The sequence below is a fragment of the Callithrix jacchus genome, chromosome 15, assembly GCF_049354715.1.
Source record: "Callithrix jacchus isolate 240 chromosome 15, calJac240_pri, whole genome shotgun sequence".
Lineage (NCBI taxonomy): Eukaryota > Metazoa > Chordata > Mammalia > Primates > Cebidae > Callithrix > Callithrix jacchus.
Genome location: NC_133516.1, coordinates 104482576 through 104614985, shown reverse-complemented (window position 1 = coordinate 104614985; position 132410 = coordinate 104482576). Strand labels below are relative to the sequence as shown.

General features: G+C 38.6%; 3 protein-coding genes across 15 annotated transcripts; 1 reads left to right on the top strand and 2 right to left on the bottom strand.

The window, feature by feature from the left end:
• Positions 1 to 16679: 16679 nt before the first annotated feature.
• On the bottom strand, positions 16680 to 44070 carry ATG3 (autophagy related 3). The gene is made up of 12 exons (XM_002758810.6): positions 43554 to 44070; positions 40796 to 40837; positions 37126 to 37175; positions 34325 to 34395; positions 32648 to 32755; positions 28205 to 28254; positions 25254 to 25335; positions 21909 to 21943; positions 21510 to 21665; positions 20629 to 20756; positions 18679 to 18747; positions 16680 to 16954 (listed from the first exon to the last, which is right to left on the bottom strand). Exons 1-12 carry the CDS (start codon positions 43623 to 43625, stop codon positions 16873 to 16875), a joined length of 945 nt encoding a protein of 314 aa, XP_002758856.1. The 5' UTR covers positions 43626 to 44070; the 3' UTR covers positions 16680 to 16872.
• SLC35A5 (solute carrier family 35 member A5) lies at positions 43365 to 66810 on the top strand. Of its 11 annotated transcripts, none has more exons than XM_078352380.1 (8): positions 44175 to 44756; positions 45478 to 45626; positions 49990 to 50088; positions 51423 to 51553; positions 54290 to 54357; positions 62814 to 63594; positions 64930 to 64998; positions 66590 to 66810. In XM_078352380.1, exons 2-7 carry the CDS (start codon positions 45497 to 45499, stop codon positions 64993 to 64995), a joined length of 1275 nt encoding a protein of 424 aa, XP_078208506.1. In that variant the 5' UTR covers positions 44175 to 44756; positions 45478 to 45496; the 3' UTR covers positions 64996 to 64998; positions 66590 to 66810. The 11 variants fall into 11 exon arrangements, with proteins under 11 accessions (XP_035130427.2, XP_035130424.2, XP_078208510.1 ...); XM_078352381.1 differs by having other exon boundaries at positions 66587 to 66751; XM_035274536.3 differs by lacking the exons at positions 44175 to 44756; positions 66590 to 66810 and adding an exon at positions 43365 to 43394 and having other exon boundaries at positions 62973 to 63594; positions 64930 to 66478.
• Positions 66811 to 82381: 15571 nt separating this feature from the next.
• On the bottom strand, positions 82382 to 123711 carry CCDC80 (coiled-coil domain containing 80). 3 transcript variants are annotated; one of them, XM_008982445.5, is made up of 9 exons: positions 123596 to 123711; positions 123019 to 123509; positions 120714 to 122608; positions 112817 to 112973; positions 101707 to 101843; positions 99742 to 99890; positions 86854 to 86957; positions 84274 to 84354; positions 82382 to 82883 (listed from the first exon to the last, which is right to left on the bottom strand). In XM_008982445.5, exons 3-9 carry the CDS (start codon positions 122583 to 122585, stop codon positions 82537 to 82539), a joined length of 2847 nt encoding a protein of 948 aa, XP_008980693.3. In that variant the 5' UTR covers positions 122586 to 122608; positions 123019 to 123509; positions 123596 to 123711; the 3' UTR covers positions 82382 to 82536. The 3 variants fall into 3 exon arrangements, with proteins under 3 accessions (XP_008980693.3, XP_078208502.1, XP_008980694.3); XM_078352376.1 differs by having other exon boundaries at positions 123254 to 123509; XM_008982446.5 differs by lacking the exon at positions 123019 to 123509.
• Between the last annotated feature and the right edge of the window lie 8699 nt (positions 123712 to 132410).

The following is a 132410-nucleotide window of genomic DNA, read 5'->3' as shown; positions in this document are numbered from 1 at the left end:
CTTATTGAATGTCCTGTCTTCCTCCTCAAAGAGGAGGTTTCTAAGCATCCCTTCACCCCCTGAGCACAGTCACCCTCAGACTTTTGAATTCTGCGTGTCCGCATACCTTCTGGGTGTTGAGGGAGGGTCATATATATGTGTAATTCATTTGCCCCAAACTTCATAAAAGTAATCCATTTGGGCTCTTTGAAAATGCAACATCAACTTTTGTTCAGCAGACTTTTAGAAGAGGAATGCCACTGGATCCCCTTGGGAGCTCAAGACTTAAGGGTTTGGCAGTTTGTGATTCAGGTAAAAATAGTGTTTACTGGGAGTTTAACCGCATGTTTTAATACTTTTGGTAGACTAGCTCAATAATCCTCACAATTATGCTGTGCGATAGATATTATTATACACCATTTTTCAAATAAATTGAGGCATGGAAAAGTTATGTAATTTGCCCAAGAACACACAACGAAGTAGATTGGAATCCAAATAACCTACCTCCAGAGCTGACCTTGCCACTAGACCTTTGTCTTCCTCACACCTAAACCCATTCCAGAAATTCCCATCAGCTACCATTTGCTTTATGACTAGTCCGGGATCCTGAACAATAGGACAGCACAGATAAGAAGAATACACCCACTTTGGTAATTCCCTCCGTTGGCTTTAGTTTCTTTGACAAGGAGGAAGTTGAACTAATCAATACAGTCCCTTTCTGCCTACAATTGAGTGGTCAATGTAATCTTAGTTTGGTGGATTCTCAACTAAAACTGAATAGAGGATGGAAGGAAGAATAAGAAAAAAACCTGGACCTTCAGTCAACCTGGGGAAGTGTTCCAGTGGGAATTGTAATCAATTAGAGAGCAACCTATTGAGTTAGGTTCTTATTAAAGAATATTAATCCAAAAATATAGATTTCTCTATTAATACAGTATTAGAAAAACCAATTTTTTCATTTTCTTCACTTTGGAAACATGCAGAGGAAGCATACAGCTGGCAGAGCATACAAACTGAAGGAAAAATTGAAATACCATTTTAAACCATTAAAGATGTGTGTTGGGAGCATACTGCAACCTAGAGTAGGCAGCATGGAGAGACAGTCTCTGTGCACCACAATGCCCAGCTAACTTTTGTACTTTTTGTAGTTTCAATAATGTCTACAAAAGGAGTTTCCTTAGGCTGAATTTTTATTTTAGTCATACATGACAGAACATAGCCCATATTTGGGCTTACTTCACCTAAAAGCCTTAACAGAGTTTTGTGTTTACAGAAGTAAATAGGGCAATAACTAGTTTTGATCTATTCTGAGCTTTTACAAACTACACAGTAGGAAAGGATTTCAAAAGAACAAGCAGTAATTATACAAAGAGTTTCATGGATGAAAGTTAAGTGAATGAATGTATAACTTATTTGGATTATGGTATTACTTTGTGGCACATTTAAGATTATTACTTTGATTGATGATTTTGAAAATTCCAGGTACCATTAGACTCCATCCTTCTGTACAGTATTTCTCTAATTCTATACATATTTATCTTTTTTTGGTTAGTGTCCACCTGTTAATCAATTAAACAATACTACATTATTCTAGGACAGGAGCAAGGAACTTTGGTCTTATGGCATAAAACTATTACTTTTGTGTAAAATATATTCCACTACTGGTTCCTAGATACTTATGTCGGAGAGTACTTAAAATTGTTCCCTGCAGTTGCTTGTGTGTCATTGAAAAATAAAAGAAAAAATCAACTCATGTATATCTGATACAACCCAACAAGAAAAAGAGAGTGGGCCTCCGTGGGGTTCCAGGACCATCTTTATTAGAATCACTCAGGATGCTTATTGAAAACCCAGATTCCTGGGCAATAGTCGACACATAAAAGAATCAGAATGTGCTGTGTCTGAGCCCTACAATCTGCCTTTTAGCAGTGTTCATGGGTAATCCCTAAATACATGGTGAAGTTTAAGAACCATTGCCGTGGGCCTTTAATACCTCTCATTTTGTTAAGAACTTCATTATAATTCAGCAAATGCAAAAATAATTCGCATATGCTGATTCTTATACCAGGACAAGTAATTTAATTAGGTTTTATTCTGTGTTTCTAATTTACAAATAATGAATCCATACTTTTCCTATGCTAAATGTGAAGTAAATTCACTAACATTAAATCAGCACTAGTAACTATGACAACATTACTAAACCCATTTTGTCATTGAAATAAAATAATAATCAAATGCCCAGGGCCCTTATTGATTGTATATGTATAATAAGGATATGAATACTCCTGTATATTTCTGAGTAACCATAGTTTCTTACAAATCATAGTTTGTAAGATCTGTGTCCTAGTCAGCACAGATCTAAGCCAGCAGAAAGTTATTTGCCCCTTCCTTCAGAAAAATCAGGTGGAATGCTTTAAACACGTGGCATTTGAAATTGTGTCATGTATTTGTCGGTTTACTAATTTGCTGTCTGCATCCTGACCCACAAAGTGAGAACTGTATGATTGCAGGGGCTCTGTCTACCACTGAAGCACCAGCACCTAAATAGGGCCTAGTGGATACAGGTGCTTAACAAATACTTATTAAATAAACAAAAAGAAAGGGAATCGTCCCACATTAAGACAATGCATAATATTAAAACTTCACCCTAAATCATCAACAAACCTTTGAAACCACAATGTTTATTTTAAGTAGTCATTGAATTGTGTCAGTTTGTTTTATTAGCCAAAGTTTGCAGTATCATACTGCCCTTTTATGCTGTTTGGTGCCTGGAAAATATGCAGCAGAGGCTTTTCTTTTCTTCTTGTCCCCTAACATTTCTGGGGCTTAGAGGAGAGACAGAAAGGGAACAATGTTCATGAGTCTTCACTGCTGTATTGCTCTCATAGCTCAAAGGCAACTTTAGAATTATTACATACACCCTGAAATATGTTGCCAGCCTGTCCTTGGAAGCAGAGCTCTGATAACTTTGTCTTAAAGAGTGTCTAATGCGCTAGACATTTATTTAAGATCACTTATGTGCTAATAATGAGACATTCAAGACAGTGCCCAATTCCCTATATTTAAACTTATCTGTTAGGTCACCTTCACAACAAAACATTTCTTTTTTTTTTTTTTTTGAGACAAAGTTTTGCTCTTGTTACCCAGGCTGGAATGCAATGGCGTGATTTCGGCTCACTGCAACCTCCACCTCCTGGGTTCAAGCAATTCTCCTGTCTCAGCCTCCCAAGTAGCTGGGACTCCCAAGTAGACAGGCATGCACCACCATGCCCAGCTAATTTTTGTATTTTTAGTAGAGACAGGGTTTCACCTTGTTGACCAGGATGGTCTCGATCTCTTCACCTCGTGATCCATCTGCCTCGGCCTCCCAAAGTGCTGGGATTATAGGCATGAGCCACCACGCCCAGCCAAAACAAAACATTTTTATTGTTTTCCTTTTATGCTTATTTTCCTAATAAACTGTGGAAAAACTCAAAGAAAATTTAAAACATTTAAGACTGCAAAAGTGTAGTTAAGCTTTTGAAAATGCTGCAATGTCAAACAATGTATTTACAAAGCAATGCTGACATTTTAAAAACAGATACCATTCAATAAGTTAATTTCATTGTATTATCTCTAAGATCTTAGTTCTTTATTTTTCTTTTATTTTATTATTATTATTTTTTGAGATGGTGTTTCACTCTTCTTGCCCAGGCTAGAAGGCAATGGCGTGATCTCGGCTCATAACAACCTCTGCCTCCCAGGTTTAAGCGACTCTCCTGCCTTAGCCTCCCAAGTAGCTGGGATTTTAGGCATGTGCCACCATGCCTGGCTAATTTTATATTTTCAATAGAGGCAGGATTTCTTCATGTAGGTCAGGCTAGTCTTGAACTTCCGGCCTCAGGCGATCTGCCTGTCTCAGCCCCCACAAAGTGCTGGAATTATTTATATTTCAAATGTCAAACACATTAGGCCTACTTTTCCAAAGCAGGAGCAAAATGAGCTCTTAACCTAATGAGCACCATGGTTACACATTTATTATATTTCTGCACAAATATCAATGATGCTTATTATTTCTTCAGTTTTGCTCAAATATATGATAAAGTCAGTGGTCTATTACACACGAACAGCATTGTTGCACATGGAAAAATTACACATACTCTACAGATACAAATAAGCCGAATAAGAATACAAGTGTAGTAAGAGGGAAATATACAGCCTTTTCAATCTTGTATTTGTAAAATACATAGTCGCTGTTTTCCTAAATGACAATTCTTAATGTGTATGACATGGCTAGACATTAGAAGAAAAATAAGAGATGTAAATAAGGGGATTATTCTCTTTATTTCCTCCTTATTCTTATATTATTTGTTTCTCTCCTTCTTCTTAAAAGGAGGCACTGGGCTGTGGCTTAGGGTTTTTGTGTGGTGAATTGATGTGTGCTGCTTGTGGGCAGGACTACACAGTGTATTACCACTGAGTCATTTTCAGCATTTTATGGTTTCGGTTCTCTCTCCAGAGGTCTATGGCCTGTGAGGTCAAGAAATCGAGACCATCCTGGTCAACATGGTGAACTTTTATTTTTTATTTTATGTTCTGGGGTACATGTACAGGATGTGCAGGTTTGTTACATAGGTAAAATGTGCCACGGTGGTTTGCTGCACCTATTAACCCATCACCTATGTATTAAGCCAAGCATGCATCAGCTACTTTTCCTGATGGTTTTCTTTCCCCCAACCCCAACGACAGGCCCCAGTGTGTTGTTTCCCTCCCTGTGTCCATGTGTTCTTACTGTTCAGCTCCCACTTATAAGTGAGAACATGTGGTATTTGGTTTTCTGTTCTGTGTTAGTTTGTTGAGGATAATAACTTCCAGCTCCATCCATGTCCCTGGAAAGGAGATGATCTTGTTCCTTTTCATGGCTACATAATACCCCATGGTGTACATATACCTCATTTTCAATCTATCCAACTGAAAAAGGTCTAATATCTAGAGTTTACAAGGAACTTAAACAACTTTACAAAAAATAAACAACCCCATTAAAAAGTGGGCAAAGGACATGAACAGATACTTCTCAAAAGATGTGCAGCCAACAAACATATGAAAACAAGTTAAACATCACTGACCATTAAAGAAATACAGATCAAAACCAAAATGAGATACCATCTCACACAAGTCAGAATAATGATTAATAAAAAGTCAAGGAACAACAGATGCTGGTAAGGCTGTAGAGAAATAAGAACTGTTTTACACTGTTGGTAGGAATGTAAATTAGACCAAACATTATATAAGACAGTGTGGTGATTTCTCAAAGACATAGAACCAGAAATACCATTTGACCCAGCAATTCCATTACTGGGTATATACTCAAAGGAATATAAACCACTCTATTATACAGATACATGCATATATATGTTCATTGCAGCACTATTTACAAAGAGCAAAGACATGGAATCAATCCAAATGCTCATCAACAAGATTTACAAAATAATTTTTCCCTTAACAATATGTATAGAGGGAGAACACCATGTGAACATGGAGACAACCACCTACAAGCCAAAGAGAGAGGCCTCAGAGGAAACCAACCCTGCTAGCACCTTGTCTTATATTCTAGCCCCAAGAACTGTGAGAAAATCAATTCGTTATTTAAGCCATTCTATTTAATCTGTGGTAGTGTGTTATTGTAGCCTTAGCAGATTAATACAGTGCTAAAAGTAAAAGGTATATCAATATATATAGGAGTGGCTTTCAAATTTTTGGTCACAACCCACAATATGAAATTAATTTTACCATTCGACCCACTATGCAAAGACAGACATAGATGGAACAAAGGTGTTTTTTTTTTTTTTTTTTGAAACGCAGTTTCGCTGTTGTTAACCAGGCTGGAGTGCACAATCTCAGCTCACCACAACCTCCGCCTTGTGGGTTCAAGCAATTCTCCTGCCTCAGCCTCCCGAGTAGCTGGGACTACAGGCATGCACCACCATGCCCAGCTAATTTTTGTATTTGTAGTAGAGACAGGGTTTCACCTTGTTGACCAGAATGGTCTCGATCTCTTGAACTCGTGATCCACCCGCCTCGGCCTACCAAAGTGTTGGGATTATAGGCGTGATCCACCACGCCCAGCTGGAAAAAAGGTTTTAAAACAAAAATTTTTCTTGCTAGAGGTAATGTATGTTGCTATTTTTACTTGTTTTATTATATTCCATAATTTCATATAAGAAAGTCACAATAACTGATTTTGCAACTGATATACTAGCCAAATGTTAAAAAACACTAAATAAGAAATACTATAATTTGTTCACACAGCAACAAAGCCCCCAGCAAACTAGATTCTTTGAAGGACAGAGCCAGAAAGAACATTTGTGAGCATCCAATATTTAAGCATAACTTTTTTTTTCAAAATTAAATCTTATGAGAAACTCCAATATATCAAACAGATAAATGCTAAGCTGCTTTGGTAGACAGTGGTGGGGAGAGAAGTGGGGCCTTCCTACTTATCTCTCGCAGCACCAATGCAATGCAACAGCACCAAATGCTCTTGGGTACAGGATTTAAAATCCAAAAATTTATTCCACCCCTCTCATTTTAGAAAGGGAGACACTAGGGTAAGGTGCCTTAGATGTAAAAAACAAAGCTATTCAGAGGGCTGGGCACAGTGGCTTACCCCTGTAATCCCACCACTTTGGGAGGCTGAGGCAGGTGAATCACAAGGTAAAGAAATCGACTATCCTGGCCAACATGGTGAAACCCCATCTCTACTAAAAATACAAAAATTAGCTGGGTGTTGTGCTGCACACCTGTAGTCCCAGCTACTTGGGAGGCTGAGGCAGGAGAATCACTTGAAACCAGGAGGTGGAGGTTGCAGTGGGCCGAGATCGAGCGACTGCACTGAAGCCTGGCAACAGGGTGAGACTCCATCTCAAAATAATAATAATAATAATAATAATAAAATAATTTTAAATTAAAAAAATTAAAAGATGTTAGGTGATACGGTTTGTGTCTCCACCCAAATCTCATCTTGAATTGTAGCTCCCATAATTTCCACATGTTGTGGGAGGGAGCAGGTGGGAGGTAACTGAATTATGGGGACAGTTTCTCCCATACTGTTTTCATGATAGTAAGTCTCACAAGTTCCAATGATTTTATAAAAGGTTTCCTTCTTTGCTTGGCTCTCATTTCTTTCTTGCCTGCTGCCATGTAAGACATGTCTTTCTCTTCCTGCCATGATTGTGAGGCCTCCCCAGCCACATGGAACTCTGAGTCCATTAAACTTCTTTTTCTTTATAAGTTATCCAGTCTTGTGTATGTCTTTATCAGCATTGTGAAAACAGACTAATACATTAGGAGATTAGATTGCAAGTTATAAGCGAGCATTGTGTAGGTCTAGGTGTACCATCATTCTTCAATAATTGAAGAAGTGAGAATCTCAAATATAAAGGAGGTCCATCAACATCATCCATCTCTTCCTTCCATTAAAATAAAACATATAAAAGTAGAAGTAATGCTTGATAAATCTAACACACCTCCAGTAGGCTCATATACTTACTTAAATATTCTGCTGTTCCACTGCCCTCTGCTGGATGCTCTTAGTATTTGTGGCCTCAAATCTGAAAGTTCTAGTGGTGGTAGTAATCACAGCAATAGACATCATTATCATCTTCAATCTAGAAGCAGCCCTCTCAAGGTCAAGCACTGTGCCACAGGCTTTATATACAAATCCTCCTAACAACTCCATGACTAGATAATGCTCTCCTTATTATGTAGATGAGGAACCTGGGGGTTCAGAGGTAAATAAACAAACCAAGGTTACACAACTAAAAGTAAGGGACCTAGGAATTAAATATTGGTTCTAAAGCCCAGGTCTTAATTACATGCTGTTCATTAAACTTTCAATCTGTCAGCTGCATTGGTGATAAAACTGGAATGATATTACTAGCTTTGATCTTTTGATTCATTGATTATTAATAATTGAATCAAAATGATCTTTATTCCAACAAGCCAAAAATTATTATCGTCCCAAAATTTACCAAAGAGGAAGAGCTTACTACTCAACAGAGCAGGAGAGAATGTTTTCAGAGTTTCTCAAAATGTGATTCAGAAAACTCCTGCATTGGAATCACATGAGGTGCCACTTCAGCACACAAAATCCGAGGCTCCAGGATGTATTTTGGAGGTAGAGGACAGGGCTTCTTCCTGAAAGCTGGGATATGTGTTAGTGGAGTGAGGTGTATAGAGAAAGAAAAACAAAAGATGGCTCCTAAAATTTTTGGCTCAGGACAAATTTTGGGGAGACAAGTAGTGGCATTATCTGAGATGGGAAAGATTATTAGGGGAGCAAGGGTTTTTATTGTTAGTTATGTTGTGGTAGCTGCTTTTTTTGGCAGCAGACATAAAATTAGAAGTTTTGGTTTAGACATTATACGTAGGTTGCCATATAGGTAACCAAATAAAAATAGTAGAGTTAATTAAAAAAAAATTAACTTTTAAAAATTCAGATCTATATTTAAGATCTATTCATGTTGTTTCATATGTATGTTTCTAATCGCTGCATAATCCTTTGTAACTCTATCAGTAATAAGTCACCAGATTACCTCCGACTCCTGCCACCACAACCAACACAGCAGTGGGCATCCTCCTATACAATCCTTTAAGGGCCTCCGCATGTATTCTTTGGGGTATATACTCAGGAGTGAGGTATACTCAAATGGATTTGATACTGCCAGGTTACTCTCCAAAATGGCTGGGCCAGTTTATACCCTATCAGCAGTGCACAAGAGTTTCTCTACCTTCACATTTCTTGGAATGCTAACAACTATCCAAACTAATTTTTCACCAGATAAAGAGGCATCTTATTGTTATGATACATATCTCACTAAGTTTGAATATCTTTACACAGCTGTTGGACTTTTGGGTTTCTGTAAATTGCCTATTAATATTTCATTGTTTTTCTCTTTGACATGTAAAAACTACATATTTATGGGATATATAGTAATATTTCAATACATGTATACAATGTGTAATGATGAAGTCAGGGTAATTAAGCATATCCATTATCTCATTTATGATGTGAACATTCAGAATAAAAATCCTCTCTTCTAGCTTTTTAAAAAATATACAATATTTACCTTACAGTGCTACAAAACACTAGAACTTAGTCTGCCTCTTCACCTATAATTTTGTATCTGTTAAGAAACTTCTCCCTATGCTCCCCTCCCCACTACTCATCCCATACTCTAAAAACCACAATAATACTCTCTACATCTATGAGCTTTTTGTTTGTTCGTTTCTAAATATGAGAACATGTGGTATTTATCTTTCTCTGTCTTATTTCAGTTAGCATCCCCTCCAGGTTCATCCATGTTGCCACAAATTAGAAGACAATTCTTTTTTTAAGGCCAAATAGAATTCCATTATGTGTATATACACCACCTTATCCATTCATCTTTTGATGGACATTTCATATCTTGGCTATTCTTAATAGTGCTGCAATAGAAATGAAGGTGCAAGGATTTCTCTGATATACAGATTTCCTTTCCTCCAAATAAATACCCAGTAGTGAGACTGTTAGATGGTAGAGTTTTCCATAAAGGTTAATCTCTTTGCCTTCCCACCAACAGTGTACCTCTGCATCCTCAAAAGCACTTATTTTTTGTCTTTTGATAATAACCAATTATATCTCAGATGAGATATCTCATTGTAGTTTTGATTTGCATTTCCCTGATGATCAGTGATGTGGGGCATTTTTCATATACTTAATCATTTGGGTGTCTTCTAAAAAATGAGTTCAGATTCTTTGCCCATTTAAAAATCAGACTATTTGCTGCTGTTTTTTTTTTCTACTGAATTGAGTTCCTTGCATATTGGGAATATTTGTCCCTTGTCACACTAGTTTGTAAATATTTTATTGCATTCTACAAGTTGTCTCTTTACTTTGTTGTTTCATTTGCTGTGCAAAAGCCTCTTAGTTTGATATGATCCCATTTGTCTATTTTTGTTTTTGCTTTAATCCACTTTGAATGGTTTTGATATACAGTGAGAGAGAAAAGTTTCGTATCATTCTTCTGCATATTAATATCCAGTTTCCCCAGGATCACTAATTGAAGAGGGTCCTCTTTCCCCAGAGTTCTTGGCACCTTTGTCAAAAATCAGTTGGCTTTGAATATATAAATTTATTTTGGGGTTCTCTATGTGTTTGTTTTTATGTAAGTACTATGCTGTTTTGGTTACTGTAGCTTTGTTGTATATTTTGAAATCAGGTAGTGTGACACCTCTAACTTTGTTATTTTTGCTCAGGATTCCACTGGCTACTTGGGATCTTTCGTGATTCCACATGAATTTTAGAATTGTTTTCTCTATTTCTAAAAAGGATGACATTGGTATTTTGATAAGGATTGCATTAAATCTGTAGATTGTTTTGGGTTGGTAGTATAGTCATTTTAACATTAAATCTTCCAATGCACAAGCATGGGATGTCTCACTTTTTTTGTGGCCTCTTCAATTCCTTTCATCAGTGTTTTTTTTTTCTTGAGACAGAGTTTCACTCCTATTACCCAGGCTGGTGTGCAATGGCGCGATCTCGGCTCACCACAACCTCCGCCTCCTGGGTTCAGGCAATTCTCCTGCCTCAGCCTCCTGAGTAGCTGGGATTACAGGCATGCGCCACCAAGCCGAACTAAATTTTTGTATTTTTAGTAGAGATGGGGTTTCACCATGTTGACCAGGATGGTCTCGATCTCTTGACCTCGTGATCCACCCACCTCGGCCTCCCAAAGTGCTGGGATTACAGGCGTGAGCCACCGCACCCGGCTCATCAGTGTTTTTTATAGTTTTCATTGTAGAGGTTGCTCATGCCCTTGATTAAATTCATCCCTAGGTGTTTTTCTTTTTCTTATGTAGCTACTGTAAATAGGATTGCTTTGTTTTTTTTTCAGCTAGTTCATTACTGGTTTATAGAAATGTCATTGATTTTGCATGTTGATTTTGCAGCCCATAACTTTACTAAACTCATTTGTCAGTTCTAAGAGCTTTTGGATGGTGTTTTTACATTTTTCTATGTATTATAGAAGACCATGTTACCTACGAAGAGGGACAATTTGACTTTCTCATTTGCAACTTGGATGCCTTTTATCTCTTTCTCTTGCTTAACTACTCTGGCTAAGACATCCAGTACTATGTGGAATAACAGGGGTGAATGTGGACATCTTGGTCTTGTTCCAGTTCTTAAAGTAAGGCTTTCAGTTTTTCCCCAGTTAGTATGTCAGCTGTGGGCTTATTATATATAGGCTCCATTGTGTTGTGTTTCTTCTATACTCAGTTATTTAGAATTTTGTCTATTTCTCTCCTAAGATTTGGGAAGTTTTCAGCTATTATTTCACTGAATAGGTTTTCTATGTTTTTCTCCAATCTCTTTTCACTTCTGAATCCCTAAAATGCAAATCCTTATTACTTGTGTCATGTAGACTTTCTTCATATATATACATTTCTTTTTGCATGTCCAAATATGCTATTTCAAAAGACTTGTCTTCAAATTCAAAATTCTTTCTTCTGCTGGATCTAGTCTATTGTTGAAACTCTCAATTACGTTTTTCATATCATTCATTGAATTCCTCAATTCCAGGATTTCTTTTTCACTCTGTTGAATTTCTTACTCAGATCATAAGCTGTTTTTCTTGTTTCTTTGTATTGTCCATTTGTGCTCTCTTGTATCTCACTGAATTTCCTTAAGATTACTTTGAATTCCTTTTTAGGCATTAGCTTTCCTTTTCCTTGGGATCTGTTACTGAAGAAAATTATTGTGCCCCTTTACATGTGCCTGTTTCCTTGCTTTTTCATGTTGTTTCCCTATGATGATATTTATGCATCTAGTGTAACTTGTGCTTCTTCCACTCTTATGGAGCAACTTCCATAGGGAAAGAGTTTTTCCTTACATTTATCTATAGTGTCAATTGGGTAGGTTGCTTTGGCTTTCATTCTGGGTAGGCACAATAGTGTAGTCTCCATATACATATATTTTACCGTGATGATCAGTAGTGTCCGCAAGTTACTCAGTGTCTTAGGCTGCAGTTGTTTGTGGAGACTGTGGCGAGACTTAGCTGGAGACAGGAATGCTGAATAAGCCAGCTCTTAGGTCACAGAGGGGGCATGCTTTGGCACTGGTGATGGTGGCTGCAGATACCAGATGAGCCAGTCCTTGAGACTCCAAGACAATTGGTGCAGGTATGCAGCAGCCTTGCCACTAGAGAGGGTGAGGTTGCTGGCAATGGTGGGCCCCAGGCAGATTAGTCCTTGGTCCATGGGCACCATGCATAGGTGTTAGTGGCAGCAAGCCCTGGGCAGGACAGTCCTTGGACTATGAATGGCATAAATGGACAAGTGGCTCTCAGGCTCTGCAGAGTGCACATTTTGGCTACGTTCTGGGAGCAGCTTCCTGGACGTTTTGGACTTCCTTTTCCCCAGAATATATAGTATGCTGACCAGGCTCAAGTGCTGAGAACAAGACTTTGCTGGAGTCCAGCTGGTGTTGTGATGCTACAACCCTCTGAGTGGATGTCAAAAGGGTCCCAGAAACACGGAGATGCAAGGGCTACTGGGTCCCTGGACACAATATAGTACAGTGGTGGTTGCCTCCCAAAATGATACTGTGCTATAACAGCTTGGGGACCAGAGGGTCGGTGAAATACAGTGGGAATTCTCTCCCTGAAACAGTACAGCTGCGACTCCAGGCAGCGTCCTATTTTGGGCTAAAGGCCTGTGAGGGCCAAGGGGCTTCATGTAGATAAGATTGCAGGCATCTGTCATGGGAACATGGACTGCTGGGGATCTCCATTTATCTTTCCCCTAGATGGGGATACTTAGCTAAAAGCCAATCCAAGTTGGGTGCTTTTTTCCCTCTCTCTGTTGCCATCTTGAGTTTCTGTGCCTTACGGTCCATGTCACTTCCCTGCTGAATTCCAGTGTTCTCCCTTGGACACTCTATTCAATATGCGGCTACCTGTTACGTGGCTTTTTTGGAGGTGAGTGCTGGGCACCTTCAGTCAGTTACCTTGATGCCTCCAAATTTTATTTTTTAATTGAGATTCCTGGCAGTGGAAGTGAGCCTTCAAGATGGCTCACGATCATTATCTCACGGTATTTACACACTTGTGTAGTTCCCTCTCACATTGAATACGCTGACCTCTGTAACCAATGGGATACTGAGGAAATTACATCATGCGAATTTTGAGACTAGGTCATAAGAGATTGCAGCTTCTCCCTCACTCTCTTAGATGACTTGCTCTGGGAGGAACCTACTGTCATGTCCTAAAAACAAGAAGCAGCCTTCTGGAAAGGTCCTTAAGATGAGAAGCAGTCAATAGCTCAACCAACTTGCCAGTGATACGAGTCTTCACTGCAAGAATATGCTCCCTTAAATCTTTGGAAGCAGTAAGAGTATAAATTATAAACACTAAGTATCCTCCATTCTGTAGCCTAACAAATATTAAGTTTTACTTGTGAAACAATTTACTAGAACTCATGTGCTTAGGACAGAATTCCTTCTAAAGGCCTGCTATTCTTTCTTCTTAATATTTCTTAGGAGACTTTAGCTGCTTGGTTTTCTCTTTTTTTTTTAAACAGAAGCTCAACTCCTACAAAATAAACTATGCATTCTTTAGGCAAGTAAGTTTTGCAGAGTGCTTTGGGGGTTCTCACATTGCTAATTTATTTGAATTGCATTTTAAACACATATCAATTATTTTCAAACTGCTAAAAAATGTGAACATGTTATATAGTAAATGCTTAGTATACCATGAACTATCACATTATCTTACACTTCCACATAACATCATATATGTGCAGAGGCTGGAACCATTCTTCTACAATTTAGCTTAAGAAGTATATCCTGAATTGGTGTTTTAACCAACATAAAGAGACTTCTGCCTCAAGATGTAAAAAGTTGGAAGTGTTGATTTCACCTTTGTAGCTAGCTAAAAGGAAGTAGGACTAACTTCAAATTCAAGGCTTACTGAAAACTCTCAGGAGACCTCAGGTAGCAGAGAAAATAACTTGTCCAAACTCTCATCTACAGAAGAGGAGACAACAAGTCCACTTGGGGTAGTTCATCAAGAATAGCTGACAAATTGGTGAAAGTTGAGTGCAGAATAATGTAAAATCCCTGAGGCCGAACCCGCTGGAAAGGAGACCACATCCTCCTACAGGCTCTTCTTCCGGGAACCCCACCTGGCACACATAGAAATCATAACTTATTCATTGTGGTGCAGACCTAGGGAAGAAGAATGGTAGCTATGCATGAGGGATAGAAACTCTATCAAGATCTTTCCCTTCTACTATAGAAAAAAATTCCTTAAAAAAAACACAAACTATCGGCCGGGCGTTGTGGCTCACGCCTGTAATCCCAGCACTTTGGAAGGCCGAGGCGGGTGGATCACGAGGTCAAGAGATTGAGACCATCCTGGTCAAAAGGGTGAAACCCCCGTCTCTACTAAAAATACAAAAAACTAGCTGGGTATGGCCACGCATGACTGTGATCCCAGCTACTCGGGAGGCTGAGGCAGGAGAATTACCTGAACCCAGGAGGTGGAGGTTGCGGTGAGTCGAGATTGTGCCATTGCACTCCAGCCTGGGTAACAAGAGCGAAACTCCGTCTCAAAAAAACAAAAACAAAAACAAAAAACCCCACAAACTATCAAACTAACACAAGAAATTGTCCTATTTATAATGTTACATTTTAAAACCTTCAAAAAAAAAAATCCAGGCCCCAATGTTTTACTGGCTAATTTGACTTCTATACAACCTCTTCCAGAAAATAAAAGAGAAACACACACTTCTCAACTCATAAGGCATTATTCCTAAGCTGAAATCAGACAAAGAGCCCAGCATCCCTAATGAATGCAAATGCAAAAATCACCCCCTCACCAAATTTTAAAACCAAATCCAGCAAGATATAAAAATGAAACTACAGGTTTCATTCAAGCAATGCAAGGCGATCTCAATAGTCAATGTAATTTATCAAATTAATGGACTAAAATTTAATAACTATAAAATAATTTGGAAAAAAAACCTAAAATGCAATAAAAAAAAAGAAAGAAAAGATCTTCTGAAATTAAAAAGGTTTGACCAAAAAATTATTTATGCCACCTAGTGGTGACTGAGATAAATATGACTACTTAACAACAAGAGTTCAGGAACTGAAGATGCCTATACTTTTTTTTTTTTTTTTTTTTTTTGAGACGGAGTTTCGCTTTTGTTACCCAGGGTGGAGTGCAATGGCGCAATCTCGGCTCACGGCAACCTCCGCCTCCTGGGCTCAGGTAATTCTCCTGCCTTAGCCTCCTCCGTAGCTGGGATCACAGGCACACGCCACCATGCCCAGCTAATTTTTTTTTTTTTGTATTTTTAGTAGAGACGGGGTTTCACCATGTTGACCAGGATGGTCCCGATCTCTTGACCTCGTGATCCACCCACCTCAGCCTATACTTTTGACAAGTAAAGCTTAACTGGGAGAAAAACACTAATAAGGTGCTAATATTTGAGATCATGTAAATTAGACATTCAAAAATAAAACATTCCAGTAAAATTGTTTTAAAAGATCAATTTAAGAAAGGAGAGCAGCTTGCTGGCTACATGAGTAAGCAGGATATTTGAAGTATATTAGAGAATGACGTCCACATGTATTATCTCCATATTATACCATATCAAACACCACAATACCTCCAAGTCATTATCTTCATTATGGATAAGTCCTTGCAATACAATAATTGACCGGCAAAGGGAGGAAAATAAAAGGAGAGTATTCTTATTTATTTTTTGAGATGGAGTTTTGCTCGTCACCCAGGCTGGAGTGCAATGGCGCGATCTCGGCTCATCGCAACCTCCGCCTCCTGGGTTCAAGCAATTCTCCTGCCTCAGCCTCTTGATTAGCTGGGATTACAGGCACGTGCCACCGTGCCCAGCTAACTTTTTGTATTTTTAGTAGAGACGGGGTTTCACCATGTTGATGAGGATGGTCTCGATCTCTTGATCTTGTGATCCACCCACCTCGGCCTCCCAAAGTGCTGGGATTACAGGTATGAGCCACCACGCCCGGCCAAGGAGAGTATTCTTAAATGATGAGAAAATAAAACAAAACTATAGACAATTGGCCGTTCCACTTTGTGCGGACTACTGCAAGAACAAAAATGAGAGACATGCAGTGGTATAAAGGGAATAAAGGGCCTGGGTTTTCCTCCTTGGCTTGCAGTATGTATCCTAGAGCAGAAGACTTGCCTTTATAAACTCCTATACCCAGATCTATAAACCGACATGACAGAAAAAACTTATCCCTTTAAATTCTTGTATTCTACCAGGCAATCGCAATAGAAGAAATATTTCTAAATCCTTAAAAAATAATTTTGGTGCTATCAATTTCATCAGGAAACATGGTAAGTAATAGTACTTAGAGTATTTCCTGGCACACAGTAAGTGCTTTAAAAATATTAACTATTAGCAGACAGGAAAAGGTAAGAGAAAACAAAAGGAACCAAGAAGAGAAAGAAGTGAAGACAGTCTAGCATGCATAATTTTCTAATCCTAGTTTTGACACTATTACATACTTAAATACCTTCCTCATAAATGTGAACCAAAAATACTCTGTCATCATTCTGTATGAGACATGTCTTCACTTAAAGAATTGTTATTTAGGGGAAATCAAATCATAACCTTTTGATAAGAAGCAAGAAAAATTACCTCTTTACATTGATTTTTATTAAACAAATAAGGCTGGTAGTGGAACATATTTTTATTTAATGCATAAACATGTAAGTCCCTTTATTAGAGAAACTGTACATATTGATGAATATGGTTAATGGTCACATCTATGGGTTAATTTTTAAAAAATCAGAACCAATAATTAGGATAGATTTGATGCTCTCTTCATTACATTGTGAAGTGTCTTGTGTAGTCATATTCTATTGTTGGAATGACAGCTTGTACAAATTTCAAGAAAATAAGAAGATACCTAAAAGTTTTTAGCTAAGGAAAATAAGATTTGTAAATAGTTCTATGTTTTAAGCCCATGTTGTATGTATCCATTTTATTAAGCCATTAATCTCTCAAAAAAAAAAAGACAAAATCTTTATTAAAAAATTCAACTATGAAAATTTGTGTCTATTTAACATTAGGCTCTTTAAGACTACCTGACCACTCATTCTAATATTTGAATTTGAAATTTCTTAATGAGTAGGCATTCATATAAGCACAATTACTTTGACATAAAAATAGACAAAGCTATCCATGTTTAAATGAGTATAAAATGTAGTCATTTACTAGACTCCTTTCCTGTTTATAAGTTTGCTAGAGTTATGTCAGAAAATGAGGTGTAATAGACTATGAAAGCACTTTAATGAGAAACTGGTATTTCCATTACCTCAAAATATCTCTCCCAAAATTTACTAATTGCTGCTGTGGTGGTTTCTCCAGAAAGCAAAGATTAATTCTTTTTTCTTGTGGCTATAAACTTCCATAGACTTAATGACTCACTTCTAACAATGGAAAGGAATACATATGAACTACATAGAGTAGAGAAACGTAGTAGATACTACCTTAACTAAGTACTACAGACTCAGTAGTACTAAATGCAATGAGGAAGACATAATCTCTGTGATATGCTTCCCCAACATTCATAACCTCAGGCTATTTTTCTCATGAAAGCACTGAGAAAAATAATACGAAAACCCTTTATATTAAACTGATTCTAGGTTAATATATGCATTTGTCAAGGACTCTGCTGTACTGGACTGTCTTTAATAAAATTCTGAAACATTTTCTATGTTCATCCAGCATCCAGCATAGTGCCACTTACACATAATAGGACTTCAGGAGTAAATATGGTTTAGACGAAAAGTTTTTGGTTTGTTCAATATCAAATCAGTCCAAAGTTCTTCTTATAGGGACACACTTTATTAGCAAAGCCTAGGTTATCTGTAGCTTCAAGACAGTGGTGACCCCTCAGTCTGAGTTTCCACATCTAATCTAACAGTAGCAGAAACCACCACCAAGTCAATTATCAACCTAGCATCAAACGAATTCAAGCTCTCTGGCATCTATATCATTGATTTTGACTGCTTTTGATTAATCCATGCTATGAATACATGTACTTTAGGATCCAACAGTTTGCTTGGGCATTAACTTGAACTTATTACTTCTGTCAATGCAAAAAAACTGAGTGGAAAACTATAGTAAGATATAAGACAGGTGCTACTGTCTTGAGAAAAATGAACATGCTATATTTTTAGAATATCTAAAGTACTTCATGTAGAACACTACTCTTTAATTAACCTATTTGTTTAAGTTGTATTATTTGCCTCAGAGATCTCAGATTGATACAACCTAATTTTACTTTTACCTGATAGGAAAGTACATTTTTTGTAACATGTTAAATTGGAAATATACATAAGAAAAAGATACTTATGTTCTTATTCTAAATTAGTAGTTACCTCTGTAATAAGGCTGAGCTACTGCTACACATGGGGACGTGTTCTAACCAACTAAGCAAGGCATAATTATCATAATATAACACTTTCTAAATAAATTAAAGAGGTCCACTAGGATTTTCAGATACGCGAAGTTAAAACAAGTTATAGGTACTATGTCATTACGATTACACTAAATTTCTCAAAAAAAAAAAAAAAAAAAAAATCCTAAGAGCCATTTTGCCATAATCATGCACACAGTGAAGGATACATATGAACTCCAAGCTCTCCCCCTCCTTCTGCAACAGTCTCAATGATTTTCTTCATCACCTCCGCATGCCTAGGAAAAAGAAAATTGTTAATATAGACTGATCAAAATAGAAAAGACACGTTTTTCATTTGTAAAGAAAGCAATCTTATTACTGTCAGTGAACTAATATTTAACATATAGCACTCCCCAACAACTATAAAATATTTATTAAAATAGTTAAATTATAAAATATCTCCTCATCACATCTGAAACACAAGATTATAGATTGTTATGCCATGCAAACAGTTTTACTAGGGGAGGGGGCAATCTTAGAATGCTAGGGTAGTCCCAGCAGACACAATAGCATTAGTTAGTATTCTGGTAATTGGGACAGATAAGGCAGGCAGAAAACCAGAGAAAGGGAAATCATGTAGGAGATAAAAGTGGAATGACAGCTGTTTGCTCTATGAAACAAAAAGGAGCCATACCATGCAAATTTTTTAAAAAGCCACATGGTATCAGTTGAACAAAAAAGCAAAGAAGTATCTATAATCCTATGATTTGGGCTGTTTATTTAGCTGAGAATAAGCCAAAACTGACAGGGTTTAAGAAAAGCTAATTGGTCAGAGTTAAGAGGTTGTATTTGTTTCTTTGTCCTATTGGGTATTCTAAAATTTATTGAATTCTATGTAAATATAATTTTTTGCTTATAAGAAGAAAGGCATTTATTTATGTGAAGTTTTTGTCCTATCTATACATCTTTTCATGGCCAACTGGTATCTCTCCTGTGCTATAGAAAAGAGTGACATCAAAATTAGTACCTAGGCACAGAAACCAAGAAAAAGACAATTTTTAAAGAAAGTCTTTTTAACATATCCTGGCTTAAATCATGCTGCTTCAGTTTCTGACCATATCCTTCATGACAGAGGCAGTCACTTAGAATATAAGAGTGAATGTATCAGCCCAGAAGGCACAATCTGAGGTAGTCCGTGGAAAGGACCAAAATATTCTTGAAGTTTTATTTTATAAGGACTTAGATTTTTTGAAATATTTATCTCTCATTCCATAATATAGTCATCATAATTACCGGTTAAACTATTTTTCCAACTGAATAAAATTTACACCTCAGAAAGAGATATGCTTCAGTTTAACAAGCATCATCCTAAGATCTTAAACCATAAGAGGAATCAACAAAATAACTCTCAAAACTGAAAACTTTTTCAATTAGATAATTAAAACTAAAACTAACAACTCCTAAATTATTTTTCATAGTTAGCATGATTAAAGTTTCAGACATAAAACTGAAAAAAATGAGCAAGGTCTTCCATGGGATTAAAGTCTGAGAGTAAAGGGGTTGCAGAATATGAGAAGAAAATATTAAAGGTTGTTTTTAACTAGAGGGAAGAAAAAAAAGAAATGTTTCATCTAACTGGTCAAGAAAATCCCAACTTATAAAATGCACTTGACTTGCTAAGGCTGAAGAGCTCTCAACTGAAGAACATACATACAAACATCTCCCTTCACTAATCAATTAGAGAAAGCAAATAGTTCACATAGAAAAAACACAGGGTTAACTCTGTAGTCTACATTCACAGAAAGACATAGTCATAACACAGCAAACTATATCTAAATGATGACTATTTCTGAGTCAAAAACAGGATCTTTCAAACTGTTCTGGAGCTAAAAAGTATAGTAAAATCACAAAGATCCATCTATTCTATAATTAAACACCCACAAAGAACAAAACAGTCTTAATGTATTAAATTTAAAATAAATTGGTGAGGTTTTTTTTTCCCCCTTTCATTTTTATTTAAGCACAAGAAGATTTCAAAGGAGGACAAGAGAGAATTTTGTTTGCTTATTAAGTAAAAACTTTCTCTGTTAGGGTTCCATGTTTACAGATTCTTAAGTAAGAAATCTATGAAATGAATAAATGCATCAAAAAATATACTTATTTCTACATACACAGACCTGCATGGGTGAACTGAACACATGGGAGGTGGTGGGAGATGAGGGTGATTTTCAATGGTCACTGTTTTCTTCACATGATCTTGACTGATGTCTTCATACATGTGCTCAACTGTTAAAGGCTGCCGTTGCTGAAAGTATTAAAAATGCTTGGAAATTACTATCTTAGCCTAAATCTCAAATTTTATAATATATTTAGTTCTCCATCTCACATCACTTGCAATTTAGAATTCTAGACTATTAAGCATGATTTTTGGGAAATTTTACAATTTATTAATATCAAAGGAGGGAGAGAGAAGGAGTGACAGCCAAGCTCTGTGACAGCTTCCCCCAATGCAGAAAAAAGATGGTAAGTCTGTGGCTGTCAAAACATTTTGTAACTTTGTAACTCGTCTCTTAGACTGATTTTGGTTTTTTGTTTCCCATGTATGGTCATAAGAATGACAGATTAAACAAGTTGATCTTGTATCAATTATCCTTTAATTCAATTAAGTATCTGAGTTTTCTGTCTTAAGGGAAAAAATACATTAATCCACTCTCTTCATGTGGCATGATCATTCTGTAAATGCCTATATATCCAACTGATGTAATCCCAAATAAAATTTAAATACCAAGTTAAATTTCCCTCACATTTTGAAGTCATAAGCTTAGAGGTCAAGAAATATGCAACACATTATTTCTGTTTAAGTTTTAGCATTATTGTTGTTACACTGAATAATTCACAGTTCATTCAAAATAAGAATCAAGTTCAACATTAATCATAAAGCTGTAAAACAAATGATTTCTAAAATTCAAACACTGCAATAAATACCCATGAGGCTACTGAAGAATAAATTCAACAATGTAAAATACTGATATTAAAATCTAATTCTCTTAATTTTTACCTCATCATAGCCAAATAACCATAATCGTGGAGTCTGGTAATATTTATCATAAGTGATGTAAAGGTCGTAAGTTCTGGTTTGCAAAATAGCATCTTCACCGCCAGCATCAGTTTTGGCTTTACAAGCTTCTACTATTTTCCTTGTATCAAGGGTAGCCTGGCACATAATAAAAGAGAAAAATGTACAACCATTAAATCAGTACGAATGTGACATTTTAGAAAACCTATTTTTTCCATTCTATATTTTGTTTTCTTACTAGTAAATGAACTTGGAACTCAAAGCTAAATTTTATATGATATAAATGAACAAATTAGAACTTATTTGAAAGATCAATATATTATTAAGAACATGAATTCCCAAGCTCATTCATTAAAAATAAAGAAAACTCAATTTACTAACCTCATCTGTTTCCAACAATCCACTCTCTTCATATTCTGTTATAAAAAGCAACAAAAGATTAATCAAGTTCAAGAAAATTCCCTAAACCAATTTATATATTACTTCATAACATCATTCAAAAACTGGGGTTTTTTTGCCTTTGTTTTTAACTGAAGATACTGAACAGACATAAGTGAGCGAATTCTATACTTCCAAAGGCAAAAGCCCAGAGAAAGTCAGCATATTTAAGGCTTGACATAGTAATACGGTAGAGTCCTCAGTGGCTCCACAGTGTAAGCAAGGCTACTTCTATAACTGCATAAACCTGTTCATTAAAGTCATCAGTGACCTCCTCTTTGCTGAATCCAGTGGTGAATTCCCAGTTTTCATCTTAATTGACCTGTTACGAATATCTGGCATGATTTAGTCCCTTCTCCTTGGAACACTTTCTTTCCTTGGCTTTTAAAATATTTCCCTGGCTTTTCTCCCACATCACTAACTGCCGCTTCAATATCTTCTATGCTGGTTCCTCTTCTTCGCCTCTACTTTAAAAAGAACCATAAAACCAAGGGCTGCAGTAACCAAGGGCTGTTTCTGGACCGTGTCTCTCCTCTATCCTCACTTATTTCTGTGACAATTTCATCCAGACTCAATAACTTTAAATATTGATTACTTTAAAAAATTTATTCCCTGCCTGCAGACTTGGATATGTAATTGTTTATGACTCCACTGGATAACTAATTAACACTGCAAATATCACATGTCTAAAACTGAGTTCCTGACTCCCTCTCCAAAGCTAATCACTCTTTCCATTTTTCTGCTTCTCGGTTAATGGTATCTTTCTAAAAGCTCAGGTCAAAAACCTTGGAGTCACCCTTGACTACTCTGCCTGTCACCTACAACATCCAATCTAGCAGGAAATCTCTTTGGCTCAACTCTCAAAATATTCCACAATTTTACGGTTTCTCATCACTATCAATATTACAACCCCAGCCCAAGCCACCATCATTTCTTGCCTGGATTATTGAAACAGCCTCTTGTTGTCCCTTTCCCCTTCAGCCTATTCTTCCCACTGTACAGTGATTCTGTTGAAATGTTAAATCATGTTGCACCTCTACTTGGGGGGAATAAAAACCCTCCAATGGCTTGTCTCACTGTGAGTTATGTCAATGCCTTATAGAATCTGGTCCCTGGTTACCTCTCTGACTCTACCCTTTACTACTCTCCCTTCTCTCCTCTCTTGACTGAATACTGTAAGGTGTGTATTTTACATAAGCCATACATGTTCCCACCTCAGGACCGTTCCACTTTTCCCTCAGATACCTAAATAAATAGTTCAATTCACTTCCTTCCAGGCTTTATTCAAATGGTGTGTACTTTGAATTCGGTTTTTCTTGACCAAATTATTTGAAAACTGCAACACTCATTCCAACCCAAGATTCTCTATCCCCTTTCCTCCTTTATTTTTCCCTTAACACTTATAACTATCTAATATAGTATATATTTTGCTTATCTATTTTTGTCTCCACTGATTAGAATATAAATTCCATGAGATCATGTCAACTGCTTTATCTCCAACATCAAGGACAATACCTGATAAATACTGTACTGCCCAGTAAGAATTTGTTAGATAAATGAAAACTATCTTTATATTAGATACCATCAATACTACTGTTCAGCAAAATTACACATATAGCAATTTTTTAACTTTATCTGGGGAAATATAATAAACATACCAAATGAATATCAGATATTTAAGGCAATCCCACAGCTTGTATTTTGAAAACAGTGCTTTACTCGAAGGGTAAAGCATCCCACCATCCCAACTTGGTCAACTGTGCTATTCAGAGACAGATGAAATCCAGAAACAGTATTTGTGCAAGAAGGTGATGAGTTCAGTTTCTGACAACTTTGAGACATCCTCGTGGAAATGAAACTGAACAAATAAATCTGAAGTTGAGAATATCTGGGCTGGAGGATTCGATATGGAAGTCCCTAGCATACAGATGATATGTGAGGTTGCTGTAATCAATTCTGGTTACAAGTAACTCATTCAGATTTCCTTAATAGCAGTTTGCCATGAAAATGAGAACAAGAATCTCACTAAAATTTAGGAACTGATATAGCTAGGTTTCATGGGGAATTGAAAGTAATTTTGAAAACAAACAGAAAGGTACTTTTGGTCCAGCAAGCATCACTTGCCATTATGGTGCTTCAGCTCTACTTGGCAGCATCTTCTACTTCTGTATGCTACAAAACATAATCCATCTCACCCAAAGTCTATGTATTTTTGGGATTCAGTTGCCTTACAGCCTTAATACCTGCCCTTTTTTCATATTCCTTTTCTTTTTCCAACTTCTTACACTTGTACTCTATTTACATATATAAATATATTTAAACTCTTGCAAAGTATTGGATGTAATTTATACACTGTCTTTCCTGTTGTACAAATTTTCATGCCAGACTACAGAATGTCATTACAGAAGTTGCAAGAAAAGATAAAATATGGGAGTATAGAGAGTAAGGAGGAAAAAAAAGAAACCCCATGAAACAGTAACGTTTTATAGCTGAGCAAAAGAAAAAGAATCACAGAAGATTACTAGAATAGAGTGAGGAAGAAAACCCAATGCTATAGAAACCAAGGAAAATACGGTTAACAGAATCAAATAATGCAGAAAAGCTAAGTGTAATAAAGATTAACTGGATTTACCAATGAGGTCACCCTGGTAATAGCAATTTTTTCACCTACTTTTAAATATCTGAGGTTTTCTATGTATTGAAAAAGATTATCATGCTCATAAAATATAAAGCTGAATAATCAAGTGCTCACAGACCCATACTGCTCTGTTATAGCGGGTTTCTATCTCTTGTAACAATGATTCACTAATGCAGTTATTCTCAACTGACAACTCTGGAGTAGGTCTTTTCAGAATCTTGGGAAACTAAGGGGATTCTGTGTAGTTCAAAAGGCTCCATTAAAACTCACTATCTTCAGGTTTTAATAGAAAGATGCTATCAAAGAGGAAAAAGAAAATACAAAATGCATAAGCAAACTTCGTTCTGCTCTGAAATAATTAGGTTAGGAATTAATATCTTGCAGCTCTACCCAGTATCAAATATTTGTGACTAATAGTTATTCCAATAAAAATGATGTTGTCCAAGACTATGTTCTGAGTAAAACAGAAGAGTCCAAGATCAAGACAGGTTTTATGCTAATGAAATTTATAAACTAATTATATATAAAATACACCCTAGGCTGCTAAATGCTAAATTTACAAATCAATGAAGAATTCTTAATCCATATAAATTACAAATATTCTAAAATCAATATTCCAGTGGAATTGAAGCAAATCAGAACAGCAATACCTTCCATATCAGCAGCTTCTCCTTCATCTTCCTCTTCTTCCTCTTCACATAGTGCTGAGCAATCTTGAAGCTTTATAGTGTCCTTTGAAATTAATTATATTTAAAATCACTTAAATATATTCATTAATTCAAACACTGAACACCCATGTGCTAGCATAGTGGTAACCACTGTTCTTATCCACAGGAAACTCAAACTCCAGTAGAAATAATGAATTCACATTCCAGTCATTAAAAGTAATGTGCTAAGTGCTGTGACTGAAAAATAACAAAGGTTATTATGGGAGCAGTAAGAGTCATCTAAGCTAACTATTTAAAAATAATTTCCAGTTGCACTTCTAATAAAACAGTATTTTTAGTTAATCAATTCATTAGTATTAGAAAATCAGCTCAGAATTATATTAACTTGTGCACTTAAATTTAAGGGGAAAAGTGTACATATTTATAAATCAAATATATTATAAGCTAAAATGTAAATCAAGCCCTATGATATTCTAATTTGTTAATAGCCTAGCTGAATTAGGCAGGTTATCAGACTTTACAGTTCTTAAAATGCACAAGATTTCAGTTCAATTTCTTAACTATATCAGCTCTAGAGTGAAAAAAAAACAGTACTACCAACGACAGGTCTAACATATGGCTATTGTTTTCACAAAATTAATATTCTGAAAATCTGAAGTGAGTGGATAAATTGAACATCCAGTTTTACCTAGCTTACATTTTACTTAGGGGTGGTTTTATTTACTACTAGTAACTTAAGTCATATGTTTAAAACTTAAATCATTCTTTTTTTTTTTTTTTTTTTTAGACGGAGTTTTGCTCTTGTTACCCAGGCTGGAGTGCAATGGCGCGACCTCGGCTCACCACAACTTCCGCCTCCTGGGTTCAGGCAATTCTCCTGCCTCAGCCTCCTGAGTAGCTGGGATTACAGGCACACGCCACCATGCCCAGCTAATTTTTTTGTATTTTTAGTAGAGACAGGTTTCACCATGTTGACCAGGATGGTCTCGATCTGTTGACCTTGTGATCCATCTGCCTCGGCCTCACAAAGTGCTGGGATTACAGGCTTGAGCTACCGTGCCCAGCCAAAACTTAAATCATTCTTACACCCAAAACTGAAATCACAAGACTGCCTGAGTGTTTCAGTAATTATAAGAGGAGCTAATATCTAACAAATTAATCATTAAGAAAAAATTTAAAACTGGTGATATTTATACTTGATAAAGTAAAATACAATAGAAATTGACAACCAAAATTAATACTTGCATTTGGATGGCAAGAATTCTAAGCACTGTTATAAAAATTATTATTATTATTATTATTTTTTAGACAGAGTCACGTTCCATCACCCAGGCTGGAGTGCAGTGACATGATCTCAGCTCACTGCAACCTCAGACTACCAGTTCAAGCAATTCTCCTGCCTCAGCCGCCTGAGTAGCTGGGATTATAGGTGCACACCACCACGCCTGGCTAATTTTTGTATTTTTAGTAGAGACGGAGTTTCACCATGTTGGTCAGGCTGGTCTCGAACTACTGATCTAATGATTGCCCTGCCTTGGCCTCCCAAAGTGCTGGAATTAAAGGTGTGAGCCACCATGCCCGGCTGATAAAAATTATTAAAGAAATTACCACAGGCCTGTCCAAGAAAAACCCTTCTATCTATACTACTCTGCCATTTATCATTCCCAAAGTCTGAAGCATATATAGTAATGGCCAGAGTAAACAAGATCTTTGAAACAGCAAAGCAATTTGTGTGATTTCTCCTTAAGTCATTCGAATACTTCAAAAAGTCAGATTTCAAAATGATGAACTCTCAGGTCAAAGAACTGAATCTTAAAGCATAAAATTATACATGAAAAAAAAAACTGTTTCAGTTTCTATCACTTTCTGTTATGCCCCAGTTACAAATCCTGAAAAATCCAAATGACAAAAACACAGTAGCAAATGTGTCGTAAGACTAGGAACACAATTACTCCATCCAAATAGTCTATTCTCTAAGTGACTTGACTGTTAAAAAAAATAATTAAGACAAGGATGAAAAGATTTTATATTATTTTTCATATCATTTTAAACAACTACAGGTATATAAAAACATGAAGACAACTGCAATTGATCTCTCTGAGAAATGAAAAGCTAATATAATGCCTACAACAACCTAAAATGACTCAAAATTTCCATTCAGAAAAACTCTACCCAATTATATGTAATATCCCCATAAGTCATGCAATAAAACTTAACTGATTAAACTTCTATTCATTCAAAATGTCATAAATTTGAATGATGCAAGCTAAAGTTTGCTTTCGAATTTTCAAAAACAAATAAAACCCAATTACCAGTAGTTAAAGAAAATACAGAGAATGATTGAATTGCTTGTGGGACTATTTAAGCTACAAAATTTAAATGTTAATATATCATTAGCATTTACCAGTGAGCAAGCAGATAATTCCCCCACCAAAATTCTCTACTAATATGACATTTGGTACTAAATTTATTTTAAAACAAAAAAGTCATCTCTTTTAAACTAGCCTAGAAGTTGCTTCAGTCAGTGAAAATTAGTAGCTAGTACAAGTTACAATCTAAAAGGTGTTTTACTTAACCATGCTACAAATGAAGGAAAATAACACCCAGTTACACCTGGACTCCTTCAAACACAGAAGTGTAAGAATGTAATTTAATAAGCCCCTTGCTAAGATGGGTAACAAATGCCTTTCTTATATTTAAAAAAAAAATGAAGGAAAATAAGAGATACATCAGGCAGCAGTAGTGTACTGGGGTGCTGAGGGAGAAAAATGAGTGGGGAAGAAAATAGCTGAAATTTAAAAGAGCTTGACACTAAATAACCAGGGTTTTTATAAGAAAGATAGGAATGATTATATGTATGTGTGTATAAACATATATATAGACAGGCAAATAATGAGTCATTAAATTAAAAAATATAATTAATTAGCCAGTACCTTGTTTTCCAGTGTGAGCTCTTTAACTGCTTCGGTTATTCCTGTAATACCTATGTAAAATTCGGCAGAAAAGAATAACTAAGATTAAACTGCAAATACCCTATTTACTTATTAAAGCAATATAAAAATGCTGAAAATTCTCACAATTTCTCTGAAATAAGTAGGCAAATAATAGTATCTTTACAAATGAACTCTAATAGTCACAATGACACCTCCTCAAAATCTGAAAAATATATTAACTTAATATTTTACCATGAATTATCCTGTCATTCTTCACTTACTATTCCTTATTTACTTTCCTGGTTTGAATCTCTATCAGAACACTTGCTAAGAAAGAGAACAGTTTGGCCAGGTCCAGTGGATCATGCCTGTAATCCTAACACTTTCGGAGGCCAAGGTGGGTGGATCATCTTAGGTCAAGAGTTCGAGACAAGCCTAGACAACATGGTGAAACTCTGTCTCTACTAAAAATATGAAAGTTAGCCAGGCATGGTGGTGTGCACCTGCAGTCCCAGTTACTTGGGAGGCTGAGGCAGGAGAATCGCTTGAACCCGGGAGGTGGAGGTTGTTTTAGCTGAGATCATACCATTGTACTCCAACCTGGGCAGAAGAGCGAAACTCAGTCTCAGGTTAAAAAAAAAAAAGAGAGAGAGAGAGAACAGTTTAAGAAACTACAGGACGCATATGTACATTTTAATTAAACTTGCATCAAAATTTTCTCAAAAATCTATTAGTTATCTTAATATAGGTTGATTATCCCTTATTTAAAATGCTTGGGACCAGAATTATTTCTGATTTTTTTTTAGATTTTGGAATATTTGCATAAATACTTACCAGTCAAGTACCCTAATATAAAAATTCAAAATGCTCATTAGAGCATTTTATTTGAGCATCATACCAGTACTCAAAATGTTTTGGATTCTAAAACATTTCATTGGATTTTTGGATTACAGATACTCAATCTGTCTGTTACACGCCTCAGAAATGTAGGATACCCAAAGGTAGTAATATCATATCACATTTATATGGGGCTTTCTACTAAGTGTTTCCTCATCTTATGTAATCATTACAAGCACTACCTACGAGGATGTTACAGTAATAATGTCTTCCTATGAAGAAATGAAGTCACTGGAGAGATGACTTGCTTGAGAGTTATACCCAGTTAAATGATGGAACTGGGATTAAAATTCACACAAGCTAACTTTTGGTTCAATTCTCTTGCACTCCACTGGGCAAATACCTCCAAACTTACTTGTCTCAAAGAAAGTGTTAAGCAGGTGGCAGCACCACCAGTCAGCTAGATAACATTTCTACTGCAAAGTACCTGGTAATGTTAACAAAATGGTTTAGCAAGGATAAGAAAGACAGTAAGATGGCACTATCTAACGTCAGTAAAGAAAAACCCAAGTACAGAATATGCTTAGCTCCTTCGTTAATCTTCTAAAATTTTGAGATGTCTGTTCAACGTGCCTAAACAAAAGGATAAATAGCCCACTTTCACAAATAAAAGAGGTCAAAATCCATAGGTCTAGCACAAAGCTTTTACTTCATAGTATTTCTAGAAATTACTATATAATAGGTATAATTATTTCATAACAGTAAAACCCAAATTTCAACATACTGAATTGACACTACAAAATGACTGACTCCTGAACATAAAAACAAAGAAAATCAACCTCTTTAACTTGTCAAAATATAATAACGTAGCAGAATGCCATTAAAATACTTCTAAAAGGAGGACACAGTTGACAAACAAAAAGCAAGTTCAAATGACTCTAATGACGGTGATATTCTCAAGGGTGATGATGATTAATTTTACGTTAACTTGGCTAGGCTGTGGCACCCAGATGTTTGGGTTGTGGCACACCAGTCTAGATGTTGCTGTGAAGGTATTTTTTTGATGTAATGAACATTTAAATAGGGGACTGGATAAAGCAGATTAGCCTCCACAACATAGGGGGCTATCATCCAATTAGTCGAAGGCCTTATAAGAAAAAGACTGAGGTCCTCCAGAAGAACGAATTTAGCCTCCAGAATGCCTTGGGACTAAAGCTGCAATATCAACACTCCCTGAATCTCCAGTCTGCAAGTATTCCCTGCAGAATTCAGACATGCAAGCCCACATAATCACATGAGCCAATTCCTTTAAAAAAAACTATCTACCAGTATCTGTACTTATATCTATGCAACAATCCTCACTTATCTGTGGGGGATACATTCCAAAACCCCCAGAAGATGTCTGAAACCACAGACATTAAACCTTACTAATGCTGTACATAATGGTCGACCTGATAACTGAGTTGGCTTTTAAGTGACTACTGGCTAGGAAGCATATACAGGATGGATATACTACACAATTCATGTCCCGGGCGGAACAGAGGGGGATGGCAGATTTTATCGTGCTACTCTCAACAGTGGGGGCACAAATTAAAACTGATCAATTATTTATTTCTGGAGTTTTGCACTTACTATTTTTGGACCATGGTTGATTACAAGTAACTAAAACCACAGAAAGCAAAACCAAGGATAAAAAGGGACTACTCTGTACACATCCTATGGGTTCTGTTTCTCTGGACAACCATGACTAATACATGATCTAATAGGAGAAAAGCCCAGGAAAAGCAAGGATAAAGCAAGGGAAACAGGTGAATAAGGAACTAGTACCTGGCCTCATAAGTCATTAACTTGACATCAGAAACAATGCACAATCAATGGTTCCAGTCAGTCAACAGAGAATTTACTATTCATGTGTTGCTGACATCTTCCAGGCATGGAAAAACCAAAGCAGAAGAGTTAAAAGACTTGGAAAAGACTAGGTGGAAAAAAAAAAAAAAAAAAAGGCTAACAGCACTACTCAGTAAGGGGAAAAGAAGAGTAATTTTTGAAATTATTTTTAAAGGTTTATCGATCTGTTATTTCCTCTAGGCTTTGATATAACACTCAACTCACTACTAAGCCAATAAATTTCAGATCAAGGAGCCAAAGTCCTGAATCTTTGCCTGTTATCTCCATAAGGAAAGAGATGGCAGCATCCTTTATTTGGAGTAGAGAAGAAACTGACCTAAGAAGGAACTTTACCTGGGCAGATACTTAGCCCTCTGTCTACTGCTATGAGTCTCAACTAACGGCAGCAATCTTTCCCCCATCCAACATTTAGCAACGTCTGGAGGCATTTTTGGTTATTAAAACTGGGCTAACGCTACTGGTATCTAGTGGGTAGAAGCCAGAGATACTGCTAAGCATTCTACAATGCACAGAAAATAATTATCCATTCCAAAAAACAGTGCCAAGCTTGAGAAACCATGTTCCATTACTACTACTAAGGATATACCTCCTAATCGCTAGGACTCAAAGGGAGAAAAACTTGTTTTTAGTATCATGGACTTAAACTCGGAGCACATTTTCTTCATCAAAACTAAGTCATCAATGGTAGTTAGCTTCAGCAGCCCAAGATAATATGCATTTACACAATTAAATAAATATAGTGGCTAAATAGTATTTCAGGACTTGGAATTTAAAAAGTATATTCAGGGTTCCAAATACCTTATGGAAGCATACACTTATAAAAGCCTTGTATTCAACTCGTTTAACAAATATTGACCAAACAACTTCTACGTCATGCACTGTGATAGATACTGAGAATTCAACAGTGAATCTCTACCTTCATGGAGCTTACAGTACTGAAACTTTCTTTCAGTTATCATTTAACAAATAATTATTAAATATTTAATAGGTATCAGTTCTCTGGGTAAAATAAATATGAATACAGTTACTGTCAAAGAGCTCATAATCCAGCAATGGAATGACAATGACATGTAAGCAAAAGACTGTAAAGCCAAGTAGTATGAACATTCCACATTTGTGACGTACTTTCTTTTTCCCCTTTCTTTATTTAAAAAGAAAATAATATTATTTCCAAATTGCAATGGAAGTAGTAGGTGTTACAGAAGTTTGGCTTAATCTGGTAGGGCACGGTGGCTCACACCTATAATCCCAGCACTTTGGGAAGCCAAGGAGGGCAGATCATGAGGTTAAAAGATCGAGACCATCCTGGCCAACATGGTGAAACCCAGGTCTCTACTAAAAACACAAAAATTAGCTGGGTGTAGCGGTATGTGCCTGTAGTCCCAGCTGCTTGGGAGGCTGAGGCAAGAGAATCACTTGAACCCAGGAGGTGGAGGCTGCAGCGAGCCAAAATCACGCCACTGCACTCCAGCCTGGTGACATAGTGTGAGACTCTATTCTATCTCAAAAAAGAACAAAGAAATTCGGCATACTCTAAAGGCTTCTTTTTATAATTTGTCCTTCTGCTTTTTTCATGTAAGTCTACTGGGACAAACTATGCCTGCCTTATGCATCCTCTTTTTTAAATCAAGGGTATTATAGAAGTTTGTGAAGAAGTTTGACTTAAACTAAATAAATGTCATTCTATTCTCCTCTTACCTGTGTTGTGATATGTATCTACCCATCCACCATCACCATCATCTTCTTCAATGATAGCTTCCAATTCATCTGAATATTCCATCTGTTTGCACCGCTTATAGCACGGCACTATAAAAAAATATGGTAAATACACTTACTAGCAAATAATCTGCTAACCATAAATACATTAGAAAGAAGAGCTTATTCCATAAAATAGGGTGTTTATACCACCAAAATACTAACTGAATATTATGTTTCACTTTGAAAGGTGATTAAGAGTTACATTCAGCCCAACAGACACAGAATTATTTGGCTACATTTACCTTTTCCTACATTGCTTTGTCAGAAGACAAGTAGAAACGCTCTATTAGGAAGGTTCTATGCATTCCTTTACTATGATGGTCTGTGAAGAACAGCAGGCTGATGTCAGAGATATCACTGTTCAATTTCGGTCTAATGAATGATAATACCTTATTTTAATGGCTGTACTCTCAGAAGATGGAGCTACCTGCTGTCTTACTCAGTGGTGGTAAAAGTGACCTCTTGTTTTCAAGGCTAAAGTAACTTTCAATATAAATTTTGTAATTCGTATTTAAGTCCCAGTTATTCACAGTGGATAAAACAGTTTAAAATTCACCAGCCTTCTGATTTTTACTTCTTTATACCAAACTGGTAAGTTTTTCATACAGCAAATGTATTAACATGTATTATTATTCATAAGCCTAAAATTGGATAATTATATGGTAAAAACATTATGGTATAGGGTCAAAAAACTGCTTTTTAATTTCCTGATTTTTTTTAAACAACAGGGTATAAATTATCACACTTAGTAAAAAAAAAAAATATGCTATAGAAAAAAAAAAGCTGCTGTTTTGTACATATTATTTTCCCTTTCCTATAATGAGTAAATTGGAACAGAAATAAATGTTTTGTCATTAGTTAGGGACCATAACCTTTTGATACTGTTTTAAAATTTAACTTCATAAATAAAACACTACCTGTCTTGGCCAGGATGGTGGCTCATGCCTGTAATCCCAGAACTTTGGGAGGCTGAGGCAGGTGGATTACCTGAGGTCAGGACTTCAAGACCAGCCTGACCAACATGGAGAAACACCCTCTCTACTAGAAATACCAAAATTAGCTGGGCATGGTGGCAGGCACCTGTAATCCCAACTACTCCAGTGGCTGAGGTGGGAAATCGCTTGAACCTGGGGGGCAGAGGTTGCACTGAGCTAAGATTGCATCATACACTCCAGCCTGGGCAACAGAGCAAAACTCTGCCTCAAAAAAACACAAACCATAACAAAAAAACACAAACCACTACCTCTTTCAAAATATTTTTGTGTCCTTCAATGACACAACAGAAAATAGTATCTTTAGCTCTGTGCTTTTAGATGTCACAGGCAGTATGAGTTACATTTTCCATAAAAAAATTTAAGTCTAAAGAAGATTAAAATCAAACACCTAAAAAGATTACTATGAAGTTAACTTCAAAAAAGTCCACTTAGAAGTCTAACTTTTTCCTTACGGACCTCTTCCTTTATATCTTGACAACTATATGTTTTTAGCAAAAAGAAATAACAGAAAGAGAAAATAAAACTAAGGAAAAAAAATCTCAAGCAATAGAAAAAAACCAGAGAGCTTCATTTTAATATAGCTCTATGCAAAATTTACTAATACATATGATATAATTCTTACCATTTTTGGTTACCAAAAATTGTTTGCCTGTTGGTAGGTATGCCTTCACTTTCAATTCTTCCCCTGTAGCCCTTTAAAAACAGTGAAAAGCACCAAAATACAAAATATATTTTAATAGGCAAATATAGGGCAGAAAGGATCGCATACAAACCTCAAAATGACATAATCCATACCTCTCAGAAAACTGGCTTAAAACTGATTTGGGAAGGATGCATTTAAGTAATATATGTCAGGGCATGGAGAAAACACAACAATAATCTAAGTGAAATATACTAAGAGATGCAGATAGACCCAAGAGAATTTGGATTAAACACTAAACAGAAAAAAGGTAGAATAATATAGAACTATTAAGCAACTATTATGTTTGCCTCTAAACAACATCAAAATATCCTGCTTCTCAGTAAGTTGTATAATCTCTCACATTTTTAATCCTAAAGTAATGCTGCTCATCTTGAGAACAAGAACAGGCAGGAAAAAAAGCTGCATGACATTATATAACAATGTAGGTGGCTGGCAAAATCCCTCTTCCTATCGCTGTATTAAAATCAGAACTAAGAGACAAAAGATACTTTGAATCATAAAATGACAATATTAAGAATGATTATTGAAAAAAATACTTTTATTGAGTACTTATTAAGTATGGAACTTAAGTCTCCAACACCTAATTTTCAATTATTCTTCATAACTCTAAGCAGTAGAAAACATAAATATCCCATCTTATAGATAAGCAAACTAAGATTAAAGAGAAAAAGTTGCCTATGATCACAAAACCAGGTGGCAGAGCAAGGATCAAAGCCAAGTGACTTCAGGACTCCTATTCTTAAACACTATTCCCTCTATCTACAATATTTCTGAGCTGCTCTGGCACCTCTTATGAAGAATTTGTGGGTCACCTGAAAGTGGTGAGAGGTGGAATGGTATGTGGTGTCTGTCACAAACATATGAGCATACATTTGGAGTTCTGCTGCCTTTTCAAGCTTCGGTCTAAAGTTCAAACCATAGATCTGAGCGTAACGTAAAGTTAGGAAACGCCCAAATATTATTTGACAGCCTTTTAGGCTTCTTTCGACTAGTCCCAAGTCTCAGATTCCACAATGTCACAGCAACACCCAATGTTCTGAGGAAAGAGTTAAAATAGGGTCAGGATAACACTTCTACACATGAAGGTATAAACATGGAAATAATCTGTCTCTAGCATTGATTTAAGATAAATTTTTCCTTTGGCCCAGAAATTCAGCCAAAAATGTAGACACTGAAGTAAGGCATGACTGAGTTCTAAGTTACAATAAAATTATTTAAATCATAATTCATAAAATGGAATAAAACTACTAGTATCTGCTAAAAAAAGATTCAGTCCATATACACAAGCCCCTACAACAATTCTATAAATCAAATGCTTAAACTACTTAAACAATTAAAAGCTGGTAGAATAAAGAAATATCAATGAAGAAAATGCATATCATACTGGAAAAAAAAATCCTAAATCAGTTATTTTCACAAAATGCATACTACTGTAAACCTCATGATCCCACTGATTTGAAATACATATAAATTATAGGCCAGAACCCAGCTAAATATAGTTTTAATAGAAAATTTGGAATACAGTAAAAAAACAAAACACCCTTATTAAATCAGAAAACTTCTATGACATGAATTCAATTTTAAATATGGAACAAAAAACACATGAGAGAAAGAAAAATATGTAAAAACAAACTTCAAACCTTAGCCTTTTTGATACATAAATAATGCCGTACAAAATAAAGAAGAATTGATCAAAGCAGTGACAACTGTTTCAGCTACATGGTAAATATCAAAATGAAGGAGAATCAGGCCACAGATGAGAGTTTCAACACTGGTTTAAAAAAAAGTTTCATTATTTAAGCTCTTTCGATATTAAGAAAAATATTATCAATTGGAATCTTGTTAATTATAGAACTCATATCCCCAGTCAAAACTATACTTTTCAACTATAATTGGAAAAAATATCATTAAGAGGAAAAAAAAAGATAGAGCAAGTTAAAGCACCTATATCCAAACAAGGTGATAATTACAAACAATTCTAGTTTAAAGAAAACTTTTGCCAATACTGGGATCAGTTTTTCAGCTACCAACAGGGAGTCATTATCATTAAGTTTGAAAGTAATAAAGCACTGTTATGATTCAGAATATTTTAAAATACACACTGTGAAAACCACTAAATTGCTTAAAGTACTTTAGTAATTAAAATAAAAGCTATTAAAAAAATAAAAACTTAAAGCCTCGTAAAAGCATTTATAGGTAAGGCCTTAATTGGTATCATAAACCTTTCTTTTAGCTTTAGCTAGTTTCCTAAAGATGGAGCATACTTTAGAACCTTAACAAAAAATGTTTATGTCTTATATTTTAAAGCAAATAAAACTGTAAAATCTCTGCACTTAATAATGCCATAAAAATGTTCAATAAATTGTTAATTTGAAAAAAAAAACCTGATAAAATTTTGAACTATTGAACATTTATTATTCCAAGAAACAGAAGATCAGACCTAGTCACTATAAAGAAAATAGATATTAGTAAAGGAAGTAAATGCATTTTTCTCAAATAAGTCCATCTGTTGTGTTAACAAAGCAAAGTAAATTAGGTGTAACACCTACTTGTTCTTTCTTTACTTTGTGTATCACTGGGAGTATTGTTCAACAGAAAAATCTGTTGGGAGGGTTGAACTGGTCATTCTACTTTTCATCCATTAACCTACTTTGCAAATTGCTGTAATTTCAAAGCCAAGCCTTTTACTAATTTTCTATTCTTTACTCAATATTACTTACCATTGCCATGTTGGACAGTGGTGGACTAAGTGATCTCCAGCTGCCACAAACTTTTCAAGATTTAGAAGGAATATGAAAAAAAGGAAAAAGAAAAATCAAACATCACTTAATGTGCAGGGTGGCAAAATACCAAACGGATGGCCCTAGGTAACACTGAAATCCAGTACAGTAAGCAATTAAAATATAAACAGCACCAAAGCTGCTCTACCAGCCTCAAGATTTGTTTTTGATTATGACTAAACTGCAAAGTTTTTTAATGTCCACAAAAATTCAGTTTTTATCATTGGATTAAGTAATGCCAAAAGCAGTATCATGAAATTGATACAAGTAAGGCTATTAGATTCAAATTGTCAAAATCCATTTTAAGGACACAGAAAAGTGGACACATCCTTGCCAATGATTGAAAATTCAATAAAATCTGAAAAAAAAATACTAAAATAAATACAAGTCTATAATATAAGCCTACTTTATTATACCAGAGGGCACATATCTTCCTCTTCTTTTATTATTTTTAAAACTTAAAGTAACTTTGGAAGCTTTTTTGCACTCCTAAAGAGAGAAATGTAGTGCCAAACAATGGGGAAAAGTTAAAAGCTTTTTGGCCTCACTCTGCAAATACCTACAAAATTAACAAATTGAATCATCTAACAAATCTTAGGCTTTCAAAGCAGGCTGAATATTGTACACGTTTTTGTTTCTCTTCAGAAATAAAAACCAGACTCAGGGAGATACACTTTAACCGTTTAAGAACTATCAATTTAAATGAACTTGTGCTGATCCTTCTGACGAAGAGAAATCCTGCTTATTTCACAGAGCAGAAAATGTAATAAGTCTGTTAAGCGTAACTGCAATGTCCCAACTCAACAGGAGGCACATATACTTGCGAAATTACTTCTATTGCGCAACAGCTCTAACTCAAAATCTTGTACTGTTCATGGGTTTATTACACAACAAAAAATTACAAAATATTTAATCTCTAATACTCTTCTGAGAAAGTATGTATACATAAAATACTCTATTTTGAGAAGTCTATCAAATAAGAATTCTAAGAATAACCTCTTTTAAGATGAAACATCAACAAGATACAAGATATAGCAACTGAATTCCTAAAGACAACTTTATGTTTTTGTTCTTTTACTTCAAATAATTATTATTTAAATTGCTTAAGTAAAGACAAAAAACCGGGGCCGGGCGCGGTGGCTCACGCCTGTAATCCCAGCACTTTGGGAGGCCGAGGCGGATGGATCACGAGGTCAACAGATCGAGACCATCCTGGCCAATATGGTGAAACCCCGTCTCTACTAAAAATACAAAAAATTAGCTGGGCATGGTGGCGTGTGCCTGTAATCCCAGCTACTCAGGAGGCTGGGGCAGGAGAATTGCCTGCACCCAGGAGGCGGAGGTTGCCGTGAGCCGAGATCGCGCCATTATACTCCAGCCTGGGTAACAGGAGCGAAACTCCACCTCAAAAAAAAAAAGTAAAGACAAAAAACCAAAATAAAAACATTAGTCTCTTCCCCAAGTTTTGAGCACTTTGTGGTCATTGCAACCAGATGCTCCATTTAACTCCGTGGTTATCAGGAACTAATTTATTACCATCAAAATAATTTAAGAAAATGCAAGCAAAATAAATAATTAAAAATATTCCTTCATTTTATTGCCTTGAGGTAACAAGACTAATATTTTGTCTCAAAGTTCCTATAGTGATTGTACTTAAAAAATAACAAGAACACTAGCAGGCAAGAAAAACTCAAAAATAAAAAAAAAAAAGACTTGTACTGATACTGAATACACACATGTGTACATTTGCCCTCATTAGCAATGATCATCATTACTTGCTTCATATGTTAAAATGAAATAGGACTCACATTTCTCAATGATCAATACTGCTTGTAGCAGCTTTTTCTTAGAGACTAAAGATGTTCTCTTGTGATCTTTATTATCAATACATAGTACTAACTCCAACAAGATAGAATCAATATTTACATCTTGGTGAGCAATGCCATTCCTCAAGCTAACCTCAATTAACAGTATTCTACTTAATCGACTCATACACACATCCAACATTAATTTTGTTTTGACAATACAGTATTAGATACTAGCTGCCTCTCTTTTCAAGCACAATATTGCCACACCTCTGAATGAAAACAAAAAGATAGCTGATGCCTGGCAGAAACCCAGAAACATTAAGAGGAAACAAATGAACAAATCAATTCAGTATATAATATTTACACAAAGCAAATGATGCCTTCCCATCTCCTCTTCCAGGCACATTCTACTCTAACTCAATCCTGTCATTGTGCTCTATCCCAACCGGGTATTATGTGCTAGGCACCCAACTGGGCTAATTTGGCCTTGAATTTTTTCAGAGACAGGAAAATTCATAAATTGATTGATGTTGTAATTAAGTGTAGCAGTTATTTATTCTAGGATGAATTTTTGTTTTGAAACTGCTTAATTCTATCCAATGACCACAGACTTGCATCTCTAACTGCAACCATCTATTCAACAATTAGTCATCTTTACACAGAGGAGATAAAAACCAGAGTGCAAGAAGAATAGCATACTTTCATCTCTGCTCTTGATTTCAGACACTTCAAGAGCCATGTTCAAATTACAGCTGTTTGGCAAGAATGTTAATGATATCCTTAAAATCAAAACCTAGTTTTATTTGGCATTCAAGGTAATGAAACCTAAGACAGAACAGGATCTTTACAGAATGTCTAGCCCACAACCCTTATTTCATAGATGAGGAAACATGAAGCATTGGCAGGGAGAGCTTAACTGATTTGCTCATTAGGAGAAATTACAGAAACAGGTCTAGAAGGCAGGTCTACTAGGTTCTTTCCATACTACCATGGGTCTTCACCAGATATAAAAAATAAAAAATTTTAGATAAAAGATGAGTTATGCAAACCATTCTTAAAACTCACAGGGATTTGGAACTAGACAGATTCCATCACAATTGAAAATTGAAAGATCAGTTAATTCTCTAGCTCGATGCCTTGGAACTTACAGAAGCAGCTTCAGCATACAAGGCTTATTTAAAAACATTTGTTTCAAAACAATGAATAAAGTTCTATTGCCAATGAGTAGTACTTTCATTGACAGTTAAAAAAAGACAAGCTTAAATTCTTTGTCTTTTATTAATTATCATAAACCCTAACCATTCATAAAATTGGAGCCTGAAAAGGTTTTTAGCCCAGTATTTATTTCTCTAGGGACAACAAAATAAACTACCTAAACAAAAAAGAACTATTAAGAGAAAACAGCATCTAAGTAGTAAGCAGTTTCCCAATGAGAAGCATGAAAACTCACATTTGATGTAGACAGAACCAAGATAGCACAAACACTACAGAGCTTACTGCACAGCTCAATATAACACAAATATAAGTGAAAAATAAGTGATACAGGACCCTTTTCCATCCCTTCTGTCACCCTTATTTCTAAATAAAGAGGAACTACAGAGAAATACGAGAAGTGGCAAATTGACAGGGAAGTTACATTTTTTCTTCTATGGGAAACCGAAATTCCTATAAATCACAAACAGTCACAAAATTTAATTTTACTGAAATCAAAGTTAGAATTCAAAATGTTTTCTTATGAAGCAGAAAAGTCACCTAGTTTAATATAATTGTAAAAAAGGCTTCAGTATATTTTCAGCACTCACCTCTTCTGGGGTGATTACACCTGTTTCCTTAAACTTGGATTCCTAAAGAAAGCAGAAAGAAAAGCAGTATTATATCTTGTTTCACTGTCAATAAAAATGTTTCTGGGGGCAATTATTTGCCTGCTGGTACCCTTCTAGGCAATGAAGCACACACAAAAAAAAATCATTCTATCTATCTAATCTATAATCTATCTAACTAATCTACCTATCTATATCTATCTATCTGTCTCACTCAATGGTAATGACCACAGGAATATACAAGTCTAATGTAGGAAACAGACATAAAAATAATTATAATACTATCAGATCACTGCTATATCAGAGTAAAGTTCTATGTAGAAACATTCTAAGATTTAAATAAAAATAAAGCCTTACAATGATTCTGTGAAATGAAAAAATATCTTTATTTTACAGCACAGGAAAAAAAGATGTTTAGACATCTTACAATTCAGCCAGTCTTATTTAAACTGAATAATATTAGAAACCAAATCTAGAAATCATTTAGCATTTTCCCCTAATTCTCATCTCCACCAAGATATAGACACAATATCCTCTCCTCTAAAGCAAGGATGCTGTTAACTAAATTTTTCTAAACCTTAAGTTACATGTAAGATTTTCTGGTAGAGTCTACAAAAATGAGAAGACTTATTTATGAACATTATTCATTCAACAAATGTTGACTATGTGCCAGACACTATTTTGAGGCAGTGGGGATATTTAGTTGTGAATAAAATATACTCAAATTTATTCTTGCCTTCATAAGGAGTTTCAACTCTAGTTGAGGAAAAAAAGCCAAATGGTAAAGATTAACACAGCATGAAGAAAAAAGAAGCAGAGAGGAATCTGTGGGATTCCTGGAATCTGTTGGGGAGAGATGGTTATTTAAAACAGAATGGTAAGAGAACAAAGACTTAATTGAACAATGACTTGAAAACCTTAAGGCAAGGAATATGCCATAAGGCTTTAAGTGCCAAGAGCTTTTCAGATAGAGGAAAGGGCACATGCAAAATCCTGAATCAAGAGTGTGCTTAACAGAATAATAAAGAGGAGGTCAAGTTAGCTTAAGCGACCGCAGTCAGGGGATGGAGTAGATTAGACTGGGGCCTCTACCAATTAAACAGAGCCTTAGAGATGATTTTAAGAACTGCAGTGTTTACTGCATGTACACCCTCCAAACAAAATATGGTTTTTCTTTTTACTTGCTAGAAGAAGGCAAGTACTTTTTTCCTGAAGATTTTGTTTTTTCTCCCTGCCCTCCCTTACCTAGCAGGAAACTGTAAGGATTCTCCCTGTAAACCAACAGTTTGCACAGGAGGTATCAAGGAAACGGTCATTAATTCTTTCCTTTTCACTAAAAACATATACCATACATAATGACATGCTAACAGTTCCTTTTCAGTTTGGTGATCAAGTAAAATGACTCCTCGAAACATAATTCTACATCATAAATTTTATATTTAATTTGGGCAGTCTCTTACTCCTCTCTCCCTGAAACTAAAAAGTTGTAACAATGGTGTATTATTAAAATACTGTATACCTAGGTAGATATCATAGTCTGAAAAGGTAACATAATATGTAAAAACATTTAATTCCAATGTGAAAATTACTTTCCAATCTTAATTTGACTGAATAATCTTAAAATGACTTTCACAGTAAAGAAATGTAAGCAAACCAACAGTTGAAATTCTCATTTATAATCTCTGGTTTATTTCTTACTTGGCCAATAAGTCATCCTTTTAAAGGAGTTTTAGAAAAACGTATTTTAAAAAGCACAGACCTAATATTTCTCTTCGTCATGCAAAGGGAGCAAAGCAAAACTCTCTACTATTCTTAGCTTATTAGAGTATTTCACCCCCACACTGAGATTGGTACATTCTAATTGAAAGCCTAAAAACAACCAGAAAAAAACCAAGCAAGAATTTCCCATTAATTTACTATTCTTGCTCGCTTTTCTGAAAGCAAAAATGGACTTACAATAAAAAACTTACTCCAAAAGAGTTATAAAAGAAAAATTTGAAGGCAGTTCTAGAAGTTTCCCTTTGAAAAAAAAAAAAAAAAAAAAAATCAGTCCCTACTGCAATAGTTAATGTGTCACAATGTTTTACTCCAAAATCTCTGTACCGTTGCCAATACACTAAAAAGAGTATACAGCCAGGAAGGCAAGACGTGCCTTATTATCACTAATAACCAGCTACGGGTATCTGAAAAGCTTGGGAAAGAGGTTTTGCTCGTTAGAAGGGTTCAAGGTTATTAAATGAGATAAGATTGCCAATTTTACCTCGTTCCTCTGATACCGAAACGAGTTGGGATCCTACTCAAGACTTCACCACTATAGCGGACTTTCTATCAAACTTAAAGGAAGAGTGACATATGTCAAACACTAAATTCATTTTCTAAAAAGATAAGCAAAATCGTGGTTTAAAAAGTCGAAACGACTTCCAGTGTTTGGATTTCACGTTCTTCAATGTACTCAGCCGCCGACCACCTTCTAACCCGACGTACCCAACCGCGCAGAGTTATGACGGGAAAGGCAGGAACACGCACAGAGCGTCGCTCCAAGTTTACCCCCGAGGAGTCAGAAAGCCCTAAGGAACAGCCGGTAAGACTACGAGTGGGGGGCTGCACCTTTCCTTGTGTCCCGAGCCCTACGGCCTCCCTACACCTTGCCCCACCGGAGAAGACGGGACTTCTGCGGCGCTTGGTCTCTGCAGAGTTGAGCATGTGCCTGACAGCCCCGGGCAAGCCCGGCCTGGCTTACCTTGAGGACCGGGGTCAGGTACTCAGCCACTTCCAGTGCCTTTCCCTTCACCGTGTTAATCACATTCTGCATCCTGGGGCCGGAGTAGCGGCCGGCCCCGCGACGGGATGTAAAGGGGAGCCGAGTCAGGTGCCGGGGAGTCAGAAAATGTCCCCGCTGCCGCCGACTCTTATCGGCACCCTGCCGGCGGCACCCGAGGGGACGGGACGCGACGCGACGGGACGGGACGGGCGGGACGAGGGGGCGGGGCGGCAGGCACCGCGCGCGAGGACAGGGCGCGCGCTCCTTGCGCCCCAGGCAGCCGGCGACGTACCCGGCCCAGCTGTCACCCGGCCGCGAGGGAGGGTACCGGGACCGAGGGGAGACCCGAAGGGAGAAGCGGCCGCATGCGCGCCCCTCGCCCTCTGGGGAGATGTCTTTCCCCCCCTTTACTTCACTCGCGCCCCTTCCGGCTTCCCCTTGCTTCTCTCACTCTCTTGCCGTAGCAGCGCCGCCACTGGGGGCCTCACGTGACACTGGACTCTCCCTGCACGTGACAGGAGAAAGACCGCACTTGGGCGGGATAAGCTGCTTCTCCCCTCCTTCCGGAAGCGTAACACTGAACGCGCCTGCGCAGTGGGTGCCGGGTCCTCCTTTTCCCAGTTGGGACGTAACATGCTTTTTGCTCCGCAATTGGCGGCTTAGGAGCAGAGGCTCTTTCGCCTTTACCTACTGTAACTTCTCCGCGTATGGAGCCTAAATGCTATTGCTGCTACTACGGGGCCAGACAGTTACTGTCTCAGCTCTAGGATGTGCATTCTTCCACTAGAAGCCCTTCTGAGGGAGGTAACCGCGCCCTGCGGGCAAGCAATTGCGCGTGCGTATCAGGGAGAGCGCGCCAAACAAGAGCCCTACTGCGCATGTGTGACCAGAGTAGGCATTCTCTGACTGTGAAGGGAAACCTGGCTTCCTCCTATCAGGGAGGCGTCTCATTGGTCTCCTTTACGCGTGCGCCCAGTTGGGCTGTCAGTATTGGCATTTCTCCGCACTCCCCGCAGGCTCTTTGCGCTATTCCTACGGTACGGTGGGAGGCTTTGGACAAGTTACTTACTCGGCCTGGGGTTTAGTGTCTTCAACCTATCAAGATGGCCTTACACTCATTGATTCCTGCGATCTCCTCCATTTCAAACTGTAGTTCAGCAAAACTTTACGGCAGTATTTCAGGTATTTCCATTTTGGTTGTTACTGTAATGAAGTCCTTCCCAATAAGCCCTTTTTCCTCCGAGGGAAAAGAGGAGGAAAAAGCAATTCTGAAAGTCTCATCTTTACAGCAAAATTATTTACTAGTAAGAATAAAAGCTAGGCCGGGCGCGGTGGCTCGCGCCTGTACTCCCAGAACTTTGGGAGGCAGAGGCAGGCGGATCATGAGGCCAGGAGTTCGGGACCAGCCTGGCCAACATAGTGAAACCCCGTCTCTACTAAAAATACAAAAATTAACCGGGCGTGGTGGTGGGCGCTTGTATTGCCAGCTACTCGGGAGACTGAGGCAGGTGAATCGCTTGAGCCTGGGAGGCAGAGGTTGCAGTGAGCCAAGACCACGCTGCTGCACTCCAGCCTGGGTGACAGAGCGAGACTCTATCTCAAAATAAGTAAATAAATAAAGGCTAAATAATTGCTTTGTTGGAGAATTCTTTGCTCACCTGCTACCTTTGTCAGCACGTCTAATCTGGTTCTACCTTTTCTGTCTCTAGAATACTCCCTCTTATCAGATTTTGACTTTCATTTTCCTTTTCTTGTAGTTTCTTCTATACGCCTAAACTTTCTTGGTGCTGATATAGTCATAGCCAAACATTTTTTTAAAAATTCCTTTTCTGTCCTCACAATCAATGGTATTTGCATTTAGAGTCTGCCAGCAAGGTTATTCATGAAAGTTTTTCTCTTTAAGGCAATTAAAAAACAGTGGAATGGAACGACAGTGCTGTAGTCATCCTGTGTTATGCTCCTTGCCAACAATGTATACATTCCTGCTAGGTGCCCTATTCATTGCTTTAAGCTCAAGTCGCATCTTACTGGTGAAATATTCTGCCAATGAAGGTAAGTTAAGACTTGGTATATGTATGGAGCACTTCCATCTAATCACATTCTCTGTCTCACCTTTGGTTTTCTTATATACAACATGGAGATAAGAATGCCTTTTGCTTCATGCGAGTGATAAAGCATGTTTAAAATTTGATTCTTTAACCTTGCATTCCTCAACAAGAAAAATATTTGATGCTGGATGAAATGTGAGTCGGCCCTTTAGGAAAGAACCAGTCGTAACATTTGACTATTGTTTCAATCAACAGGTGTTTCTGGACCTAAAGCAAAATGGGTCATTGCACCTTATTTTGAAGTAAAAGGATGTATTTGTTTGGTCACTTGGCATTTGTGAAGTACTTACTATCGTAATTATTGTATTAATGGTACAGTGTCAACATTGTATTGTGCAATGATATTGTATCAACAGTATAAATTATAAACTTTGATAAGTATGTATTTAAGAAATCTATTTTTTAATGTAAGGATTTAAGCAGACACTAATTGAATACTTCTTACTAGTTATTGAGGATACATAGAACCATGACATGACCTTTACTGGTCTACTTGGAGTGTCAGATGTGTACCTAAGTCTCTGTCGCAGTTAGCATTTATCTGCCAGGCACTAGGCTAAGTATTAGCAGCAGGGTTCAAAGTGCATAAAACATAGACCTTATCTTGAAGGCATAGTTTATTAGGAGAGACATAAATGTAAACCAATCATGAAAATCTATTATAATAACTGCGATAATTGATACATGCTGAAGATGCAGTGATTTTCTAGAGGATAAAATTATATATTCTGTCTGGTATGGGATGATGTGGAGTTTAAATGAATCAGAGAACACTGATTAGGAGACAGTTGATTCAATAGAAGTCAAGGTGAACAAAACAGAGGCAACAGCCAGTAAAAGGGAACAGAGGCATAAAAAAGCAGGATATGTTGTGAGAACATGTAATTCAAAATTACCAAGCAAAAAATTTAAGGACTTGTGGCCTAGCATGGTGGCTCACGTCTATAATCTCAGCACTTTGGGAGGCCGAGGCGAGTGGATCACTTGAGGTCAGGAATTTGAGACCAGCCTGGCCAACATGTTGAAACCCCATCCCTACTAAAAATACAAAAAATTAGCTGGGTGTGTTGGTGTGCACCTGTAATCCCAGCTACTTGGGAGACGGGGGCAGGAAAATCACTTGAACCTGGGAGGCGGAGGTTGCAATGAGCTGAGATCATGCCACTGCACTCCAGCCTGGGCAACAGAGCAAAACTCTGTCTCAAAAAAATAAGGGGGAAAAAAAAAGGTTTAAGGATTCAGAAGAGGGAAGGAATGTTTGGCTGGAGAGAAGTTGATAAGTTCAGACTGTTAAGGACTTCATATTCCATGGTAAGGAGCTGGAACCTTAGTCTCTAGGCCAGTCTGAGGGATGAGGGATACTTGAATAATTATAACTAGGAGGGTAAAATGAGGGACTCATGGTAGCTGGGTGGCAATGGAAAAGACAGGAAGCTTGATAGCCATTAAGTGGTTGTTGCAAATTCAAGCCTTAGGTGAAGAAGACTAACTCAGTGTTTTGGAGGTAATAAGCCAAGTAAGATAGATTAAGGAATATTCAGAACATAAAAGAGACGAAATTTGGAGAATGTATTGAATATGAATGTTTTATAGCTCCAAGGTTTCTGGTTTGAATGCCAAGTGCATTGATGCTGTTCTCAGCTGAGACTATTGGGAGGAAGAGCAGGTTGGGCAGAGTTTGAAAAGATTGTAGTTTTAGTTCTGTACTTCCATGAGGTCAGGAGCTGTGTCCTTAGGCAGTTTTCTGCAGTAGCTGGTATATCATGCACGTGAAGGAAATGCCAATTATATGAATAAATAGGAGGTTTTCATTTGGATATTTATAGTGGGCAGTAAGTTAAATGTTATAGAATATAGATTTAGGGACATTTATGTTAAATTGATGTTTGAAACTTAAGGAACAGAGAGAGGGCTCATGCACAATGAGAAAGAGTCATGGCCAAACTCAGAGGAATGCCAACATATAAGGTGGCATGTGGACACTAAGAAGAGCCTTTAGGAGAAATCCTAAGCTAGATGGGAGAACTAAATGCACATGTCTCAGAAAGGAAGGAAAGAGCTTGAAGACTGAGAAAGAACTCCAATATCATGATAAGATAAAGATTCTAAAGATACCTAATTCTAAAGATGCCCTTTAGAGTTAAGAATGAGAAGATGTTTGGTAATCTCAGAGAGGAGGTAGTTTTCAGAAATCAGATTACTTGGAGATAAGACCTGAATAGAAAGTAAGTAAAGGGCAGATAATGAATGTTGATACTGTTTCAGGGAGAGAAGGTATGGCAACTAGAGGGAGTCATATTTTATATTTTGTTTTTCAGGTGGGAGGGTTTTGAGCATGTTTTTAGGCCAAGCACAGTATGCCAGTTAGTAGAGAGGAAGATAAAAGAGATACACTGAAGCCAAAAGAGACGGAGTCAAGTATCTGAGGAGAAGGGAAGGTTTGTTTTAGATTTGTTTTGAGACACAGTCTTGCTCTGTGGCCCAGGCTGGAGTGCACAGGCACAATCTTGGGTCACTGCAACCTCCACCTCCTGGGTTCAAGCGATTCTCCTACCTCAGCCTCTCGAGTAGCTGAGATTACAGCTGTGTGCTAACATGCTCAGCTGTTTTTGGTAATTTTAGTAGAGACTGGGTTTCACCATGTTGGCCAGGCTGGTCTTAAACTCCTGACTTCAAGTGTTCCGCCGGCCTCAGCTTCCCAAAGTGCTGGGATTATAGGTGTGAGCCACTGTGCCTGGCCAGAAGGGTAGGTTTGAAAGGGGAGATTGGATGAATAGCAGGACCTTAGCCCCCTTCCTCTGGGGCTGAAGGGAAACCAGTGAGGATGAATGCCATATAGGAAAAGTATGTTAGTGTGGGCAGGAGATGTGTGGAGGGAAGTCACATACCATGTTGTGATATGATCTGGGATCGGCCATGAAAGGACTGCAAGAAAACTGCTGAAAAGCAAGAACAAGCTAAAGACAGTGACAAGGGTTTGAAAGTTACAATCCAAAGTCTCTCCTTCTTATGTGCACATGTTGGCTTATGTGTATCATGGCAGAGATCATGAGAAGTATCATTGGAGGATAACAGAGTGAGTTGAGTCTAGCATTCAACTGAGAAAAGGGAGGAGATATTTTAACTGTACTTTGAATGATGGGGAAATGCGAACAGGCAGATACTTAAATTCAGGTGAACATTTATTTATATGAAGGTTATTAATATGTTCCATTTCCTATAAGGATCTTCCATTCCATTTCACTCCACACACTTCCAGCGTGTCAAGTAGTGCCATTATAGGTTTAGAGGTAGTGCTATAAGAACAGAGATGAATAAAGAATTGATTCTGATTAGTTTGAGAAGGTAAAGGGAAACCACAGAAGAGAGGAAGAAAGTATTCTGAATAGACAGTGTCCATTTGTCTTTTTTCCCCCTATACTTGACCAGTTTTGGTTTAATGTGACTGAGAGATACAAGCAAATGTTTTCAATAGTGGAGAATATGCATTCCTGAAAATAGTATCTAATTAAGTTTATGTTTATCCTTGGCAAAATTGTAAAGCAAGTTGTTTGTAAGTATTTAGAAGAGACAGGTAACAGTTAAGATGAAATCATACCAACCAAACCTCACTTCCTAATTCTATTGATGTGCAATTTAGGATGTAGCTTCCCAACTCATGAGTGGGTTTGGGTGTATCCAGGTATTTCCTCTTAGCCCTAAAGGTAGCAGAGCCCTAGGCCAGCTCCTCTTGCCTCAGACAGTTTCCTTCTTTACCCCAGTGTACCATTTATCTTAGCCCAGAGTGCCAAACAAATATTAACGTTTTCTGTGTGTACCATGATACAAAGCAGATTGGAAAACTCTTAAGGGAATGTTACAGAGTGTACGTCAATTTTAGCAAGGCACACAGGTCATGAGAAGAATTATGAGCTGAATAATAATTCAGCAGGTCAGTTCATAACTGTTTGATGATCATTTAGCAGGCAGTCTCTAGTGCCACGCCACAGTGCTTTCTTTGCCCTTAGTCTTAGCCTCTACATATTTACATATTTATGTAAACATATTTATTAGCAACTTGGATGAAGACAGGAGAGGCATTTTTAACAAGTTCAAGGATGATAAAAAGCCGAATGGAATAGGGATAGCTCATACATTAGGTGAATGAATTGATTAAAAAATCCAAAGGAGCAAAGCCAACCGGAAGAAATTTAATATAAGCAGTATTAAATCCACCTTCTAAGTTTTAAAACAATTATAAGTTATAATGTATATACAAACATGTAGAATAAAATGTGTAGTTAAAAAATGTTTCTGCTACATTTCAGAAAACAAGTATGATTATCTTCCAACTACTGTGAATGTGTGCTCGGAACTGGTGAAGCTGGTTTTCTGTGTGCTCGTGTCATTCTGTGTTATAAAGAAAGGTAAGTCTTGAAATGGTATTATATGCTTGTTAAAAATCACAGGACCAAAAAATGTTAGAACTGGAAGGAACATTTTATATCATTTAGTTTAGTCCATTAAATTTTATACGGGGAAGCTAAGATACAAACATGAGTGTGTTTTAGAGGTAGAGAAACAAGCTCAAAGTATTATGCAGAGCTGCGCAGGAAGAGGAAGAGCTAGGACACCAACTGGTTTCCTAGTACCCTTCCTATTTCACTATCTTGTTACTTGTTCTGTGATGGTTTCACACAGTAAGTTACTTTTTATGCAGATTCAAGATTTTCTAAATCATGTGCTGTCTGACTTGAGATGTATCATATTTCAAAATAGTTCCCATTAGCTACAGGGAAGGTAGCATAGTGCACTGGCATCAAAGAGATTTTTCTGGGGCAGATTATTTTAACTTCTCTGAGCTCCAGTTTTCTGAGCTTTCACATAGGGATGCTAATTTCTTTCTCAAACGTAAGGTATATAGTCTTTCATGGAATGCATATGCTCTTTAATATACATTAATTCTTCAACTTAGTTACCCAGTTATTGGGCCTCAGCTCCCTCTGCCTCTTTTATCTACCTTCCCACATGAGGTAAACATAAACTTTAGAGCATTAGCGTTTGCCTGCAAGATGTCTTTTCATACTCCAGGGTTTCAGTCTTTGCAGTTTCTAGTTAGTGAATATATTTCTTAATCTCATAAAGCTCATGCATTATTTGCAGCGTGACAAAAACCTTAAACGGCCTTTCTGTTTTGTTTTACATTATGTCTGCTACAGTGCCTGCCTAAGTTTTTAGAAACCTAGAGATGGAATAATAACTGACTAGGATTACTAAAAGTGAACTTTCCTTTTATTTGTAGTTCCATATAAATAAGTTTCTATTTAGTATCCCCCTTTCTTGATCTGCCCTAGCCAGGGAACATTCCAGTATGAAGGCTTGATTTTTCTTTTTTTAACTTAATTCTAACTTGTTGATCTCCCTCTTGGCCTTATGCTCTTACAGCAGTAAGAAAAACCACATATGTATCCTGAGTTGCCTTAAGTAAATACTTCTGTTATCTGAAATTAATGGGAATTAGGATAATCAGTAGTCCTAAGGTTGTTGCTAATTGTCAGTGATGAAACAGTGGTGGGTTGAAGAGAGACAGCAATGAAATTCCATATTGTCTTTCATTTCTTAAGGTTAATATTCACTTATGGAGGCATGTTTTTAAAGCTCCCTATAAAGGATTGTATCAGTAATTAAGTGCAGTGTAATTTCTCTAAAAATGTGGTCATTCTCATCAAGGGCATTTATTTACACTGTATTTTTTTCTAAGATCATCAAAGTAGAAATCTGAAATATGCTTCCTGGAAGGAATTCTCTAATTTCATGAAGTGGTCCATTCCTGCCTTTCTTTATTTCCTGGATAACTTGATTGTCTTCTATGTCCTGTCCTATCTTCAACCAGTAAGTAAATATGACAAAGAAAATATCATTGAAAAGATATGGAGAAATAACTCCGAGAATGAATTTTTTTTAAATCATTTTTGTTGGCATTGTTAGTTTCTCGTTGCCCTCACTGGCCTTCCTGAGATTTTCCCAGAATTATCTAAGTACTTTATCAATAGGCATGCCAGATTCTCTAAATGGTCAAAATTACTGTATCATATTGGGCTGACTACTATGGGAGAGTTGCTCCCTAGACCAAGGAATCTGAAGCCACCTCTTTTTATGTAAAATAGTATGCCTATTTTCTGAGACATTTTATGGCCACTAAGCTCTAATATTAATCTCAGAATCCAGGACTTCCATCCAAGAAAACTTCCCTCATTAACCCAGAAAGTTACACACTCAATGAACCTTTCTTATACCTGTTTTAATGTAGTTTATATGAATTTTATCTGTATGGTTTTCTTTTCTGCTAGTCCTATCATTTAACCAACAAGTTCTTCAAGGGTAAGGCTTGTGTCCTCCCAACTGGAAATGCCATTTATGATTGATGATGCTGGAAATACTTCTCATCTTTCTTGGCATCCTTAGTGTCAGTTTAGAAAGCCATTAGTAATCCGAACTGGACTTGCTTTTCTGCTTTCACCTATTACTCAGTTTGGGTCATAATAGGTCACATGTATTTTTCCCCTTAATATTTTATAAAATGAAGATTTTTTTTTACCAAAATATGTTTTAAATTTCTTTAAAAAGTAATCTCAGGCATTTGATTATAAATAGAATTTTTATTGCTACCAGTCTTCTCTGTGAAGTTGCTTAAATATAACCAAATCAGTTTTAGGGTGGGATGAAAAGGAGGGCTTAATATAGAAATGTATTAGTCTGTTCTCACACTGCTAATAAAGACATACCTGAGACTGGGTACCTTATAAAGGAAAGAGGTTTAATGGACTCACAGTTCCACATGACTGGGGAGGCCTCACAATCATGGCAGAAAGCAAAAGAGGAGCAAAGTCATGTCTTATGTGGCTGTAGGCAAGAGCACTTTGCTGGGAAACTCCCGTTTATAAAACCATCAGATCTCATGAAACTTATTCACTACCATGAGAACAATATGGGGGAAACCGCCACCATGATTCAATTATCTTCACCTGGCCTGGCACTTAACACGTGGGGATTATTAAAATTCAAGGTGAGATTTGGGTGGGACACAGCCAAAGGCAGGAAACTGGGCCCATTGATCACCTGAGGTTTTTTTCTTGGCTCTGTAATGCATGTTGCTAGTAAGTGTCCAGTCCATCTAGAATCTTTCCTTTCCTAAATTCTTGCTTTTTCGAGAATTGCCATCCCCAACAACATAATTATTCAAATTCAGTAAGTAAATATTTATTGTATTTTATCATATCCAACACATTATTAGCTCTGAGTTTGTATCTCTTTTCTGTGTCTCCCAGTACCAGAGCAAAATGGCAACTTCCTTATTATTCTTCCAGCTTATTGCTTTGCTCTTCCTTCCTGATTGTGTACAACCATTTATCTTACAGAATAAAACACATGCATACTCTTTGTATTGTTGTGCCTATGTTTATTTAAGGAATTAAATAGAGATGCATGGAAGGTTTGGGGTAGAAAGCTCTGATGTTTTATTTGTTTTATCTTCTTACGTGGAGTTTTCATAATTTTCAGAATTCATTAAGCCAGTCAGGGTGCGTGGTTAGGCACTTTTGCACTGCCCTTAATGTGATTCATCAAGGCCACTCTTTCCACACTCTTAACTTTCCTCTTTTCTTCTTACTCATCTCGTAACTAGGGGTTCAGAGGCATTTGTCTACAGAGAAGTACACTGAGAAAACCTTAAAATGGTTGTTCCCGTAAATATTCAATAGAAAACAAACAATGTTATATTCTTGGAGTTGTTACCATTTTTTATTGTTTGCTCTTATCTTTAATTTAGCTGCATAATAGCCATGTTTGCTTTAATTAGTGGGTATATTTTGGGGATTTAATTACCTTAAAGTGAAAACAAGCAGAAAGGTAGCATGAACCACATCCTAAGATTTGTGTTAAAAAATTACTACTATTGTCAGATCTAATTATTGGGAGCAATAATGGAATTTCATACTTTCTGAGCATAATGCATACCTGTTCAGATTAATACTCTCATGAGTGAAATAGGACGTATTCATAAAAACAAACAGTTATAAAATCTGACTGATACATTTCTGAATGTTTAGAACAACTTGAATCAATGCACAGGACCTCAAGTATGAGTTTGGTATTGAGTTACTGGAGTGCAGCCAGGAAAATTGATACAATTCCTAGAATGGTAAAGATGCTTAAAAATAATCTATATTTCAATTTTCTTACTATGTTAATGGGCCAAACAGTACCTACCTTCTATGTGACCATAGAAACAGTATTAAAAATCTTTAAGGCACTTTGAGAACTTTGAAAAGTAGGCTTCATAAGCATAATAACTGTCATTTCTACACCTAAACCTTTAGAATATATAAGTAATTTCAGATCTGTACATAAAGATTATTTACACAGGCAATGCCTAGACAATAATTTGATCATATTTGCATAAATTTGACAAGCATCAAAAATGGAATTTAATCCTCAAGTGAAATGGCTTCCCTAATAACCCCCTCTGGGTTTTGACTAAAAAGCTTTTTTTGTCAGGTGAACTGCCAAGCTAAGAAATTTCTGAGGTCAGTACTTTGAATTGTAACTCTATCTTTTCTTTCTTTCTAGGCCATGGCTGTTATCTTCTCAAATTTTAGCATTATAACAACAGCTCTTCTATTCAGGATAGTGCTGAAGTAAGTAACTTGCTGTGAAAACATATATCATACTTTAACACAGACCAGTTTCAGATGATATTCCCAGAACACTGAACCCTCAGAATCCTAAGGCCAGCATTTTGTTCCTAATCAGCTTTGTGTATCGGGCACGTTTAAGCCATATAGAAAGCAGCTCTAGTGCTAGTCCATTTACATCCTCTGCTATAAGATGAATGAAATATCTTGAGCATCTCAAAAATAAGATAATTGACTGTGTTTTCATTAGTATTTTTATATTTAGTGCCAGATTTTCAAGAATTAATGAGCTTTTTATGCAAAATATTTCTTCACTAATAGGGAACCAAATGGTTTCTAAGAGTGTTAATATATTTGTAATTTGGAGTTTGGAGATGATAGATAATGGCAAAGTTTTCATTAAACTACTTGAGATGAGGGTATGGTTTAAGCACTAACTAGTAGAGGATTTGTGTGAACAATTTAGTCAAAGTTATAGTGAAGAATGATAAGTTTTTAAGCTTTTAAAAATGTTATCGCCTATTTTTACTATCTTCAAGAGGACCATTGAATAACATACACATTTTTAAGTAAACAAGATCTGCTCGAGAGCAGGTAAGTAAAATGGTTCCAAGATTATTTCCATATTCCAAGATGATTAAAGGATCACTAATAAGGGAGTACAGGTCTTAAAAACATGTCTTTTTTAAGTGTTTGTCATTCACTTTAAATGAGTACTGATGGATTTATATTCAAGTTGTATAGTATAAAAGTATTATGTCAAAATTATATCAATTTAAAACTGAATTTACTGAAGATGAGACTAAAAGTATGTATTGTGTGACTTGAAGTTGGCCAGTAGCTCTAGTTCTACCCCATGGTAAGTATTCCTTTTTAATATCTAAGCATTTAACTATTTGTATTAAGAAAGTTAATTCTAAGTTTAACTAGATCTAAATCTATTTATGCTATAAATTTTTTTTTTTTTTTTGAGACGGAGTTTCGCTCTTGTTACCCAGGCTGGAGTGCAATGGCGCGATCTCGGCTCACCGCAACCTCCGCCTCCTGGGTTCAGGCAATTCTCCTGCTTCAGCCTCCTGAGTAGCTGGGATCACAGGCACGCACCACCATGCCCAGCTAACTTTTTATATTTTTAGTAGAGACGGGGTTTCACCATGTTGACCAGGATGATCTCGATCTCTTGACCTCGTGATCCACCCGCCTCGGCCTCCCAAAGTGCTGGGATTACAGGCATAAGCCACCGCACCCGGCTATGCTATAAATTTTAAATATTTGCTTTTAATACTAATTGTAATGATATTGATTGCATTTTTCCAATTTTAGTAGTAACACTGATATGAATTAAAGTTCGAAACAAGTCTACGTTCTCCATGTCTTGTTTTCAGAGGGATAATATCGATTCTTGTTTGCTTCGTTGTTGACGTCTCTCTGTTTTGAACCCTTGGAAAATAATGTGCTGATACATCTAAGATTGTGTTTTACGAGAACGCCTTCTAAGTATTTTATTGCATTTTTTTTTTTTGAGACATAAGTCTCTCTCTGTCACCATGCTAGAGTACAGTGGCACCGTCTCGGCTCACTGCAACCTCCTTCTCCTGGTTTCAAGCAATTTTCATGCCTTAACCTCCCAAGTAGATGGGACTAGAGGGGCACAATACCACACCCAGCTAATTTTTGTATCTTTAGTAGAGACAGAGTTTCACTATTTGGCCAGGCTGGTCTCAAACTCCTGACCTCAGGTGATCTGCCCACCTTGGCCTCCCAAAGTGCTGGGATTACAGGTGTGAGCCACTACATCTGACCTTATTACATTTTTTAACTCTTTTTTCTAAATGTCATTAAAAAAAATAAATTTACCATCTTAACAATTTTTAAATGTACAGTTCAGTAGTGTTAAAAATATAGCCACATTGTTGTGAAGTAGATGTTGAACTTTTTCACCTTGCAAATTTTAAACTCTTAAGTCCATTAAACAACTCTCCTAACTTCACCTTACCCCAACCCCTAATGACCGTCATTCCACTCTGTTTCTATAAATTTAACTATTTTAAATTCATCATATGAATGGAATCATACAGTATTTGTCTTTTTGTGACTGGCTTATTTCAGTTAGGATATTGTCTTCAAGGTTCATCCATGTTGTAGCATGTGACAGGGTTTCCTTTCTTTAAAGCTGAAAAATATCTCATTGATATATTATTATTTCACATTTTGTTTATTTTTGCATTTTGAAGTCAACTTTGTTCTATTTTGATCTTTTTGAAGTCGGTGGTGTGCATTGGTTTTCCCTATTTAATTTACTCTTTGTGAATATTTGATGGTCCCTTTCCCCTTTGCAATGAAATTTTGACCTAGGAGTAGCAGCTTAATAGTTCTATCACATGTTCTTTGTTTGCCACTTTTCATTTAGAATATTAAATCTGTTCTCTTATATTTGATTGGAGCAGAACTATCAAATTGCTTTCCCATATAGGTAAAGAATACAAGGCTACAAAATAAAATAATAAAGAGTTAAAAAAAGAAAAAATAAATAATTTTTACATGTTTTAAACAAATATAAGGCTATACAAAAGCAGGAAATAGTAAGTCTGGTAACTATTGCAAGGATTACTTGGAGGAATTTGAAAGTGGGAAAACGAACAATATTATCATCTAAATGTCCTTTTGTGTTTTCTAAAGAAACCTTACATGAATGTGCAGATTTGTTCTTTGCAGTATAAGCCACTGGTTTATGGTAGAAACCGGCAGCAGGCATTACACCTTGTAGCCTGCCTCACTGGTTTGCTTGTAACTTAAGCAAAGTTGTATAATCTTGTTTGGTTTGGCTTTGGGAAATATACTAACCTAAACATTGAGATTTGGAGGCAAAAGGTAACTAAGACCAGAACTTGCTTTTACCTAAAGAATATGTATAAGTTTCTCTGATTTCCTCAAAGAAAAGGTATGGAAAGTGCTACTCAGTGGTAGTATAAGAGTTTCTCCAGAATCATTCACTTGACAAATTTTATCTATGATTTCTCATTATAAATCTGCCCCTTAGCACTCTCTCTGTGCTACTAAGAAATGTGTTTTGTACAGGTTCTTGAGAAAACAATATTATGTGAGTCTTTCCAATTAATTATTTTTATACTCTGCCTTAGTTTACTACCACCAAATGTAGTAGAAGTGCTCTTACCTGACACGATTTGAACCTATTGGTTAGTTGCTAGGAAAACTTATAGTTGCTAGTGGTGAATCGTATACATGAGTATATATATAAAATATCTAAACAGTTGGCCGGGGCGGTGGCTCAAGCCTGTAATCCCAGCACTTTGGGAGGCCGAGACGGGTGGATCACGAGGTTAAGAGATCGAGACCATTCTGGTCAACATGGTGAAACCCCGTCTCTACTAAAAATACAAAAAATTAGCTGGGCATGGTGGCGCGTGCCTGTAATCCCAGCTACTCGGGAGGCTGAGGCAGGAGAATTGCCTGAACCCAGGAGGCGGAGGTTGCAGTGAGCCGAGATTGCGCCATTGCACTCCAGCCTGGGTAACAAGAGCGAAACTCCGTCTCAAAAAAAAAAAAAAAAAATATCTAAACAGTTTATTGCAAAATATGTAAATGTACACGTATTCATCATTCTGATGCTGAACTAAAGCCCACCCTTTGAGTATATGTAACTGATTTAAATTCCTTAGGTCACCTATATGTTATTAGAAAGCAGCTTTTTTTTCCTGAATGATTTGTGAGTCTTCCTAATGCGTTCAACTTAGTTTCCTTAAAAACAGCTTCTTGTCTTTTACTCATAGTTTATCACTTATGTAATCATTATATAGTGACAGCAGTGAAATCACCTGACAGAAACACGTTTAGGAACGAGATTCTGTGAGCAAACAGTTCACGTGGGAGTAGAGGCCTTGGAAAGAGAAGCCTTCTAGCCACAGGCATTCAGCTCTGAGCGTCCATTACTGTGTTTTACTGGAGCAGAGGCCTCGGAAAGAGTAGCCTTCTAGCCACAGGCATTCAGCTCTGAGCATCCATTACTGTGTTTTACCGGAGCAGAGGCCTTGGAAAGAGTAGCCTTCTAGCCACAGGCATTCACCTCTGAGCGTCCATTACTATGTTTTACTGGGGCAGTGGAGAGATGAGTGAAGTGAGCTTCCACTGTGTTGTATCAGTTAAACTGAAGAACAAATTCGGTTATGCAGACTCAGTCGCCATTTCAGATTGTCAGCAGAGTTTACAGGGTAATTTATTCAGCTTTATTTTGTTTCTAAAAATCTACTATTTTTAATTTTTAGCTTAATCCTTAATAAATTTTACCTTCCCTAGAACAGTACCTTGAATGTAATTGTTTACAGAAGGTATGGTTTAGCTTAAAGATTTCTTTCAATTCTTTTTTCTTAATATCAATATTAATGAAAAATTTATAGCTGCTAGAAAACTTCTAAAGGGTTTGTACATTATGTCATTGCCTCACTTGTATGTGATTTGCAGTAATTAATTATAGAATTTTTTTTTTTTTGTAAAATGGGCACCCATTTTTCATCTCTGTTGTCATTCTATTTGCTTTCTACTACTTAATGTATACCAGCTGCACCTTCAGAAATTTAAGTGATTAGTTCACAGTTGTTCATCTGATGGCATAGGGTTGTGCTAACCCCATCACCAAGTTCTAGATCTGGTTACTTGAAAATTATATATGTATGAGAAAGCATGTAACACTGTGCACAGGTATGCTGCTACCTAGACTGGTCTGTGCATTTAGCAGTTTCAGAGTATGAAGCCTTGTAGAAGCATTGGTGAAATCAGACACAACTTCCTGTATGTGCCTCCTGGAAACTTAGAATTACACTTAGGAGGTGTGATGATGCAGAAGGAAGACATACAAACCCATGGATCAGATTCCTTCCTTAGTCTTTAAGTACATGACCTTGAGGAAATCAGTTAACCTGTTAGAACTGTTTCCTCCCTTATAGCAGGAATGCCAAAGTGCATGGTAGGTGCTTAGTAAATGCTCAGTGATATAAAAATTCTTGTAACTTCTGGTTCTCACCTATTGCTTTACACTTTTGCATTTGTTTATGTTCTTCTTTTCTCTTGGTGTTCCCCTTCTTCACCTAACTAACTGATCTTCAAATATCAAGATTTTCTTCCCCCAAGAGGCCTCTGACAATTCCAATGAGAGTGAGATATTCCTCTTTTCTTTGTACATTCTTGTTGCTTTTGCATGGAGACTCTTCCCTCTGCCTGTTGCATCTTTTAGCTCAAGTGTGATTTCCTCTTTGAAGCAATACCTATTTACAGATTCTAGTTTTCCTCAGTATACTCCACTTGTTCCATTAATCACTTTTCACACATACTGAAATCATTTAGTTTCATTGTTTTCTCACTATTAAAGCGTGAATTCGTTGAACACAGAATTTACATCTTGAACATCGTTTATCTCCCCAGATTGCCTGGCACATAGTAGCTGCTTATTAAACATCTGTTGAACTGAATGAATTGGCAAAACGGAATAATATAGATGCCCTCTATATCTCACAAGTTTGTTGCTAAGGAAAATAAATAAAGGATTTTAGGACTTTGTAAATTGAAATACTGCCCAAAATATCATTTTTCTTTGCCATGTCAGCCAACAGGTTGCTGTTTAATGCTCTATGATTAGGCCATGGATCTAGAGCTAGCCTTCTCCTTTAAATCTTTTTTAGGTTAGGGAAACTTTAAAGATTTGACAAAGCTTTGAAGGATCTCGGGCATGGGGGAAATTCATCTATATACAAGATTTCTGAAGTTCATCTACATTCTTTCTGGTTCAGGGAAACCAGCTTGAGAATCTCTACTATAACTTTATAGTAAGATAAAAGTTATTGTGCCAGAGGTCCAAGATAGTAGAGATTTAGCTTTTATCTTACTATAAAGTTACAGTAGAGATTCTCAACCTGGGAAACCAGGGGTTGTGCCAGAGGTTCAAAATAAGCTCTAGAGGTAGAAAAGAGGCCATGTTAAAATTCAACAGCCCTTTATGCTAAAAGCTCTCAATAAATTAGACATTGATGGAATGTATCTCAAAATAATAAAAGCTATTTACGGCAAACTCATAGCCAATATCATACTGAATGGGCAAAAACTGGAAGCATTCCCTTTGAAATCTGGTACTAGAAAAGGATGCCCTCTCTCACCACTCCTATTCAATATAGTACTGGAACTTCTAGCCAGAGCAATCAGGCAAAAAAAGAAATAAAGGGTATTCAATTAGGAAAGGAGGAAGCCAAATTGTCTCTATTTGTAGATGACATGATTGTATATCTAGAAGACCCCATCGTCTCAGCCCAAAATCTCCTGAAACTGATAAGCAACTTCAGCAGAGTCTCAGGATACAAAATCAATATGTAGAAATCACAAGCATTCCTATACACCAATAACAGACTTAAAGAGAGCCAAATCAAGAACGAACTGCCATTCACAATTGCTACAAAGAGAACAAAATACCTAGGAATACAACTAACAAAGAATGTATAGGACCTCTTCAAGGAGGACTACAAACTACTGCTCAATGAAATAAGAGAGAACACAAACAGATGGAGAAACATTCCATGCTCATGGTTAGGAAGAATCAATATCGTGAAAATGGCAATACTGCCCAAAATAATATATAGATTGAATGCTATCCCCATCAAGCTACCAATGACTTTCTTCACAGAACTGGAAAAAACCACCTTAAACTTCATATGAAACCAAAAGAGACCCCGTATAGCCAAAAGTCAATTGTAACAAAGCTGGAGGTGTCACACTACCAGACTTCAAACTAAACTACAAGTCTACAGCAATCAAAACAGCATGGTACTGGTACCAAAACAGAGATATAGACCAATGGAACAGAACAGAGGCTTCGGAGGCAATGCCACACATGTACAACCATCTGATCTTTGACAAACGTCACAAAAACAAGCAAGGGTGAAAGGATTCCCTGTTCAATAAATGGTGTTGGGAAAACTGGCTAGCCATGTGCAGAAAGCAGAAATGGGACCCCTTCCTGACACCTTACACTAAAATTAACTCCAGATGGATTAAAGACTTAAACATAAGACCTAACCATAAAAACCCTAGAAGAAAACCTAGGCAAAACCATTTAGGACATAGGCATAGGCAAGGACTTCATGAACAAAACACCAAAAGCATTGTCAACAAAAGCCAAAATAGACAAATGGGACCTAATTAAACTCCAGAGCTTCTGCACAGCAAAATAAACAATTATTAGAGTGAATCAGCAACCAACAGAATGGGGAAATATTTTTGCAATCCACCCATCTGACAAAGGGCTAATCTCCAGAATCTACAAAGAACTAAAACAGATTTACAAGAATAAAACAAGCCCATTCAAAAGTGGGCAAAGGAGATGAACAAATACTTTACAAAAGAAGACATATGAAGCCAACAAACATGAAAAAATGCTCATCATCACTGGTCATTAGAGAAACGCAAATCAAAACTACATTGAGATACCATCTCACGCCAGTTAGAATGGTGATCATTAAAAAATCTGGAGACAACGGATGCTGGAGAGGATGTGGAGAAATAGGAACACTCCTACACTGCTGGTGGGAGTGTAAATTAGTTCAATCATTGTGGAAGACAGTGTGGCGATTCCTCAAGGACCTAGAAATAGAAATTCCATTTGGCCCAGCAATCCCATTACTGGGTATATATCCAAAGGATTATAAATCATTCTATTATAAGGACACATGGACACGAACATTCATTGCGGTACTGTTTACAACAGCAAAGACTTGGAACCAACCCAAATGCCCATCGATGATAGACTGGACAGGGAAAATATTGCACATATACACCATGGAATACTATGCAGCCATAAAAAATGATGAGTGTGTGTCCTTTGTAGGGACATGGATGAACCTGGAAACTGTCATTCTCAGCAAACTGACACAAGAACAGAAAATCAAACACTGCATGTTCTCATTCATAGGCGGGCATTGAACAATGAGAACACATGGACACAGGGAGGGGAGCATCACATACTGGGGTCTGTGGTGGGGAATTAGGGGAGGGATAGTGGGGGGTGGGGAGTTGGGGAGGGATAACGTGGGGAGAAATGTCAGATATAGGTGATGTGGAGAAAGGCAGCAAACCACATTGCCACACATGTACCTATGCAACAATCTTGCAAGTTCTTCACATGTACCCCCAAACCTAAAATGCAATAAAATATTTAAAAACAAAAAAAACCTGTAGGTTAAAAGGAAACCTACAAAGAAGGGAAATGACTTGAGTAGCCTTAAGGAGCAGGTGGTATAAAAATGAACTTGAATTGTTTCTCTGAACTTGAATTGTAGGAAATGCTAGCAAAAACTGGGTACAGTTTATTCAGTCAAGTACTCAAGTGTCTGAGTTTTCAGTAGAAACTATTGATATGGGGAGAAAACAGTAGTAAAATCTCGTTTTTCATCCTTGAACAGGAGGCATCTAAACTGGATCCAGTGGGCTTCCCTCCTGATTCTATTTTTGTCTATCGTGTCCTTGACTGCTGGGACTAAAACTTTACAGCACAACTTGGCAGGGCATGGATTTCATCACGATGCCTTCTTCAGCCCATTCAATTCCTGCCTTCTTTTCAGGAGCGAGTGTCCCGGAAAAGACAGTTGTACAGCAAAGGAGTGGAGTTTTACTGAAGCTAAATGGAACACCACAACCAGGGTTTTCAGTCACATCCGTCTTGGCTTGGGCCATGTTCTTATTATAGTCCAGTGTTTTATTTCTTCAATGGCTAATATCTATAATGAAAAGATATTGAAGGAAGGGAACCAGCTCACTGACAGCATCTTCATACAGAACAGCAAACTCTATTTCTTTGGCATTCTGTTTAATGGGCTGACTCTGGGCCTTCAGAGGAGTAACCGTGATCAGATTAAGAACTGCGGATTTTTTTATGGCCACAATGCATTTTCAGTAGCCCTTATTTTTGTAACTGCATTCCAGGGCCTTTTGGTGGCTTTCATTCTGAAGTTCCTGGATAACATGTTTCATGTCTTGATGGCCCAGGTTACCACTGTCATCATCACAACAGTGTCTGTCCTGGTCTTTGACTTCAGGCCCTCCCTGGAATTTTTCTTGGAAGCTCCATCAGTCCTTCTCTCTATATTTATTTATAATGCCAGCAAGTCTCAAGGTCCAGAATACGCACCTAGGCAAGAAAGGATACGAGATCTAAGTGGCAATATTTGGGAGCGTTCCAGTGGGGTAAGTTTGTGAGGGTGCTCCTTTTTGCTTGTTCTCCCCAAATTTAAAGCATAGTTAATTCAAGGGGAAAAAAATCAGTAGTGATTTGTCAAAGAATGTATTGGATCTCTGACTTTTAAAACCGAATCAACAAACATTCATTGGACTCCTGATGTTTGCCAGGGCTCATGATAAATGCTGCCAGGGATAGAGAAAAAGTGTAAGTCAGTCTCAAGGACCTTATGTGTTATTTCATAGAATACTACAGAATTATACACCTAGAAGATACCTCATAAGTTGTCTGGTCCTGTCTCCATAGTTTTACAAGTGAAGAAACAGGCAAAATGGTTTACCGATAATAAATGAAAGAACTGGTACTACACTGATGTCTGACTCCTAGTCTCTTGCTCTTTATATTCCACCATAGTTAGGGAAATAAGCTCATTTGTGAGAAAAGATGGTTTTTTATAATAGTAAGTCTTGTCGAATAGAAAGCCTGGCTTCTAAGTTTTCCCTCTAGTTGTTCACAAGCCAGTGTGCCCGAAAGTCCAGGTTTGTTTATTTCACTAGAAAGGTAGTTTTCAAAAGCATCCTTGCAAGGCAAGTAGGAGGAAAATATTTTCTAGAAAAATACTTATGCAGTTATTCTGAATATCTCTGAGTTGTTTGCCATTGTTTTGGAAGGCTCTGTCAATTGTATTATTAGCAAATTAATTAATGACCTTTTGAAGATTGAATTAAGAAGTTAGACATATGTTTAAGTGAAATAGACATCTAGCTTTACAGTTTTCATGAACACACAAAATATGAAATATTTTATACAATGAACATTTCACTCTTTGAGAAAATTAATCTATTGTTTACTAACATTCATGGCAGAGCTTCCCTGGGTGTAATGCCTCTGTCGTGATACAACAGATTCTCAAGATGAAAAATTTAGGGTCTTGAGTTTCAAATAAACTTCTTTAGCCAGAGTGTACATCCAGAAGTCCTGTATTCTTTTTCAGCAGCTGATAATGCTGTCTGCTCTAATTTTTAAGTAAAAGAAAATCTATATGGGTAACAAGGCCTATGAAGGCCTATTTCTCTTTCTGCAAGACCAGCAGGTGGTGCTCCTCACTTTGCTCATGTTAGCTTTGAAATTTTGCATACTGAGCGCACTTCACTTTTTTATCCTCTCATACCTCTAGTTAACTTTCCAACAACTTAAATATTTGTTTAATTTGACCAGGTTATATCTATAGCTTAATGATATAATGAATACAAGTCATTGTTAGTAAGGTTTCCCTTTAGTATTCATTAAAAATGCTACATTTCCAGTTTTGTTGTAATTACTGACTTCATGTTTCCTTTTAGGATGGAGAAGAACTAGAAAGACTTACCAAACCCAAGAGTGATGAGTCAGATGAAGATACTTTCTAATTGGTACCCACATAGTTGGCAGCTCTCTCAAATCTTGTTTTCACATTTTCGGTGTTTGTAATACTTATCTTTTTACCTTGATAAGCCAGAAATGTTTCTAAATCATAATATTCTCTGCATATATCTAGCTACTCCCTAAATGGTTCCATCCAAGGCTTAGAGTAAAAGGCTAAGAAATTCTCAGGAACTGATACAGGAGTAACAGTATGAAGAACGGATTAACATCTAAGTACTTGATAAATTGACAAGATATATTTGCAGATTATTTTCCTTGGCCTCCGAGCTTCCAAAAAACTTGTAATAATCACGTTAGCTATACCCTATAAATATACAAATAGAGATCAATTTGACAGATACTCACAATTATGTAGTTCTAGTCTACATGCCAAAGTCTTCCTTTTTTTAACATTATAAATATCTAGGTTGTCCTTTGAATTTTGAAGCCCTAGAGATAGTCATTTTGCAAGTAAAGAGCAATGGGATTCTTTCTAAAAATGTTGGTTGAAGGACCTAAATACCTGGCCATACCATAGATTTGGGATAATGTCGTCTGTGCTAAATATGTTGCTGAAGAAGCAGTTTCTCAGACACAAAATCTCAGAATTTTAACTTTTAGAAGTTCATGGGAAATTTGATTTTTGTAATAATTTTTTGATGTTTTAAGCATTGGTTCCCTAGTCACCACAGTTACCACTTGTATTTTAAATCACTTAAGCCATGATAGGGCTTTTTCCTCCACAGTTTGAGTATGACAAAATCTTGACGTCATTGCTCCTGAATTATTATATTTTGGAGAATAAGAGGGCATTTTATTTTATTAGTTATTAATTCAAGCTGTGAGTATTGTATATTTTTCCAAGAGTTGAGACACTGGCTTCAGAGTTACACAAGATTGTCAGTAAAGCAGATGCCTAGGAGATTTAAAAGGGATTCTTTCAAAAGGATCACTTTCCGAACGTTGACTTTTGCTGACGTATGAACATTACTACTCTAAAAATAGACCAGTAATAAATAAGTCATTTTACAGTACTACTTCACACTTATAAGTGCATGGTATTTTTCGTGGTATTTTGCATGCAGCCAATTAACTCTTGTAGATAGAGAAGTCAGGTGATAGATGATTTTAAAAATGAGAAAATGTAAGTGACTTTCCCAGGGTCTTGCAGCTGGGTGGTGATAAAAGAGAGGGCCTTAACTGGCAGGCCTGTATATTTACAGACTACCATACTGTAAATATGAGCTTTGTGGTGTCATTCTCAGACAGCTTACACATTTCTTCTGTATATTTACAGACTACCATACTCTAAATATGAGCTTTGTGGTGTCATTATCAGACAGCTTACACATTTCTTCTCTCCTTTCTCCTAATTTTCATGCAGATGAATATAAGGTAATACTGTCATATAATTCATTTTTTATATCCACAATAATATGACTGGCAAAAATTGGTGGAAATTTATAATTAAAATAATTATTAAACCTATGTCTTCTGTTGCCACTCTGTCATATAGGATGGGATGTGGAGTACTTTTAATCTTAAAAAATAGAGTGAGACAAAAACCCACACAACTTTTAAAACTTTCTCTTTAAGTAGATCTTGACTTCTAAGAAGAACAGGCATTTTCATCAGTTATGTGAAAGAGGAAGATTATATCTATATGGCAATTCATTTTAAAGGTAAGGGAAATAAGGTACAGCAGGACCTTTTAGGAAATACGGCATTATAAAGCATTTTTATCTTATATTAACATAAAAATTACAAAAATATTCTTACAAAAGTATCACATACAGAATACATTAAATAGCAGATTTCAGTAGTGCATGGAGATTGATTTTCTTATTTACAATTTTGTTCCTCACCTTCTTTGGAAAGCATTTTTTGCACAAAGTTAAGTTTACGTATGTTAACTTGCCACTTAATGAGAGAGGGAGAGAAAGGTGAGAGCACAAGAGCATGTGCTGGAACTAAAAATGTTAAGTTCTTAGCAATACAGCAATCCCTCTACTTGGTATCTACCCAAAGGAAAAGAAATCATTTTATCAAAAAGACACCTGCGCTGGTATGTTTATCTCAGCAGTATTCACAGTAACAAAATCATGGACTCAACCTAAGTGTACATCAGTGGTGACTGAAATAAGACAACGTGGTACATATACACCAGGGAATATTTTGCAGCCATAAATGATGAAATCATGTACTTTACAGCAACGTGAATGCAGTTAGAAGCCATTCTCCTAACTGAAATCGTTTAGAAACGGAAAATCAAATAACACATGTTCTCACTTACAAGTGGGAGCTAAACTGGATCCACGTGGACACAGGATTCCAAAGTGAGAAAGGTAGTGTACTCTTCCATTCTCGCGATGCTATAAAGAAATACCTTCGACTGGGTAATTTATAAAGAAAAGAGGTTTAAATGACTCAGTTCTGCATGGTCAGGGAAGAGGCTCAGGAAACGTAAAAGCATGGCTGAAGGCAAAGCAGAAGCAGGCACCTTCTTCACAAGGTGGCAGGAGAGAGAGTGCCAACAGGAAATGCCGGATGCTTATAAAGCTCTCAGATCTCATGAGAACTTACTATCATCAGAACAGCCTGGGGAAAACTGCCCCCATCATCTAATTACCTCCACCTGTTTCCTCCCTGAAAACCTGGGGATTATGGGCATTACAATTCAAGATGAGACTTGGGTGGAGACACAAAGCCTAACCATATCAGATAAGAAGGGCATGACGGTTGGCAAAATAATTGGGTACAATTTTCACTGTTTGGGTGATGGGTCCACTAGAAGGCCAGACTTTACCGTTACGCAATATACCATGTATACGCAATGTAACAAACCTGCAAACCTACCCCCTCAATCTGGAAAGTATTTTCTTTTAAGATGTGAAGTTCTGATGTGTATCCACTGGAGGTCTTGTGGGCATCACTGTTTTAAGAAGGTCAGAGGGCTGGAAACCATATCTATCCTGCATGCTTCTGAAATTGGGATAGTATAACCTGGAGAGGAGCAATTGTCATGTGCAAAAGGAAGTAGATTTTTTTTCTGTTCAGGAGAATCACACTACAGTGAGATTTATACAGTAGCGGTCATTATTTTATTATAATAAGGACTTCCCCATAATACGTTACTTTTCAACAGTTAGAAAAACCTTCCTGAAGAGTAGTAGAGAATAGTAGTAAATGATCACTGAAATTTTAGGAAGAGATTTCTTCATTGGTGTACAAGTTGGACTAAGTGTTTTCTAAAGTCCCTTTCTATTTTTAGATCCTCTTCTGCTCAGTTATGACCTACACATAATGCACTGACTCTCTTCCCTTGATAGTTTGTGCATAGCCTTTGGTTGTACCACAAGTGTGGCCTGCAGTGAATTACCTGATCTAGTTCTGTCATCAGTCTTAGGACTGAACTGTCCAGGACTGTGCCTAAATCTGAGGGAAAGCAGCAACCTAGCTCTTGGTTATAGAGAGAAAGATGGCTTAGACCCAAGCTCTCAAATTCTTGGCCAGCTGCATCTTGCTGCCATAGGTTTTCAAGATCCACATACAGAGGGGATAACTTGTCAGAATTACTCTATAACTTAAGGCTTTTGTTGCCTCTGGAGTCCTACATGGAAGCCTTGTTACTTGTAAGCTGGACTAGACTTGGTGGAGCTGCAAAGAATCTTTTTGCTTTTCTGTATAGACCCAATAGGCTAGATTAAATAGTCCATATCCTCTTTGGATCCTTTTTCCTTTATCTATGTCCTGATTTTTCCCATGAACATCTGTCTACCTCTCCTGTGGGAAGAAGAGGCAGAAAAAGTCAAGCTCAATGAAGAGTGACATTTTTTCTCTAAAACCTAGAGCAGAGTTTCTGAAACCCTTTTTTAAAGGGAAAAAATATTCTCATAAATGTCAGTGTGGACTTTTTTCTACTTTACTGTTATTTAAATACATATAAACATAATAGGAAGTATAAACTGTCTGTACTTTTTATGTGAAAACCAAAACATTTACAAATTAAAATACAAAGCTTTAAAGCCAATAAATTTCTATTTGAAGTATGAATGTAATGAGAAGGTGGTATTTTGCTAAAATAGAATCATAACAGTCCACCAACAGCCCTGCAGAACTGCCCTCATTGCTGTTTTGGTTGCTTTAAGTGTTACCCTGTGGCTGTTAAAAAAACTGAAACTTTCTGACTTTGCAAGTCATACATTTAATCCTGCTGGGGATTTATCAACCCCTGTTCCTAACAATCCCATACGGATGCTACTAATTCCCATTGGGCTTGGTGTCCTGGAAAGACTTTTTTTTATTTTTTCTTTTTTTTTTTGAGACGGAGTTTCGCTCTTGTTACCCAGGCTGGAGTGCAATGGCACGATCTCGGCTCACCGCAACTTCCGCCTCCTGGGTTCAGGCAATTCTCCTGCCTCAGCCTCCTGAGTAGGTGGGATTACAGGCATGCGCCACCAAGCCCAGCTAATTTTTTGTATTTTTAGTAGAGACGGGGTTTCACCATGTTGACCAGGATGGTCTTGATCTCTTGATCTCGTGATCCACCCGCCTCAGCCTCCCAAAGATTTTTAAAATATCAGCTTTATGTGTTCCCTGAAGTTCTGACAGAACACACTAGTAAAATTCCCTAGGCTTGGCACTTTTTTGAGATACATTTTTTTTCCTCTCTCACATCATTCTCTATTTCCTTTTTCCTCTTCTTGGTTCACTCTTGATCATTTATGTTTTGCTAAAAAAAATGAGCCATTCATCCAGATTTTTAAATTTATTTGCATAGGAATTTATGATTTATTCTCATAATCCTTTGGATTTCTCATTGCTGTAGTTGTATTTTCTCATTCTTAATTTTGTTTCTGAAAGTTTTTTCTATTTTTTAAAATGTAGGTTCTAACTAGTTATTTCTAATTATTTTTTCCATTTTTTATTATGGTATAATGCACAGCATATAATTTCCTGTCTTAACCATTTTTAAGTGTACTTCAGTAGTTATTAAGCACATTTATGTATTTATATTACACACCCATCGCCACTGTCTACTCAGGAACACTTTTCGTATTGCAAAACTGAAACCGTATATCCATTAAACAGTAGCTCCTCATTCTTCTCTCCCCTCAGTCTATGGCAGCCAACATTCCACTTCCTCTCTTTGTGATTCTGAGTATTCTAAATACCTCTTGTAAGTGGAATCATACAGTATTTGTCCTTTTGTGACTGGCTTATTTTACATAGCATGATGTCCTCAAGGTTTATCAGTGTTGTAGTGTATGTCAGAATTTCCTCACTTTTGAAGACAAAATAATACTTCATTTTATGTATATGCCACATTTTCTTTCTTCATTCACTCATCTGGACACTTGGGTTGCTTACAGCAATTTAGCTCTTGTGAATAATGATGCTATAAACATGAGTGTACAAACAATCTCTTAGAGATCTTGCTTTCAATTATTTTGAGTATATATACATGAAAAGTGGGCAAAAGACTCAAATAGGTATTTCTCCAAAGAAGATACACAGTTAACCAACAAGCACATGAAAAGATGACCAACATCACTAATTATTAGGGAAAGGCAAATCAAATCTACAATGAGATATTACATCACACCCATTACAATGGCCACTAAAAAACATGCAATAGAGAACAAGAAGTGTTGGTGAGTATGTGGGGAACTTGGAACTCTTGTAAACTGTTGGTGGGAATGTAAAATGGTATAGCTGATACACACGTGTACACACACACACACACACACACCCCTAGATGTGGATTTACTGGATCATATGGTAATTCTTTGTAAATTAAAGGGTACATTTTAAATTTTTTTAGGATCTGACATACTGTTTTCTTTAGACGCTTTACCATTTTACATTCCCACTAACTGCTTACAAGGGTTCCAAGTTCCCCATATACTCACCAACACTTGTTTGATGTTTTTGTTTTTTGGTGGCCATTGTAATGGGTATGATGTTGTAGATTTGATTTCCCTTTCTCTAATAATTAGCAATGTTGAGCATGTTTTTATGTGTTTGTTAGTGATTTGTATATCCTCTTTGGAGAAATGAAGTCCTTTGCCCACTTTTGAATCTGTTTGTTTTGTTGCCATTGTTGGGTTTTAGGAGTTCTCTATATATTTTAATAGTAATCCACTATCAGATATATGATTTGCAAATATTCTTTCTAATTTTGTGGCTTGCCTTTTTACTCTATTGATAATGTGTTTTAATATACAAAATTTTTTAATTTTAATGAAGTCTAAATTGTCTAGTTTTTCTTCTATTGCCTGTGCCTTTAGTGTCATATCCAAGAGATCATTGTCAAATCGAATGTTGTGAAAAATTTTCCTCGTGTTTTCTTTTGAGCTCTACAGTTTTAGGTATCATACTTAGGTCTTGGATACATTTTCAGTTTACGTCAGTTTATTTTTGCATATGATCTTAGGTAAGGGTCCAGCTTCTTTCTTTGGCATGTGGACATCCAATTTTCTCAACACTATTTGTTGAAAAGACTGTCCCCCCATTGATCAGTCTTGTTATCCTTGTCAATAATAATTTGACTACATATGTGAGGGTTTATTTCTGGAATCTTGGTTCTCTTCCATTGGTCTGTATGTCTGTCTGTCTGGCAGTATTATTCTCTGTTGATTACTATAGCTTTGTACTAAACTTTGAAATCTAGACATAAAAGTCCTTGGCTTTGTTCTTCATTTTGAAGATTGTTTTGGTTATACAGGGTCCCTTGAGATTCTATATGAATTTTAGGATGGATTTTTCTATTTCTAAAAAAAAAAAAAAATTGCGATTTTGATAGGGATTGCCTTAAATCTGTAGATCATTTTAGTTAGCATTAACAGCTTAATAAAATTGTCTTGCAATTTATATACATCTTTTCATTTATTCATATCTTTGATCTTCAGAAATGTTTTATAGTCTTCATTGTAGAGGTCTTTTACCTCCCTGGTTAAGTTAATTTCTTAGTAATTTGGGTTTTGTTTTGTTTTGTTTTTTGTCTATGGTTTCTTTTGAGATGGAGTTTCACTTGTTGCCCCGGCTGGAATGCAGTGGTGCGATCTTGGCTCCCTGCAACCTTCACTTCCCGAGTTCAAGAGATTTTCCTGCCTTAAGAAATTATGCATCATCATCGGTTCTTTCAATGGTGCAGAGGACTGTTCTGTGTGGACAACTTCAGACATTTACAGCAATGAGTCATATATTGATTCAAAAAATTCTGGCTTAAAATGGGAAAATGTTTTATGAATAGCTTTATTTGGCTGATTGTTTCCCTTTTATGTTATTAGAGAGTGATACATGATAAATAAGTCTTTAAGCACTCTTTAAACAAATATAAAATAAAAATTCTAAGTAATAAAAAGGCATTGTATTTAGTTAGCAGCATACTTTTAGTAGGATGTAGAATTGTGGTGCCTCTTAGAATTTATGCTGTCGTAATTTGTTAAGTTGGAAGTTCCTTTTAAACTTTTTTTTATTATATATAGTTTTTTAAAGAATGATTTACCTTTTAGTTTATTAATCCCAGTTATCACAACTAGTTCAACTTAATTGTTCATGACATAACTTCCTCATTCATAATTTTTTAATGCTAATTCACCTATCAGCTGGAAGCAGTCTTAAATAGATTTTTCTTTTCTGAAAGAATTTTGACTGATAAATTTCCTGAGGTTTGGTATATAGATCTTTAGCATCTAGTAATTATGTACTAGCTCCAGATTTTGTTTATTGATCTTACTACTCAAAGAGGTTTTGCATTTTTTATTACTTTATATAGCCATTTAATATAAGGGGCAGCTTGTCTGGAAAATAATTTGAGTCACCCTTTTTTTCCATCAGAAATTAATCTTTTTTATTTCATGTAAAATGACCAAGAAGTTTAAGGTTTCCTTGCTATATTTTAAGTGTGTAGGGGTGTGTGTGTGTGTGTGTGTTTTCTTCGTAGATAAGCAATTTTTTAAGCCTGAGTGTTTGTATGCCTTTTATATAGGCCCTTTCTTTAAAGTTCCTGTGTACTATCTTTAAACAGAGTAACATTCCAGTTGGGCCTAATATTGGCTAAAAAAAAAATAGCATAGATAGCATATTCCTTACATAATTCCTCTTTTCCTGGACAATATTTGAATTCCATCTTTAACTTATTCTAAAGAGCCGGAAGCTACTTTAAGAATGTGAAAGGAAGGCAGGGACCATAGAGAGTTGCAGTGAGGGAGTTTTGTGGGCGTGTGCTTTTCCTCCACATTTCTTGAAACTCCTGCTTTGAGACCCAGTTCCTCACAGATACAATCACTGCTGTCTCCTTTTTATGAGGAGGGGCTATCCGTTGAATTTTAGTTCTTCCCTTATTTTAGATTAAGCCCCCTAATTTGGTGAGAAATCGGTTAAGTGAAGTTCCTTGAAAGCAGCACACAATTTTTCACTAAGGCTGTGTAATTGGTAATTAGAATTTTTAATATTTTATGCTTATAAATACTATATAATATTTTGTTTTATATTTGTCTTATACATTGAATATAAAATATTTTAACATTTTAGATTTAGTATTTTATATACATGTAAATATATATATTCCACACTGCAAAACCAGAGTCTACACAGCATAATCAAATAAACCTTTTATTTACAGGCAAAAGATATAGTACAAGAGGAAAAAGGAATACAGATGACATTGGGGGTCCCAGAGACATTCCATACTTAAGCTCCACAGTATCCTTATTTGCACACATATACCACACTGCCTTCGTTTTCTCCAGCTTATAGATTTGTGTAAGAAATCTTGACTTTGAGAGGTCAAAGTTATTCCCAACAGGGTCTCTATGTCTCTTTGGTCATGTTATCAGCCAGGCTTACTTAATGTAAGTAATGTAAGGCCAGTTGGAAACCATCATTAAAGAAACCCTGATGGTCACTAGAGTAGTTTTAGACATTAAACAACACATCATAAATCCCACTGCTTATATTGGCCGAGGAGACAAAACCAAACATTCCAAAGATCCCAGAGATTATGACAGCATTTTCTAGTCTAATTAAACCATGGTCTTCATATACCTTTACCACACCTCCTTCCTCCAATTAGAAAGCTAGTGGGTCAGAAGGAAAAAATAAAGGCAGAGTATAATGATGTCACCCATCTTTGGCCTCTCAGCCAGAGCTGATCCTTCCATGGGCAATAGATGGTGTGTTAATTATTCTTCCTACTGCAGGGTTTCTTCATATTGGGATGGTGAATAGGCACACATTCCTCAAAGCTCAAAGTGCAAGTCTAAGGATATTCTCTAGTTTCAATCTTGGTGAAATTTTCTTCTCTGAATTCATTACTTTTTATTTAGTTTATTTCAGGGACTGGGTAGTGTATTTTAATGAATTAATACAAGTGTCACCATCTTCCATGGACATCCAGACAATTTCTTAAAGATGGGAAAGGTAAAAAGTCTTCCGGAGAAATTGTGCCTGAACTGTGAGTATCCGGAAGCTATTGACTGTTAATGGTGGAGCCCATATGAGGTACTTGCTAAAATCATGGTGGTACTTGAAAGGAACAGCGGTGTTATAATTCTATCCTCCAAAAGACTACATAACCATTATCACTCATCATCGCTCCCTGGTCCCTTCCACCTGCCATTCCCCCATAAAAACCCATAACTGACGATACATACTAGCTTATAATTAACTGTTTACCTAACTGTTCTCTACCAGTCTGAGCTTCTGTACAGAGAAATGTCAGTTTTGTATTTCTGGTTCCTGGCAAAGTACATATAAAATAGTATAAATACAATAAATATTTGAATTATCGTATAACTTGAGTCTAAACTTTAGTATCCTGTATTAAGAACTGGGCTGATCAAATGGTTCTTTGCACATATCAAGCCTTTCAACTATTCCCAACCAGGTCTTACCAATTTTGGGCATATGCCTGCCTCTGCCTACCCCATTCTAATTTGGCACTCTAAAGATAGTTCATGATAAGAAGCAAGCCAAAGATGGAAAAGAGAACTAAGGCTACAGGAGGAATTTACTCTTTAATATTTGGGGGAAGGAAAATTAGGCTTGCCTACAGCAGAGACTGGCCATCTTCCAGAAATGGTTTGCCAAGGTGTTCCCCAGCTCGCTTTTTCTTGGATCCTTTTGCATTATAGATAGCCTTGGGAAGGGTGGCACCTTTACCCTATCAGTTACACCTAATCAATTGTAATCATCTGAGAGCCAGAATTATCACTGATAGAGGGGCCTGGGAAAGAAGAAAAGGACCAGGAGAGAGGAAGTCATGCATATTGCAGAGGAAAACAAAAAAGAACGTTTGCCCATGGGCAGTCTTAGCTATTTAAAATCACCAACGTATTCACCCAGCTCCCTAGGCACATGTATCAACCCATGGATTAAAGAAGGTATAGGACCCTTCTTTTGCTTTCTGGAAGGAAAGCACTGACAATTAAGATCTGTGCAGTCTGCCCAGGGGCTTCCCAGTTTGTCCAGGCTTTAGGATATTAGATTATGTGTTTGTGGTCTCAAGTTAGGAAACTGTGTTGAAGAACAAATATGTGCCATATTAGAGAGACTTTAGATTTTTAGGATGCTCACAGTCCTCACCAACCTGATATCCTTGGAAGTCCAGTCTGGCTGTAAGGAGTTGATGAGGGGTTCTGTGTGCTGGAGGTGATGACCTCATTGAGTCTCAACCCCAGCAGTGCATTATGCGGGAAAGAATTCAATGGAGTCATTTAATACCTTTCCCCAATCCCACAAAAATCTGGAACTGGGTTCTGAACTAGGAAGTCTGGGCTCCCTGAGAATTGGACGTCAATTTAACCACCAGAAGCCTCTAAATTTAGCATTCTACTTACGAAGGGCCAAGAAAAATTCATAAATGTCACAAACTTAGGAACTTAGGTATCTAGTGTTCTCTGTCATTTCGTAATAAGAAACTGAGGCCCAGAGGTAAAACGTCTCACCTCCGGTCACACAGGGAAGTACATGGCAGGGCGAGGACAGCCACCCAGTTTTCCCAAGTCCAGTGGCCTTTTCATGATGCCCATTGATTTCTGTTACACCTGGCCCTTTGCCCCTCATCACCAAATCTTAACTCTTTTGACTTTAATTACGTACAAAATTAGGAAATCTGGCATCAGGAGCTTTGCACAACTTGGAGAGAACTGAGAAGTAGTTAGCATGTTAACAGTGCCTCACTTGGACCTGAAGTGAAGAGCATTCACCAAGCCACACCCCACTATCTGCATACCACAAACCTTGAACTAAAGGGCAGCCAAGGAAGAGAAAGGGAAAAAAAGCAATCCAGCAGAGGGAGCAGGGAGCAAGGAGCACGCTGGCAGAGAAACAGGTTCTTTCCAAGGGTCTTCTATTTCTCTAGAATCGCCATACATTCAGTGCTGAGATACATTAAGAAGGGCCCACTGAGGCCATCATTCATCCTACTCTTGAGCTGCTTTTCATTCTCCAGGCTTCTAGAGGTTGAGAAAGTATGAGCTTCATTATTAACTATATTACAGAAAATGAGACAAGCAGTGTTGTGTCTGTCCACTGTGTCTGTACCTCCTGCCTATGTAGCAGGAAAGGATCTTTCTGCTGAATTAATACTCACCTCAGAGCCCTAAGAGATGTCTGGTGAAACGTAGTTTTTTATTTTTTGTCTCTTGAGACAGAGTCTCACTCTGTTGGCCAGGCTGGAGTGCAGTGGTGCGATCTCAGCTCACAGTAACCTCCGCCTCCTGGGTTCAAGCAGCTCTCCTGCCTCAGCCTCCCGAGTAGCTGGGACTACAGGTGCTTGCCACTATGCCCAGCTGAGTTTTGTATTTTTAGTAGAGACGGGGTTTCACCATATTGGCAAGGCTGGTCTTGAACTCCTGACCTCGTGATCCACCTACCATGGCCTCCCAAAGTGCTGGGATTACAGGCGTGAGTCACTGTGCCCAGCCCAAAAAGTAGCTTTTGAAGAGTCTTGTGACAATCAGCAACTTTGGCAAAGCTGTGTCCTCAAGAGTCTTCCAGATTTCCCCAACTGTACAGAATGCCTTTCTTTCTAAATGCCATAATCTATAGTCTTTCTCAAAAATTATAAAATTAGATTTTGTTTCACTTATTTATTTGGGAGTTTGGTAAGAAATGTTTGGGAGGAAATGCTTTTATGGAAAAACTACTCAGATTTCAAACTACCTAGTCTGTACTACCAGAAGACAGAGAGATTCAGGTTAGCTAGTTCTCGAATTCTCACATTTTCAGAGATATACCTTGGATTTTTCCAAATTATAGAGTTTGAGGACATTTGCCAATAGCATCTTCCTCTGAATGTATTTTGGTCCCTTTGCTAAGCTATGGGTTTTTTTATAGTCCTCCAGGTGATGATCTGTGGCTTTTTTGCCTGCTCATTAGAGAAAGAAATACTCAGATGCATTGCTAACTCTTACCTCAATGCCGGTGAGCTGGAGAAATGCTTGAAAAAGTAATTTCAGGTTCTAAAAAAGTATTGTCTTTTTTTTTTAATCTAGCAGAAGCTAGAACCCTATTATTATTCTAAGAGTACATTTTCTATTTCTATCTAATTCATTTTCTTGAGAGATGAAACTGCCTTTTTTTTTTTTATTCAGACAGGGTTTCACTCTGTCACCCAGGATGATGGAGTGCTGTGGCATGATCACAGCCTCCTAGGCTCAAGTGATTCTTTCTCCCGAGTAGCTGGAACCACAGATACACACCACCATGCCCAACTAATTTTTTTGCATTTTTTGTAGAAGCGGGGTTTTGCCATGTTGCCCAGGTTGGTCTCGAAGTCCTGTGCTCAAGCGATTCGCTCACCTCGGCTTCCCAAAGTGTTGGGATTACAGGCATGAGCCACTGTTCCTGGCTCCCTCATTATTATATTTCCTGAAATTGAGATGATTTGGGCCCTTAGAAATTGTGATCACACAATTTTAGAAGCAAAGGTAGAAAAATCCATTTTTATTGGCAACTTTGAGCTGTGTTTTATCCTGGCAAATATTTAAAAGCAGTACACTTGGACCTGGCTCACATTCCTGCACACCTCAAGCAGCTGGTACAGACGGCCCAAGAAAAAATGAGGAGGAAAGTGCCCCACCAAGGAAGAGGGCTGAGGTAGGAGCATAATGCACACACTAAGAACTGAGTTCTAAATTCACTTGAGTTTTCTGGAGCTCTGTTGCCTATAAAACAAGGAAGAGGGCCGGGCGCGGTGGCTCACGCCTGTAATCCCAGCACTTTGGGAGGCCAAGGTGGGTGGATCACGAGGTCAAGAGATTGAGACCATCCTGGTCAACATGGTGAAACCCCGTCTCTACTAAAAATACAAAAAAATAAGCTGGGCCTGGTGGCGCGTGCCTGTAATCCCAGCTACTCGGGAGGCTGAGGCAGGAGAATTGCCTGAACCCAGGAGGCGGAGGTTGCGGTGAGCCGAGATCGCGCCATTGTACTCCAGCCTGGGTAACAAGAGCGAAACTCCATCTCAAAAAAAAAAAAACACAAAAAACAAGGAAGAATGAATGGTCTTTATGGAGAATGAATGGCAGAATAAGTGATTTGTCAAGCTCATTGAACTATAAGTTCCATTTTTACTGTCATTTATTTATAACAAAGTTCAGATATAAAGACAAATCTGAGCATACAGTAGGCACAGATAAGCCTATAGCAAATATTCACACATGGTTTGAATGCATTTATTAATCTTTGTGCTTATTAGTATTAATGACAATACTAAAATGATTTGGAGAATTAATGATTAATAACAGTGAGAAATAGCCTTCCTATTATTGACAAATAAATATTACTTGACAATATTAAGTATTTGTTGAAAAACGAAATGTTGTAAAGAAGCAAGGATGTCTGGGTGTGGTGGAGAATGCCTGTAGTCCAGGCTACTTGGGAGACTGAAGTGGGAGGATTACTTGAGCCTGGAGGATTGCAGTGAGCCAAGATTGCACCACTGCACTCCAGCCTGGGTGACAGAGTGAGACCCTCTCAAAAGAAAAAAAAAAAAAGGAAAAGGAGGGAGAAAGAAAGTTTACTTTGATATGTCATATGATTAAAACAAATGTTCTTGGGTACATGTGCAGATCATGCAGGATTGTTGCATAGGTACATACATGGCAATGTGGTTTGCTGCCTCCATCCCCTCATCACCTATATCTGGCATTTTTCCCTCTGTTATCTCTCCCAAACCTCCCCACCTCACTGCTGTTCCTCCCCTGCCCCCCAACAGACCCCAGTGTGTGATGCTCCCCTCCCTGTGTGCACATATACCACAGAACATAAAGTACCATAAAAAAATAGAACACCCCGAGCAATCCAAAGACACAGTGCAATCCCTGTCAAAATAATGACATTCTTTACAGAAATAGAAAAGAAATCTTAAAAACAAAAATGCTCTTTTTTCAAAGACAAGGATTATACTCCTTTGCATTCCAGCTACACTAGGGTCCATTGTAACTTGGCAACTTTTGCCTTGAAAACAAAAAGAATCCCTGAATATAATCTCCTTCCTTATAATGTTTTAATAAGATGCCAGTATGGTAATAGGTCCATTAGCGGTAAGTACAGGCACGTCGTTATTTTATTATACTTCTCAGACACTGCAGTTTTTACAAATTGTAGGTTTGTGGCAACCCTGCATCAAGGAAGTCTGTTGATACCATTTTTGCCATAGCATGTATTCCATGTCTCTGGGTCACATTTTGGTAATTCTTGTAATATTTCATACCGATTCATTATTATATCTGTTATTAAAACCTGTAGTGAATGATCTTTGATGTTACTATTATAATTACTTCAGGGCACCACAAACCACAGATATAACATACTTCTTATAAACTTAACAAATGTTGTGTATGTTCTCATTGCTCCAGTCACAACCATTTTTCCATCTTTCTCCTCAGGCCTCCTTAGTCCCTCAGACACAGTATTGAAACTAGACCAATTAATAACCCTAAAATAACGTACAAGTATTCAAGTGAAAGGAAGACTTGCACATCTTTCACTTTAAATCAAAAGCTAAAAATGAATAAGCTTAGTGAGGAAGGTGTGTGGAAAGCTGAGACAGGATGAAAGCTAAATGTCTTATGCCAAACAACCAAATTGTAAATGCAAAGGAAAAGTTTTTGAAGGAAGTTACAAGTGCTACTTCAGTGAACACATGAATGGTAAGAAAGTAAAACAGCCTTATTGCTGATATGGAGAAACTTTGAGTCATCTGAATAGAAGATCAAACTAGCCACAAAATTCCCTCAAGCCAAAGCCTAATTCAGAGCAAAGCTCTAACTCTCTTCAATTCTATGAAGAGAGGTAAGGAAGCTTCAGAAAAAAAGTCTGAAGCTAGCAAAGTCTGGTTCATGAGTTTTAAGAAAAGAAGCCTTGTCCATCCATAAAAGTGCACAGTAAAGCAGCGAATGTTGATGTAGAAGCTGCATAAGTTATCCAGAAGATCTAGCTCAGATAATGAATGAAGGTGACTACACTAAACAGATTTTCAAAGGAGGTGAAACAGCCTTACATTGGAAACAGATGCCATCTCAGACTTACATACCAGAGAGGAGTAGTCAGTGCCTCACTTCAGAGCTTCAAAGGATAGACTTACTCTCTCTTGTTAAAGGTTAATGCAGCTGGTTAAGTTGAAATCAATGCTCATTTACCATTCCCCCAAACGTAGGACTTTTCAGAATTATGCTAAGTCTGCTCTGCCTTTGCTCTACAAATGGAACAGCAAAGCCTGAATGACAGCATGTCTATGGGCAGCCTGGTTTACTGGATATTTTAAGCCCCCCTTTTTGAGTCTTACTGCTCAGAAAAAAAGACTAAAAATACTGCTGTTCAGGGTAGGCACAGTGGCTCACACCTGTAATCCCAGCACCTTGGAAGGCCAAGGCAGGCACATCACCTGAGTTCAAGACCAGCCTGCCTAACATGGTGAAACCCCATCTCTATTAAAAATACAAAAATTAGCTGGTCGTAGTGGTGGGCACCTGTAATCCCAGCTACTCAGGAGGCTGAGGCAGGAGAATCGCTTGAACCCAGGAGGCGGGGGTTGCAGTGAGCCGAGATGGTGCCATTGTACTCCAGCCTGGGCGACAGAGCGAGACTCTGTCTCAAAAAAAAAAAAATATATATATATATATATATATATACATAACATGTGTATATATATATATATATATAGTATGTATATATGCTTAATATATATTTTGTATATAAAACATAAATTATATATATCATATAGAGGTTAATGCAGCTGGTGACTTTAAGTTGAAATCAATGCTCATTTACCATTCCCCTAAATCCTAGGACTTTTCAGAATTATGCTAAATCTACTCTGCCTGTGCTCTATAAATGGAACAACAAAGCCTGAATGAATTATATATATACATTATATAATATATATCATTTGTAATTTACATATGCATATATAATTATATATAATTTATGCATACAAAATTCTTTGCTGTCTTATTTTAAGAAATTGCCACAGTCACCCCAAACTTCAGTAACCACCACCCTGATCATTCAGTAGCCATCAACATGAAAGCAAAAAGATTATGATCATTAGCAGTTTTTAGCAATGGAGTGTTTTTAAAATAAATACATACCTTTTTTAGATGTAAAGCTATGGCACACTTAATATATTACAATAGAGTGTAAACATAACTTTCCTATGCACTGAGAAACCAAAAAGTTTATGTGACTCACTATCACGATAGCCACTCTGTTATGGTTGTCTGGAACTGATCCTGTGATATCTCCAAGGTGTGTCTGTGCTGTACAGTGGGTAAAGTATGAGGGGTCTAGATTTTTCATGCCAGAAATTCCACAGCAGCCTTCTAGAACTCTGGAAGTATGTCTGGCTGCAGTGCCAGATTCTGGTGAGGATTTCGTGGACCCTGATTTATATATGAAAAAACACTAAAGATAACAGAAACAGGGCAGAAAGTGGCTATAACAAAGCTGGCTTGGTACTTTCTTTGGTTTTTGTGGCCAATATCACTGGAGTCCTGTCGTATCAAGTTTCATAAAAGAAACTCACTCATACAAAGCAGAGCTATTAATTATTTTCAGACTGGCATTTCAAAAAGTGTTAATTTTAATGTGTTAAAAGTTATTTGTTCTTTGTTTTATCTTTTCAGATGTTTTCTGGAAAGATTTGTGGCATGATCTTTAATTTTAACAGTTTTCCCTTACCAATTAACACAAAAGTAAGGAAAAGAGGTATAAATACATATTTTATAGAATTTTATATACCAAATAAGCTCCTTTACATAAGAAAAGGAAAATAATACCCATTTTCAGTACCATCATTTAGCCCTAGGGCCCCTCCAGCTAGAAAAGCATTACTTTTAAATGTCTTTATGATTTAAGGTTTCAATAACAACTCATGAATAGGTGAAAGTTTGCTATTTATTTAATCTTAGAAAAACACTGGAAAAAAAAAAAGGCAGGGAATGTAGTATGCAGTGTGAAAGAATGGCGCTGGCCACTTGTGGTTTTAGCAGCTGCAGAGAAAACTGGCTGAGGCTAAGGTTACATACTTCTGTTCAGTAAGGGTATCCATGGTGATAACTCTCATGATGACGGTAGTCATCCTGGTAACCATCCTGGTATCCTTGGTGGTAACTATGGTAACCATAGCCTGCATACTCATCTTCTGGGCAGCGCATCCCCAGTGACTGCTGTATCGCCATTTCCTGTCTCCGAAGTTGCATCGAATCAATTAAATCGTACACAATCACCATGGACCACATTGGGGAAGGATACCAGGATTTGACATTTCCGTCTTTTCCAACTAGAAGCATGGAGAAGTACTCCGGGCTCACTTGAAAATAGTTACGAATGTCTTTCACCAGATGGGCTGGTACATCTTCTCGCTCAACAACAGAGCTCCCTAGAATAGCATTGGAATAGCTGTTAGTGGATTAAAGAGTCAAAGCCCATGAAAACACTAAAATGAGAAGAAATCACTGTGAGAATAGGGAGGACCCATGAGCCTGTTCTCTCTAGTTCAAAATCCAATTAAAGAAGTTTGCTGGGGCTTTTTCTACTAGAAATTATATGTTCTTGTTGTTCTGCAACATGATTAGTATCAAACTTTGGGGCACATAGTGTGTCTTTTGTAGGAATGTTACAAAATATACAACCAATTCCTTAATTTAATCCTGGCAAGATTAATTTTTCTTTAAAATTTGTCACTAACAAGGATTATAAAGTTTTAAATTCTAAATTTATTTCCAATTAGTTTAGTTACTTCTCTGTAACCAAAGCTTTCCTTTTGACACACCTTTATAATAAAAAGCTTATTTCATTGTCAAAAGTGAACATATCAATTGTGTTAAGATCTAGATGTATATTTAAACTATTGTGGATAGTGAAAAGAATAAAGGGGAAAAGAGAAGGAGCTGATACTGTCACATCTGCTGTGTCTGGCACTGTGCCAAGTATTTTACACATTATTTTATTTAAAAAGCTTGGTCTTGGAAGAGGAGACTGTATTTGCTTTCTGAAACCTTCAGTCCACAGTCATTTTCTTTTCTTTTTCTTTTCTCTTTATTTTTTTTATTTTTGAGATGGATTCTTGTTCTGTCGCCCAGGATGGAGAGCTACAGTGGTGTGATCTTGGCTCACCAGAACCTCTCCCTCCCAGGTACAAGTGATTCTCCTGCCTCAGGCTCCCTAGTAGCTGGGATTACAGGCCCATGCCAGCACACCTGGCTAATTTTTGTATTTTTAACAGAGGCGGGCTTTCACCATGTTGGCCAGGCTGGTCTCGAACTCCTGACCTCAAGTGTTCCACCTGCCTTAGCCTCCCAAAGTGCTGGAATTACAGGCATGGGCCACCACACCCAGCCTAATAGTCATTTTCTTTCAGCTTCTCTGAGCCTTTAAGTGCATGCCCTTATCTGTTGAAAGAGAATCAATGAGCTATGACCTATGTGCCTCATAAAACTATTGTGAGAATTAAATGATATAATATAGAAGAAAATGCTTTGTAAACTATATGGACCTCAAAAATCATTATGTTAGTTAAGAAAAATGGATATCTTTACTGTTACTTTGAATGGTTTTATATTAAAAAATAATATTAGTTCTTGTACTCCACACCCCTTCCCCTACGTATCCCCATGCACACACATGCACACATGCACACATGCATGAGGTGGGAGGAAGATTCAATGAACTTTGTTCACTTAGAGGTACGCCCCTGCTGGCATTTAACATAATGTAATTTAACTGAACTTAACACTAGTTCATACTGTTTCAAGAAAACAACACATTACCATTAATTGGGAACAGTTCTAACACTCCCCCAACTTCCTCTCCAATGCCTAAAAGCTTCAGAATGGTTATGTGGCGCAGACCTGAGAGAAAAAAGAAAACCGTAGAATTAGAGGAAAGGATTAGAAGTCATCTTTTACTTCAAAGCCCTGATATCTGACAATTAAAAATCTCTTAAATTTAAAAAGAATACAGAGCATAGCCTGATTGAGAAGAATAATCTATTTTAAATTTTTACCATAAGGAAGTAAATACTTTTTAAAACCTTGAAGAAGACCAACTATGATTCTCATTCTACTAAATTACAAAAAAAAAAAAATGAAGCCATTGGAACATTAAAATATCTGAGCTGATCTAGTGTTCTGAATTTATAACAGCTTTTATAGATCACTTTCAGAGAGAAGACTACAGATTTGACCAATGGTGATGGTTAAAGAAATTGTTTGCTTCCTCACACAAAACTGTTGGCTTAAAGGATAGGTTTTTAATCACTAAATTAGAGGACTCAAAGAAAAAACATGTAGGCAAGCACAGCTTGCTTTCCTGTCCTCTGCTAAAGTTTCAGGACAGGAGGGAAGGTCATGCCTTGGTAGCTTGTTGGAATTCTTTTGAAGACGAAGTGCACATGAGGAGATTCCAGAAAAAGAAAATAGGAAGACAAAGGGACTGTCAAGCCATCATATGAAGCTTTTATAGTTTCAAATAAAATCCCAGCCTAGTCAGGGTAATAACCTGGAACTAATTATAAGGTAGTTGGTGCTGTTTATTGTCCAGGAGAGAAAATTGAACACTGCCATGGGAGGGCTCTTCTAAGGAGAAGCTAAAATCCAGGCAAAATGTTACTCAAAAAAAATTTTTTTTCACCTTTACTTTTTTACCAGAGAAGTGAAATATTCTGTTCTACATATCAGTTAGTCACGTTTTCAGAAGGGAAGATCATGAATTTAATTATTCATTGATTAATATATATGAATATGACTTGTTCACATTGCTTTCACCAATGTGACATAGGCTCTGTGTGCAGAGATTTAAAAATAAAGTACCACCAAATGGCTGCTGCAAAAGCATCTTTGGAAAATTAACAACCTTGGTTTTATTTATATTTTTCTTGTAAAGGTTCTTAACTGCTGTAAGAACTTCTACCTTAACTGGCAACATTGGTGCCTGTAAATAATTTAAAGTGTGCTTAAGAATACTGGCACAATCAAATCTGTATGTTAATATAAAGTCTTAAATTATTAACCTTGATAATAGGAGTATAAACAAAAAATTCTGAATTTTCTATTGTTTTTACCATTATGAGCTTGGTTTTGGCCTTCCTTGAGTTGTTTCATATCTTAAAATTAAATTGTACTTATAATTTACACATACTGGATCATCACAAGGACCTTGACTGTGTTAATGCTTTTCAAAACTTACACTTCTCCCCCTTTTAAAAAAAAATCAAGTGTATTTTCTAACTAAGAGATAATTCTTCCTCCCAGTAGAGCATCAAAATAATGATGATTCATGTGTTCCATGGAGAATTTTTTAATCTGTTGTCCTTAGCTACTTCCCCCTGCCCCTGCCCAGTGAATCTCTCAAAATTCTCCTTCTGCAGAGGCATATCTCTCATGAGATTTCACTTATGACTTCTACTTTTGAACTTGTAGTCATCTCTTGATTCATCAATTAACTTAGTAGTAAGTTCTATTAATTATTCATTTTACTACTGCCTAAATATCCAGATCCAAAATGATATTAGCTCTTTTAGGACACTAGAATAAAAATGTTTGGTAAATAAAGCATCTATTAGTTTTCAAAATACTGAGCGATTCACTACAAGGAAAAAAATAAACTATGTTTTCCTTTGGCCTGCTTGTCTTAAAAATAAGGTCGTATTTAAGAGATCTTGCTACTTTCTTAGTGCTCAGCTATAGATAAAAATCCTTTTAAGGTTTTTAAAAATATACTTTAAGTTCTGGGGTACATGTGCAAAATGTACAAGTTTGTTACATAGGTATACACATGCCATGGTGGTTTGCTGCATCCATCACCCTGTCGTCTACATTAGGTATTTCTCCTAATGATAAAAAAAAAAATTCTTTCACTAGGTCTTCTGAGTTTTGAAGATAAAAATCCTTTTTAAGAGAAGGTCAATATAGTCTGCTTCAATTAATATATTAATTCCCAGAGCCATTCCTATTTTAAAAAGATACTTAGTCTATGGAGTATCCAATGATGGTATGTAAGCAGATATTCAAGTATTACCTAAGTGAATGATAATACCTACATGAGACAAAACAAAAAAAAACATAAGAAATAATACAGGTCATTAAAAGTAAATCGGCAGATATTCTCAAACACATGAAAGAAGAAGAACTGAAGAAGAGAGAATATTGAAGGAAATAAAAAAAAGTCCACAGTCGACTAAAGCTCCAGTCTGAAAGCAACGTTATACTCAACATAATAGAGTATGTGTCTGGAAACCTACAGTCTGAACTGGGAATCATTTTGATGATCTAAGGTTCTCTGTTCCATGTTAGAATTGACTGGGAGGAGAGTGGTATGGGAAAGCAGTAATGAGGTGGCTTCCCACTCACCAAAATTGCATGCCTGACCACTGAGGGCAGAAAGTTGCTGTGAATAGGCCCAGTCTTCATCATTAGGAGCAGAAATCACCAGCAACCGCCTCCTCCACCGGAACCTGGAAAAAAGGCAGAAGGACACCATTACTGCTTACTAATTTAAACAATAGAAACCAGTGTAGGAAACCAGAGTGATCTGGGCTATCAGTTTTTTTTTTCTGTGCTCAGAAAAACAAAACACTGACTCTTAGAATTGTCCCATAGCTTCTCAAAGCCATGAAACTGCATTACCACACTCCTGTTTTTCCATTGTCACTTCAGTCTTTCTGCTTTGCCATTTGCATGACGTGGCAAGCATGAGTCTGTGGTCACCATGACTAATGAGGTCACTTGGGGAGAGACAAAGCTCTCAGATGCAATGAAGACGGGCCAAAATTGTACATTTAACTGTAGCAACAGAAATGAGAAACTCAGAAGATAACTGAAAAGAACTGGTCTTAGAAGAGTTCCTGGTAGAGTTTGGAGGGGGTTAAGAAATGAATATATGGATAGGAAATAGAGTAGAAAAATAAAACTGAATTTTAAGTAGATTACAGTGATAGAAAAAAGAAAAATGGGAAAGTGATTTAAAGGTTCAAAGAGGATTCCTGGAAAAACAAAACCCTATGTACCCTCCTCCGTCACCTCAGGTTCTTCCAGAGGCAAATGCAATTCTAAAATGTACCCTATTATTAATAAGAGCCAGTGCTAACAAAGTACTTCTATGAAGTGGAATGATATTAAACCCAGAAACCATAGGATTTTAGAATATATAGTAAACTCGGTTTCTGCTTTTACAGTTCCAACACAGTAGAGTAGTAGAAAAAGCTTTTGAATTTTGAGGGGTGTTGACCATGTCACTCAATTCACCAAAGTGTCAGTTTTTCCTTACTTCTAAAATAAAAAATAGCAGTATGTTATTCACAGGCAAGAATTAAACTCTAAACCTATCAATGCAAGTTATCCACATGATGACCTGGATATAGAATATCATGTCTTAACCTGCAGGCTTCTAGATGTAGAACTTTATCTATTAACAGACACTGATATTATCTATCACAGCACTGTGAAATAACCTATTCAGTCCTTAGCTTTCTGTATCATTTTATAGCTGACTTTCAACAATGCAATATGGTTCTTCATTAGAGGTTAGTGAGGCTGCAGGTTATTTTCCCCATTATGCAGATAGCAAAACCAGACTTAGAGAAGTGAATGATTTGCCCAACTAGTAAATCTAAGAGACATTACCAAAATACAGATTCTCTGACTCATGGTCAGGTGGTCTCCCTGATCTCCCACCCTCAGAGACACTGATACTTTGGCTGGTGCTATCAGTGTCTGCAAGAGGGTATAAAAGAGAGAGGGGATGCATCTCAGGGGTGACTGTTTACAGTTGTCTCAACTTCCATCTTCACTGGAGTTTCGCTTTTTGCCTTCAGTGCAGGTGACCACAGGTTGTTAGTACATTCAGAGCTGACAGCCAGTTAATTTTATTCATGGCGTTGCTCCCTGGGCCCCTTCTAGCATCAGGAGTGAACATGAGAGTTTTCAACTGCAAAGAAAATGGCATCTTGAGGGAATAGTGGTTTGGGTGAATGAGAGAAAATGATAGTTTGATGAAATATAACCTCTGAATGGACGCCTGTTGCAAGTCTCGCCAAGTATTGCTTGCTGTGACATTACATTCACTTCCTCTGCTTGTTGTTTTTTAAAGGGAAAGAAAAACTAAAATCTCTACTGAGGATAGGGAGAGGAATGTGTTTGGCACAGAGGGGAAGAGAGGAGTCTCTGAGACTGTCCAGGGCTTCTTAGGAAAGGGAACAGTGACTACTGTCAGATCACAAACATGACAGTTTCTGGTACTTCTGCTTCCTTAGGAGGCATGCCAGACCAGCACTGGCCCCCTATCCAGCATGCAAACCAGACCAGCCTTCCTGGCCTCACACTGAGCTGTAGGGTGTCCTGGAAGGAGCTATTTTAGGTGAGGTCTTTTTGGTTTGTTTACCTATGTGCACCACTGAGTGCAGTCCTGATTGGAGAGGGATGGGATCTCAGACTCTCTGTCCCAGACACAACTAAGAGAAGGTCATTTCCCCTAAGTAATGATTCATCTTCCCACAGACCTTCACATTAAGTTGCAATGTCCCAGCTCGTGACGCTGAAGGAAATAACTTCCAAAAGATATAACAAGAGTTGTGAAACTGACCCAGACCCTTGTTTTAGACAAATTGTTTTTCTGTCACTTTAACCTCCCACTAAATAAAAACTTTACAAGCTATGAATGTGTTTGCTTCTCTTAACTGGCATGCCCAAATTAGTATGCATTTGCCCACTCTTGGGGCTTCTGTCTCAGGGAGAGGTGATTATACCCTGAACCAAATGAGCGCTGCTAGAAGACTAGACTGGCTTCAGGGTCTGGTCAGCTGAAACTAGCCTGTGTAATCCCACCAACCACTCAGCACACTTGAAGGAAAATTCCCATTTGGATACCGGTTTAATCACAGAGCTGTACTTTTTCTTTTTTATTTCTCTTTGCCTGGGTTTCAACTCTGGAGTATTTACTAAATCTCTTTCTGTTAACTCTTCCTTTATGGAAAAGTTCTCTGTAGGCCCAGAATAACTGACCCTAGGGACGACTAATAAGTAGCTTTTATTGAGTACTTGTTTTGTACTAGGTCCTGGGTCATCATTATTTTTAGTATTGAATGTACCCTTCACAATAGTCTTAAATAAAAGTACGCTTATTATTTTCATTTTACAAATGAGAAAACTGAAGCCCAGAGTGGTTAAGTAATTAGCTCAGGGTCACACAGTTAGTAAATGGAGTAACCTAGAATCAAATTCATTTTGTCTCACTCATGCCTTTAAGTACTACACTATTCCACTTTAATCCTTCAAATCAACTGTAATTATCAGCAGAATGATCTTATGAGTGGTGACCACAAGTCAGGCACAGCCATGGGACATCCAAATTGTAATTATATGTATCTCTGAATATCCGTAAAAGATATATATTCCTGTAATGGTAATTAATAATATAAGAGCCCATAAAACTCTTACATTAGATGGGAAATGCATTTACATATCTTAGGACCCTGTCTAGTTCAAAAGACTTTAGATGTATATTTGTACATTTCTTAAGACTCAAAGAAATATAAAAGTTAAGTAATCAACCCACAGGAGTATTACAAGAGTTTGTGAGTGAAAAAAAATTGAGATAATAACAGCTTTCCCTTTCAAATTTGAAACCCATAACATAGTGTTTATAAAAAGACACTCTACCTAGGGATGGTGAGAAGAATCTCTGAGGATGTCTGTGACTGCCAGACTAACGACTGGCTCAAATCTCTGGTTTTAAGTAACATCCATGAACTGGATGATAACTGTCTTCTTTATAGGGTGAGCAACCTGAGTTTACTGGGATAGATCACTAGCCCTGGAAGATACAGAATTAAGAAGAAAAAGTTTCCAAAGACTCAAAATCATAGTAATATAGTAATAGTAATTATATGTATATATATATATATATATATATATATATGTTTGTATATAGGCATATATATATATATACACACACACATATATGTATAATTTATATTATTGTGAAGCTTAAGAGAATTTGGCCTAATAAAATGACAACTTGAAACTCCAAATTAGAACGTGTAATTAAGTCATCAGTTTAGATGTGTGGCTAAGTTGAAATCTTACTAAATGTATGCAGTTTTTGGAACATCTAAGAAAACATTAGATTGACTGTATTTATAAGATTAACTTATTAAACTTACAGATATTTAAGTACTCAAAGATTTTGCTTAATTTCAAATAATTGAAAAAATGTATTAAATGTATAATGCCTTTATGAAATGATGAAGTTGATCAATTACTGGGTTTGTAAGCAAGATCAAACATTATTCAAGACCTTCTTAAAAGTGATGGCAAAAATTTGCTAGTTTATAAATAGAAAAATAAAATTTAGAAGCCTAATTCAAAAGTTTGGGAACTGAAGTCTTGAATTTATAACTTAGAATATATTTACCACTGTTAAAATAAAAAATAAACTCCTAAAGAAGTTCTAGCTTGAAAAGAAAAAAGAAAAGCATCTAAAGAATTTAACGGGGGGAGGACTCAAGATGGTGCTGTGAGAACAACCCAGGATTGGAGCTCTCGTTGAATCTGCAAACGGTGAGTCTGAGCTGCATTTCCAGACTGATCTTTGTTGCCCACAGAACGGGGAAACTCCCAAGTATAAAAAAGACACAGGACGCCAGGCAGTAGGTCTGCCTGGCGAAGCCGGCAGCCGGGGCAGCGGCGGCCGGCCCTACCCAGCAATCCCCACAGGGCGCGCTTGTCCGGGTGCCCTGTTGAACCGGCAACCTGACACTTGAGAGGGCTGGACTTGAGACTGAACGAGACTTGGACAGTAGGTCAGCCCAGGGGATTGCAGGGACAGATCGTTTGGGATACCCAGTGGGACGAACAAAACCGCGATTTCAAACTATCCCAAGCAGACGGTCCGAGACGCTCTGTAGGGGAGGGGCGTCCACCACTACCGAGGCAACCCGCCCCAACTGAGATACACGCCCACTGCTGACGCAGCCAGCCTTTGCCGAGGCAACCTGTCCCTACTGAGATACACGCCCACTGCTGACGCAGCCTGCCGTTGCTGAGGCAACACGCTACAATGAAGAGACTCCGCCGCAGGGCATGGTGGAGACCACAGCAGAGCCTGCAGGAACAGGGCGAATCACACAACAGCAGGGCGGAGCCTCAGCAGCCAAACAGTGGCTAGTCTGCCTTCTAGCTGGGCAGGACACATAATCAGACATCGAAAAATAAAGCCCGAACCCCCCCAACATAGAGCATTTGAGAAAAAAAGGGTTTTTTTTTTTAATGAGCTCTGTTGCAGCAGAATCAAACATAGCAGCCTAACAGCCCTGAATGAACAACAGAGCTCACAGCTCAGCAATTGAGCTCCAAAAAAGTACACAGACTGTCTCCTCAAACAGCTCCCTGACCCCTCTATATCCAAAAGACTGACATTTGGCAGGCATCATCCTGGGACAAAGATAGCAGAAAAAGAAACGGGTAGCATCCCTCACTGTGCCACAGATGCTAGAGGTGCACCCCAGACAAGCAGGGCGTGGAGTGGACCTCAGCAGTCATACATCGAAGGGGCTAGGCTGGTAGAAGGAAAACCAAGTAACAGAAATACTTCATCATCAACAATCTGGGTGTCCACCACTCAGACCCAATCGAAAAGTCAGCAACTACGCAGATGACAAGTGGATAAACCCACAAAGATGGGAAGAAACCAGCGAAAAAAGGAAAACATCCGAAACCAGAACACCTCACCTCCTAGAAAGGACCAAAACTCCTCACCAGCAAGGGAACAAAGCTGGACGGAGAATGACTGTGACGAAATGACGGAATTAGACTTCAGAAGGTGGATAATGAGAAACTTTTGTGAGCTAAAAGAACATGTATTAAATCAATGCAAAGAAACTAAGGAACTTAAAAAAAGATATGAGGAAATGATAACAAGAATGGATAACTCAGAGAGGAATATGAATGAATTAAAGGAGCTGAAAAACACAATACGAGAACTTCGCGAAGCATGCACAAGTTTCAATAGCCGAATTGACCAAGCAGAAGAAAGAATATCTGAAGTCGAAGACCAACTCAATGAAATAAAAGGAGAAACCAAGATTAGAGAAAAAAGCACAAAAAGGAATGAACAAAGTTTCCAAGAAATGTGGGACTATGTGAAAAGACCTAATTTACGTTTGATAGGTGTACCAGAAGGGGACAAAGAGAATGAATCCAAGCTGGAAAATACTCTTCAGGACATCATCCAGGAAAACTTCCCCCACCTAGCAAGACAGGCCAACACTCAAATGCAGGAAATACAGAGAACACCACAAAGATATTCTGCAAGAAGAGCAACCCCAAGCATAATCGTCAGATTCAACACGGTTGAAATAAAGGAGAAAATACTAAGGGCAGCCAGAGAGAAAGGTCGAGTTACCCACAAAGGGAAGCCCATCAGACTCACAGCAGATCTCTCGGCAGAAACACTACAAGCCAGAAGCGAGTGGGGGCCAATATTCAACATTCTTAAAGAAAAGAACTTTCAACCCAGAATTTCATATTCAGCCAAACTGAGCTTCAGAAGTGAAGGAAAAATAAAATCCTTTGTGAACAAGCAAGTACTCAGAGATTTTGTCACCACCAGGCCTGCTTTACAAAAGCTCCTAAAAGAGGCACTACACATAGAAAGGAACAACCAGTACCAGCCATTCCAAAATCACACTAAAAGTTAAAGAGCATCAACATAATGAAGAATCTACAACAACTAACAGGCAAAACAGCCACTTAGCATCAAAATGGCAGTATCAAATTGACACATAACAATATTAACCCTAAATGTAAATGGACTAAATGCACCAATCAAAAGACACAGACTGGCAAATTGGATAAAAATCCAAAACCCATCAGTGTGCTGTATCCAGGAAACCCATCTCACATGCAAGGATACACAAAGGCTCAAAATAAAGGGATGGAGGAAGATTTACCATGCAAATGGAGAGCAAAAAAAAGCAGGAGTTGCAATACTCATCTCTGATAAAATAGACTTTAAAGCAACAAAGATCAAAAGAGACAAAGAAGGCCATTACATAATGGTAAAAGGATCGATAAAACAAGAAGAGCTAACGATCCTAAACATATATGGACCCAACGCAGGAGCACCCAGATACATAAGGCAAGTTCTTAATGACTTACAAAGAGACTTAGACTCCCACACAATAATAGTGGGAGACTTTAACACTCCACTGTCAATATTAGACAGATCAACCAGACAGAAAATCAACAAGGATATCCAGGGCTTGAACTCAGACCTGGAGCAAGCAAACCTGATAGACATTTACAGAACTCTCCACCCCAAATCCACAGAATACACATTCTTCTCAGCACCACATCACACCTACTCTAAAATTGACCACATAATTGGAAGTAAAGCACTGCTCAACAAATGCAAAACAACTGAAATCATAACAAACAGCCTCTCAGACCATAGTGCAATCAAGTTAGAACTCAGAATACAGAAATCAACCCAAAACCGCACAGCTTCATGGAAACTGAACAACTGGCTCTTGAATGTTGACTGGGTAAACAACGAAATGAAGGCAGAAATAAAGAAATTCTTCGAAACCAATGAGAACGAAGACACAACATGCCAGAACCTCTGGGACACATTTAAAGCAGTCTCTAGATGAAAGTATTTAGCAATAAGTGCCCATATGAGGAGAATGGAGAGATCCAAAATTGACACCCTATCGTCAAAATTGAAAGAGCTAGAGGAGCAAGATCAAAAAAACTCAAAACCCAGCAGAAGACAAGAAATAACTAAGATCAGAGCTGAACTGAAGGAGATTGAGATACGAAAAACCCTTCAAAAAATCAATAAATCCAAGAGCTGGTTTTTTGAAAAGATCAACAAAATAGACAGACCACTAGCCAGACTGATTAAAAATAAAAGAGAGAACAACCAGATAGATGCAATAAAAAATGATAAAGGGGAAATCACCACAGATTCCACAGAAATTCAAACCATCATCAGAGCATATTACAAACAACTCTATGCGCATAAACTAGTAAACCTGGAAGAAATGGATAAATTCCTGGACTCCTGTGTCCTCCCAAGCCTAAACCAGGAGGAAGCTGAAACTATGAATAGACCAATAACAAGGGCAGAAGTCGAGTCAGCAATTAAGAGCCTACCACACAAAAAAAGCCCAGGTCCAGATGGGTTCACAGCCGAATTCTACCAGACACACAAAGAGGAGCTGGTACCATTCCTTCTAAAACTATTTCAAACAATCCAAAAAGAGGGAATACTTCCCAAATCATTTTACGAGACCAACATCATCCTGATACCAAAACCCGGCAGAGACCCAACAAGAAAAGAAAACTTCAGGCCAATATCCATGATGAACATAGATGCAAAAATCTTCAATAAAATATTGGCAAGCCGAATGCAACAGCAAATCAAAAAACTTATTCACCATGATCAAGTAGGATTGATCCCGGGGATGCAAGGCTGGTTCAACATACGCAAGTCTATCAACGTAATTCACCACATAAACAGAACCAAAAACAAAAACCACATGATTATCTCAATTAATGCAGAGAAGGCATTTGACAAAATTCAACAGCCCTTTATGCTAAAAACCCTCAATAAACTCGGTATCGATGGAACGTATCTCAAAGTAATAAAAGCTATTTATGACAAACCAACAGCCAATATCATACTGAATGGGCAAAAACTGGAAGCATTCCCTTTGAAATCTGGCACTAGACAAGGATGCCCTCTTTCACCACTCCTATTCAATATAGTTCTGGAAGTTCTAGCCAGAGCAATCAGGCAAGAAAAAGAAATAAAGGGTATTCAAATAGGAAAGGTGGAGGCCAAATTGTCTCTATTTGCAGACGACATGATAGTATACCTAGAAGACCCCATTGCCTCAGCCCAAAAACTCCTGAAACTGATAAGCAACTTCAGCAAAGTCTCAGGATATAAAATCAATGTGCAAAAATCACAAGCATTCGTCTACACCAATAACAGACTTAAAGAAAGCCAAATCAAGAACGAACTGCCATTCGCAATTGCTACAAAAAGAATAAAATACCTTGGAATACAACTCACAAGGAACGTAAGGGACCTCTTCAGGGAAAACTACAAACCACTGCTCAACGAAATCAGAGAGGACACAAACAGATGGAGAAACATTCCATGTTCATGGTTAGGAAGAATTAATATCGTGAAAATGGCTATACTGCCCAAAGTAATTTACAGAATCAACGCTATCCCCATCAAGCTACCATTGACTTTCTTCACAGAACTGGAAAAAACCACCATGAACTTCATATGGAACCAAAAGAGAGCCCACATAGCCAAGTCAATTCTAAGCAAAAAGAACACAGTGGGGGGCATCACACTACCGGATTTCAAACTATACTACAAGGCTACAGTAATCAAAACAGCATGGTACTGGTACCAAAACAGAGATATAGACCAATGGAACAAAACAGAGGCACCGGAGGTAACACAACATATCTACAACTATACAATCTTTGATAAACCTGACAAAAACAAGCAAGGGGGAAAGGATTCCCTGTTTAACAAATGGTGTTGGGAAAACTGGCTAGCCATGTGCAGAAAGCAGAAACTGGACCCCTTCCTGACACCTTACACTAAAATTAACTCCAGATGGATTAAAGACTTAAACATAAGACCTGGCACCATAAAAACCCTAGAAGGAAATCTAGGCAAAACTATCCAGGACATAGGAGTAGGCAAGGACTTTATGAACAAAACACCAAAAGCATTGGCAACAAAAGCCAAAATAGACAAATGGGACCTAATCAAACTCCACAGCTTCTGCACAGCAAAAGAAACAGTCACTAGAGTGAATCGGCAACCAACAGAATGGGAAAAAATTTTTGCAGTTTACCCATCTGACAAAGGGCTGATATCCAGAATTTACAAAGAACTCAAATGGATTTACAGGAAAAAAAACAAACAAGCCCATTCAAAAGTGGGCAAAGGCTATGAACAGACACTTTACGAAAGAAGACATATATGAGGCCAACAATCATATGAAAAAATGCTCATCGTCACTGGTCATCAGAGAGATGCAAATCAAAACCACATTGAGATACCATCTCACGCCAGTTAGAATGGCGATCATTAAAAAATCTGGAGACAACAGATGCTGGAGAGGATGTGGAGAAAGAGGAACACTTTTACACTGTTGGTGGGAGTGTAAATTAGTTCAACCATTGTGGAAGACAGTGTGGCGATTCCTCAAGGCCTTAGAAATAGACATTCCATTTGACCCAGCAATCCCATTACTGGGTATATATCCAAAAGACTATAAATCGTTCTACTATAAGGACACATGTACACGAATGTTCATTGCAGCACTGTTTACAATAGCAAAGACCTGGAATCAACCCAAATGCCCATTGATAATAGACTGGATTGGAAAAATGTGGCACATATACACCATGGAATATTATGCAGCAATCAGAAATGATGAGTTCGTGTCGTTTGTAGGGACATGGATGAATCTGGAGAACGTCATCCTCAGCAAACTGACACAAGAACAGAAAATGAAACACCGCATATTCTCACTCATAGGTGGGTGATGAAAAATGAGAACACATGGACACAGAAAGGGGAGTACTAAACACTAGGGTCTATTGGGGGGAAAAGGGGAGGGCCAGTGGGAGGGGAGGTGGGGAGGGATAGCCTGGGGAGAAGTGCCAAATGTGGGTGAAGGGGAGAAGGAAAGAAAAGCACACTGCCATGTGTGTTCCTACGCAACTGTCTTACATGCTCTGCTCATGTACCCCAAAACCTAAAATCCAATAAAAAATTAAAAAAAAAAAAAAAAGAAAGAATTTAACAAAAGCTCTTAGTGTAAATCATTTGTTTCTTTCTTTCTTTTCCTTTTTTTTTTTTTTATTTTGAGACAGAGTCTCACTCTGTCACCAGGCTGGAGTGCAGTGGCGTGATCTCAGCTCACTGCAACCTCCACCTTCCAGGTTCAAGTGATTCTCCTGCCTCAGCCTCCCAAGTAGCTAGGAGTACAGGTGTGTGCCACCACATCCAGCTAAGTTTTGTATTTTTAATAGAGGTGGGATTTCACCATGTTGGCCAGGATGGCCTCCATCTCTTGACCTCATGATCTGCCCACCTCGGCCTTCTAAAGTGCTGGGATTACAGGTGTCAGCAACTGCACGCAGCTATCATAACTCTTTTCAATTACTGTCATCTAGAGTGATGATGAGAAGTTGGTGTTTTAGTGCCCCCCAAGATAAGCCATTGTTCAGTGAAGCTCAGAGCCCTTTCTCAGTGGAGGGTGGTCCCAAGGCTGAATTGAGTTTTAAGTCCTTATGGAAGTGTGTGCCTTCTATTTCCATTTCGGATACTTGTACTGCATTGAGAATTTGGATGGAGGAAGAGCCCCAGGTTCCTTTCAGATCCAAAATTCTGTGGTTTTAAGAGAACCTTCCTTTGCTTCAAATGCTAGTCCTTTAGGTTCAGAACTAATAATAATTCACATTATATTTTCAAAAGGAGCATGAAGGTGAAGTGCTTGGCACAGAGATTAGCACACAAAAAGTGATGACAGGTGTAATGGCAATGTTAAATGGAGACGGATGAAGAGAGCTCCTGGCATCGTTATTTTTATTTTATGGGCGAGAGATTTTTCAGGCAGGTTAATTGAAAAGAATAGGGTCAACATAGCTAGTAACTTGCAGACTTAAAAGTTGGACTAATGGTAAATTCCACACTCTTTATATATCATGATATTACATCTTAAAAGACCCAAGCCTCATGAATCTGTAGAAATTCACATTACCGACTTAGTAATCATATCTCTCTTAATGTTGTGACTCACATATAGAGAATGTGCTTTTAGAAACGTGAGTAAAGATTCTGCTTGGAGGCTCAGGCACTAAATGTGCATTATGTGCTTGCTAGGTTTCTGGAGTCCCTAACCACACAGTAGAGTTCGAATGGTGTTTACACTGAGACCTCTGTGAGTTTGTTGTGTGTGGATTTCTGTAGCTTTACGCTTCCTAGGGCCTGAGAGTCTCTGCAGAAGGTTCATCCTACATTGCGGGAGGGGAGGAGAAGGGAGAAGAATGGATTTATCAGAGGTATTTAAACCAAAGCAACTCCATCTTAAATAGGAGCTGGGTAAAATTAGGCTAAAATCTACTGGGTTGCATTCCCAGACGGTTAAGGCATTCTAAGTTACAGGATGAGACAGGAGGTCAGCACAAAATACAGGTCATAGAGACCATGCAGATAAAACAGCTCACAATAAAGGGGCCAGCCAAAAACCACCTAAATAAAAATGGCGATGAGAGTGATTTCTGGTCATCCTCACTGCTACACTCCCACCAGCACCATGGCAGTTTACAAATGCCATGGCAACATCAGGAAGTCACCGTATATGGTCTATAAAGGAGAGCCATGTGTAATCCGCCCCTCGTTTAGCGTCTCGTCAAAAAATAACCATAAAAATGGGCAACAAGCAGCCCTCGGCGCTGCTCTGTCTATGGAGTAGCTATTCTTTTATTCCTTTACTTTCTTAATAAACTTGCTTTCACTTTGCACTGTGGATTTGCCCTGAATTATTTCTTGTGCAAGATCCAAGAACCCTCTATTGGGGTCTGGACTGGGACCCCTGTCCTGTAACAGATTGAGTTGTTTATATGCTCTTCTCTGGCTATGCTCCTCCCCCGTGGACACCGGGGTTGCAAGAAGACAGCCTTCAATAAATGACACTGTCGGAAAAAATCATGAAACTGGGTCAAGAGGATTTCTCCTTTTGAGGTCTTAGTGGGGCTTTTGTTGCTTCCTGCAGAGCTGGAAGGAAGCGGAAAATCAAGCACAGTGTGCCAAATCCTGTTTGGAACCAGAGGGGCCTAATAAATAAATAAGTAAAATAAATATACTACATGCAGAGCTCTCCAGATTTACTGACTGAGTAAATTAACCTCCTTGGAAGGTCAGAATTTTATTCTCTGTACCAGCAAAAGAACAGAAAAGAGAGAAAAGACCTATCCAGAGCCACCAAATCCATACTGATGTTTGGAGCTGAACCCAGCCAGCCTTGCAACCAGAGCCGTTTCAACAGGGCAAGACTAAGCCCAGTGGCCAGACTACTGCAAGGTTACTCTGTAAACACACGTGGGCTCTGTGTTTCTGTGTTTCTTTGGCATTTCCATGAGCTCGCTCCGAACACATTTGCACCTTCCTCTTTAGCGACTGCAAAGGCGATGTACCTGGATAGGAAATTCTCCAGGGACTGCTTTTTGTCCTCCTTGCAAACAATGCCCTCCTTCTTCTGCTTCTCCATATCTTTGATTCGGGACTGGAAAGTATCGATCAGATCAAACACAGACTTCATTGTTATTGGCACCTCATAGTATTGCTGTTTAAGAAAGAATAGAATGCATTTAATGTACAAGTGCATTTCTTCTCTCTATTCAGAGGATAGAGAACTGTGAGAATTCAGGGGAGCTCTGGGGAAATCTTTGAAATCAGAGCCTGGAGGACTCATGGCTTCATAAATGCTCTCCTGCAATAGTGCTCTCTGCTGATGTTTTGAGGGTCGGAGTCCATGAAACAATTGCCTCTTTTACAAGGAATTCTTAACTATGCTCCTTTTATTGAAAAGGGTCCATGCCTTCCTCACCATGCAAGTCCTAGGTTCACCCCTCTACCTTTGAGACTAAGCTGGTTCCTATTTACTATACAACTGGAGAAGAAGTGAGAAACACTGTTCCTAACACAGGAAACTCAATGGAATGACATGTTCGAGTGTGTAATCTGAGCAATAAGAGTAAATTTCCACCAAGGCCTGTTTGTTCTGTGGTCCCAGGGATTGTTTTACTGAGTAAGCATCACTTAATATTAAGTCACGTTTCCTTACATATTCTCAGAAATAAGTTGGGATCCAAAAAAGAAAGACAAGAAATAAGTTGGGATCTAACTGAAAGACAGTGAAATTCAGGTTCCTGAATTACAGCTGCCTGGACTTATAAAAGCAACCTGAGCTAGATTCAGGGGCTGGCTGAGTATAATCGGCATAAGCTGGAGAGCAGCCTAGACATGGCCTGAAGCTCTGTCCTCAGTGGGAATTCAGTAAATCACAGAATGTAAGAGCTGGTAAGGACCTTAGAGATTATTTGGCTCCAACTCTCTCATTAAAGGTGGGGCAACGCATGTGCAGAATGAAGTAATGATGCCGTCTCTCCAGATCAAGAAAAATATTGCGTGTTGTGTCAGCTATTGTAATAGTACAGACAGCCTTTTTCACCCCGAAGATTCTCACACAAGCATGGTATATAGATGACATTTTCATGAACAGTTTTTATGTTCCCCATTTCACATGGTTTCAGAATCCTGGAATTTTAAAAGAACATTTTGATAAGTTGTTTTAAAAATTGTTTAGGGAATGCGTTAGAGAGGTATTGAGATACACTGTAGTAAGAGGTATTTTCAGTGATATAGTGCCAGTATGCCAGATTGTTAAGACAGTGGGTTCTGGAGCCAGCCTGTGTGGGAATGAAGGTCAGCACTCACTGGATGATGACCTTGGTATAGTTACTTAACCATTCTGGGCCTCTGTTTTTTCCTTTGTGAAACAAAAATAATACTAGCATTTATCTTAGACATGTGAGATAAGGATTGCAAAGGGTTGAACACAGTGCCAGGCATAAGGAAAGCACTTGATAAAGTAACTTTTTGTTATTATTATTATTATTACATGGCATAGTTTTTCATGGTTTAGAACCTTTGTCCATAAGCATAGAAAGAAAGTGGGTGTAAAACCCCAAAGTCTTGTCCACAATGGATCAGGAGGCAACAATCCCTCTGAGATACGCCTATATTAAATATGGGTTTCCTGAAGGCAGAGACCATTCTTCACCTTTTATCTCCAGGACCTGGCACATCATAGCTATTTAATCAGTGTCTTATGAATGTACAACATTGGTGTTAGAAAAGAATTTAGTCTGAGTCAAGTAGCTGGGCTGTGGGAAGTCACTCCAACTCGGTCTCTTCCAGAAACCACATTTTTGGATACAAATTCATAGGATAACATGGAAAATTTGGCCCATCTCAAAACCCTCCCATTTATAAAATAATTTATGCTTACTCATACCTTGAATGGACTCTTTAACAAAACAATTCAGATTTGCTATTCTAAGCAATAGCACTACATTATTCAAAATAAGAAACTGTACCTTGACTCTCAGATCCACGTCTGTTAGCACCATGAAGAAATCGTTGTAGGTCATTCCGTACTCTTTCCTCAGCTCGCTGATGAGATGCTGGTCTACCAGGTCTTCATCATCCACCACTCGCATGGGTTTCTCATTATCTTAAGGCAAATAAAATGTGAATAAATATGGGTGTAGTAAGGCAGAAATCAATAGGTGAAGGCTCTGGGGCTGATCACACCAGGTTTCATTAGTTTTATATATTCAATTCGCACTGTGTTTGAGCAAAAGGGTTCAGAGTAAATTAATAAACATAGAAACAAACACATGAATAAAGTTTTGAAAGCTACTCTTCTATAGATGATCAAGTCTCCATCTCTGTTCATCCTATTCATAGCAAACAGGAACAAAGTGAGAGTGGAGACTGCTGAGTCATGCCTAGGAGAAGACTGCCGTCTCACCCAGGGAGTGAGTCTTCACCCTAACTCACAGGGAGCTAGACTAATCCAGACACTTTTGTTAAGTTCTGTTTCTATTAAACGTAATTCTGAGTCTCCTCATTTTTAGTATAGAATTACCTTTGGGACCCAGTAAACATGAACTATCTACAGAGAAAAATAGAGTTTCTGTTGAAACCCAGTCACAGGTTCATTTTGGCTCCAAAAGAAGTCAAGCTGTTCATAATGCAAATTTTGTAAGTGAGTATAGTTTCAAACAAAATGTGACAATTTATGGAAACTTTAAATCACTATATTTTTTTCAATTATCAACCCCCCAAGTCAATCCTTATAATTCAGAATGGTTCCTGAAGGTGTCACTAGGTTAATGGGAAGCATGAAAATCAAGATATCAGTGGCTTTACATGGCAACTTGTATGTCAGGAAAGCATTTTAACATTTTCAAGAACAGAAGAGCTTTATTTACTTCTTCCCTTTCAAGTCACAGTATATCTCTCAACCCTACCAAAAATTTTATCTGTAAAATAATCCCCTATATTAAAAACAAATGTGAAAAAATTGAAGTTAGCAAATATGTGGTAACAGGAAAATCGACAATGAGAGCCTGTCCCTATTACCAACATCACTACCAAGTGAATAGTACCGTACTTCAGTACTATGCCACAGGAAAAGCAACCACAGTTTTGCAGACAAGACATTATAATTTGAGTACCAGAGACACTGCTCGTCATTAATGAAAGGGGACAATAATAATTTAACTGTTACTTTTGTTTATTTGATTAGGATTCTTGAAAGTGTATAAACAAGCAGCCTTATTTCTCCAAAGCAAATCAAAATGACAGGGGAAAGAATCTGTTTTCCTTCCCAAAGTTGTAACAGTGCTTCATGGAGGTGGTCCACAGGAACAGGAGCTGAGAGCCTGTATGAGAGAAGCACTGTCTGCAACATAAAAAATTATAGGCCTCATGCATTAAAAACTATTTTTCAAATGTATTTCGTTATTAGCAAAAATTTTAATTAATTTACAATTATTAGATTCATGTTTTAAAATATGTATTGTTGAGTATAAAAAGCAAACTTGCAAAACACAATGCATAGTATGACTTTATTCTTGGTTGTAAAGAAATAAAAATGAAAGAAGATATATTCATATGGAAATACAGGTAGGAAAAAGTCCGTAGGAAAAGGTGAAGTGAAAACTTTTATTGTTTACTCTGCATACATGTTATTCAAATTTTAATGAGGAACATATTTAACTTTGCGGATAGTAATAATAATAATAAAAATCTTTGAAAAACTACTTTTTCTAAACGTCCTTAACAACTAATGTTCTGCTTCTGAGACTTTACAAACCTGATTTTACCTTATACTTAGGAATTACAATTTTTTATTCCCAAAGTACATTCATTCTTACTTTTGTTCATTCAATGTAATCTTTATCACCAATGTTCAGAGTTCGTTCTGTGCTGAGTAGTAGATTCAGAAATTAATAACTCGGACAGAGTTCAAGCTCCTATTTAGAACCAGAATTAGACCATTATAATCTACTTAATGGATAAAGTAACAAAAACCACTGAACAGCTCAGATGGGAGGAAGTTGGAGATTGCAGCAGATTTTTGATATAGAACCAATTCATCCCCCCTCCCTATACCTATACTCTGCCTAATAACTACAGTTTCTTCATATGGGAAATGGGTTGAGCTGTGCTGCCTCTTGATTCAGAGGTCATCTATGTCACTTGCTTTGGCCAATGGGATATTAGCACAATGACATAGCAGAGGCTAGAAATGGGCCTATATGGTTGGGGATTGTTCTTACTTCTGCCATTGCCATGAGAATATGTCCACACCAGCTTGCTGGGGGATCAGTCAAGCCAAGTTACCTTGTTCTCATTTTAACCAAGGCTACTCCAGGTCAGCTGACAGCCCATTGACACCCCAACATGTGTACAAGCCCAGCCAAGATCAGCAGAACCTCCTACCTAACTTATAGCTGACTGCAGATACATGAGCAAACCTAACCAAGCCCAGCTCAGATCAGCTGAATCCTAGAAACTTGTCACTAAATGAATGTTTACTGTAAGTGCCACTAACGATTGTGGTCTTTGCTACCTTGCCTTGTTATGGCAATAGATAACTGAATATAGACATCTGCACCCCCCATCACATTATTAAGGTTGAAACTAAGCAAACTGTAGTGGACACCATGGTGTGCTGTCCAGATCCTGTCTTCAGAACTAAGGTTGCCGTGAATATAAGCAGCTAGATCTTTGACAACTGATCTGCTTAGAAGAGAGCCACCTTTCCCCAAGCCACACCCCTGCCAGGGGATAGCTCACATTCAGTGGCTGAGGTAGTAGAAGAGGGGATAGATATAAAAGCTGTCCTCTTTGTCTCAAAGTGGATGATTCTGAAGGGCCCACTCTATTGCAGCTCAAATTCTCCCTGTCCAGTCTTGTATCCTTCACCCCTCATAAGTATTGTTTCTGAGAATGTACCACATTAACTGCCTGCAGGCAAAACTCAGAGTCTCAGATTCTGTTTCTCAGAGAATCCAATCTGTCAAGACCCTGAGGTGAGGAATGACTTGCTCAAGTTCACATTGCAGGTTAATGATAGAGTCAGGTTAGGACTCAGGTGACATTATCTCATTCCCACTCAGTATTCTGTCTGCTATGCCAAAATGCCTCACGCTCAAGGGTAAAGAGGACCTAGGACCAAGATTTAAGGTAAACTTGGCTTTACTAGTACATGGCAAGAAACCAATTTCATAGCCTGTTTTCTTTCAACCAAAGTGTTTTCTGAAATATTTCAACCAAACATTAAAAATAAAACATTTTGCACTCTCAGATTGCAGGAATAGTTACACGTTTCTGCTGAGTAGGAGAATCTGCCAGAGGAAAATAGTGAAAGTCCTGATCATCACTGGGTCAGACTAGGGTGGGGACAACTCAGCAGCAGGCCAGAGTCCACTGTAGGCCAGTATGTGTGAAGCCGCATTCCGTCTCAGCTCCCGCTCCCACTCCCGCTCCTGCTCCTGCCACAGGTCTTTCTTGAACTCTGTATTTTGTCTGAATCAGGAATCGGTAAACCAGAGATTCTCTTTAGTCTGGAAAAGCAGCATAGACTTGGCAGGTTCTTGTTAAATTTATCCAAGTTCTATTTAAGCTCACTAATCCTTGTAAGGATTACAGAGCTTAGAAGGATAAATTCTTTTTTTAAAAAATTATTATTATTATTTTTGAGATGGAGTCTTGCTCTGTCACCCAGGCTGGAGTGCAGTGGCGCGATCTTGGCTCACTGCAACCTCTGCCTCTGTGGTTGAAGTGATCCTTCCACCTCAGCCTCTTGAGTAACTGGGATCACAGGCATGTGCCACTATGCCCAGCTAATTTGTGTGTGTGTGTGTTTTTAGTAGAGACAGGGTTTCACCGTGTTGGCCAGGCTGGTCTCATACTCTTGACCTCAAGTGATTTGCCCACCTCAGCCTTCCAAAGTGCTGGGATTATAGGCATGAGTTACTACACTCGGCCAGAAGGAAAAATTCTTTAGGAAACAGTCTCTAAAACTATCTACATGCTTCTGATCCAGCTAAAATGCTTCATAGATTCAAGCCCATTTGCTGGGATTAGTGAGGTGAGGGATAGCCAGGGAAGGTGAACTCTGTATGTGCTGATAAGGACTGGCCCTAGAAGTGGGACATGTGCCGAGAGTGCCATCCTTTAAAAATTCCAACCCCAACATTACTCAAATTCAGGTAGTACTAAATTTCTTCATGTATTTTTCCTTTCACAACTAATTATAGACAGCAATGACACTGAAGAAAAGTCAGCTTCAATTGTAACATATTAAACAACAACTGCATGCTAGGCATTCTGCTTAAAGCTTCCATCTGTAACTGCTTTCCTTGTGACATCCATGGGTTCTGCTCCTCCAACCCTCTCTTGCCTAAGTTCAGGCAATTCCACCAATGCCTGGACTACTTGCATTGCTTCAAAAGTTGCCAACCTCTTCTAGCAGTTTTCAAAAGTATGATTCACTATCCACCTTCATCACAATCACCAGGAGTCCTTGTTAAAATTACAATCCTTGGATCCAGGTCAATTGACTCAGAATCACTGGTGGTAAGGCCCAGGAATCTGCATTTTAAAAGTTTGCTGAGTAGTTGTTATGCACTCTAACGACAGAGAGCTACTGTCCCAGAGGAGAAAATCCAAATCCTTGTCATAGCATACAAGATCATCTATGGCATTATTTAACTTACCTATTAACTCTTCCTCCATACATTATGCTCCAGGCCTCTGTTTTCAGTCTCTGGAGATGTGCCCTTTCTTCTTAGAATGCTATCCCCATAAGTACTCCTTATTGTCTATGCAGGCTATCTTTACCTTACTTGTGCACTCAGCATTTTCGCATTCTTCTGTAATAATGCTAATCACCTTCCATTGCAACCAATTGTTTACATATCTGTCTTTCCCCTAGATATGAATAACCCTACAATAGGGACTGAGTTTTGGTCATCTTTTATGTCCTTTCAGCCTGGCACAGTTCCTAGCATACAACCAGCATTTAGTAAAGATTTGGTAATTATTATACGTCTCCCCTAAGAAGGGTATCATAAGAAAACGACAGAAATAAGGTATAGTTAAGGTGAGTGATTCTGGGACTGTGTAGAAAACCCACCATGAAACCTTCACAATTTCCTTCGATCTTGGGAACCCGCAACACAGTCTAATGTAATTTGAGAAAACATATTCGTTTAGAACATATATTTATTTTCTATATTTGGTTTTGCGTGCATTAGATCTTTTAAATAAAACATATTTGTAAGGCATTTAAAATATAACTATTCTTTTCAAGAAGTCAATAGGGGCTAAAAATCTCTTGGTTGTGCTTTAGATAAACCCGGAGATAGATGCCAGCAGAAGCTAAATTGCTTTTACCCCAAGAACATTCCCAAGACTACTGAGCAGTCCATGGCAGGTAATTTCAGTTATGATAACCTTAACCTCCAGCTTGCGACTTACTTCCTTTTGATTTGAAATAGAATAAGTTTAAATTACTTTGCAATTTATCTGCTTACTCCTCTTGTACTCTATGAGTGGGTCATTTTCCTATCTACTACCCTACTGTGGGAGGAGTGACCTGATTGAATTTATAGGTGGGACTACCCTGGCCATTCCTGATCTCACTTGTTCTCTAGAAAGAGCAACTTGTCTTATTTAATAGTGTGTTCTGTCCAAGTGATTTGGTGTCCTACAGATTGACTCCATCAAACCTTAAAGTTATTTAAAATATATTTGAAAAATATATTCAGAAATATTTAGTGACTACACATGGTTTACATATACCGTTTGAATTCATCTTGGTATTAGAAATCTAATTTCAGGTGCCAAACTACATTTCTAGCCCTCTCTTTCCCTCTTATCCTCTACTCAGCCTTCTGCTCTAGATCAAACCTAAGAGCAAATCGGAATCACCTGAGCAACATTTGAAAATATAGATTCCTGGACCTCATTCCTAAACACATGAGTCATTATCTTGGAGTAGAAAGGGATGTCTGAACTTTTTTCCAATTTATTTAGAGTCCCTATTCATTGAGATGAAAAAGATGACAACCCAATAGAAAAATGGGCAAAGAACACTAAAAAGGAAATATAAATGCCACCTAAACACGAAAAGGTGTTCAATCATATGCATAAAAAGAGAAACACAAACCAACACTACCCTATTCTGATACAATTTTTCACATATTACATTAGTCAAGAGTATCCAAAGGTTTGATCACATACATTAATTGGAGAGATTTGGGGAAATAAACACTTTTAAACATTGCTGGTGGCATTGCAACATTCAACTTGCATGGAGAGAAATCAGGAAATATCCACTCAAACTACATTTTCCGTTTGGTCTAACAATCCTGCTTTTTAGATGTATACACAATTTCACAATTAATAGTAACCTTGTTCATATATCACTCTATCTATGTGTGATATATGTATAAGAACAAAATATTGAAAATAGTCCAAGTGTCCACAGACAAAATGTTTAAACTATGATAGAATATCACAAGTTTTTTATAAGAAATGGGGAAGATTGCTATATACTCATAAAAAAAGATCTCCCAGAAATATTTTAAGTGAAAAAAGCAAGGTGTGGAATGATATACATAAAATATATGCTATGTTTTGTATAAAAAGAAAAAATGTATAGTTATGTATTTGTATTTGTCTTAAAAAGCACTAAATGAATAAATAAGGAATTATAAGATTACCTGTGGGGGCAGAGAATAGCGGGGTAAAAGGGTCAAGAATGCATACAAGACTTGTCTGTGCATACCTTTTTATATAGTTTTGACTTTGGAAATTAAAAAAAAATTATTTCTTTGAAAAATTAAAAACAAAAATGCCTTGACTGAGTCATCACCTTATCAAAGAAAAAGGCTACTCATTTTTCAAGGCCCTTGCATTAAATCAACCTACTTTTCAAAATTCTCTGATATTTTCAATACCTTATCTGATGACTACAATTGGAAGAGCAAATCTGTCCACTACGTTCTTCAAACACTTGTTGTGTAGTTTGACATAGCAGGCACTTCCCCCTTTGGAATGTCAGGGATTAGTCTTGACACTGACATGATTGATGTTGGATGCAGCAAGGTCAGTGGACTGAGAAGACTGAGCAGCTTAGGATACAAGCTCTCTGTTCTCCAGGTCACAGAACAATTGATAAGTAAAGATTAAATAAGTGGGGGGTGGGGGGGGGACACACAGCCAGTGTGTGGAAGTCTGAGCACTCATCCAGCCTCTCCCCCCAGCTCAGTGTTGCAGGGTATAGAGAAGGCAGCTGCCAGGCACTGTCACTACTGATGAAAGGAGGAGTTGGGGGCAACTGCCCCAGAGGCAAAGCAGTATCTTTGAATTGTGAATCCTGATGACTCTGAGACTTCTCCAGAAAGAAAAATTCTCTTCAGTAGGATCAAAGACAGAAAGGGTATTTTAGGCTGATTTGTATACTATCATTCTCATTTAAATTTATCTATCTATCTGTCTATCTATCTATCTATCTATCTATCTATCTATCTATCTATCAGTCATCTATCTATCATCTATCTATTTTGAGACAGAATCTCACTCTGTCACCCAGGTTACAGTGCACTGGCAGGATCTCAGCTCACTGCAACCTTTGCCTCCCAGGTCCAAGCAATTCTCCTGCCTCAACCCCCCCAAGTAGCTGGAATTACAGGCATGCACCACCACTCCCAGCTAAGTTTTGTACTTTTAGTAGAGATGGGATTTCACCACATTGGCCAGGCTGGTCTTAAACCCCTAGCCTCAAGTGATCTGCCCACCTTGGCCTCCCAAAGTGTTGGGATTACAGGCGTGAGCCACTGTGCCGGCCTATCATTCTTACTTTAGAAATTCACGTATGAAGTCCTTAGATAGTAAGAAATCAACATTTTCTCTCTCCTTGTTGCCATATTCCACCTCTATGAACTTTGCCACCTCTCTTGATTACCCTCAAATTCTTCTTTCTTTAAAAGAAGCTATCAAAAATCTTCCCTTGCCCTATTAAATGTCCTGTGTATTCTAGCTCTTAAAATCTGGTGATAAAATGCCAGCGCTAAAATATTTTTCATCTCTAAATACTGCAAGGAAGAAACATGCTGGCTGTATGTTTCCCCCGACTTCTTTTTGCATTCTGCAGTGAAGTGCCTTTAGCCAGCAACTTCTTCCCATCTGACAAACTTTGTAATCCATTCACTTAACATACACACCCAACATTCCTGTCCTTGACTGACATTGTAAATACCACTAACAAGAAAGAATGACTTTATGTGTTAGGCCATTTTAAACCCCACATGCGATATATTCTGTGCTGATAAAACCAGATAGGCATTGGAGTTGGCTCAAGCATAAATAACTTCCCTTAGATGAAAGCCTAAAGTCTTACTTAAGGTAAGTTTCTTGGTGTTTGTAGGTTCATCGGTGGTGTCCACATACGTTTAGCAAGATGGACCAGCTGGTGAGTACAGCCCACACTGTAGCTGGAAGCACGCCACTGCTTTCAAGGGCCAGAAAAGTCTGGAATAGTAGGCAGGGCTTGATTTATTTTTAAGGAAAAGTAAGGCCATCTGATAGATTTCCAACTGAAAATCAGTCAAGGCTGGAGTTTGGTTCACTGAGCCTGTGGCTCATGCCAATTCTTATTTTCCCATGGCTGACTCCCAGTCTTGGCTGAAAGTGCTACAGCCTTTCCCATAAGGGTAACCTGGGACATGACACAGGGAGAGAGAGGCCTTCCGGGAATTAGATGAGAAACAAAATAAAAGATCCCCCTACCCAAAATCAGGTCCAGGCTGCCATTCAGTGAGAAAAATGCCCAAATCATAATACCTGATTTCCAAAAAGGCAGAAAAAAAACCCTCAGCCCTTCTACAGTTCATATTCAATCCAGATGTCTAGAAAACAGCGGGATTATGCTAAAAATTTGCCAAGGCAGTACCAGATGCCTATAATGGGACCATGTAGAATTTAAGGTGGAAGATATAATGATTTTTCCAAACCCCTCTGAAATGAGGAATGAGAACACTTTGTGAAAGCATTGGTAGGTAACACACTTGACACTGGGAACACCTGGTTTGTGAGGGCTTTCATCACCAGCCAGCACCGTTTCTGTGATGCACTGAATACTTGCTTCCTTTCTGGACATCTGGAGTGCAATTAAGCTCACTGCCCTCACGCTATTATTTGAAAAATCCAGGAAACAAGTGGTTGAATCCTAGTTAACCAGTAAATATGTGGCTTTGTAGTATTAGTCTCTTGGGCTTCAGTTTTATCACCAAGAATAATAATGAAGCCTGATGTGGTTGAGCTGTTGTGAGGGTTCATGTGTCAACATTGTGTAATCAGCACAAAGCAATTATAAGTATTTTGGTTATAGGTGCTCTAGTGACAAGTGTTACCTGATCATTGATGTCCACATGACTACCAGATGAAATGGTGATGTGGAGGATGACCACCTAACAGTGCCTATTACCTGACCGGTACTTCTGTACACTATCTTCTTTAATCCTGTGAAACAGGTATGACTGACTTCCAAACAAAGACATAGGAGTAGCTTGCCCCAGGTCACGCGAGTAAATTGTGACCCTGGATTTAAATCTGTCTATCTCCAGAATTTATTTTGTTTCTTTTGTTTGTATGATCATTATTGTTGTTGTTTTGGTTAAGAAAATTCCTTTTTGCTTTTTCTCCCCCTAAATATACATATAGTGCAGGGTAAATATCCAAAAATGAATCATCAATCCAAATAATTTATGATGGGACATTGGAAAGGATAAAACATTGGAAAGGGTGGGACATTGGAAAGGGTGGGACATTGGAAAGAGTGGGACATTGGAAAGGGTGCCATCTCGGAGGAAGATGGGCCATTCAAAGCACAGAAGGTGTAACTGATACTTTACCTGGAATCAGCTCTAGATATCTGCTATATAACATTATACCTATAGTTATCAATACTGTATTGTGCACTTAAAATATATTAAGAGATAAGATTTCACATTAGCTATACTTACCTCAATAAAAAAATATGATTTAGAAAGCTAGACCATATTCACATCAAGTTGACATTATCATGACGTAATCTAACTGATATGTGTTCAATTATACCACGATCATATGTCAGAAAAATCTGTGAGATAATATATTACATATATTGAAGTTAAATGTTAACATATAATTAGTTATATATTATTAAATATATTTTTATAATCTTTCAAGTGAGGTATGTTTTATGGAACTATGCAGAATATGAAAACAATGGAATATAAAGAATTACTCTAAGGGATTTTTTTTTCCTAGATAAAACATGAACAACAACAACAAAACAGTAGAAAATTCATATGAGAAAAAAAGCTTTTTAAAAAATAAAGATGCAATATTTATAGATGCAATAATTATAAAAGAAGCAGGTGGGTCAGATTTGGGGCTTCTGACTATGAGCCTTAACTAAACACAGTAAATCTTGCAATATTCCCATGAGAACTGCAATGAGTTAGATCTCAGCTGCCCAACACTGGGCTGTATGCCTCATGAATCTCAGATGCACCATTAATATGTAAAATTGTGAAAACCCTAAATTGAGCCAAATTTTTCTGCTCTCCAAAAGGACTTGAGTGCAGTTCAGTCCATATTTTCAGTGACTTTTCATTTATCTTAAGAGCTTCTCTCAGCTCTGGTTAATTCCTTCCTCAGGCTTGCCAGAGTCAAGTACTTCCAAGAGTCTGGCAGGTCCCATCTGTGATGAGCCACCTGCAGCACAGAGTCTGCAGGAAGATCAGATGGGGCTGCTCACAGGCAAGAAGAAAATGTCTGACTGCCTCTGATTCTCTCCCACACTCTATCACTTTTCCCGTTTTCTTCCACCTTACTGACTTGCAGACAATAGAGTGTTTGCATATTTTCCTTTTAAAGTGTTGAAAACTTAAACCGGAACCATCCTGGAATAGCTATTTAAATAAGCAGGCAAACTGACCTGTGTTACCACAACCAGAGAGCCCTCTGAACATCTGCATTTTCTTTTGGGTCCTTGGGTCCCCCATGTACCTCTCCTATAAATTTTGTCCCACCTTAGATATGAGAAAAACAATAATATATGAAAATGTTTAAGAGAACCTAGCTGAAAATGGTCGATTTTCATGGTGCTGTTGTTGACAGGGCCGAAGATGGTGATCACAGAGATTTTCCTCGTGGCCATCTTGCAGAAACTTTCCAGATATTCATCACGTTGTTGCACATACATATTATTCTCAGCCTTGGGAGCAGTGATCAGCTGGAGGTGGGTGAAGACAAACAAATTAGTGATAGTTTCACACTGGGGCAAAACCCAAAGAGATGATTTGGAAGAGAGGCCTGGCAGTGACTGCATCTAAGCTGCAGATACTCTGCTGAACAGTTAGCATAATTAGGGCCCAAAAGGGCCATTTGGAAAGGCCTCCTTTTGTCTCCAAGACAGCTTAGAGTTTTCTACTCACTTCCATTATTTACCTTCATTGCTAGTCTCCATGTGTCTTGGTTTTCTCATTCGTGAATCCTGCACAGGAATACTTATTTTGCAAGGTTGTTGTGAACATTACACAAATACTTGGCATGCAATAATTGTTCAATAAATGTTATCTTTCTTCCTCAGTTTTGATCTTCATTATTCTCATTGGCTGATTAAATATTGGTTGATTCAGTGGTTGCCACTGTTACTCACATTTCACAGAGCTAAGAGAGTTTCATAGTCAGGCCCTGGGCACTATGAAACATTCTGAGATTTAGAACTTTTAGGAAACCTTGTAGAAAGGTTTTATGATGACTTTTAGGCCAGTGTTTTGTCACACAGAATATATTCATTGTCACACTAGGCCTGCACAGAGTTAGTGGTGTTTGTCTTTTGATACTGCAGTTTTCCAACAGGATGTTTTTTACTTCTCTGTAGTTCAGACCTGGTATTTTTCACCTAGCCCTCTGTCTTTCATCCTCACTCTGTGACCCCTGTCTTCTGGGAAAAAAAAGAAGACAGATAAAGCAATCAAAAGAAATACTTTAGTCATCAGCGATCTGAGGAAATGCAATTTATTTTGGATACAGTGAGAATAACCCTATTTTTAAGAGGTTCTCTTGAATCTTTTCTCTGAGAATGTCTCACTGTTTTTATCTAACCTCATACAAAAGTTTCTCTACTCTCCTGATTATTTTAGTTACCCTTCTCTGAGCCTTCTCTAATTTTACCAGGTCTTCTTGAGCCGAACCTAGAACTGTTCCACACTCCACAAGCTAGTGGGTACAGGGCTGCTCCACACTCCACAAGCTAGTGGGTGCAGGGCTGCTCACCTTGGAGGTGAGAGGATGTGAAATTTTATTCTGGTGATGACCAGGTCTCTGTTGGACCCTCGATCCCAGATAGTTCACAGGCTGATATCTGCTGTGAACACTATTTGGCCTTTGCTGCGTCATCACTAAGCTCGGAGGCAAAACTCCATAAATTATTTCTCTGTAAACAACTTCTTGCATTTGACTAAATGCAAATTTATCTGCCAGTTTTCTTGCATTTGACTAAATTCAAATTTATCTACCAATTTTCTATTTATCCACCTAAGCTTATAACCTATTTCTGAAGTTCATGACTGTTAGCCTGGCATTTTTCAGAGGGCAAGTCACCAGGCTGTGTACCTCTTCCAAATATTTTATCAAAAATGGTTAATAAATCTGGTCTTAGCTTGATCCTGCAGTTTATTTTTCTGCATCAGAAATGTCTGTATCACTGCCTGCAGGCTTTCCCTTCTAAGCACTCTCTCCACGTGACAAAATACTCTCCCTCAAGGAAATTAAAGTGCTCAATCGCCTTTGAATGGAACATTAACAAAGGTTTTTCTGGGATGAAGTTTTTGTTTTGTTTTGTTTTCCAGATTATAATTAATTTTAAATAGACATGCTCTAGTTTATTTCTCATGTGTTTCTATGCCTGTTCATATGGACATTCTGGGTAGGAAATGTTTGTTTTAGGAACATAATTTCCCATGGGGAAAAATAAAATTTCTCCACATTTTTCATTGATTCACATTTAGCCTTAAAACAAGATTTAAGGCAGCTATAAAAAGATGTGGTGATGGTGTTTTTCATTGCTTGGTTTGTTTTTAATTAGTTTTATGGCATCTGAAAATATTTTTTCAGATTTTGATGGGAGCCCAGATTCCTAAGTTTTATTTTAAGTCCGTATATTTTAGGTATTTTTTTTCTGACTGTTCTGTGCTCAAAAATACACTGTTCTGCAAGAAATAAAATGAATGTTTAAGTAAAAACACAAAATGGTAAAAAACAAAGGTAACAGAAAGGGACTTAATGTTAATGGTTTTGGATTCCCTGTTCTAAATTAAGGATAACCCCATATTTAGAATTTATTTAGAGGAGTTTCTAAGGCAAAGCTGCTGAGATGTCAGATGACAGAAAATTACCTGTTTCTGTAGCTTCAGATTCAGACATAGATTCCATTTCATTCATCTCATACTTTGCCTTACAATCCACAGACAGAGCATGCTATGATAGGGTTTGAAGAGTCCTCAGCCCTCCTCTAGTCTTCTCCCCCTGTGTATATTAGGAATTTCGGACACTATGTAATCACATAGAACCTTATCCTCCCCTGTGTGATAGGTTCTCCCACATAGCTCTATACATAGTGGCATGAGGCCATGGATGCCCAGTGGGAATCTCAAATAAATAAGAGCCTCTGATGTTTATTTTCACTTCAGACCTTTTGCCCAAGAATGCCCTTAACCACCAGGAAGGTGATGCTCATTCTGCAGGACTCACTTTCTAACTTCCGGCCCTCCACGTTCTGGCCCCGGGCTCTCTGTTGGTAATGTCCTCTTTTACCTCCCTTACCTGACCTCTTTACTCCCTAGAGCCAGACCAGTCTAAATTAGCAAATGAAAGGAATCTTGGACAGAGAGACACAGAGAAAGAATAATTGCAGTCAAAGTCAGGGCGCTGTCATTTCAGTCCTAGTTCAACCCCGGGCATGCTTGTAGCCTGAATAAACCACTTAATCTTCTGAACCTCAGCTTTGTCATTGTTAAAATGAAACAGCTTTCCTGCCAACCTCATCATGTTGGGAGAACTGAGCAAAAGTAAATATATCTGTATATCTTTATAGGTACATAAAATATACTTATTACAGATTTATTTATTCCTAATAAGTAAAAACTGTGTCCCGCAAGCACCTGCAGGTATGTCGCCTCTGAACAGTTCACCCACAATCCTTCCTCTGTCTTTGCCCTTGCCACCCTCCTACCTTGGAAGCTCCCTTCCTTCCCTAAATCTGAATCTTACTTTCAATGCATCATCTTCCTTAAAGTCTTTTCTAGCATGCAGGGATCACTTCCTCCTTTTAATTATTCTTCTTATTGTCTGCCCCACCACTTGGAATTTAAATATTTCCTTCATTTACCATATAACGGTCACACCTCCCCAGGCAGAATGTAAGCTCCGCAGACTGTATTACTGAACTGCAGTTAGTAGAGGCACAAATGCTGGCCAACACTCCTCAGGTTACATAGATCACCCCAGTCAGAGGAGAGGAGAGGGACTCAGGAACAAAGGGTCCCCGTGGTTACGAATGTCTAGATGCAGGCTACAACTTTACCAGTTGGTAAAGACACTTTTCCTTGCATTTAATCTGGTCCTCAAGTTTGCAACAGAGAAAATAGAGAAGGCTGACCATCTGAACCCATTTCGGGGACTCTTTCCCTGTGTTTTGACATCTCCATCCCGCTCACTTTCTAGTTGGGCAGTATTTCAGACAGTGTTTAAAATGGAAACGATTTCCAGTCCCCTCTTCCTAAAAAGAGCATCTTAGAACTCCTCAGTAAACATTATTTTCTGTCACTTGGCCTCTTTCCAGTTGATGGCAATAAATCAGGGCATGTATCATGAATTTAAAACTGTGTTGTATTTCTTTTTCATGCTTCTGTTCCAACTGGTGTGTTGGCTCAATGAGCCTCAGAGGATAAGGAAGCCTGTTTGCATAAGTAAAAAGAGCAAACAGCAATGGAAAAAAGCTAGAGGGAAGATATTTTAAATCTCAGATTATTCAAAATACTGTGTTAGGCTCAAAACACTAGATTTTTTTTTACAGGATTCTGAAAAATAACTTTCAAGCTAGTAGTCTGCCTTAATGCAACAGGAAACCTCAAATCCTTTTCTAAAATTAAACCAAGTAAGTAGATTGTTGCCCCAATACAGAGCTGTCTGAAGTAAGGTTGCCCCAATACAGAGATGTTGAAGTAAGGTTAACCCACTTGATTTACAGGAGATTCAGTCACCAAAGAATGCTTAAACTTGCACTTGGATTCATGCAGTTCAGCATTTGAGGTCCTTTGTTAACTGACAAGTGAATAGATCTCAGAGCGCAGAATGATGGCTTGTGAGCTCTTCCCCATAGTCCAATGTTTTGGTGATAAGCAGCTTACCTATACCTCACTATCATCAGCCCCAAACTGACACCAAGCGGGTTGAAGGATTAGGTTAACTGGAATCCAATCTATTATTTTTGACTGAATGTCTGAAAAGCCAGAGAACTGAGTGCAGAGACCTCGCCATGTATTAAAGGCAGAAACTCTGCATTTGTGCTTAGCAATCCCTTGCTACTTATCTGGGTGACTGACTCAAAGTTGAAAATAAATTTTTAAATTTTTTTTAATTCATATTTATGAATTTTGAAAATTCGCATTTATTAACTAGCAAGATCATTCCTCAGTTTCCCCTTTACTTTATGGCATATTCCACAGGGAGCTCATACCCACAAGAATTCATAAAGGGAGATTGGCCTGAATTTGAACTTTCAACTCAAACAGACCTGAGTTCTAAATCTGACTTCACCACATATTAGCTATATATTTTGGGTAACTTCAGCTTCTGTTTTCTCATGTGTAGAAAGGAGTTAATAAATCATTCCTTGAGGGATTGTTGTGAGAATTAAACCACAGTCTCGGCAAAGTACCTTGCAGGCCATGCCCTTCTTTGTTGATAGGTTTAGAGGCAGGAGGTTTGAAAGAGTGAACACTAGTCTAAAAATAGGACACTTGGCTCCACCGGTAGCTCCTGTGAAGGCCTCTGGGAAGCCATGCATCCAACTGTGGCCTACACCATTGCTGCCAGTGTTTCTCTAAGTAATTGTTAAGTAGCAGTTATGCGATGTGTCCACATCTAAAGAATGGTATACGTAAAGACAAAGCACCAAGGATTTACAATAAATGGTAGTTAGGTACCAGGTTACTGAAAAGCTGAAAAAGTCCTGCACGATTTCTTGGAATGTAAACCTTCTTTCAGTTAGAGCTTACTGATTAAGGCCAGTTGGGGGTAGCTGTTCTCAGCCATACTTAAACAGCTTAAGAGTGCTAAACTTTAATGAATAGTAGTTGAATCACTGAGCTTCCTGAGTAACATCAGCCAAGTGTGATGGGAAAACTGAGTGGAAAAGGAGAAATGGCACCAACAATGTTTTTCACCCATTGGTCTCCTCTCTGGTGAAAGATTCTTTTTTCTCCATCTTTTGTTTTTGTATCTTGTTTATTTCATCTGATCTTTTCTAATCCATTCTTACTTTAGACATCATTAGCTCTTCAGAAGACACATTTCTGATACGATCATCAGCGGGACGCACATAGGATCAAAGCCTGAAAAGCCTTGTGTTAGTGTTTTCTTTCTAATAACAAACCTGGTTCTCTCACTAGCCCAAAGAACCAACACTGCCAGGAGCAATTCCAGCTGGTTTCTGTTTTGCCTCACATGACATCAGCAGAAACTGTCACTTGAGTTTCATTTGCTAGAAATTTATAACCAGGGATACTGTTAAAAGTGGAAAGGGCCCAGCTGGGCTTTCAGATCCCTGACTAAGGGAGTGGTGAGAAGCAGGGAGAAATGAAAAGCATGACTCATATCAGGGATACACTATGAAAACCCCTTTCTTTTGATTCACAAGCTAGCAGCAATGGGAAATATTTGCCAGATGGGTGCACAATTACAATCCTGACATTTTACCCACGACTTTTTTTTTAAACCTGATCATGAGGAACACTTTGCCTGCCCTGTTGGCTAAATGAACAGAGTTCGGTGATGTACTTTGGTGGCCTGGACAAAGTTGTAGGTACTCAGCATTGGAGCAACCCACTAACACTTTCCCATGCTCCAAAAAGAGCAGTTTGCCCCCCCACAGGCTCCCTAACAGACATTGAAGTATCAGGTAGAGTTTTACTCTGAAATCTGATTTCTTTTTTGTTCTAATGGGAACATTCCCATTTAAATTTATGTACTCCGAGAATATCCAGGCAGCTGTTAAACTACTCTAACAGCCTATCACCTAATAACCTACGTTTATATAGATACTTTAAGGCTGTGGTTAGATATTGCACCAATATACATGAAATACATAACAAAACACACACAGGCACACACACAAATCCTTAGAATCAACCAGAGCTAGGTTTTGCTCTAATACGTACACCCACTATCTATGTTAACAGCTAAGAGAATTTGGGAGATGCCCCACTCATGATAAACATCACAAGGAACTTTACTCTTAGTAATATTTCAAATGCACATTTAAACTTTCTGAAATCACTTACTTATAAATGGGCACCAGAGTCACTGTGCCCTGATCATTAACCCAAATTTAGTCTAGCTTGGAAAACCTACACGATCTTCTAAGAAATGCCTTGAGAAAAGAGTGTCTGTCTTTTTTGGTTGGGGGAATGCAGGCTGTGCAGTCACCTTGTGGGGTGGGTTCATTCGGATGAGTGCTGCCCTCAATGGCATGAGTTGATTCTCTCACCCAGGCATCTGAGAAAATCATTCTGACTCACATTACCCAACATCAATTTACTGATCTTTTACTTAGAATTAATGGTAACAATATCCTTTTCCTCCTTGACAGCTGGATTGCAAAGCTAGCCTTGAGAAACCAGGGATAGAAATTTTAGAGGGGCATTAAAAGAGGGAAAGAGAAGACATGAAGAGGAGAAGGAGTCATTTACACATCACTGATAAAAACTGCCCATATATGTAGGATGGGCTCATTCCTGCCCAAAGCCCTCATTTAATGGTGGCACGTGATGGTCAAAAGAGAGGGTTGCTGAGTTAAATCTGTGACTTATTTAACACGAGTGGCACTCAGAACCGCAGACCAAGGGCAAGTAGGGATGGCTTGTCTCCTTTTTGACACACAGGTGCACAGGCACATGCACATACTCATTTTACAGTGAGCCAGAGAAACTAACATCTAGATTTCAAATTCAGGTGTATCTCTAGAGTACTGGAAATGAAAGCAATCAACCCAGTTCCCCACATTCCACTCTGGCTCTTCCTAGCAGTTGGATAGGGATGGAAGAGGTAGCTTTTAAGGGGAGAAGATTTCTGCCAGCTAATTTTAGAAGGACCCATGAGGGTCACACCAACAAGGACTCTTCCCTACTGTCAGTCATACGCACTACGCACCCAGGCTGTGTCACTTCCTTCACTGAGCGCCCCGATGTTGGTACAGATGTACTTAGAGAAAGAGGGGACCTCTGCTCTTGTCTTATAGACATGACTTTAGTTCCTAAGTCAGGCAAAGAAATGCTTTTGCTAGGATGTGACTGAAGTCAGTGTACTCTCTTTTAGGAATTTCATCATTCTTTTCATCCTTTGGACTTGGTAAAAGGGACCTGTGTCCAGAAATATCCCTTGGAAGAGAGTGGTAGAAATGAAGGAAGAAGTTGACTACAGGTGCTCCCCTGGACTCATGTCTAGGGCCCCCCAACCACTGACTCTGTACCACAGGGCCATGAGTTGTGTGAGCAGAACTTCATAGGGCACTAAACCAGAAGGAGCTACTGGCCTGCTGCCCTCTTTTGCCAGACTTCTGATCTTCTTAACACAGTACAGGTTCAGCCACAGTCTGGCATCTAGCAACATGATTTTTACAAAACCAGCCAGCCAGACTAACATGCCCTGTCTCAGCCCATAGAACAATGCCAAGGAAAAAGTTACTTACAAGGAGCCTTCGCTTGCCGTCAAAGGACCCCAGCAGGTCGGCCGCTGACTTCCTGGGACTCTGTGTGAAGTGCTTGGTGGTGGGTTTCTGATAGCCATCCTGTTCTGTCTTACTTCCTTTTTTCTTCTTGCTCTTCTCTTTCTCTTGCTTGCTCTTTTTCTCAGACTTCTTCATTTGCTTTTCACTCTTAAGTAACTTGTCTGGGTTCTCATTCTTCATCTTTTTTTTCTTCTCCTTCTCGGGTTTCTCAAGCTTTTCATGCTTTTTAGACTCCTTTGCTTTTTTAAGGGGAACGTTCCCCACCTGCAGCTCCACCTCCAGCTGAGAGGCAGTAGGCCGGCTGAGGTCATACTTATCCTCGTACTCATTACTAAGAATTTTGTCCTGGGCCTTCTTTTTAGGAGGTTTCTCCTTTGCTGGCTTGGGAGGACCTGGCACCACATTTGGGTCTCGGTGGCCATGTTCCCGCCTGTCCATGCGGTTGTCTCGGAAACGGCCTGGGCCAGCAGCCCTTGTGCTGGGCTCTGAGACGGTGGTGGGAGGGGCATCTGTGAAGCTCTCCAAGCTGGTGGCCTTGCTGGGCCTCCTGGTGGTCTGTGGCCTCTCCCTGTGCTGATCCTTCCGGGGTGGAGGGTAAAGATTCTCTGAGACTGAGGGTCCCCTGGCAGTGATCACTTCAGTGGTTGTGGGGGGCCGGTGGGAGGGTGAGGGGGTCCAGGGCCTCTGCGTGGTGGGAACGGCAGTGGTAGTCACAGGTCTTGCAGCAACTGTTACCACCCGGGATGTGTACCAAGTTGCTGCTGTGGCTGGAGCAGGAGGAAGGGTGGTAGCCCTGGGGACTGAGGGAGGGGAGAGCAACGCCACGGTCGTGGTGGCCAGTTTTCTCAGGATCTTCACCCGACTCTCTCTGGTTGGTGGGACCTGTGCTCTCCTTAGGTCCTCTTTCCTCTTCTCACTGCCCAGGCTCTGCTTTCCTGCTCCACCATCATTCCCCTCCTCCACCACCTGGCCCTCTACACCAGCTGCCTTACATTTCTGGACAAAGCCCTTCTGCCTGATCTTCTCGATCTTGCGGATGGGACCCTGGTCAATGATCTCGTACATGGCTTCCAGCCTGACGGGGTAAGGGTAGCGCTCCTCCACCTGCAGTGTCTTTTTCAGCAGCACCATGCCAAACTTGCCCTTCTCCAGCTTCAGAAAGCTCATCAGCTTAGGGATGAGGCTAGGGTCCAGGGGCTGCTCCAGGATCTGGCCCTCGCTGGTGATCCTTCTCACCTTGCCTCCTTCCTCACCTGCCTCGTGGAAGAGCACAATCTGCTGGATGTGCCTCTCTGCCAGCTCGCAGTACACATCGTCCTTCAGCAGGCTCATCATGAGGCGGTAGTAGCCTTCTGAGGCATGAGGGGCTGAGATGACCCATACTCTGCTCTTCCCTGCAAAGCTGGCGAGGATGTTGGGAGAGCTGGACCCCGAAGGAAAACGCAACATTTTTGACCGAGCTGAAGACCCCTCATCTCTGATCATCTCACGAGGAGAGCTCCTGGCTGCTGGTCTTTGTTCAGGTCTCATGGGGGCCCCATTGATGTCCAAGCGGGCTGGCAGCTCTGTTGGGCGAGCTAGTCTCAACACTGGAACACTCCTCCTTCTCTGGAGAGGCTGAAGGTTTGGTTCTTCCATAGTGGATCTCTCGATTCCACGAGACCTCCCAGTGTGCCTCAGAAACCGAGCTGGCCTACTGCTGTCCCGGGAAACCAAAGGCACTTTCCGCCCTCCATGGCTGTTTCTAATCGTGGCATGGGGGTGGGGTTCTGAGACGCACACTAGCCACAGAGCCAACAGCATGGTGAAATGGGGTCCCATTCTCCATGTCATTGTGTGATCCACTTTGCGATGCTCTGAGGTCATAAGACAAAGGGGAAGGGGAAATAAAGACAGAAAATCATTTAACTGGAAACAGAAAATCATTTAACTGGTGGTTTTCTTTTTCTCCATCCCAGCCAAGGGGAGGGGGAAAGGGTGGTTAGAGAAGAAGGAGGGAGGTCAGGAGATGGAAAATGGGATGAGATCCTGTTACTTTCAAGCCCCTATAATTTGTCAGTGTTTAGCAGAGACAGTTACATTAAGCAAGAAATCCAATTCAGTTCCCCAGGCAGCAGGCTTGCACTGTTTCAACTAAATGCTGTGGATGTTCCAAATAAAATGCAAACTAGCATATTAATTGTGACAACATTCACATTTCATCTCTTCGAATAAGCAACAAAGAAACAAGTAAACAGACCAAAGGCAGAAAGGATTACACACTTACATGGTGGCTCATAGAGATGGAATGCAGAGAGTTGCAAAAGAAATCAGAAGTTTGGTTCCCAGGAGTTTCCTAGATGAACTACTTTTCCTCCCAGCCCTCTCTCTCTTTTCCGAGGGTGAGCAATACAAAAGGGGTGTGCTGCAGCTCCAGCTTTCAGAGCACCGCCACAGATCCACAGCCTGCCCTGATCTGAGAGCTGAGCCGATTCCTTTTCTTTCTGGCTGTGTCTTTTTACCTTCTGGACAAGTAGGATGAGGTGAAAGGAGCTGTCCTTCTAAGTCTTTGTATCTCCATTTGTCTGCAGTTTCTCCTTGGTCTCGTGTGTCTGTGTGTGCCAGTCCCTTGTGCCGACACAGGACGCCCCTTAAAGTCCAGTCCTGGCGATTTCTGAGTCTCACTCTTTCCCTCTTCTTATCTCCCTTTCCCCCACAGTCTGGCTTAGGCTCTTTGTTTCCGGGCGTAAAAGCACTGGGATTAATATGTTTTCCAGGCTGAGGGAAAACACAGGAATGTGATGTTGAAAAAGGACTTTTTTTTTCTTTTCCTATGCTTCTCTCCTCCCTTTATTTCTCCCTACCTTTTTCCTCCTCTTTTTCTTCTGCTTTTTCTTCTTTCTCTTCCTGGATTCAGCCCCAGAAATGTTAGGACTACATCAGTTTTGCTCCAAACCAAACTCAAACAACAGCAGCCACTGGAAATCAAGGAAACTTCACTAAGAATTTAACAGATCAGCAAAACACCGCCTCCTTCCCATTTCAGCACGTTCAGAGTGGACTCAGTGAGGAGGGAGTGGGGCTGTTCTTTGGGGTGGGGGAACATTTTGAAACTCCACACATCATCATAAATCACTTTAGAATAAGATGACTGGGGACTTAACCCCTTCCAAACCAAGTCATTGAGGTACCCTCTCTTCCAGTCTGTTCTTACACTGCACTTTGGAAGGAGGAAATTCTCAGATTTCTGCATCAGGCCGCAGGCTTTTTTTAGAGACAGATACTTATTTCGGTCAGGGTGCTTGGCTGTGCAGACACAGACAGTATATATGTATTTATAGTCCCATGTGTGTATTTGTATATCTTTCTCCCTGCTTTGTGCTTTTAGTTGGAGGTTGGAAAAGCCCATGGAAAACATGACTAGCTTGTTTTTATTTTATGCTAATTGGGGATCATATTACTGTATTCTTGGTCCTAGTTTCTCTTTGGCATGTAAAGAAGCTGGTAAAAGATTGGAAATGCAGGCAATGGCTGCAAGTGGAGATTGCAGTTGACTGTTACATCAGGGAATGGGCATTATCATCTCTAGCTTCAAAGCTCTGGCTGCAGATGGTAGACTAAGGGCCTCCTTGGAGGTCTCGAGTCATTGATTGTGTGTGTGTGTGTGTGTATGTGTGTGTGTGTGCACATGTGCACACATAAGCACACATGTGTGTGTGTGTGTGTGTAGTGCAGTACTTTCCTCTGCAGAGGCTTTAGATGTCTGAAGGACTTTAGGTAATCCATAGACATAGCCTTACCAGGTTCCTAAAGAGAGAGTGAGGCAACTTTGGGCTTCCACCTCCTGGGTCTCCCATGAGGATTCAGTGAAGAAGGAAGGGGCCTCAGGTTACGTGGATATTTCTTCTGACCATGCTGGGCGGCTGACTTTCCAAGTCACTATTAACTGCCACCAACAGTGGCAAGCCAGGATCCTCAGAAACCTCCTTGCAAGCTCAGTCATGCAAATAGCATCCCTCACTGGATCAGACTTCACCCCTAGTTGTTACGCCCTGATCAGTCCCATCTTGCCCTGGTCACATTTGGCTTTTTTCACAGAAGCTACAAGCATGGGACTGAGAAAGTCCTTTATAGAGGTTAACTGTAGAGCTGCCAGCCTACACCTTGAAGTCCAAGGGGTACCAGGAAGGATGGCCGGCCCTGCTGAGGCATTCCCTCAGAACCTTGTGAAGACATTAACAAAAGAGGGCTTCGGGCAGAGACCCTCAGTCCACTGGAGTCATAGATTGCAGGCTTCATGGGATTCACCTGTTGGGTTGCTCAACCTAGCCCTGTGCTAAGGGGGAGGATCCTAGATGTTACTTCCTTCCTCATAATTTCCTAACGCATTCTACACTATTGGGCTTTCTCCCTTTCATCTTTTCATTTCCTTTTCTCTTCTCTCTGCTTATAACAACTACCATCCAGTGAGCATTTTCATGTGAAGCCTTGGGCTTACTATTTTCATGTATTCTTTTATTTAAACTTCACAGCACCCTCAGGAAGTAAATAGAATGATCCTCGTTTTATAGATGGGCAAAGTGAGGCTTGGTGAGTTTAAATAAATTGCCTACTGTCCACAAACGGTAAGTAGTAGCTCTGAAATTTGAACCCAGGTTTAGAACAGTCTACAAAGCGTGATGCTATCCTGACTCTCTCTTTCATTTCCTACCCATACCTTCAGTTTTCTCTTCCTTCAATTCCTTTTTGCACTTCCCATATTCATAGAAGTGTTTCATTTACTTGTTCAACCAGAGTACTTACACTTTTAGAGCCTTACTGTCTGGAATGATTGTGTAACTGTACTTTTTGCTTTTCTCAATAGGTCCTTAGAGCCCTTTATTATTTATCTTGAATAAGTCATGACTTACACAAACCTCTCCATGACGTGCACAACATTTGTCACCGGCGCACTGGTAAACTGAAATACAGCCACTTTAGCAACCTAGAGTTGACTCAGAGGAGCCAACCCAACCCTGAGTTGTGCCTGTCTTCCTAGGACCTCAGGCTGTCTTCCCTCTGTGAGCTTCAGTCACCAGATGGCGCACTCAACACATACAGCAGAGATGACCTAATACTCTACCACCTCCATTACTCCCCACCCCACACCAAACGCCTTCCCCCAGTCTGTTTTCACACACAGATACAGAAACACACACAGGCAAAGTGGGGCTTCTCATGCTTGTTCTCATCTCAGTGCCTAAACCCTTACCTGGGGCTTCAGAAAACCCCATGAAGAAGTCTGGGAGGCGTGTAACTAATAAGAGCAATGATAAATTCTCATTCATTCATTTCCGGGGAAGCCTATAATGATTTATGGCTTGTAATGATTCTCAATTCCAAGCCCGTTATTTAAGAGCTCTGTATTTTTTTAAGTCCCCCACTTAGATCCTTCTATTTTTCTGCAACATAGAAAGAAACAATTAACCAATTAGTGCAAGGGGTTAGAGGGCAGTGAGGTTGGTGATTTATGGAAGGACATTATGTTGAGTAAGAAAAAGGTAGAAGGAAGAAAAATTTAAAGTAGACTTTAGAAATGCTAATTTGGGGATTAGTTGACAGGAAACTAGCTGACATTGGTTTTATAGTAATTTGTGGGGAGGAAAAGAAAGAATATACAAACCAGAACTGCTTTGGAGAAACTAGGGTGGGGGTAGTTACTTGATGAAAGCTGGAGTGAATGTAAGAAGGCACCCAGAAAGGAGTGTGCTAACTGGTCAGGCTCATACTGATCCAAGACTTCAGCAGCCTGGGACCCAGGCTTAGGGGAACACGCTGTGGCAGGCATGCTAGAGAAACCCAGGGTTTCTGTCACATTCTGCTGGTTCTCTTGCATAAAGTAGCACTCAGAGATGTTACTGGACTGAATTCAAACATTGTCCTGTAACTCAAAAAAAAGCATTTGCTTAAGAGGAAACAAGAATAAAAAGAAAAGGAGAGGAAAACAACAGGCTCTTCCCGTGTGATTTTGGTGGGAAACCACCTCTCCTGCTCTGCGATCGTCAGAATCCCCAGCTGGAGAATTAGCAGAGCCATTTTACCACACCTGCGATCGTCAGAATCCCCAGCTGGAGAATTAGCAGAGCCATTTTACCACACCTTTGTGGCAGAGGCATGCAATACTCACACCACGGATGCTGCTATGTGTTTTCTTCTTTCAATTTGCAGAACTCCATCAAATATTCCATCTCAGGCTGCATTTATGTCCTTCAGAATGAAAACAGAATTCTCTTTCTCAGTATCCACAATGTCAGACAGACTAAAGGAATACGTTGCAAGGTCGGGGGAAACCTGAGGATGACGGTGAATGCAGGGTGCTGCTGCAGCCCAGCTGATAGAGTGAGCTGGAGGGCTCCCAGGTGCCAGTGGGACCTTGACCCTAGCCAGCGTACAGGTTCTTGACACCGTCAAAAGAAAGAATTCAAGGATATTCTAACCTGCCACGTCAAGTATCTCCTCAATTGTGATGACCATGCCTTTTGCTGGTGCTGCTGGGGACCTCAAGCCCCTTCAGTCCTCAGTTATGGCCATTATGGCATCGGGCGTCCTCCTCCCCCTTCAGAGCTGAGGGCAATCCCTTTTCTAATGGCCCTACTGCTTGCAGTGAGGACAGGGTCTGGGTAGGCTTATCTGGATAGGACAGCCGTTGCTTCAGTGTCCTGGCTTCCCACACTTGAAGCCAGCAGGCTTGCTGTTGGGGCTTTTTGGTCCGAGGTAAAGCATCTTCCTGGGTGACCCTGAGGTTTCAGGGCCTGCTTACAGTGACTGCTATCGTTTGGGCTGGCTATCTATCCCACTGCTTGCCATTCTGGGTCATTTCAGCCTTTTCAGCCCTGTCCTGATTCTTGAATACCCCAAAAGCCACATCAAACATTTCATGAATAGGTGTGTAGAGTCCCAACGCCGATTTCTGTAATGTTCTTATGTCATGTGCTGACTGGCTAATACAGTGTGTCTCTAGTAAAATTTGGCCAGCCTCAGCACTGGCATCCATGCTAGTATATGTACTCAGGTCCTTCACAAAGGCACCCATGGAACAAAGCTGAGTTTTCATCCTTTTCTTATTTCTCTTATTTTATCATAGTTCACAGGCTTAGTGGTATATGGTTTCATTCCCTCCACCAAACATGTCACCGTAGGATTTTTCTTAGATCAACCTGGCCCTGTTGATAGTTCCACTAAGGCTCATTGTTAGGCACAGGTGTGGCCCCCCACAGTGTATTGTTCAGGGTCCCCAGCAGACAAGTTTTCAGCATGAGCCTGGGCCTCTGCCCAGATATGCTGTTATTCCTCAGGGGTGCAACACGTGGACAAGATAATATGAATATCTCCCCAAGTTAATTCAAATGAGCCCAAAACTCCTCCATGAATTTAGTAGATCCTCTGAAAACTGGCCCAACCTCTGCCTGCATTTTGCTAGTTCACACATGGAAAAAGGTACATGTACCCAGATGATCCCGGCATCCCCTTTGGCCACCTCCCTAAGTGGGCATAACTTAGAACGGTCAGAAAGATAAGAGATGCTGTGGCAGGTGACCCCAGCAGGGCTCTGTTCCTTTGGCAGGGAAGGGCATATAGGTTGGTAAGGAGGCGGACTAGTGGGAGTCTGGGGGCTGGAGATGGTAGAACTAGCAGAAGACTGGAGAGTCGAAGGTGGATTTTGGTGAGATGGAGGAGCTGAGGGTGCTGGAACTGGGTCCAGGTTAAGAGGTTGGGGGAGGCTCTGAGGAGGTATATTTCCCTAAAGGGGATCACCCAGGATATCTGGTTCCTCATTTGGTTCCTCTAAAGGAATATGGGTGTAACAAAGGCAGCAATTCCCATGAAGGTGGAATTCTGATAAGAGCCATGAAGGCCTGTACATACAGTATTTCAGTCCATTTCTCCTGGTGTTTCCAAAAAATCTAATTATAAGATGGTGTTAAAATTCAGGGTCCTGTTCTCTGGCCATTGCAATTCATTTTCTAAAAGAGAGTTACTCATGGTTCTGACTTGTCTTGGGCGTGACGTGAAAGAGAGTAGAAGGGAGAAATAGCAGTTTGGTTCCCTCATGGAGGGACCATTCCTGGCATTTATGAAAAGCCAGGTGTAGGAGTGTAGCCCTTATGACTAGCCAGCTCCAAGGCCAGGCCAGGGAGACAGGCATCCCTGGACCCCTGTTGTTGCCCAGGTATCTGGCCCCCTGGGACTTTGTAAACGGGAAGCCCTTTTGAGGTCAAGTAAGATGAATTGCGGGCCTAATTTGAAAGCACAGAGCCTGTCAACATTCATTTGAATGTTTATCTACAAATAAAACTTGGGAGTAGAGATGATTCCGCGTGGCCAGTAAACAAGGACCTTGAAGGAACCACTTAAGAACCATAGGCCTGCATTTGGCATTGTAGAGTGTAGTATCTAAGAGGCCTATCTTTCTGTGTCCAAAAAGTTCACTAAGCTTTTGTGTGAAGTATGAGGAAGTAATGTGAGAAGAGAAAATCACAAAAGCAGAGTTTAAAGAAAAACAGGAAAGAGAAACCGGTTCCCAGCCACATACAACCAGACACCCACTGTCATGGCACTCACGGTATGGTTTAATGTGTTCATGAGTGTATGAGGTCCTAGGTGAAACCTAGGTCAAATCCAGCTCCACGTTGGGGCCAGGAGGTCTTAGCCAGCTTGGTCCATTGGTTTTTCAGGACTCTTGGTCCCTGGTGTTTCAGGATCTTACCCTGCTTATCTTTAACCAGGGTCAGTGTCTTGATGCAGCTGGTCTCCTGAGAAAACAAAAGACCCTTCCTAGGAAAAAGTCATAGAGCTCCTTGGAAGCCGTCTAGCCACAGCACGATATGGATTTTACTCTGCCATCCTCATTAGCCTCCTGGCAGGGAGGACTGGTGCCTCAGAACAATTCAATGTCAATCAAAACCTTTCCTCCTCCACTTGTGGTCACTCGGGGTAAACCGGATTTTCCAGCAATAAGTAGCAGATGCGCTACAGGTAAGGGGAGTTAGGCTGTGGTTATTTCCCAGGAACATGAGAGAACGTTGTAGTAACTCCCAAGAACAAGAAGACTCTGACTAAGGTCAGAGTGGGACTCACCAACTGCTAGTGATTCTAAAATAAAGATGGCAATGCTCCAGGCCAGATTGCCATGAGGATGACGCCTGAAGGCTGGGGGAGCTCCCTAAATGCTGGTGAGACCTCAACTCCAGCCAGTGTCTATGCTCTTGACACCACTGTGAGAATGAGTTCAAGGATGAGTTGGAAAATAGTAAAAGTAGGAGATTTCCTGCAAAGGAAAAAGTACACACTCAAGAAAAGAAGGTGTGGGTGTACTCAAGAGAGAGTCACACAGTGAGGTTTGGGGTTTCTATCTTTACCAGTTTCTTTAACCAAGGGGGTTAATATTCATGAAGATTCCTGAAAAAAGGTGGGGATTTTTTTGGAACTGTGGTGCCACCGATTTTTATACCAAGTATGGGTATTCCCGGAACTGTCATGGCACTCATTGGTGTGTGATTCAGCGTATTCATGAGCGTATAATGAGGTCCTAGGTGAAACCTAGGTCGAATCCAGCTCCATGTTGGGGCCATTCGGTTTTAGCCAGCCTGGTCCATTGGTTTTTCAGGATTCTTGGTCCCGAGTTTTTCAGGATCTTATTAGCCCATATCTTCAGAAGCGATTTCCTTTTGCTAGACATGTGAAACTGCTGCCTGGAATTTCACGTCTAGCAAATTTCCCCCAACTACCCTGTATTATTCCTTTCTCACAGGGAGGTTCTGAGAAAGGGTAACCCCCGAAAAAGAAACACTCAGTATGGTACATGAAATGTCAACCAAGTCACATGTTTAATCCAAAATCGGTAGAAATGTGTACTTAAAAATAAAAGTTACCTAATGGGATAATGGTCAACGCTTTCGAGACCAGTTGTTAATATTGTTTCTTTATGCATTGATTTTTAATTACTTAGGTGTGCTGAGGAAAACTTGTAGGCACTTATTTTCCCTGTAGAAGATTGCTTAATTAAGAAGATGTCCATCTCCTAGTTAGAGCACATTAAGGATCTTGCCCTAGCAGAAATTAAGGAGCTGCGTGAATGACCTAAAGATTCATTTTAAATCTCTAAAGTGAGTGATTTAAAGTTCAAATATTTATTGGTTGCTATTTTATGTAAAAGACGTGAACTTGTGGGCATACGAATTTGCTGCTTGGGAGATTAATGCTTGGGTTTGGAAGGGGTGGATTCAAAGTCTTTATCATTTGTTATTTAATGCATACAAAAGATGAATATCAATTGGATTTGAAGGAGAACATTCTGATTTTACCTCTCTCCATGCCCTTAGGTATGGCCAAGAATATAGAGATGATACAATTTTTTTCGTCTTTCTTTCAAATGTTTGGCAAAAGTGCAGACTTTGCACCAGAGTGGTAGAGAACCAAGCAGCCTCTCACCACTAGAAATTCAGCCCATTGGAAAAGATAAACATATCATACTCTCTGCAGCAGTGCTGCCAACCTTCTCTGCATGTAGAAGTTCGGTGCTGGCCGGGCGCGGTGGCTCAAGCCTGTAATCCCAGCACTTTGGGGGGCCGAGGCGGGTGGATCACAAGGTCAACAGATCGAGACCATCCTGGTCATCATGGTGAAACCCCGTCTCTACTAAAAATTACAAAAAATTAGCTGGGCACGGTGGCGAGTGCCTGTAATCCCAGCTACTCAGGAGGCTGAGGCAGGAGAATTGCCTGAACCCAGGAGGCGGAGGTTGTGGTGAGCCGAGATCGTGCCATTGCACTCCAGCCTGGGTAACAAGAGCGAAACTCCGTCTCAAAAAAAAAAAAAAAAGAAGTTCGGTGCTGACTACGGCTGCAGCCAGGATGCACAGAGTTCATTTCTGTTGGAGAACTTGCCTCTTCCATTCCTTCAGCAGGCTTTCCACAGAAAGAGGCTGGCCATGGCAGCAACCGTGTGTCACCTGGACCATCTCACTCGGTATGTCCTTTTGGCTCTAGAGTCCCCAAGAGTCCCAGACACTCTGTCTGGCAGAATGTGTTGTGTCTCGCTTTCTGGGCTCTGCACCTGTCCTGCCAGGATCGCCCTATTCTTCAATGCCAGGTTTTGATCCCATCACTCAGAATATCACCTTACATCACAAAGTGCAACTCATTCATTCCACAGATGTTTACTCAATGTGAGGCACTATTCTAGTTACTAGGGATACACCAGTCAGCATTCCCTGACCCCAGGCAGCTTACATTACAATGGTGGGACACAGACAGTAAAAAGAAAAACAAATATGCCTAAGCCTACCTACATACTTGAAAGATTTTTTTTTTTTAAAGGAAGGGGGTAAGAGGTGATGAAGGGGAAGAGACCATTTTAGATACCCTTATCCAAAGACAAGGCTTTGAAGGAGAATGGAAAGCAAGTCACTCAAGTATTGAGGGAGGGAAGAACGGGAGCTGCCAGTGCACAGGCACTGACCAAGGGCTGTTTCACAAGCAAGTCTCAGAAGAGCAGTGCTGGCCGATTTTAAGCAAGAATGTGGCAAAACCTGATATGTGATTTAAAAGGAACGCTAGGAATGCTGCCTGGAGCGTAGAGTGTGGCGGCAAGAATGACAACAGTTAACGGGCGAGGAAGACAATGTAGCTGGACAGGTGA

Coding starts and splice junctions, on each gene's coding strand:
- CCDC80 (XM_008982445.5), bottom strand. CDS start 122,585: ATGACATGGAGAATGGGACCCCATTTCACCATGCTGTTGGCTCTGTGG. Junction 101,844..112,816: donor AATCGACCATTTTCAGCTAG/GTTCTCTTAAAC, acceptor ATTTGCCTTAAG/ATAATGAGAAACCCATGCGA. Junction 84,355..86,853: donor TGGTCAGGCATGCAATTTTG/GTGAGTGGGAAG, acceptor TTTTTCTCTCAG/GTCTGCGCCACATAACCATT.
- SLC35A5 (XM_078352380.1), top strand. CDS start 45,497: ATGGAACGACAGTGCTGTAGTCATCCTGTGTTATGCTCCTTGCCAACA. Junction 50,089..51,422: donor ATTCTGTGTTATAAAGAAAG/GTAAGTCTTGAA, acceptor TTTTTTTCTAAG/ATCATCAAAGTAGAAATCTG. Junction 54,358..62,813: donor CTATTCAGGATAGTGCTGAA/GTAAGTAACTTG, acceptor ATCCTTGAACAG/GAGGCATCTAAACTGGATCC.
- ATG3 (XM_002758810.6), bottom strand. CDS start 43,625: ATGCAGAATGTGATTAACACGGTGAAGGGAAAGGCACTGGAAGTGGCT. Junction 37,176..40,795: donor GTGTAATCACCCCAGAAGAG/GTGAGTGCTGAA, acceptor AATCTTGAAAAG/TTTGTGGCAGCTGGAGATCA. Junction 25,336..28,204: donor AGCTCACACTGGAAAACAAG/GTACTGGCTAAT, acceptor TTAATTTCAAAG/GACACTATAAAGCTTCAAGA.